The following is a 121,896-nucleotide window of genomic DNA, read 5'->3' as shown; positions in this document are numbered from 1 at the left end:
AACATGTGTGGAATTTAAAGGGAAGTAGTGGTGAGCATCCTGTTCACTCATAGCTCAGACATTCATTTTTTTTTTTAACTTACCAACTCTCATTGAATTCGGTCAAAATGACAGTTTAAAATACTGCTACGTTTGTCTTGGCACATCCTCCTTAACCCTGGAGAACCCATGGGGTCAGATCCGACCCCATTGGTTTTCTAGGGAAACCATGGGGTCAAATTTGACCCCATGGGTTCTCCAGGGTTAAGGCAATGTTCCTGTGCCTCATTTATAAGAAAGGGAAAAGACTGGCAGCATTAGCACAGCAAATGTTTTCCAAGCTTATCCATAGAAATTGAAGGGGGGAGGGCCACAGAGCAAGAACCTCAAGTTAAAGCGCAACCACCAGAGCAGGAAAAATCATAGTATCACGCTAGTGTGCCACAGCAAGACAGCCCAGGATGCTTCACTCACTCTATCCCGAACATCCTTAGGTTTTACTCTCCTGCTGCTCGGGGTACGTCCTGTGGTAACAGAAGCAATGATATGTCAGTCAGTGGTTATTTCCTCAAGTGGACATGTGTCATTTGTCTTTAGTGTTAAATTGAAGGAATTAGAGAGGACATTTTATTCAGGGATGGTGTGACAACGCTTGTGAGAGCACATACATGTTTTACACACTGGATACACTGAATTATTCAAGGCACAGTGTTGCTGCTGCGGGCAAGATGATGAAGCACTGTTTTAATACCCATAAGACTCTGAATGCTTAAGTTATCCTTAAATAGTAGAGTCTGGAGGGATCCACGTGTACACCTCAGTGATATTTCACAACATGAGACTAATCAGTTTATTGCGTTGAATAAGCCAAGTGCTACCAAAAGTTTGGTGTGTCTTTAGTGATTTACAGAGTATTCTGTAAAATAGCACTCTCCCAGCATCTGGCTATATCTATGGATCACAACCACTGCCGTATTTATTATTATTCGATAAATTAGAGCAGCTATCATCTGGAAAAAGAATGCTGGGAGAATGTTACACAGAAAAGATGAGAGAGAGGGAACAGCAATGAGAATAAGAAGCAGGCAGCAGGGTTAACAGATCCATTTGACTTTCTCAGTTTTATTGTATGCATTTTGTTTTTTTCCCCTTAGTGCTTCTAAAGACATGAAAGAGAGTATTCCAAAGATATCCAAATGCCAGTAAACAGAACAACCCCCGCAAGTAATTCAGAACCGTGTCACAGTTCTACCCGACCGGCTGTTTTTCAAAGACAATGAAAAAACAAACATTAAACAGAATCTGTGACCATATGCTGAGAGGCAGGAAGTTAGCATTAAGTTAAAATATGCAAGTGTACTATTTACAGCATGTTTGCGCCTTTAACCACTCTTAAGCCAATACTACACACAAATGGACACAACATTTAATACTTCCGCGAGGGCGACAGCTCTTAACAGTTTGGTCACAGTAGCTTCACATCACCCCCCGAGACTGGTTCTACTTGCAGTACATTGAACTATTGCATCTATCAGTCAAGTCACATCTTCTGAACATGTGAGCACCAACAGTGTTTCTACCACTCTCACAACTCAGAAAGGATGGTAAGAGTATCCTGTATATACCCAAAACAATTCTTCTTTTTTTCCTTTTTTTAACATGATGTTATACAACAGTGTCAGACACTTTCCCTTTAAAAAAGTCTTTGGCAGAGGAAAATAAAACCACAGTATAAAAAAAAAAAAGAAGAAAGAAATGAAAAGAAAAGAAGAAAAGTCACCACAGATTCGTGTGTGGATGAAACAATGGCACAGAGGTGGAAAAAGGAAGAAACTTCTGACACCAGAGAGGTCATATTGGTACATGCTTTTTTTGACAGGACTGCACTGCACAAAGTGATCAAATTATAGAAAAAATATTCATCATGCTCAAGATGCAAAGAAGGTCAAACTTCCCAGAAATCTAGCAAAGCATACAGAGGATATTCTTGGCACTGACCTAGATATGCAAGTCCTGTCACGACACGAGTTTTTAAAAGATTAACTATGCTCCTTAATTTCAACATAACACGAATACTTTCCTGTAATATTACCATTGACAGGAAGCTGAAGAGCTTTTTATAGTTTCATGTTCTGTAAATGGAAGTGAATTTTACGTTTCTGCATGTTGTCACTGCTCTGAACTATTTGCACAGTTATTGCTCAAATAATGAGTCACTGTCAATTCAGAATTTCCTCAGTGCAATCAGAAGTTCCATTGATATGCTTGCATAACCTAATGAGAAGTGGCATGTTTTACTGCCAAGACGGGAGTACTCTGTAATCTAAGGTCATTTGAAAGTTTTCTGACTGCTGTTAGTGTAAAATATATCTAAAGACCTCCGTCATAAATTCTGAATAAGGATTTTAGATTGAAATGACAATCATTAACAGAAATGCTGATATAAAACTGCATTCAATAATGCATTGCACTGGTCCTCTGGAAAGATAAATAAAAAAGACATCATTAAAATAGACAATAAATTGACAACAACTTGACTAGACAAGAACAATGTAAAAGCTAAATGATAATTCTGTATATGGGAAAAGTGCACAGTCTTTTTTTTTCCCTTACATATTATTTAACTGTCTCTCAGTATTCTTTAACACATGCACTCTCCTGTTCACTCACTCACTCATGACGACACAGAGTATCTTACAAAGCAGGCGAGGGTCTCTTCCCCACAAGCCCTTCAACATTTTTGTCACAGTTTCACTTTTTCCTTCCTGACCCCCTTTTTCTACACAGTAAAACTACCCTGCCCACCTCTACTGCAGCTTGTCAGTTACTCTTTTCTTTTTAGTTATTGGAACAAATACCATATTGTTTTACCTCATGCCACAGTACACAGTTTCTAAACTTCTAAATATGCATATTTACATCTCTGATGAAGGAGAGATGGGTACATTGGATGTCACACAGATGGTCTGGATAGATATAAAGTGTACAGGATTAATGCAGCGAGATTCTTCTGAGGTAAGAGCTGTTAGGCAACAAAAATAAAACACCTACACCCTCATACAGGAGGTCACACCATGTAATGAAGTTAGAGCATAACCCTGTTAGCAAAACACCAAGAAAGCCGATGTCATTTTACTGGTTGTGTTGTGTAGCTAGCATTGGTAGTGCCAAGTAATGGCAAGCAGAAACATAGTGGCGAAGCAGGAAGATGGTGAACGTGACTGGATAGTCAGTAGAGTTAGAAAGGTCCATCACGGGGATGCTCCCTATGACTCGAAGCATCCAATAGTCACTCTGTATTCAGACACCCAGCTTATCAGAAGTTGCCTGCAGGCTTAGATCTAGGGGACGTAACGGACTTGTGATCAGGGTGTAGGGGCAGCTTTTACATGAATATGTTATTTTCTCAGTCAGGAGGAAGATTTAGAAATAGAGCACACGCTTTGCTCCACGGTACAGAAGTGACCACTAGCATTCGTCTATGTTGAGACAGATGAATTCCTGGATGCACTTCCTATACTGCTGCTCAGTGGGACTGCTTGTGGGGTATTGACCTGGTTGACCCAGCGGAGCCGCCTCTGCCTCTCGCATCTCTTCATTCATCCGAGCTAGACGCAACCTGGAGGACAGGAGTGAGAAGGAGCGAGGCAGAACAAAGGGAGATGATAGAAGGTGAGAAAATGGGAGTGAAAGGATTCACATAAGGAAAGGGTGAGAGGAGGGAGGAAGGTAAGAAAAGAACTGTTATGACTTTGCCACCAATGATCGATACACAAGCTTTCATAGTAACATTAGAAAGATTTAAACTATTTTTTAACTGTATATCCACAGTGCTTACAAGTGGAAAAATAGTCTGGTGCAAGCACATGGGTTAAAGCATGGATCAATGCTACAAAAGACAAACATACGGTCCACAGAGAGAAAAAGCTGACTGCATTTAAATTGTTGATGTTTTGCCAGATTAGTTGCTTGTTCAGCAAAACCATGAAGTAATACATGTTCTTCCAGATCAGCTACTATTACACAGAGTGTCTTACAGGGTGACGATGTCTGCATTGGCAGCCTGGACAGCGATGCTTAAAGGATCATGGCCCTGCTCATCCACCTCTGTTTGTGATGCTCCTCTTTTCAGGAACAGACACACCTGGCTGTACAAACAAAGATGGGAAGACAAACAAATTTCTTTAACCCTACAGGGTCCCAGGTTTGCTCACTGGTTGACCATATGCTATAAGGCTAAAGTGTAGCAGCCTGGGTCCCAGTCTCACTTGTGGGCATTTGCTGCGCCCCATTCCTCGTTTCCTGTCTGATTCTTATATTAGACAATCACCAAAGGCTCTGAATGGTATCATAGAGTGGATATCCCCATTATGATCATGTCAAGCACATCATGTTAGGAATATCTCCACCCATTTGCTGTTCAAAACAGGGTAACCAATGACAAGAAGCTTGGCTTAAAAGAAAAGAAGCTAAAACAGCTTGTTTCAGACAGTAAGATAACAAAGGATTATTTTAAATACTACCCTAGCAGAGTCAAAAAATAAAATATGGTCCACTTGAACACTGCAATAGTGACATGGCAGATTTTGTGGAATGCACACATGATGACTTACTGATGTGGTATTCACTGATTCCTTTCATCATTTGTTTATCTCTGTACTCCATACTTTAGTCTGAACGTATAGGTTCAGTTTAAGCAGTTTCAATTGTAAATACTTCAAATACTTTAAAGCGATGAGTTACTCGTGATGGCAAGTTTCACGTGGGATTGTCCTGCATAGCAGAGGAAGACGTTTTGTGTGTGTTTTGTTTTTAACAGTGACATTTCCTGTAGTTTTTCCTGGTTAAAACAACATGGTGTGCCAAAGAATAACAAGATTATCAAAACTGGTTGGGCAGCTTAGTTTTGTCATGCATTTCTTAACATTCAAAACAAAAGGTACTCACTGCTGTTGGTACATTAATATTAGGTGTACCAACAATGGTTTACACATTCGCTTGGCAAGAGAAAAGGCTGCTGGTTCAATTCTAGCTGGAGACATAAATCCCCTTTGGGACTACGTCTGGCGTAAAACTCAAACACGGGGAGCCACCTGCTGTGGTAACCACTTTGTGGGAAGGGAGCAGCTGAAAGTAGCTTTTACCTAATGATTTCCACATTTCATGACATTACACACAGGCTAGAACACAATGATTATCAGACACAACTTATTACTTCTATGTCTCTCTTACCCAGTGTGCCCCAGGTAGGTTGCATGATGCAGTGGGCCTCTGCCTCTCATGTCCCTCTGGTTCACATCGGCCCCATTCTGTAGCAAGAACTCACAAGCTATCAAGGAGCCCTAACAAAGAGACAGATGGAGAATTTTAAGTCTACAGTGTTTATAATGGCAGACGATACATTTATGTGGAGAGTCTTTCTTGTGCAGATGTTTTTTAAATGTAGACAGTCCAGATAAAAAGATTTTCTTTATCCCACAAGAGAAATTATTGTGTTACAGCAGCAAGATAAAAATTACAATAAAAGCACGATCTATAATAAATACACAACATAGTAAAGCACCACTGCCGCATAGTGAGGGCCTTATATTGTGAGATAGAAAGTTTGCACTATATATACACCCAACAGTGATAAAAACAAAACAAATTAAAAAGTGAAATAAAAATGAGGTTAATTTAAAGAAGAGTTTTAAAAAAAGAGTGTAATAGAGCAGTATAAATTGCATTAATAAATAATATGGATATTTTAAACTGAAGAAAAACCTTCAAGAAGGTTTAATGCAGAAATATGTGTGGTATCTTATGCCTGACAAACATGTTCACCTGTCAAGAAGAGTTATTGTACAGTTTCATAGAGAACGGTAGGAATGATTTCCTGAAAAGGTGCATATGGAGGGGTTGAATAAGTCTGAGGGAGAAGGAGCTGTGCTGCCTCTGTAGTGTGGAGGAGATGATGACTCAAATGCCCTCCAGATTCTGGCCAATGATGTGAATCAGTCTGTTTGTTGATCCTGCTGGCATTTCTGGCACTGATGCCCCCCCAAAGTAGACAACAGCAAAATCTCCGACATGCTGCACACATTAAAGGATCTCAGCTTCCTCTGAAAGTAGAGTGTACTCACTCCCTTTTTCTACACAGCATCACTGTTGGTCCTCCAGCCCAGTCTGTTGTTCAGGTGAACACCCCAGAACCTGTAGCTGCCCACTGTTTCCAACTCTCCACCCATGATGTTAATGGGCCTAGTTACAACTTTTCTTTCCTCCGGAAGTCAAACACCATTTCTTTTGTCTTGCTAACATTGAGAAGGAGGAGGTGATTTCCAACTACTGCAGTGTCAGAAAGCTTCTGCATGTGGCATGTTTCACTGTTGTACTAGAAACCTGCGGCGAACAAAGTAAACAGGAATGGAGATAGGACTGTCCTCTGTGATGCCTGAGTATTACTAACCACCACACCAGCTGTGCAAACTAAAGCCTCTCTGACAGAACAGTAGAAGTGGTGACACCCATTCTGAGCAGCTTCTCACTTAGAAGTGGTTGGATGGTATTAAAGATGTGGGGGAAAAAAACAAAAAACGCCAAAACCCCACGACTCTCTCACAATGCCAATAGTACCATCCATACCATCCAGGTGGGAGAGACATGCAGCAGCATGTACATATCCACCCTCAAAAGAAACAGGCTTAAAAGGGTGGAGAGCATGTGTCACCTGCAAGCAAAGCCGGCAAGAACCAGTTTCTCCAGCACCTTCATGACATTTGACGTCAAGGGCACTGGTCTGAAGTCACTTAACAATTAAACAGATAAACTTAATTTAATAAATGAAATTATTGATTTACATCTACATCACTTTATCCAAACCAAAACACCCACACATGTTAATCACAGAGTGTCTCACCCCTATCACAGCCTGAATGAGTGGCGTTTTTCCCTCCTCTTCCTCGCAAGCGGCGTGTACGTCAGCACCGTGTGCCAAAGCCTCCGCCATGAGCGGCAAGTTGTGGAGTCGGGAAGATCGGTATAGGAGCGCGCCAGGGTGGAGTTCTCTTGGGTCTTCAGGGTCTGAGGATACTTCCTGTTCAATTTCCACCTCACCACTTGAGGACTCCTCTGACTCCTCTTCTGTGTGTAAATAATTTAACATGAGAATGAACGACAATACAAGTACATGTAACATGATTTAATTTAAATTGTAGCTACTTACACTGGTGGCACACAGCCCACAAGCACACGTACCTTCCTCTGTTACACTGTCCACCACTGAGCCAAAGGCCAGGACGTCTGTGCTCCCGTCAGTACTTCCACCCAGGCCGCTGTCGCTACTGAGACCTGCAGGGCCAAGCATTGCCAAGCCACGGACACGTTAATCATTACTTAGCACAAACTGCATTACATAAAGACACATTATCGGTTGTATTGCTCAGGAAATCACAAATATGTGGAAAACTGCTATAAGAACTTCAGTTTCTGAGTTATTTTGTTTCACTGTGGAGCCTTTACCTAAAATCTTCTCTAATGTCTACAATAACAATGCACTGTATTGGTATCAACACATTGTGTAGTGGACTTACTGCGAGGACCAGAGCCAGTGTCAAAGTAGGAAAATAATGAGTCCAACTCATCTGGACAGAACAGTGAGTCCCGGCGAAACTTTGCTGCAGCTGCTGCAGGAGAATAAAAGATCAGAACAAGAGCTCAGTCTGGGCCTCACAGTGTGTTTGGTTCTATCACCACATCACAAGTCCCCACACTGACCTGCTGAGAGGTTTGCCGGCGAGGCGCTGCCAGGTTCATATCGGTGATATTTCCTACGAGCCTTGTTGGGTGCCCGAACAGAGCTGCTGTGTCGCTGGCATTTCTTCACTGTCCAAGGGCGGGACTTCCTTTCACCTTCCACCAGCGCTTCGCTGCCACTCATCTTCTTCAGGAAGCGTTTCTCCACGTATTTAGATTTGATCCAGGCCTCTTTCTCCTGTCTGGAGGTAAATGATCATAAGAAAGAAGGTAAAAGGTATCTTTAGAGTCTTGGAAAAATTACTCTGCTGGACAGAAACTGACCTTGAACTGGAGGGGCCTGGTTTTTTTGCTCCAAGTTCTTCACAGGATCCCTCATAAATCTGGTTGATCACAGTATTCCCCAATTCACACATCAGCTAAATATAAGATAAGAGAACAAACATGAGAGAGACAACACAGAAAGTGAACATTTTTTAAAAGGGCTAATTAAAATTGCATTAGCAATGAACTAAAGGAATAAGACGTGTAACTCTGCTGGGGGAAAAAAAACATGGCAGAGAGAAGATGAGCTGTAGGCAAAGCGTTAAGAAGGCGCACCTTAAGTAATTCTGGCTCCCACGAGTCTAACGTCAGTGAACGCACTTTAGAGAAATGGACCCCTAAACTCCTGAAAGAAACAAGAAAAAGAGAGTTTAAAAAGAGTTTTTATCCAACCGAAAGGTCTTAGCACAATCTTACTTTTGCTACTTTTATTTAAACTGCCTGGGGTGGCAGATGTCTGAAGCTATGCTCATAAGTATTACAGAGACAGTATTGTCTTATTACTTAAAATATACACAAACGCGACAAATCCAGTATGAAAAACCATAGATTTGTGCTTTTTTTCTTATTAATAGTTCATATACATTTATTTAAATTTAATTCTAGTGCAGCCAGCCTTTTTATGGATACAGTTTTGACTGATAAGCCTACATGATGGAAAGTTTGACATATCAAAAAGAACTGATACACTTGCGTGAACGTGAATGTAACGGGATGCTTGAATGCAGAAGATTAAACAGGCACGTGTTAAAAACAAGCAGAAGCAGGGCAAATGTCAGTCACACAGATATGTGACGTGTTGTTCTCTTCTCTGGAAAGGAACATCTTTTTTTTTTGTAAATAGCCTTACTAAACTAGGACAGTTTCATTTTAAGGTTGGGCAATCAGGAAAAACTCACCAGAGACAACAGAGAAAACAAACTGACAAAGCAGGTTTAAAGTCCAGTTTGTTTGCCTGGTTTGTTCACTGCAGGCATTCAGTTTGATTTGACCACGTATGCATGTGGTATGATTGTCATCTGTGCCCAACACCTTTCTCCAACGCTTCCTCAATAACAAGTTAAGTAATCAAATAAATATGTGAGCAGAAGTGTGTCACCACTTCTACAATGTAGTCACAAACTAGGAAAAAGTTATGAATTTAATGCTCTTTATAAGATTATTGAGGGCTGTGTGAGTGCAACCTAGCAGGGGAATGAGGATGGGGTCAATCTGTCATGACTATCATGGGTTTTGGTCTTGTTTTGATGACTATCATTTAGATTGTGTTACTATACTTCTGAGCTCCTAATTTCTTTTTAGACCTTCATTATATGTTTGAATTTCTGTTTACTTATAGCCTTAGTCTCATCTATGTTCTTTGTCATGCTGTCTGTGTATTCAGCCTGTTTGCTTGCATGAGCTCCCCTTTGTGGCTTCACCTGCTGGAAGTCAGCCAAAATAAACGGCTCACTTCTTGTTAATTTTGACTGCCTCCTACATTATGTATTTCGGGGTCTTTAAAAGATTTACAGTCCACAGGGTCTGTGTGATTGTTGCACAATAACTGCAGCCCTTAGTCTACAGTCACCTGTGGATCCCTGAGCACTCAATGCAGAGCAGCACTCCCAGGTTGATAGAGGCCCAGCAGGGAGCCGTTTGGCCACAGTCACTGCACAGCTCATTGCCTGGCAGGCTCTGCACACGCTGGAGGAGGCTCTCTCCTCCTCCCCGAACTCCCTTATCAGCCCTCTCTCCTCTCTCTCTGGGTTCACTGGCAGAGTCAATGCTGCTGGTGGAGGGCGAGGCAGTCCGGTCCAATCGCTGTGAAGATGGAGTTACAAGTTAGCGATGGAGACTCGGTAAGACCTAAGGAAAAATAAAGGCTTGCATTACAGGATTGTGTAAGTGTTACTGTATGTGGTTATGTGTTTGTTTTCACCTCAATGTAATAGTTGTCGGTGATGTCCTTGTAAGCAGAAGCAATGCTTGCCTGGACGGCCTGGATCCATGCCTGCCTCAGCTTCTCAGACTCAGCCTGCAGCATACAGCTCCTAAAGGTTTATAGAAACTAGTTATAAACAACTTTATCTGTTTAATATTTTAGCTTAAGTCTGTCCCAATCTAAAAAAAATAAAGTTGAGCTTATTCTGGAGTGAAATACACACACTTACTTAGTGGGTGAAACCACCTCAAAGCAGAACCGCCTCTCATTATCTTCACATGGTTTGACTGAGCACAACCTCAAATCCTCAACAACCACTGTCAAAGAATCCTGCCATTGAAAAAGGGGAGTGCCAGAAAAACAAAGCTTAGTGACAGGATCGACAGGAAAGACAAGACATTGGTTGACCTGCTATTATACAAATGGTGGCAAATAGAATTAAGAACTCTAAACTGTGTACGTTAGCTAGAGTGGTGACAAAATCCTAGCATAAGGACCCCAAAACGGTAGATTTACATTTACAAAATTAGACTGTACCTTGAGTTTCTTTTGGTAGACCAGCTGGCTGTTCTGTATAGAAAACCACCGCCTGGAGGGGGTTGAAGGTATGAAATCAGACTGTTAGAGTGACAGAGAAAGGCTGACTCAAATGCTGAAGTTTACTTTCAGTACTGAACCAATGGAATGAAATCGACTGACTTAGTAGAGCTCAACGAAGCACATTCCTCCTTCAGTTATTCTACATAGAAATCTGAGAGCTCACAGGCAATAAGGTTGGAAAGATGAGCTTTTTACCCCTATCTTGTCACATTAGTGTATTTTTCATATGAACAGGTTATAGCTGATTTGTAAGCTAACCTCGATTCTATTTTGTTATATAGCGTAACTTTCCATTTTACCTATTCCAGGTCTTGAATGCATTGCTGGCCCTCTTAAAGAGGTAGCCCTCCATAACCACACCATTGGGTGCATCCACATTGAATTCCAGCTTAGGGTCATCATAGGAAAAATCCTGCAAAGAGAACATATGAAGTAATTGTTTGTGTGAAACAATCAGTGGAAAGTCCACAACAAATGTCTGCGTAACCTTATCGTGGGCTCATACAATAGCTGTGCCTCCTCAATAATCAGTGTCCTCTCCACAACACGATTAGTTTACATTTAAAGATTGTGTCAGCATTTCTCAACCATTCAGCTAAACCTTTTGTACCTATTTGTATATCTTGGATTAGCCAAGAAGGGTCTCTAAAGTCAGATGCCACCTGGTCAGTGAAGTGAAGAACAAAAGCACACAGATTGTGAAATGAGAGCTGAGGCTCAGGTTTGCTTATCTTAGGTGACACTTTGATCTGAGGGAGTATTAAACATATGGCAGACTAGTAGGCACATACTTTCTACACAGGGAAACCCCTGTAATTTTCCACTTTCCTTTAGCTTTGTTAAAAGCATAAAAGCCTTTTCACTGATTCCTTGCCACAAAGTCCCATTCACTGAAACGAACAGATTCAGACATAAGATAAGTAGGTGAACTGCCATGTGACACGGAGGTACTATAATAACACAAAATTCTTCAGCAACAATTCTTCCAAAACATGCAGGCCCTAGAAAGCAAAAACATGATGGGATGTGGTACAACAGCTTGGTTCTCCACCGGCCAAACACCTGGAGGTGTTTCCAAGTGATTCAAGAGCCACTTATGCGCACACATTTGCTGGAGAGCAGCAGGCTAGTTGTAGGCTCTCCAACTGAGCGTTTTTGCACCAACTTTATAGAATGAAAGACTGAAGAACATTTGGAGGAACACCCGTGTTGGCATTTCCCTTAACTCCAGTTTTCCCTCATGCAGCTAATTGTTGCATTTTAAACTTTTAAACCTGCTGTCTGTTCACCAATGGAAAAAAAGGAAGACAGCGTACAAGAGTCGAACAGAAGCTCTCATCAAAACTTCAGGTTAAATAAATAAATAAAAGCTCACCAGCGTGTAGCTCAGCATGCCAAGTATCTTCATCTTTATCACACTGACATCCAGCAGCATTACGAATTCGACACGAAAATAATAGCTTAAAAATTCGTAAATAAATGATGATAAAGGAGACAAATGTGCTCCTCACGCGAGTCCAGACACACACTGTCAAAGAGGAACAGCGACACGCTCGTGCCGCTCCTCCGGCCGCGTGGACCCGGCGCGGGAGCACATTAGCATACAGCTGTCACCGTGTCCTCGCGCCCCGCGGGGGTGACCCCTGCAGCGGCTGCTGAAGATCAAACGTTTCATTTTCCTGCTGCATGTGAGGCCCTAAACGTAGCCATACCTCATCCCCGCCCCACCCGCGATTTAAGGCTGCCCTTTCACCCCCGCCCGAGCGTCTTCTGTGGGAGTCAGCTTTCCATCTGTCTGCAGCTCTAAAAACTTTTCCTGCTTAATCAAGCTGACATTATTGCTCCCCAAACACCAGCCCGGAGCACCCTCTTCCCACCTTAAATCAGCCAGGACCGCGCAAGAATGCAGCGACTAGCCCAAAGGCGCTGGAGGCTGCATTGCGCCACTGAGCCAAACTGGACAGGCTTCAGGGGTCAGGGCCTGCCCAATTAAGTCACTGTGAGCCCCGCAGCTGAATTCTACTGATACGGTTCAATTATAAGTTACACTAATTGATACAATTTAGTAATGAAAAACTTAAACACATATAATAAGCTTCTGCTTCTGGGGGCTTCCCATGATGCACTTGGTCACTCTGTCTTTTCACTACTGCATTTAATCATTAGCAATTCTTAAACTCTGACTCTCCAGTAGTTTGCCTTTTGTCCTGTCTCCCTTTGTGCTCTTCTCTTTCCTCTCACACCCAACCAGTCCCTGCTCCTGTGGTTCCATCAGTGGTTTCTTCCTGCTAAAAGGGAGCTTTTCCTTCCCAAGGTCTCCAAGTACTTGCTCATGGGGATTGTGTGATTGTTCTTTCTAATATTTTAGGGTTTTTACCTTACAGTATAAACTGAATTGAATCACTGATAAGTTATTGCAGTGCAAGCTCAGTTTTATTATTACATTCACAGTAGTTTAGTGATTCTGTAGCAAATGTGGCATCCAGCATGACTGAGGAGGACACTGAGCCCATGGGCCTGTGCTGGTCAGACTTTGTATGTTACTCCACGTGTCTCTTTGAAGACTAAAAAGAGCTCATTCATCAGCTTGTGCATTTAGTTTTAAATCATAAAACAACAGGAAATGTGCTGAGGATAATGGGTAATGGAAGAACGTAGCGCACAAGTAGCCCAAAGACAAAGCGAGCTGCATAATGGCACTGAGTCAAACAGCGGGCCCAAAACATATCAGTGAGGCTGTATGAGACATGTTGAACCAGTTCCATATATATATGTATATTACAAATACACGTATTTGCATATAGTGAATAACATTCCAGGTAAAGGCCTTTAATAAGGCACCCACTGAAGTGGAACCGCACCTGTCTAACAACAATTCCTACAAATAAGTTTTTACAACAAAAGATTTTAAAGGTGGCAGGCCTGAGCAGTCGCTATACAAACTGAAGATGTGCAATAACAATAACAACACAGCTCTTTTTTCCCCCTAAAAGCACTTTTTGTTTGGAAGCACTGCAGCTGTCACAAGTCTAAGCAGTTGCGAGTCAAAAGGAAGCCCTTGATTCTAACACACAGAATAATGCGTAGCTTTATACAAATATGTATGTTCCCTCCTGTCTTACAACCTTCAGTTAGCCAGGACTGTTCAAGAATGCAGTGCACAAGTAGCCTAAAGGAACAGGAGGCGGCATAACAAAAGAGACCCTGAACATGCAATTCTGGCAACATACCAGTAAGGCTGTGTAAGACATGTTGAAACATTTCCATACATTTGGAGGTATTGTGACCTGCATGTGATAATTTGCATATAGTGAATAACATTCCAGGCAAAGTCTTCATGTTATGTAATAACCCATCACACCACAGACACGCAACGCACACTGAGCTGAAACAACACCTGTGTAACGCAGCTCCTACAGAAAAGTACTGCTTTTACAGGTGCCCAGCTTGAGCAGTCACTAGATAAACTAAGTCTGAAGATATGTTTTTTTTAACTGCCTTTTCTGTCAGGAAGTTTGTGAGCCTGTTTGGGACCATCAACCACAGGGACACCTCGGCAGTTGTCACCAGTCAACAGAAAATTATTACGAAAAAATACCTCATCCTAATACGCTGCAAGCAAACGTGCGTGTAATCAAAGCAATGCAAATGGATATAGTTTGGGCAAATTATTGATAAAAGCGGTTAAGGAAATGTTTAGTATTAACACCCTAGTTTTTTTCTGTTGTTTTTGCATTTGCTTGATTTAAAAAATGTTGTACAGTTAAAAGTGGTGACAATGAAGGAGGAGAGAGTTGAGGCCCTGGTTCCCCAGGGAGCCACAATGATGTTCTGCACACACACAAAAAAGTGCTGCTGTGAAAGAAAGTGACGAGGGAGCGTGTGATCTGTGCAGGAGGACGGGCTGAGATGGGGAGGGAGCCGCCGGGGCAATCAAAGGAAGCGCGAGGTAAAGAAGAAGAACCCACTGTGTATGTATGCAATGGCTAAAATGGTTTCTCACTCATCACCTGATTGCTGTTTCTACTTCATCCAAATGCCAACAATGCCCCTTTCAGATAACCCCATGCTAATATATTTATTGGTGCTCATCCCTTATTAACTTCTCTGCAAATAAAGCAGGCAGGCTTAACTACTTCCATGAATCGGTCTTATTTTTACCCTGAGTGCTGAAGTTACTGTTAATAAAGAATGCATTGCATCTATAATTCACAGCTTCTGCCGTCTCATAGCGCTCCTTCCCACACTACTACATTTGCATATGGAAGGAATATCAGAAAAAACAGACGTCAGTGTTCAGTGGAAAAAAAAATTGAAATGGCTCGTGGCAGCGTTTTCTCTTTCATCTCTTGATGCAGTGATGCTTTTTCTGTCTTCATGTTACTTCAGGCTTTTTTTCTTGATAAAAGCACTTCCTGAGAAAGACCAGACATCTGATTTGAAAGAGCTTTGAGTTTATCCCTCTTTGAGAGAGACGGCCTTCCGTCATCTGTCTCGCCCTACACCGTCATCAGTTGCGGTCTGGATCTTTCACTTTTTTTCTCTCTTCATCTCTTTGTAATCTTTTTCCATTGCTTGCCCTCACATTCAAGACCCGGCTGTGCATCTTAATGCCATCTGTTGACTTTGGCTGTAAGCTGGCAGTTGTAACTTTTGGTTTTCTGACCTGTCAGAATGAGGATTGGTTCTGAAAAGGTACCAAAAAGGCAGAGCTGGCTCCAAAAAAACAAAAAACAGTGCTGGCACTGGCACTGTGTTGGTGGCAGACAGATGTTTGATCATCAGATCATCACCACCCCTGCTTCGATATTTTTACACACAGACTGTAATGATTTATTTAACAATTGAATATAATAATAGTAAATATCTGTGTTGTTTTGGTGACTTATTTTAGGGTCTTACACTCGTATAAAAACTGTTTAAGAGCAAGAAATTTCAAGAAGGGCACATCGGTGTGACACGCGTCAGCGCCTTCAGACAAATACTGATGTTAACGTCTCTCCCACGCAAACACAGTCTCGCTTTATGCTTACAAAAAGGCACACTGATTTATGCATCGGTCGAGCTGGTGAAACAACTACTACCACTGCTACACATACACAATGACTGGTAGACAAAGATCTCCTGGGGCAGGAAAATTTACAGGTTTTCAGTAAAGTGAGATTACTTTCGTTTTATTTTTAATTTCCAGATAATTTGCCCTTGAGAGCTAGAGTACAAACTTCAAGGATCAGCTGAAAACCTACACCAGTCGACACAAGAAACCTGACACCTAGAGCCAAACAGGCCAGGTCAAAATACGGGCTAACAGTTGCAAAGCAGATCTGTGTTTCTTAAGCCATCCATTACTGCAATGTTCCACACACTTTTTCCTTTTAAAAACCTTTAATCAAAAAAAAAATCTAACATACACGTGGTTCATTTTAACCAGTAAGCCAAGGTTAAGGTACAGAGAGAGAGAGAAAAAAAACAAAACAAACTCACCTGCATCAGAGTCTGTGAGGAAGAGGCCAAGCAAGGACACAGTGAAGAGAGAGAGAGAGTGAGAGAGGGGGAAGAAATGTATTAGAGGAGGAACATGACTGCATTAATTTCACCAGAACAAACTAAATAAGAATAAATATGTGCAACTGATGGGTGTCCAGCACATCTTGATACACAAGCGAGCGACATCAGAGAGCTACTGAGAAATATACACATAAAACAGCTGTTCTTGATCTCATTAAAAGAACTGCAGCATGTTACACGTGAAGCGTTATTTTTCTAAAACCATCAGAAATGAAGCCCAGTGGCACAATTCAATGCACGTTTTATGGATTAAAAAGGACGAGTTGCTGAAAGGTCATTAATCCATGCACAAAGCTGTTCGTCGAGTCTGGCAGGATGCCTTCCCTGGGCAACTAAATTGATCGGAGGGAAGGGCCTCTGGCAGAAAAACAGGCATGCTTTTGGCATTTCTTCCGGCAACAGATGGATGATTTTTTTTATGCATCTGTGCATGTGTGTGGCTACTGGGGGGATGGGGATGGTTAAAGAGTTGCTTTTCTTCAAGCAGAGTGAGCCGTGCATGTTTAGGGGACTTGTTCTTACTGTAACCCTGAACGCAAAACGCAGAATGCCGTCTATCAGTGTCTCGCAAACCTTAGACAGTAAACAGGACAATGGCATTTACTAAACAAACATAAATAGTTCAAGGCTTTGTTTTCCTCATGAAGGCATCTGTGGTCTCTGTAAGATCTGTTTCGCTTTGTTATTTTAATGCTGCCAGTTACCACTTTTAACTCCGGTGTTTTATTGAACTTCTACTGAATTAGGAGGTGCCTGTCATGCTAAGTGAGAGTGCAAAATGTAAATAGACAAAAAGAAATTCCTTTCATCAACCTTTAAGGAAACATATCTAACATTCTGGTCAGCGTAGACAATATCTGATGAGCATTTCAGATTTCACTATCAGTGCAAGTTCTCCTATGCTAAGACAGGAGAATCTGCACAGACCTGTGCAGTGGCTGCAAAAAGAGAAGCTGGAAATAGTCGTGAAAAGGCCTTTAAAAGACAGAAACTTTAAGATTACCACTTGTGCTGTAATCATTATTTCCCCTGAAAAGTCTAGTAAGCGGGACGCTAAGCTTTAGTATTTATGAAAATACAGATGATGTAGAGTCTCCACACCATCTGTTTATTTTGTATTGTGTTCTATTAGCATCATTACGAATGATCTCTGGCTGCTTTTCCCTGAGTCGGTGTATCTAATATCCCTGTGCTGGTGTTGTTCCTACTCATAATGATGCTGGTCCAGGATCAACAGTGCAGCTGACCAATCATGTTTATGATGTCATACTTTGCAATGTGGAAATTTATATAAATCTGTTCATACAAAACTCTCTTCTGGAACGAGAAGCATTTCATGGTGAGTATTTCAGGTGTTTTCTTTATTAATTTATACAATAGAATAAATATATTATGAAGATATATTTGTTCTTAGCTGAATTTAGGTTATTCATGGTGTTTTGATAGTGAGGTTTTTTGTAGCATTAGCTAGTTGCTGGACCAACATTATTATGATGATGAAGGAAGAACATCAACAAGGGGATATCAGATTGTGCTCCCTGAGCCTGCTTCTAGTTCCTATTAAAAGGAGGTTTTTGCCTCCCACTGCTGCCAAGTGCGTGCTCAAAGGGGGTTGTGTGATTGTTGGGGTTCTGTTTAATATTGTCTTTACTTTACAATACAAAGCACCTTGACGCTATTATGAATTGGCACTATATAATTTGAAATATAACTGAAATGAATTGTGATCTAATTTGGCAGCATATGACAGGCTGCTGTAACATGTTTTTCAAATGGAGATGGCAACTGATGATGACTGGTGGAGGGAAAAGTAAGCATAAGAAGTGGAAGGTAAGGTTGCCCTAGTTTTCCTTGGAAGAAAATGACACAGGGATGAACTGTTATGGCAATGTGGGCTCAAAGATAAGAGCTGTGATGGTGTCTCACTCTCTGCTGGATGAGGGCGTGTTTGTGCTCCAGCTCCCTCTTCTCCACGGCCGAGTCAATGACCAGCTGATCTAGCTGCACAGAAGACAAGATCATATATGCAGCAGGAGCAGTGAGTGAAAAATAAAATATGTTTGTAAAATTAAAGGACAATGAAACTAGAAACCACATGGTATGGTTTCTTTATTATGTTTTGGGTTTGCTTGTTTTGTTTACCTGTGCAGCCAGTTTTTTCATATAGGGGTCAATCTCATCCAAGATGTTAAAGCCTTGTTGGAACAAAGTATACTGGGCTCGCATAAATGACAGCATCTGTAACAGACAAAGGAAGTCAAATGACAAAGTTAAAACACACTGCACAGGTATACATATGCTGTATATGTATAATTCTGTGACGATACAGATGGATCCGTGTCACTCACTGCATCCAGGATTTCAAACTTCTTCTTGGCTTGAAGCACATTAATCTGCCAGAAACAAAGAGAAAAAGAAAATTCTACATTTTAGACTTCATGTTTGAGATGTACAGGAGAGATCAGAGAGCAGATCAAGAGTCGTGTGCATGGGTTCAACAGAAGTTGACTCACAGTGCCACCTATTGGAAAACACTAGTAATAACAAGTAGAGTCTATGTTCTGTGTGCCTCACCTGTAGCACATAGTCCAGGGCCAGGTGCCGAAAAGCTTTGCGGCTAAGGATGAGAGCCTGCGTCGCCTCCTCCGCCTCATGCACCTTGTTCCTGGGTGCCTGCGCGTTCTTCACCTGCGCCAGCTCCATGTCCTCACGCACTCGATCAAACTGCTTCTTTGTGTCCTTGAACTTCCGTATGTCCCTGGTGCAAGCACCATGAAGCACAAAGGTAAGAATTCACACATTTTTTGCCAAATCAGAAACGGTGAGATCGAAATTCTTAATTTCTGTTATTACTGGGAGATTTCTGCATGTGAGTACAAAAATGCACACTTAACACAACAATTGGGGGACTAGATAGAAATCTTAAAACATGAAGGTTACTTATAAAAACAGACATTGTGCCATCTAGTCTTCATATAGCTAGTGGTTTAACATCTCGCTCACTTGTCCTCACCTCTCTTAGGTGCTTAAATCTACTCAAATGTGATGTGATACTCACTCTTTAATGAATGTGTGAAGCTGCTGTTTGATGGACCTCTGAGCCTGGTCAAACAAAATCTGCGAGCAGATGGAAGGAAGAGATATCGTATGAGATACAGTGCACAGCAGTTAAAGAGCAAGCAATGAATACATCTGAAAATCTGCAGTTCTCTGATCTGGGCACAAGATGGCATTATGATCCGTTTCATGTGATTACTTTAACGGCTTCAGCCACAAGCAGAGAGGAGCTGAAGGAAATCAGAAAAGCGAGCATGTGCGTGAACACACTCAGCTACCGTCTCAGTAGATTTTTAGCAATACTTGATCCCACATTTTACTTCCTGTTAAGTATGGGATTCCCTTTCCTGACTGTCTCATCCTCTCTTTCCTCCACTTCTCATGCATTGTAACCAACTCTTATCTCCACTATAGGAAGTGAGTTTGTTTCCATTTTTATATTCCAGCCACTGCTGTTGATATTATCCTAGACTATATTAAGGAAAACCGTGTGCCTTGTTGATTTATCTTTGTGCAACACACGTGCACACAAGCTCACGCAGACGCAGAGACTTACAGTAATTGTGATTGCTTTATAATCACACGCATGCGGACAGTGTACACAACAATCACTTTTGGTATCCTATGGATTAAACTTTCTATAGCAATCCCTAGTTTGGAAGCATACACATTGAGGATTATGGGCTTAGTGTACATGTAAGCCTCCGACCACATGACATCTCTGCAGGGCCTGATAACACACGGCGGATGAGACTCAGAGTTTTTGCTTGAGGTGGCTTGTCATACTGTACGTTTCTGCAAATGTAGAGCACACTCAGTGTGGAAATTTGAAGTGGACAACGTCGAGCGTTGGAATGATTTATTCCTTCATAAGCATGTGTGAACTTCCCACAGAGCCTGTCTTTTAAGTATTGTGCAATGGATTCTTAATATAAGGAGGAAAAACTTTGCAACTCCACCCTTTCATCAGTAGATATGTACTTTTAAAAAAATCTTTGACTTACCATGTCTCCTTTCACTGGAAACACTTCAATCAATGTTTAATTAGTGCAACAATAAATAGCCACAATTAAATGACTACAATAATTTAGTCAGCAGATAATGTCTAAAAGTATTACATTTGTTATATATAATTAACATAACAAGCATAAAGAATGACGAGATATTTTGAGAATATTTACCTTAAACTCAGCTCAACTAACTAAACTGAAATTAATCTATTATCCTCTAGTTCCCCTCTGTGACTAATAAACAATTTAAAATAAATCATTAAGAAATTGTGAGGAAATAACCCATAATCCCAATAAAATGAAGTATAATCCTTTCACACATATCTCACCGTGGATTCATGATTAGGAAAGCTACTTTCACCTGCTCCCTTATTAACAAGAGGTCATCACTGCGGGGGCGCATGTTTGATTTAGCAGATTTTTACACCGGATGCCCTTTCTGAAGCAATCCCAAAAGGGGTTTGTGTCTCCTGCCCTCGACAGAACCAGGGATTGTTTGGAAGTACTACCATGCATTCATCATTAAAATGCTGAAAATGGAAAACTACCTGAGAAAATTTTAAATAATGATGTGTCATCAGACTGCACTGACACAACACTGAATTGTGTTGAGCAAAATAGTGACAGTCTCCAAAACGGGGTGTAAGCTATCTGCAGTTTCATGGAAAAGAAATGAAACCCAAAACAATTTCTGTACATCTGATAGAAACTAATCCAAATGTTCCACTCAGGCCTGCACTTGATTATAATGCCTTGGGCTCGACCCAGCCCAACCTACATGATGTCAGCACTCAATTTCCTCATGCAGTTCTCTTGAAATTCAAAGATCCTCCGTGTCTAGAAGCCCCATCAGCCATCCCTCTTGTACCTGGGATGGAAAGCCAAAGCTCTTTTTTGCTTGTGGCCAAATAAGAACAGTGATCATCAACAGAAATATATCACAGTAAAGAAAATCGCACAATGCCGTCAACAGGTACTCAAACGACAATATAAAAAAAAGAGAAATCTGCTCAGTTTCACTTTTTTAAGCTTCCTAATCTGTTGCTGAGACTAATCCATGTTTGAATGTAAACACATTTGCTTATATAATTTACTGAGAGATCAGTTTTTCTTTTGAATGCCCTTGTTTACGCTCGACAGCTAAAAAGCCTTAGGAACAGGCACTGATTGGTTAAGTAAAGAAACTAAGGCTGCTTTTTAGTAGGCTAACACATCTCCTTGATTCTCTTTCTCATATCTCTTCCTCACATCATCCTCATCATGATGGATGTGTAAGAGAGATGGATGTTGGTCCTCTTCTCACATTTCAGGGAATTGAAGCTTCTCCATGAGGGTGACGGCACAGGAAACCGTGGGACTATGTTAGTAGATAAGATGCAGGGATGTGTAAGTTAGCAAAGGAATTCATCCTTTATTTTTTCCTTCCCTTGTTTATTCATAAAATCTGCTAAACAAACACTCTTTTGGAAAGCAAGAAAAAAAGGCTTCGCAGAGGATGCATTGAGATGGTGTGAAAGGGCAGCGGAAAAGAAACAGCGTTCTTAAAATTGGTGCTCTATGTACTATAAGCAAAGACTGCAGACATTACATAACATGTAATGGATAGAAAGGAAAAGACAGTACACCGCGTCTATAAAAAAAGGAAGAGGAAATGTGGCTAATGGATGTGTTTATTTTCTTCCTCCACTTCCCTTCATTGTCAATACTCTCCTTTGTTCCTAATTTTGTCATGCATGCGTGCATTATGTATAAACATGGACTTGAGTGAACATCTCAGAATATTACACACTGTCTTATATTGTCATGTCCTAATGATTACTGCTGATTACTTTAAAGTGCTGTAATATCTCTTTCTGCCTTGGGCTTTTTAAACCTGTATCATCATCTCAGCAGTGTGAGAAACCTTTCATAGAGTGAGAAATTTCGAGATCACACTTAGTCATGAGGAGAAATCACTCTGGAGTCATGTGGGGAAAACCTGTGAGTGTGTGAGTGTGCATGTGTGTGTTTATGCATTAACCTGCAATACACATCTGGTCCAGCATGTGGTTTGAATCAGACACACACATGATCACTGGCCAGTGTGGACAGATTCAAAGTCACAGAGTGATTTCACAGTTGAAGTGTTGTGTGTGTGTGTAAGGGTTGTGCATGGAGGCCCAGGAGGACTGCATGCCTGAAATATGTTAATATGCCAGAAGACCTGCACTGTACCTCAACCTCTCACCTGTGGCTACAACATACAGTGTGTCTGTGCGCGTGTGTGTGCAGATCTGTCTTACCGTGTGGTAATTGACCATCTCTTGGAGGCTTTCGCCACACTTTTCAAGGCATTCCTGTGATGTAGAGTGCACAATGTAAGCAAGGGTTTCCATATGAACGTCAAAATCTTTCTCACATAACAAGATTTTCTGAACTTATCTATACCTGAGTACACATTACACAGGAAACAGAGACCAAATGCCTTCCTAAAAAACTATAAAGTCAGTTTCAGGTCTATATGCTTGCAGGCATGTAAAGTTTTAGTGTAAACATCTCCTGTTCAAATCAGGTCACCTCTTCCATGCACACAACAGTTGGGCGAATGCATGCAGGAACGTCCAAGTCAAAGGCAGAGGAGAAGTCAGTGCTAAGAAGCTGGCACTCAAATATTACTCAGTGAATCTGAACTCAGTGTTGAAGATATCTTTGCTTCTACTCACCGATATCATCTCCTCTTTCTTGCACTGCTGGGACAGGTCTCTGATGCCGTTAACAAAGAGCTTGTTAGCGCTGACATAGGCCCTGCCGGCCTCGATCATCCCGCTGCATAGCTTCACCAACTAATGGGAGGTGTAAAAACATCACTTTAATGCCCCAAAAAGAAGAACACTGTCTATTTAAAGACTTTTAACACAATGAGATGTGAGGATATTAATAGTCAAAATGATGACGTAAATCAAACAAAGCCTATAAGAATCTTTAGCTCACATGCTGAATGCGAGAGGACGCTCGAAATTGGAATAATAATAATTTTGGAGGCCAGCGCAGGCCTTACTGAAGCTGCTGTGTCAGGAATCCAACCGAGAAGCATGTATTTATTAAGAAAGTAACTAAATGAGCAAATGAAAAGATGGAAATGAAGAAGCTGATCAAAGGCCACTGACTGTATTGCACAACTATGATTAAAGCAGCGTCCCAAATCCCACACACCAACTTATTCACAACTTGGTACATAATAAATAGAGGAAATTTCAAACACTTGCTAATTAGCTCTGTGTTGTGCAACTCTACTGACAGATGCAAGGTTGCGTAACTACAATATTTTCCAAAAGTAGAGTGCAAACACACTTGATGGCACTACACAGCATGAAGAAGTCATCATGGCATTCTGAGGTGCCTTAAGGAAAAAATTGTTAATGTTTATTTATGGCTGGATCACCTTTTTCCTAAGCGTTATAACAGAATTGGAGACAATTTAAATCTACTGCTGAAAGAAATAAGCAATAAACATTTTCCTGTGAAATATCTGAAATATGCGTTGTTGCAATAAAAAGCCTAATGCAAGCAATATGAAGACAGATGCACTTAGCAAACTTACTGCTCGTTAATGTTTTTACGGATGTTTTTACTAAAGTTTAAGTTGGCACTAAAAGGGGAATCTCCAAAGACAAATGCATTCAAGTACAAAATTTCATAGAAACTTGGCTAACCTCAGAGCCAAGGCATTAGCGCTGATACAACCTCGATAAGCAGACGTTAGGTATTAAAAAGCTTTGGGATTCAATACACAATACTGAGAATTAAATAATATAGTATACTGTATAATATAGTATGCAGCCAAGGTCATGTCAGGGTAAACTGAAATTCTAAACATAAATGTATACTAACAAGCGCAGACAGTAAAAGCATGTATGCCTTTAAATGCCACATCATGACTTTTACTGTGACTGCTTTCCCTTTTTGCAAGTAATATGATAAGGTGCAGAAAGTTACACTGTCATTACCAATGCACTTATGCAGAAACACAACATGTGTGTGTGTGTGTCTGCTGGCAAGGGGTGGGGTTGGGGGTTGCTTAAGAGAGAGCGTAGTAAACCTTTAATTATCACATTTCGTGCAAGCGTTCCCAAGGTTGTCTGTATGTGACTGTGGTTTACTGGGTGGCTGACAGTAAGGGCTGCAGCCGCGTGAACACTGCTAAAACGGGCTGCTGGGATCAAAAGCATCAGTTGCCAAATGTTCACACTCATGTTCACACAGTATGTTTTCTAAGATGCATAACGCAGTCCAAATTTTAACAGCATTTTTAGGAATCTGTAGAAAAGCCAATGAAGCACGATGCTGCTGCTCCTCCCAGGCTGGTCTGATAACATATATGTCAACAAATTGGTTGGTGTAGGGAATGTGATCTCATTGAGTGCAGGCCTGAACCCCCCAGGGGTCTGAGGATGGCCATTAGAGGGACAAGCTGTGTGTCTGGCTATAATAAATGGGTTGGAAAACCTACAGGGGTCCACCTAGAGCCAAAATGCCACATCTGGTACCACACGACAGACCTTGCTGTGTTAATTGACCGAAACAATTACAGTATAATTGCAGCATAACTGCAGAATCGCTGGGCAATGAGGTGAAGAATGTGAATTTTAATATTTTAACTAATTAGAAATGTTTCTGAGTACTGTTAGTGTTCTCTAAATAACAGCAACACTTCAACATTTCAGTGTTCCAGTTAGCCGACGGACAGCACTAAATGTTTTCACACTTGTCAGAGAGATTCAGCTTTCATCAGTCATGTCCGTGTCCTGTCCTGAAAGCCTTTGCTGTCACCACAGGCAGCTTCAGGGCAGGTGGAGGACTCCTGCTGAACAGAACAAACCTCCCTGGTGGAAATCTATCTCCTCTGAGCCTTTTCAGTTTTCAGTGAGGCTGAACTGGAGTTCATAGTTCAAAGTTCAAAGTTCATAAGGTCCTGCATTATCAGTTGGTGGAAGGAATGTTTATATGTGTAGAGAGTGAGGGGCTCTATTCACATGACTCCTTAATGATGAACTTTAGTATTAAGTAAGTCAAAACCATCTAAATGACCACTTCATTATTTAAACAAACTTAGATGTTCACACTGAGGTTTGTTAATCTACATTTCATTATGTCTGCAGGCTGTTTGATGTTTGAAGAACTGTCTCAGATTCACCTTCAGAAAACAGAAGAAAGAAGCTGCAGTAACACAATCTCCCACTCTAAATTCTCTTTGACTTCCATGTCTATTAGTTTATCTGAAGAAGCCTTTCAGCTCACTTCCTCAAGACAGTCATCCGGTCCATCCAGAGTTATCTCTGTAGCTAATTAGGTTTGATACAGCTATAAAATTTATTCCAGTCGTTCCATTTGCCTTTAAACCTTTAACCTCCCACTAATACCATAGAGAACAGAGCCTGATCACAGTGATGCTGATGCAAATGCCTACACCTATGGAGTTACCTTAAGCTTCTTTTACTAAATTATTCTGTTATATACTATGTGGAGAAAAGTACTGGGCCACATACAGGAGCTGATACCTGTTTGGTATTAACATCAGTGTTTGTGCTGGAGGTTTGAACTCTGCAGATCTTTAGTCAAAAGAGAGCTGGCAACTTTTATGCCTCACACTCGGTGGCCCCACCCTGTAAGTTGATGTGTTCTGCCACTTTTTTGAGTGTCTGTCTTTCCTAAAGAGATCAACTTTGCAAGTAATACCACTTACAGCTGATTGTGGAATATCAAGGAGGAAAAATACTTTAAAATTGACTTATTCCAGTGGTTGCTTCCTATTACAGTACCACACTCAAATACAGTGAACGTCCCATTCTTTCATTGGCTAGCTGATTGATTTTAGACACACGTGGCAATAGAACCGAAAACATCTGAATTGAGATGTGGTGCGGCCCAGTACTTTTGTCCAAATAGTGTATGTTTGCTGGGCTCATTCTGGCAAACAAATATAGCTACCTGACTGATAGTACTATGAAATGCTGCATGAATATGAACTGTAATATATGTATAAAATAAATATACCTCCTAGTTTTGGTCCCTATGGCAGCTTTAAAATGAACACCTCCTGTGTTCAGGCAAATTGCACTTCAGGGCAGAGTGATCCATCCATCCATTTTCATCTGCTTGACCAGTTCATAGTCACAGGGGGACTGGAGCCCATCTTTGTAGGCACCCTGTGACCCCCTGGACACGTTCACGCTCACATTCACACCTACAGCTAATTTAGAATCTCCAGTTAACGTAATCCAAGCACGTCTTTGGTATGTGGGGAGAAGTCAGAGTACCCGGCGAGTACCCAGGCAGACATGGAGACAACATGCAAAATCCAAACAGAAAGGCCCCAGACAGTGGGAGGATTCAAACCCAGGACCTTCTTGTTGTGAGGTAACAGCAACAAATGAGATGGAATAAAGTAAAGTGCTTTAATTCATGTTTCATAAATTGTTGTATAAAAAAGTAAAATTCAGCGCACACTAATGTAATAAACTGCACTATGTGAGCCTTTTCTACTACTTACAACCTCACTGGCATTAATCAGTCTTTTCTCCCTGTAAACGGGCAGCCTCTCGTTCGGTGCATGAACCTACTGCATTTAATTAACTGTCTGCAGCGTTTTCATTATTTAAATAGCTCTGACATTTAAATAACAAGTGTGTGAACTGCAGACATGCAGAGCCAGAAAGACAGCGATACAGAAAACTGATTACAGCGTAGACTCTAAAGGAAGTACTACTCATAGAAAACCTCCCCATCTGGTGGCGTTTAGCATTCAAACAAAGCCAATGAATTCCACTAATGTCCTGTTTAAAGTGTTCTAACCACTGAAAGAAATGGACATGTGATTTTTTTCCCTTATGGATCAGCTGACTTTATCTTTTAATGAGAAGCACAGTCCACATGTTACAAGGATTCATACCTTATCGAGCTTCGCTTCAATTTCTACCACATCTGTCTCCACATCATCAATTCCAGCCCTGTAGAGAGAACACAAAGACAGGCGGTTACTCAGAAATGCTTTTCAGTAATGCCATTTCTGAGAAAAGGAGCCACAGCTTAACCTAAAAACAAATATTACAGCCACAATCGGACGATTTAAACTCTTGTTTCAGAGAGATTCTTGGATTAACGTAAGCCACATTATCAGAGTGAATAATAAGAAAAAAACCAAAAAAACAGATATATCGGTGAAAAGTTTAAACTGGCTGTGGCTCTAAAAGAAAACACCTAAAAGAAACAGAACAGAGGAAGGTCAGATGTGAAGACATGGCTTAAAAATCACAGTGTAAAGCTGTACCATGTATAACATTGGAGCATTTAGAGGATCTGTATTTTATCCCACAGCAAATTAAGCTGCAATCGGTCAACATATATCAGTCTCACACACTTAAACATTAATCCTGATAATCAGATTGACAAAGGCATCACTCTGGAAGATTAGTAACCACTGCTGAGCTGTAAAATCAATGAAAAAAGCCAAACTAAATCAATGTAAGATCACGTATCGGCCTGCACTTAAGTATCAAAGAGGTGAGGTGATAAAAGAGGCAGCAACAATACAGAGGAGCTTATATTTAGTACCAGCATTTTAGAATTACATGATATTGGCCCAGATTTATAGGATAATATTTTTCAGTTAATACTTTTAATCTCATTTTCCCATGTTCAGTCTTCAAAGATCAGCTGGAGCATTTGCGGAGTCTGATACATGCAGAAGCCAGCGTCCCACCCATCACGTGCTGAAACCATAAATCACAGGAGATGATGACCTCATCATATAATCTCAACCCCACCCGCTACTTCAACCCTTTTACACCCTGCAGCTGGTTTTATACGTCACAGAAGAGGAAAAAAAAAGCACCAGCAGCTGCCCAGCTAGTTAATGTGATTAAGGTTGTAGGCTTGCTCATGTGGGAGGGACAGGACGAGTCGGTTTAGTCAGTTAGCAGCTGATCCAGAAAAAAAGCATTCCCAGGATTACTTTCTGGGAATATGCTGCTCCTGAAAGTTCCAAAAAATGCCACGAGCTGCCGATTCTTGACTTGCATCTGTCTTCCTCTTGCCCATTTCTTTTTCTCTCACCCGCGACACATTCTGTTTAGACAGACTGAATTTTTCTCTACCACAACATCACACTGACAGAGCATGTGTGCATGTGTGTGGTCTGCAAGATGGCAGGTATTTATTGTTTCACAGAGAGAGCGATGAAAAAAAAGAGGTGTTAGCACAGATCGCTCATTAAGCTGACTTTGTAATTTGTTGCATGTGCTCAGGAACGGGTCAATTTCTGCTTTTTTGTCTTCCAAGCTGTGTGTTTATCCAACAGTATCATCTTCTCAATTAAGTCACTCTGTACTGAACACCACCAATGTCAAGCAGCTGTTCAGTTTAGAGGATAAGCTCATTACAAGGGTGTTGTGTCTCTGGTGGCGTGCAGCCTAATAAACACTGACTGGCATTTGATTCAAGGGTGACACAGATGACATATAATACAGCGGCAGCAGTCGATATGCTATTGATCAAAGCTTTCGAGTTCAGCACAACATCACTTGTGTGTGGCGATACCGTTGTTTTATGTTACAGGTTTGATGCATGTAGAGGTTTTTGCAGCATGCATTTGGCATGCATGTTTTCTGCATCGATACACATGCCTGTAGGTTTATAATGGTGACGCGCTGAAAATCAGTTCACCGAGAAAGATGTCAGCTCTGTGAAGGTTAAGTAAATAAACAGCATTAACAAGCCAATTATGTGTGTATGCAAGAGACAGAGAGCAAGCATGTGTGTGTGTCAATGTAGGTTTGTCCTTATTTTTCCCTTTACCACAAGGGATTGTAGTGGAATCAAGTAAGACAGACTTCCATGGACAATTATGGGTAATCCTGCAATGGTGGATGCCTGCATGTTTATGACAGGAGGAGCAGACTGATGAAATGTAATGTATAATAAAAATAAATTATATATATATATATATATATATATATATATATATATTTGTTTCCAATGTGCGTGTTCAGTTTGTGTAAACAGACAAAGTAGTAAAAACACCCCAAAGTAGCCCCAACAATAATGCAGGTCATTTAGAAGGGGGATGGGCTCATATGCACTGCAGTTTTAGCATGGTGTACATGGGCTGACATCAATAGTGAAGGAGGGGGGGCTCACGTGCACTACCACCATGTGCACACCCATTAGCCTCAACTACAACCTACGACTGTGCTGAGTCTATTCTTGTTCCCCATGCTGTTGGTGTACTGTAGCATGCAGCCTGCACGCTACGTCATCTCACATCTCTTCACATGCCACACACACACACACACACACACACACACACACACACACACACACACAGACACACACACACACACACACACACACACACACACACACTTCAAAGCCCTGAGCTTCCCCTCATGTCTTCCAGACTCAGCTTGTCACACAGCATCGCATTCACATCAGCATCACTTCAAGGACCTGGAGGACAGAAGTAAAGGAATCACGTCTGCTGATAGTAGGCAAGCCCAGACGTAAGAGCTAAAATACCTTAATTATATGCCTTAATTTAGTAGAAAATAGTATGAAGACAACACTGTTTTAATGTTGAAACCAAGTAACCAATCTCATTTTGAATTTCAATTGAACTTGCTTTACATCAGAACATGAACTTTACTGTGAGCAGGGTTGTAAATGCATGCATAGCGAGCATTTTTCTCACTGAAGGAGCATGCTGTTCTTATAACAGTTTGTTGTATCACATTTTTTATTGTTTACCAGATGACTCATCAAGCCAGGCAGCTGTGGGGACTGAATGGCATACTCCTGTTTTCACTACATATTCACTATTTCATGTGGAGAGTGCACTCCCACTCATCACTGACACATACAGAAAAGTGTGACTCACCAAATGAATGAGGAGTTGATTATGCACCTGGACAGACACACAAAGACACATGCAAACAAAGATACAAAAACAGAAGACACACGTTGACCCAGAAACCCATTAACAACAGGGTTTCATCAGAAGGTTCAAATTAGGCATAAAACCTGCAATCTGCCAAATTTACTTCCATTAACATGCAGGTCGTTTCTGCCAACAATGAGGATGAATACATTATGGGGTTTTTACTGCTGTGTGAAGAATAGCTTACTGATATCTGAAACAACAATCTAAAAGAACAATTTTTTGCCACACATACAAAAAAACTAAGAATAAAAAAAGTAGAATGACTGCCCTATGGATGCATGCCTGTGCCAACGTTTCTGATATGAAATTCTGAAATTTTAAAGCTTGGCTGTTTTTGTCCAGATTTATGTCTAGTGCATTAATGGATTTATTTGCATATAAATCTAACTCTGATTGAATTTGACCAGTCAGTTCTTTAAATATATATAATGCAGCGAGTAAGGGATTACTATTGCAAAAAAAGTAATTAGCTTACTGTTACTTTCCCATAAACACGCTGCGTTACTGCGTTACTAAACTGTGATTTTGTTTGTCAGTATCTCATGACAATGACGTACGAGCGTGCGACGCTGTGGTAGCAACAGAAATGTGTAGAACAACAGTGGATAATATGGAATGCGGGAGAAAGTACGACCATGCAGCGTTTAAAGTGTTGAAGTACTAAGTTTGAGTCCGTAAAAGCTGACAAAAACATTAGTGTCCACTGTACACTCTGTGTGGGAAGAAAACTTCTTTCTACAGCGAAAAATTAAACTTCAAATCTGAGCAAGCACCAAGCACGCTGGCACAGAAATGTGAAATTCACAGAAAAACCCCCAGATCCCCCCACTGACAGGAGCGCTGCGGCACCGGGCAAACCTCCACCGGCTCCACTCCTGCTAAACAGGTGACAATAGATTTAAGAGCGACAGGACTTAGTGCCGCTGAGTCTTTGATTTTATTTATTTTTTGCTGTTTTTTACTTGCATCTATTTGAAATAGTGAGTGTAAACACAAAAAAAGATTTTATTTTATACACTGGAATATGCAGTAAATAGGTTTAAATGTTGAACAAATTTCTTCAAGTCAAAGACTGTTGCATATAATTTAATTTTTGCTTGATGCAAAGTGCATAAAGTTAAAAGATGAAAACTAGTAAAACATTTTTTTAGAAAGAGTCTTTTTCATTCGAATTTCATCTGATGGATTATGCAGAAAAAATAGAATTGTCTATTGCTTTACAATGTATTCAGGTTGTGTAAGTAATCAGTAAAGTAATGGGATTACTTTCTTGGGAAGTAATCAGTAATTAGTAACTAATTACTATTTTCAAGTAAGTTGACCAACACTGGTCATAAATACCAAGAACATCCTTGAGTGAGGTCACAGTGACCTCTGACCTTTGATCACCAAATTCAAAGACACGAAGTCTCAAATATGCAGACCTTAGAGACTAAAATGTTTCATATCATCCTGACACAAAGTAATGACAGGTTACAGGCTGCACCGTTATCTTGATATTCTTTCTTTATTTTGAATTTTGAGCAGCACTGCGCCTGACTTACTGCAGCACACGTTACCACACTTGCTGTTATAAAGGTGCCCGTCTGTACACACAGACGCATGCTGCACATTCTCAGTTACATTGAATAAACGTCTTCCCTCATCCACACGCCAAAATATCCCTTCCCAGAATTCCAAGTAGCGATCACCATGGCAACCAGTCATTGACCCACATCACCATGGCAACAGGCATCAGCATTAGTCTCCCCTTTTTCTTTCTTTTTTTTTTTTACTGACCAATTTCCTCTTTGTCTAATGTGTCTGTCCCTGTGCGCCCCCTGCCACCGCTCCTCCATCACTCCTTTCAGCTTCTTCCTTTTCTAAAAAGCACATTATTCATCGATGTGTGCTCTTACACCGACTCCTCTCCTCCTGATGAAACATATCAACCCGTTGATACGATCTTTGTCACTGACGAGGCGGTGCATTACAGCAGTGAGCTCGTGGCTGTAGTGTGGCTTGTGATGCATCTGCAGCGCCCACTGTGACAGGCAAAGTGCCCTTGAGTAGCACTCTGATCCCACAGGAGCTTTAAGCTGTGGTCAGTCCTGCTCAATACAAACACACCCATCACAGCGAGCTGAGCTCTGTTATTCAAGTCGTACGTGTTCGTGTTAGTAGAAAAAAAAATTTTTTTCCTGCTGAATCACGGCTTTCAGGATCATTTCCCAGTTAAGGTTACATTTCTTTTATACTAATGAACTGCAAGGTATAGCTGTAAAAAAGCAAGGAAATATAAAACGAGGTTACTTTGTTTGAGGATGAAATGATGTAGGGTTTTTTTTTTTTTTTTAATCGTCCACACTAATGGAAATCATTGAGATCAGGAGCAGGTGGTTTTTGGGTGGAGACAGCAACAGCAGCCCCAGCCCTCATCTCTTTGTTCTTCCATGCTAGACCACATTCAGCTAATTAAAAAATCAATTTCAATCCCATCACACAAACATCGTTATATTCACTCTTCAGTAACAAAATTGTTTATAAATATTCCGAGATAATAATTATAATTTTTGTCGATTACTGATCCCCCAAATCACAGTCTCCTTACTCTCTTTGTTTCATTTGCGTACGCTTGCGTCTGTCCATTTGTCTGCTTCCTGTCTGTAACACTCCCGTGTTTGCTGATGGCACAAAGCCGAAGACAGCGTGTTTATTTTTTGTGTGTGTGTGTGCATAAGTCTGTGTGAGCATACATAAAAAGATAAACCTGAAATGCATTTAGCAATCTGTGTAATTATATATGTATAAATCTCAAAATCTGCAGTTTCATGGCAGAAAGTGTTTAAAGATCCATACAGTCCAACATTCAACAAAATACAACGCGATTCAAGGCTCTGTGCCACTAATTGCTCAAACACGTGTTCAGAGCCCATTAAAAGAGCCTCCAGTCAATGATCCTCACACATTTTCCTAAACAGGCTGTCTTTTCACACCAATAACCAGCCAAGCCAAACACTACTATCTTATGTGCAGAGAACAAAGATGCCTTCACTGCTTCCCAAAACCCCCCCCCCCCCTCACTCCCAACACACAACAAACATCACACTCATTCCCTGAAAAAACATTTGACTGTTCCGATGGCTGTTCGGACAAAGAGACCAAACAGGATGCAGACAAAAAGGACAAGCCTCGCTTGTAGTCTTGAGCCTCAGTTTAACTGGATTACAAATGATTTCATGCAACACTCATAAAACAGCGGTAGCGAACATTTGGATACATTTTGTTAATGTTAATTTTAAATTTTGGAAGAGTTCAACATTTGGGGATTTGCTTTAGAGGTCTCTTGCTGAGAGGGAGATGAAAAGACTGATACCTCTCTCACATCTGTGCAGTGAACAAATCACCTTCCTAAATAATGATCATATCCTTAACTGCAGAAGATCTTTTACACTGCTCAAGACAACTGAGGCACACTTTTAAAATGCATCAAACCTAATGGCAAAGAATCATTCTGGATATACTGATGTGGGCTGGGTAATGTGTTAGGAGTGAAAGGATGCCACGTCGTTTGATGGAAATGAAAATTATCAGTCCATAGTTGGCTGAATTCAGACACCCCAAAAATCAAAGTGAATAAATGATGCAGCAGGTTAATCCATTTTGTCGAAACTCAAAATAGTACTCAGTGTTTTTATAGCCCCCACGTACTTGTATGCATGCCTGAGAATGTCAGGGCATGCTCCTAATGAGACGTATGGTGTCCTGGGGGATCTCCTCCCACATCCGGACCAGGCCATCACTGACTCACAGAGACTCTGAGGTGGAACTTGATGGACCAACAAATAATGTCCCAGAGGTGTGCTATTGGATTTAGTTCAGGCAAGCATGGGGGCCAGTCAATGGTATCAATTTACCTCATCCTCCAGGAACTGGATACTGATGCAACATTAGGCTGGGCATTGTTGTGCACCAGGAGGAACCCAGGACTCACTACATCAGCGAGGGAACTGACATAAGTCCAAAGCACATAGCGGTCCGGCTGATAGAAGGACCTTCTGTGGTCCTGTCCAGTAAATGCCTGTCTCCTGGAATCTCCTCCATGCTTAAATACAGCAAAACATCTGGCATCATATTGATGTGCTGTCCTGGAGGATTTGGACTACCTGTGCAACCTCTGTAGGGTCCAGTTACACTGACCCAAGCCAAATGCAAAAGTAGTAAAAAAAAAAAAAAAAAAAAAAAAAAAGTCAGAAAAGTTCAAGTGCGAAAAAATAACCCACTGCACCTATGGTGTCACAGCCACAGCCGTCTAAATTACACGAGCAAATCACAAATTATAAATACACTGGAATAAACAAAGAGCAGGGTTATTAAGACAGAACATGACATTACAGCTACAATACAAGGTGAACACTGGATGATCAGCAGTGTCAAATTAAAAGCACTAGCGCTAGTTGCAGCCATTCTTTATGCAACAACATTTAAATGCAGTTAAATATAATTTAAGAAAGAACATTACGAACAGTAATAAAAGTTACAGTCATACAAAGAGCACTTTTAAGTGGGCCGACCCCCGGGCTCATGGTAAAAAGGGTTAAGAGCCTGTGGCATAAGTAGTGTTTCAAAAAATCTCACACTTTCCTTTGAAACAGGAAACATTAACATTGTGGCTTTTATTATTCATTTAGTGTGATTTTCACCATCTGCCTCACCAGTATATCACTCATCTTTTGGATTATCCCTTTGAATTATTGGCAGGAATAGTTGTTAATGGAGAAGAACAATTCCTCTCGCAGTCATGCAGTAGCTGTATAATGCAACATAAAGACTTCCACAAATTCACTCAAGGAGAGAAGAGAAGTTTCCCTGTTTCCCACCAGCTGTCAGACCACCTCTGTGCTAAAATCAATAAAAAAAAATACTCCAAAAAGCATTCAACCAAATATAATGTATCTTTGTTATGATTATTCATAAACCATCGTTCTGTACACCTCACACTATAAACACACTGCATTTCTAAATGTTTCTGCCGAAGCAGTCTGGGATGTGGAAACGTCATTATCTCATTCCAGAGTACATTCCAGCTAAAGGCCGGCAGGAAGTGTGCTGGAAAACCTCTACCGAGTGTGAAGCAGACAAAAATAATTTTTCTCTAATGTCTTGTATCCAAGACTCGTGCCAGCTGGAACAGATTTTGCTTGGAAAGTGCAATTGTTTCTTTTTTCGTTTCTTTTGTTGCCTTTCTTGCCAACAGAAGAGGAGAGCGGGTAAGAAACAGAAAACTGAGTTCCACAGGAAGCCATTCTGCTGAAAAATGCAGCCTGAATTACATCATCATCATCAAGTGACACTAATGGTTTCCACTGTTTCCAGAAAATCTCAAAGCCGAAAGCTAGAAAGAGTACACACCGTGATCTGCTCTACGAAACTACATTTCATATTTAGAGAGATGCAGGAAAGAAAGTCTCCCTTGAGCCTGCTGATCATAATATTCATCCATACTGTGCATAAAAGTGGTGCCAAACCTTCTGCACCTTCACCCTAACTCTTTCAGCAGGTTTCCCAAAGAGAGAATAAGGCTAGTCCTAGACTGAAAAAAAAGATGAACGAAAACCTCCACTTAAAAAAGTTTATCATTCGTGACTAGGGTTAATCTTTATCTGGGAGCCCGAGCCTTTATCAGTAAAAGTGGTCTAGGTTTGGTGGTCAGTTACTTCTGTATTGTTGGCAGACAGGAAGAAAAGAAGAGGAAGAAACAATACAACACAAAGCTGATGACGTGCAATCTAGGTATGATACATATATGGAAATGCATTTGCACACAGCACACACACACGCAACCCAACCAAATTTAAATCCGACAAAAGGCAACACACTTCCCGGTCACACGTACACCCATGTGTCCTTTGTCCAAGTGGAGGAGAGGTGTGCCCTGGGCGGAGTGGGGCATTTTTAGGCCTGAAGAAAAAGTCTGATCATGCTTTGTTAACACCCAGAAGAATGTGAACTCACAGTTTCACTTTCCAGTAATATCACATGACAGACTTTCTATCACGTTTGGATTTGTCCAATAATTTAAACTGGTCTTTCTGTTCCATATCCAGTCACTGGAAAAACAAAATAAACATTTATTTCCATGAACTTTTAGCCTTGTCCTCTACCTGCCCTACATTCTGTTAATGTGTCTTTTATCTTATGTGTAAATCCCCTGCATGACAGGACATGTTAAACTACAGATTCTTCTCACATTATGGGGTTAGAGGACTACACGAGAGACAGAGGAAGATTGCTTCCCAAGAAATTTAGATACAGCACAGTCTAGGAAGTGCGGTATTTGAGTCGGAAAAACTATGATGCTACTGCTCTAAAAAAAAAAGTCAAAACATAAAAAGACACAGCAGAGCTCTCCCAACACAGACTGAAATCAGCAGGCAGCCTAAAAGGACAGTATAATAGCAGGACTGCACATTTATCCAAATCTCTAAACTCTTTAACCTTCGCTGACCTCGCAGCGGGGTGTTAGCAGCGGGCGACACGCACACGGATGCAGCTTACATGAGAAATGCAGAGGAGGAAGAAGACCCCTGTGGTTTAAAAGCACTTTGTTCCCAGGGCTCTTTTGCTTCTGTGCTCTTTGCATCCATCCCACCCAGAGCCAGTTCACAGTGAGGGATGACAGAGGGAGTAGCAGACAGCAGAAATGGAGTCACACTTGAAGATAATACAGGAGCAGACAGATATTGGCTATCCTCTTTAGAGAAGAATGTGCAACAGACAGCAATGACCTGCAGAGCGTCTTTTGTTAAGGCCACAGCTAAATATTTACATCTGTGCATTTGTCCAGGAGGGAATGAATGCAGGCAAAGTGTGATAAATGTAAGGACGTCTCGGAAAGCCTCTTTTCTCAGACAGACACAAAAAACAGTATTCAGTGGATAACATGGCTCTCCATTAGTCACTGCAAAAAAACACACACAGTTCAGTTGGACTGCCATTCCTACAGAGGAACAGTGTTCGTATAGAGCTGTCTCTCTTTCAAATGTGCCTCTATACATTGAATGTCTTGTATACATATACCAGTCACAATATTTCTTTAGGACTTTTTTGGCCTTTATTTGACAGGGTAGCACAGGGTGTAGTCATGATTGCTAATAGAGAGTGACTTGAATGAAACCCATGAAATGGCCTGGGGAGGACTTGAAACCAGGCGCCTGCATTAGCCTTACTGCTCAGCTACAACATTAAACCTACCTGTCTAATATAGCTTTCTGTTGCCTAAACACACTAATGAATTCTGAAAGCACAGTTTTTCTACTGTAAAACATATTTTCACTGCACAGTTACAGCATCAACTGATATTATGCTGCTGTGATGACTAACCAGTGACTAACCAAGATATGTATCACATCCCCCACTTGCCTGGAGCTGAAGTCCAAAAAAAGAAACTAAATCAGAATGAAAGTGGACATTGACATTTAGAACTTTACTGTAAATCAAAACAGATGGAGTACATTAAGATGGTGGAAAAAGCCTCCACTCCTGTAAATGCAAGTTAATGCAAATGTAAAAAACGCTTGATGTTTGTGTTATCAAATACACAGGATATAGAAACTATTATTCAAAAAAGAAAAAAGTCATCCCTAACTGTGCTCAAGTGGGTTGTATAATATTTATATTCAACAGTAGAAGAAACAATACAGATATTAACTGACGGATACAGAGAGGCTTACAGGTAAGCTAAGTGTGCATTCCCTCCTTGGGCTTTGTTAAACACAAAGAGTCTGTTTTTGTTCCACAGGGCAACAGATAATTCCATTCTTAATGAATGTTTGGCATTGATAAGGCTTGCTTTTTGTTCCACCCCAGAAATGCACACACACATGCTTGTAGGTATGTATGGATAAGCCACGCATAGCACAAAAGGCCTGCTTAAGGTCATGCCGAAGGATATTGGATAGAATTCCAGTCCAGAATTTGACCTGGCCACTCCAAAACCTTTGGTTTTTTTGTTTCTTTGTTTTTTAAGCCACTTTTTAACGATCATTGTCTTGCTGCATAAGCCAAGTGAGCTTTAGCATTACGGGACAAATGGATGGTCAGACAGGATTTTCTGGCAGAGAGCAGCTTTCATGGTTCCATCAATTATGGCAAGTCATCCAGGTCCTGAAGTAGCACAACAGCCCCAGACCGTCACACTACCACCACCATGTCTGACTGTTGGTAGATGCTCTTTTTATGAAATACTGTGTTAGTTTTACACCAGATGTAACAGGACTCAACCCTTTCAAAAAAGTTCAGCTTTTGTCTCGTCAGTTCACAGAATTTTTCTCCAAAAGTCTTTATCATCAAGATGGTTTTTGGCAAATGTGAGACGAAACTTTGTCCTGTTTTTGGTCAGCAGTGGTTTTCTCCTTGGAGCTCTCCCATGGATGCCATCTCTTTCTTATTGTTCAATCATGAGCTCTGACCTTAACTGAGACAAGTGAGGTCTGCAGTACTTTAGCTCTTGTTTGGGGTTCTTTTGTGACCTCCTGGGTGAGTCGTCAACGTGCTCTTGGAGTAATTTTGGTAGACCGGTCACTCCAGGGAAGGTTCAATGCTGATCCATATTTTCTCAATTTGTGGATAATGGCTCTCGCTGTGGTTCACTGAAGTCCCAAAGCCTTAGAAATGGCTTTATAACACTTTACAGGCTGTCAAAGGCTCATCAGTTGTTCAGTTTATTTTGATCATGACATGATCTATTGCTTTTTAAGATCTTTTAGCCAAGTCACTTTGTCAGACAGGTTCTGCTTGAGCAATTTCTTGATTGAAGAGGTCTGGCAGTAATCAGATCTGAGTGTGGCAATTGAAACTGAACTCAGGATTCAAAATATTTTGGTCTTAGCTGATATTTTTGTTTGCACTTATGCCCTCTGTATCGATTGGCTAATTCCAAAGAAATTTAGAGTGACATCATCACAACATACAGTGAGACATACAGTATCAGTCTTGGGCCTGAATCAACGAGCTCCAGCACACTTTTGCCAGAAAAGCTCACTTGTACATGAATTCCTTCAAGCACAATGTTTAGGTTTTTCCCCACTGATCACCAGGTAAGGCTTGGTAAAAGCACTGTCAGGTAAAGCAGTGTGATAACTTGTGGGAATATCTGATCACATCTTGCTTCCCACACTGACTTACAGAAACACATTTATGCTCTAAGCTAAGGTGTTTATTTATGGCTCTGCATGCACGTGTGTGCATTTTATTGAGAACATGTGTGAGAGAGAGGAGATGCCTCTTTGAAACAGTTGTGCAAAAGAGGAAATAACTCAGCTCTGCACAAGAGACTGTTTTCCCACTGTTATCTTTGGCAGCTCTGACCGAACATCAGCGGAATAAGGCTGCTGCTGACACAAAAGTCAGATGTGCCAAAGAGGAAACAACCAAAGATTTACACTTTTATCCATTTAAGAATGGTCTGTCACTGCCAAACACCCCAAGAAGGTCGGCAATGATCATCTGACAATGTTCATCTCACTCAAGTCGATCTTTTCCAAAAAATACCGCCAGGTCTGGTTTTAGTTTCCTTGCTTTGGCTACAGCACATTGATGCACTCTGACTGGATATACAGGACTCCTGTGGTAGGTTACTGTATCCTAGTGTCATGCATAAAGATATTTTGGAAGACAAAACATTTTAAAGTTATGCTGTTATCTTCGTATTGTTAGTCTACTCCACCTGCTTGCATTTTTAATTATTCCTAAAAAACAAAATCATCCATTTTCTTCTGCTTATCCAGTTCTTATCCAGGGCTGGAGCCTATCCCAGTTGGCATAGGGTGAAAGGCGCGGTTCACTCTGGACAGGTCGCCAGTCAGCTGCAGGGCTAACACAGAGAGACAAACAACCATCCCTTAATTTGCTTAAGGGCAATTTAGAATCACCAATTAACGGAACCGCACTGCATGTCTTTAGACTGTGGGAGAAAGCTCGAGAACCAACAGAGAAAAAGCAAACATGCAAACTGAAAGGCCTTGAACAGATGGTGGATTCAAACTCAGGACCTTCTTGGTCTGAGCCAATAGTGCTAAAAAAACAAAACAAAAGCAGTTCAGTTAAATGGAAGGGGGTCACGCTCAGGAGTCAGACTTCCCCTACATGAACTCTGTGACACATTGGCTACCAGTCCAGGAAATATTATGCTTTTAAACCAATTTGTGCTGGGATGTCTTTCAGCATACTGTAATTATAAAGTGCGATTGGGCTCACAGAACATGCACAGATTAGACGTTTATTTATGGCAAAAGTAACAGAATAACAGAGTTCTCATTCGTCTGCTGCAGTTTGAGTAGCCGCTGCTATTCCAAGCACATCAGCATTTATTAATGTTTGGCTATATCTGATCGACCGTCAGCTTTCAAGGTGAATTGACTGTGAAACGACTTGTCAGAGTTTTGTTTACCTACAGAGATTATTATTTCTTACATCACTGGAGCCTGTCAGCAAACACTGATGACCTCAGTCTTGACAAAGTCATGAGTTGGTTTCACACGTGCGCTGCAAGGAGCTGCATGTGAGACTGTAAATCTTAAGACATAGATCAGGTTAACCTGTCCAAACCTTCACACGCAATGTCCAAATAAGCCCATATTACAATAGAGCTGGCACAGGGTATGTGTAGAAAATTTACCACTGGATGGTCGTCTTGTGTCTTGCCTCCTGCACCCTCACCTAAAACAAGCGGCAGAGGATCCGTTATCATGCGCTAACATGTGAGAAAGCACACGGTTACCCACTCGGAAACTTGAATCAGTCATATTCTCCAAATTCCTAATGACCAGTCAACAAGCAGTTAAATAACTCTCTGACATGCACACAAACAATCGCGTGTGTGTATGTGCGATGTAAAGATGGGAATGGAATCCGCTGAAGGCGCACCGTAGACAAAGTGAGCTCACAGTCCAGACAAATTTAGTTTGGGGTAAACATTTATGCATCTAATGAACACTGTTGAACAAATTCTGTCACTGTAATTCCAAATGGCCAGCGTTTTTCTTTCACTCCAAATTATAGCCATTATCTCCAAATGAAGCAACAGCAAAATCACAAGGCCAGATTTTTGTTGTTGTTGTTGTTGCTAATACCGGACTACCAAAGCATTGTTCTTATCCAAGTCTACGACGGCGGTCGAGAAAACAAGATTACAACACCTCACACGACTGCATTATTAAATCGTTGATTGCTGAAGTGCAGCAGGATATGAAGTGGAGGGAAAGTCCACTGGGTGAGACAGAATGAAGAGACAGGTTTACATTAACGCTCGGGGTGGTCTTACGCAAGAGCCTCGCTCATTGAGACAGCAAGAGAAACAAATCTGGGACAGACAGCGTGAGTATGCAAGTGAAGTGTTGTGGTTTAACCTATAAAGCTCAGTGCTAGAAAGATTTATGAATTATATTTTACAAATCAAATGTTAACATGTTGGTAATGATGTAGTAAATACACATGGACTTCTGACACAGCTGATGCTTCCAGTTCAGAGCTTAACATTTTACAATGAACAGCTAAGATCATCGCTTATCTGCTCCTATGTAGCTGACTTGTTGTGATGCGAGCATTTTGACTGCAGTAGGGTGACATAACATTTATGAAATTTAATTATATGACTGGCCCGAGTTAGACCTCAAAAACTGTCAGCAGTAATTATCGAACACTTTAAATTAACAAAGCTAGTTTTTATGTGATGTGGTTTCAGAAACTGTGGGAGAAAACTGTGCTTGGCTGCAGTCAAAGTGAAGCTTTAACTCTAATCTGGTTTTCTACACTCTAGTACAAAGTAGACTGCAAGTTGCAGTCACCATGAATCCTCTGGTTACGCTTGTTTCATATAGAGCTGAACCTTAATCTTCCTGCTCTCCAGGCCAGATCTCTCTGACAGAACCACCCTGTTCAGCTAGCTACATCTGTCTATGTGACATATGCACACACACACATACGCACCATGATACCCACCATATCCCTACACCCTCATACCAAAGCAATATATGACACGGTCTTCCTTCCTTCCTTCCTGCTTTAAGATCAATTGCCATTATAATTTGATGAATGTGGTTCAGCTGTTGTGATTTTTTTTCTTGCCACTTGTACGCAGTGGGCAAACCACTGAACAAATGGAAAGAACCACTCTTTTCGTGAAAGAGTGCATGCTTATGTGACTTTGTAAGGGTGGGATTTATGAATCCAAGAAACTGTGGGACTGCTGACATGGCAGATGGGAATATTTTCATTTGGTTGCAAGGAATTCCTCAGGGATTTCAGGCACGGATGCAGGCTGAAGAATGTAAAGATGGGAAACATGACTAGGGAATCCATCAGTGTCCAAGAAAGGGCAAAAGGTGTTCCGGTTTCTTTTCATGCCCCTCAAGACTGGCTTGTCTATCACACTTGTGGTTTCAGCACTGCAGGGGTGTACGGATTCAGCGAGGATTGGGGCTGGTGGGGCGCCAAACACACGGCAAGCCAGCATCAACAACCTGATGGAAACGGTCAGATATGCATGTCGCAACAGACTGTAGCTGAGATTGGAAAAATAAACAAATCCAAAAAAAATCTTAACTATGTGAATTGTGCCATTTACTAAAGGCACCGGAAATTTGTATCGGTGGTCTAAAATTTTGACACATTTGGTGTGAGGGACAGCAGGATTGTGGGTAGAGGAAGAGCGTGAGGGCTGAGTAAGACATGAGAGTAAACAGGAAGAACAAACAGCCTATCAAAGTACAAGACACAAAAGAAAACTACTGTTCATAAAGCCAAGTGTGCACAATTAAAACCAAGGCAGAGAAAGTTGGGCCAAAATCTGAACCAGCTGCTCAAGTGGACCCCAGATGTAAGAGCGAGACATGCAAACACAAACACCTTCTATTCTAGTTTGAACAGGATGATTGTGAGACTGTTTCATTTGTCAGCCTAAGGAAGCTGTCCTCTGTGTCTTTAAGATACTTTTCTGGGAAATTTTACCACAGTGGGTTTTTATACACGGTTATGTGTCTGTATGTGCTGCCATTAATCTGTCTCCATTTTTTTTTTGTCTTTCTTCCTCTGGGTGCACTCCATCCCTTTGGACCATCTTTCTTCCTCTATATTCCCCCTCTACTACAAACATCCGGCCATCAGTCATTGCCCCTGTATGTTTAGTCATCGATCATCCTTCCAGTCATGCTACATTCCCGTCTTTTAACTAGAACCAGTGCAAAAACAGACTTAGGCAGCATACTGAAACTCAGTCAGTGTTGCTGCTGCTGCGCTGTCACTGATTCATATCCACTCTGCACATTGCCAATATAGGAGGCTGGAGGAGAGAGTACAGTGAGGAAAAAGATGGATAAAGGTGAAGAAGGGGAGTGCAACCACAACAAGACGACTGATGGGTGTGCACACAAAGATTTCCCAACTCTTTTCTCTCCCTTCCTGTCTTTTGGCTGCCACTTGGTTGAACCAGTTGGGCTGTTTATCGAAGGCACGGAGCCCCGCGACACCAGATAATTCCCACATTGTGTGTAGATGACAAACACGCACTTGTAGCTTAAATTTCTCTTTTTAACACAAGCATCTGTCTTGCCGACGTCAGAGGCGGCGATTTCTTTGGCTAGCTACGATCCAGAATTACAGACAGATAAACATCGGAAGACCGACTGCGTCGACAGTATTGTGGAACAGGTTCTTAGGTTTCGATGCGAGTCCCCTCAACAGGATGTAAACAGTGAAGACTAGCCTTTAAATTCTATGGAAGTTCTTAAGTGGTTTATCCTGGCTTAAAAAATGTTTCCAAGTTGAGGAAAAAAAAAACATGTATGCTATTTCAACTACAGTGTATTAAAAAAATGCAAAACTGTGTATAAAACCTCCTGGCACACAGAAAGCCACCACGAAGTCAAAAGTTTTATTTCTTTCTGTACAAAAAACACAATTTTAAGACCAATTTTATTATGTTTCAAGTAGCTTGGAGACAAAATGTTGATTTGAAGTGTGAGAAACCACTGACCCTTTAACCCTGCAGAAAATCACCTTGTCGTGTCACATTGTGGTGCCAGATTCTGTCTTTAATGTGCGTGTTTGTACAGCTACATGCGTCTGTCCAAACATATACAGTGCCCCAAGGTTTCATGTGCAGCTTTCTGTACAAAAAGTCTGGAAAACACAAATGCATTCCAGAAACTACACATAAGCGGTGAAGCTGGTTTCCCCCTTATGTGATTTAATGACTTCCTGCATTGTGAACTGTCTTCAAACATGGCTTCCAGTTAAACCAAAAGTCAGTCTGCGTGTTTGGTTAACAACTCCCCCCCCCCCCCCCCCAAAGTAACTACCATAACACATAAAACTAGCAAGCTGTGTTTTGAATCTGGAAGAGTCTAAAAAATACACCTCAAGTGAGGCAAAATATGTGTTTAAACTGCGGGGGATGCCGGAGGATAGACAAATGCTTCTTGCTGGGAAAACGACTTGTAATACCAACATGAAGAAAGAAACCCAGAAACAAGACGACGGCAATTTACTTAATAGTTTTGATTTGAGTTTCAAGAGGCCTTGGCAGCATTTGCACAAACTCCCAGACCAAATGCTGATCTTAGTGGGACTGAATGATTACACAGAGAGGTTACTCACAATAAACCATGACACAGCATGAAAGCTGTGAGAAGGTCTGATTTGTGCCATATTTTTCACTCTTCTTACTCACGACAGGAGTGACCCTCGACTCCGATGAGACCAACACATCTGCCACAAATCAGACTTTGTCGAAAGGATGTTTTCAGATGATTCATGTTGTCCGTGCTGACGCTGTTGATCGCCACATCTTTAAATCAACCGCCTATTAGACTTAGTCGCTCTATAAATGCAAAATTGAAACCTTAAAGTGGCGCTTTATAGTCATCCAGATTAAATGAGAATCTGCTAAAGCTCTCCCATGAATCACGACTTGCTCAATCACAGCTGCCCAGGCTCTGATCTGGGTAATTACTCTCTGGACCAAAATAAACTGCAAGTCACAGTCATTATGAAACTATGACTTTGATTGGCATTATTTTCCAAAGACAAAGAATTAATAATTACACTTCGGGATTCTGGGTTATAGAAAAAGCCTGTTTGACTGTCACGTCCACTGAGCTGGAATTAAGAAACAGCTTAATCAATGTGGGGGTTACAATAGTTAGTGCCTGTGTTTCTCTGCGTTTTATCAGGATTAGAGTTCAGTTTGTAACTCAGTCAAATTTGTGTTTGAGAGGAGAGACAGGAGGGCATTTAGAAAATGAAAGATGTCAGGAGAAGTAAGCTGGACCACGAAGAGATCTTAATGTGACCTTTTCTTTCTCCTGATATTTGTGTGCAGAGTTGTACTGTATGTTAAATACAGTAATAAAGTATAGTATCACGATATTTCATGTGGCAATATTGTATCACAAAATATCGATATTTTATTAAATAAATTAAAATACTCTGGGAATACTACAAACAAGAGGGTTCATCTCATGCACCACCTGTCATATGCCGTGGGAGTGTCTGGTCGGGTGTGGTCCAGGTTCCTGTTGTCCATCCCCTGGGGTGGAGTTGGCCAGCTCATCACCTGCTTCCAATTTCCGGGCCTCCATCTAGAGGGTTTTTAAGCCAGCGCTGCCTGCCACTCCTCGCCAGTTCGTCCTGCTACTACCCGTGGTAAACTTGGCCTCCTCTGTGCTTGGACTCTGTGTGCCTGGATCGTGGGTTAATGTGTCTCCGTCTCCTGTGTTCTCCAGATTCATCACCTGTCGTGCTCATCAGCAGCACTGGCTCTGTTTCCATCCCGTTCTCCAGTCTGCCTAGAACCCTAGGACTACACACTCACCTTCTCCTCAGCCTGCCCTCCAGCCCGTACTTCAACTCCCCTGGACACCTTGGAACCTGGACCAGCTTCCCCACACTCTCAACCATCCCTGGGACGCTCCCATGGCAACCCCTTCCCCGCCTAATAGCCGGTGTTTTCAAAAGTTCCCGCCCGTGTTCTCCTTGTGTTCAACGTCTGTTTCGCCGCCCCCGGGTCTCCCTCAGTTCCTGCGAATAATTTCTGTTAGACCCGGTCTTGTTTAAGTTCCTTTTCTTTTCAATAAATTGTACATAGTTCGAGCAATTGAGTCTGCTCTTGAGTACACTGCATCCTTGTTTGTGACACCACCATGCTACGTTAGCCGAGCAAACTTGTTAAATCGCCTCAATCGAAAATCGATAACGTTATATTATGGGATAAAATACATAACTGACCAAGTTTAAAATTGAGTACGTTGAGCTAAAATTAGCTGCCTTGCACCTGCTTGATTCGAATTGCGAATATTCAGGACTGAACTGCGGTTAAAGCATCCTCCTGTACAACATCCATTATGATCTCGGCAACCATGGAGACGCCTCTTAAAATGAAAGCCACTGCATTGTGAATTGGTTTTATAAAAACAGTTTTCAGTGGGACATAGAAGTACTCTGACCCAAGGCTTGCAAGTCCTTTAAACTGCAGTTTGTCAACAGCACTTGTGTAATTCTTCATCCCTCACACTACAGAAAGGAAAATTGTATTAAAGCTTCTCAGGGTATGAGGCTGATAGTGTGTGAGCTTTAACGGGGTCTGTAGGCTATCCAGTTGATTTAATCAGAGTGTGTTTACTGATAATCCTATTTCATATAGGTCCCTGTGACAAAGTGGGTGAGAACACCACTTGTCTTTATTCTTAGTTAACATTCTTGTTTGATTTAACCATATTTCACATGTAATCTGCAATAGGCAGACATCTACTATCCCGGGTTTGTTTATGTTTTGCACTTTTGCAGATTATATAATATAACATCTTGGTTTACGTCAATTCTTACAAGTTTGTTAAGTTAACATGTTCTTTATTTCAACTGTTAATTTGTATTGCTTAGAACTTACCTTACCTACCTGTCTTCTAGCAACAAAAGGAGGAAATGTAGTTTTACTTCCTGCTTTATACCTTCTGGGTTTGTCTGAGGTCACAGGATGAGACCAAGTGCGGAAGGGGAAGAACTCTTGTAATTTAATAAAGTTGATTTTAGAGTGTTTATGAAGAAATAGATTTATTGTTGTAGTCTGTACTGATTACACCATAGAGTTTATTTTGTTAGTAAAGAGTAGTAGTAGATGTTTGAATATAATTATGTTCATCTTACCTACCTACTGAATGGAATAGTCCAGTGGAGAAATTGTTTGGTTAAGTGGACTATTTAAGCAGAAGAACTCAGGTGTATGGAAAGAAAGGTTCAGGTCAGTGTAGCTGTGTGCAGTTTGACCTTAATTTCTGTTGACTTAAGTTCAGTTATGTTTATTTGAACAGAGTTCATTTGGAGTTAAGTTTCTTATTTGTTTCTTTGTAAATATTGTTTGGGTCACACAATGGTGAATAAATCACTTGCTACACTGGACAGCATCAGTCTCCTGCACTTCTTTGACCGCTTAAGTCAAGTCCTACCACATTTGGTGGCAGCAGCAGTGGTTTTCCAGGCCAATTAAGGAGTGGAGAAGATGTCTACCCGAGCAAAGAGAGGGCTTGTCCCAGAATGTGAAGCAGATGATTTACAAGATGGCAGTGACCAACAAGGGGCAATAAGTGGCCATATTGCTGGACAAGAGAATGTGGCTGAATTGTCCAAACTTTTGCAAACTCTGATGCAACATCAGGCTGAACGAGATGCTAAACTGGAGCAAGAGCACAAGCGCCAGGAGGATAGATGGAGACAAATCCGGCATCAGTTTGCCCAGCTTCAACAGCAGGTGCAGCATGGCAATCAAGAGCCTCAATTACTTGAAGTACAAGCATCTACATCGGCTTCTTCGAGAGCACCTACTCCAGAACCATCTCCCAGCACAGAAGAATCAAATAGGCTTGGCTTGGAGCCAGTACATCAACCCAGTGAAGCACAGCTTTCAACACTGGTGAGACAATCAGGCCGGAAGGGGCCAAAAATGCAACCTTACAATGAAGGTGAGGACATTGAACATTATTTAATCACCTTTGAAAGAATTGCTCATGCTTGCCAGTGGCCGCAAGATGAGTGGGCTCTTCACCTAGCACCACTGCTAACTGGTAAAGCACGTTCCGCTTATGTAGCCATGGATATTGATGACACTATGGACTATGCAAAAGTAAAGTGTGCTGTCTTGCAGAAGTATTAAATAAGTGTTGACACCTATCGAATGAGGTTTCGTTCTAGTACCTTTGGAGCAGAGGAAACACCAAGGGAGCTGCAGGTCCGTCTAAAGGAGTTGTACTTCAAGTGGATGAATCCTGAAACAAAGACAAAGGATCAAATCGGAGACGCCATCATCATGGAACAGTTTCTCAAGGTTCTGAATCCTGATCTTCGGACGTGGGTTAAGGAACGTAACCCAAAGACTTCTAAGGAAGCAGCAGAATTGGCTGAAGCTTTCTTAGCAGCTCGTCGACCATCAAAAGACTTCCTTCAAGCTAAGTCAAATTCCAACTTGCCATTAAACAAGTTAGGTGGTGGCACTGACTGGAAAGTTAAGCACACAAGACAGAACTGGTATAACTCAGATCCTGCCAGATCTGAGACAAAAAATAAAACTAATAAAGTATGTCATTTGTGTGATCAAATAGGTCATCTTAAAGCTCAGTGTACAAAGATGTCTGTTAGTAAAAATTACATGTGTTCTACTAGACAAACTCAAGTCAGTGAGAATCACAAAAATGAATTTGAATGTCAGCAACATGAGCCATCAATTGGGGTATTTGTTGAAGACAAACCCTGTGTAGCTCTGTTAGATTCAGGAAGTAATCGCACTCTGGTTAGACAAGACAGTCTTCCTAGGGATGTGATCTTTTCAGGAGCAACAGTGGATGTGTGCTGTATTCATGGTGATAAGGTATCGTACCCAGTTGCTGAAGTTGCAATTGAAGTAGAAGGCCAGTGTTACACTCTTTCAGTGGGAGTGCTGCATACTCTGCCTTATCAAGTGGTGTTGGGCCGTGATCTCCCAATACTCACAGAGCTAATAACCAAGCATTCCTGTCAGGCTGAAGCCGTTGAAAGTTTGTTAGCGGTCACAAGGTCAAAAGCTAAGGAGCAACAGGTTAATGCTTCAGGTTGGGATGAATTGCCTTTCGCAAATGAGGTTGCACCATTGGACGAGTCTAGCACTCGTTCTAAACCAAAAAAGAGCAAGAGACAGAGAAGACATGAAAAGGTGAAGGGAACAAGAGTAGCTGAACACATTTTAGATCCTTTAAAGACTGAGTCTCTCCCCAGTGCTAGTGAGGTTGCTAGGCTTCAGAAAGAGGATCTAACACTTACACCATTGTTCTCTAAATGTGTTCCTGAGTCAACTAAAGTTGAGGGAAGGCAGGAAGTGTTTGTGGTTAAGGGAGATTTGTTGTATCGCCGTAGCAGGATTGGTGACCAGTTGGTGATCCCCCAGAGTTTGAGATCTACCATTTTGAAAATGAGTCATTCCATTCCCTGGGCAGGACATTTGGGACAATCTAAAACATTTTCTAGAATGATTCCCAGATTTTACTGGCCCCAACAGTTCAGTGATACGGTACAATACTGTAAAGCTTGCCCACAGTGCCAGTTAACAGCTCCAGGCAGGAAAGCAGATAGAGCTCCGCTTATCAGTATGCCCATCATTGATATACCCTTTTCACGCATTGCCATGGACATTGTTGGCCCACTAGAACGGAGTAAAGCAGGTCATAAGTACATACTTGTAGTTTGTGACTATGCCACAAAATATCCTGAAGCCTTCCCCCTGAAGAAAATAAAGGCTCGTCAGATTGTTAACTGCCTGATTCAGTTGTTTTCCAGACTAGGTATCCCAAAAGAAATTATCACAGATCAGGGTACCAATTTCACTTCCAAGATGCTCAAAGAAGTATACAGTTTGTTAGGGATCCAGGGTATCAAGACCAGCCCCTATCACCCACAGACCGATGGCCTTGTAGAGCGATTTAACAAGACCTTAAAATCAATGCTCAGGAAGTTTGTGAATGAAACAGGGTCAGATTGGGACCAATGGCTCCCATTTTTGTTATTTGCCTACCGAGAGGTTCCACAAAGTTCTACTGGGTTTTCACCATTCCAGCTACTTTATGGGCATCCTGTCAGAGGTCCAATGGATGTTCTGAAAGAAGCTTGGGAGGGTTCGATGTCAGAGCAGAGGTTTAGTGAACTCTCATATGTGCTCAAAATGAGAGACAAGCTGGAACATTTACAAGAACTTGCTAATAACAATCTGGCCCATGCACAACAGCAGCAGAAACAAAGATATGATAAAGTTTCAAGAAGAAGAGCCTTCCGTGAGGGACAGAAAGTTCTTCTACTGTTGCCAACTTCTGAGAGCAGTCTTCTTGCAAAGTGGCAGGGGCCATATGAAATCACAAAGAAGACAGGCCCAGTCTCATATGAGCTTCATTTGCCAGATCGTCGAAAGACTCATCAAGTGTTCCATGTCAATCTTTTGAAAGAGTGGACTGACCAGCCACAGGACTCAACATCCATGTGGGCATGTACAGTTGTGGACGAGGAAGAGCCTCAGGAGCAGTACTTCCCTTCTTCAGCTGTCAAATCTGTGTTTCCAGACTTAAATCATTTGCCTTTGGAAAGACGTCAGGCGGTGCAATCACTTATGACCAAGGAACTCTTCAGTCTAAAGCCAGGTCGTACACACCTCATTGAACACAAAATCACTTTGCATTCTCCAGACCAACAGCCAATTAGAGATACCACTTGCCGTATCCCAGCTAAGCTATTGCCTGAGCTGAAAGGTGAGCTGGAGGAGATGCTGGCTACAGGAATCATTGAGCCTTCGCACAGTGAGTGGTGTAGCCCTGTTGTGCTTGTACCAAAGAAAGATGATCCTAAGCTTAGATTTTGTGTAAACTTTTCTAAGTTAAATTCTGTGTCTGCTTTTGATCCTTATCCAATGCCGAGGGTTGATGAACTAATTGATCGTTTGGGAAATGCTAAATTTCTGACTACCCTTGACCTCTGTAAAGGTTATTGGCAGGTTCCCTTAACAGACTCATCGAAGGACTTAACAACATTCAGAGTGCCAAGTGGACTGTTTAGATTCACAGTGATGCCCTTTGGTTTCCATGGAGCGCCAGCTACATTCCAAAGGTTGGTGGATCGAGTGTTGAGGGGTGCAGAACAATATGCAGCTGCATACATTGATGACATTGTTGTTTTCAGTTGTACGTGGGAAGATCATCTGAAACATCTTGCTGATGTGTTTCAACGTATCACAAATGCTGGACTTGTCATAAACGCCATGAAATGTCACATCGCTAAGCCCGAGGTGCAGTACCTGGGTTATGTAATAGGGGGTGGAGGCATTCGCCCTCAGGTTGGAAAAGTGGATGCAGTTGCTGCAGCACTCTTGCCAAACACAAAGAAAAGGCTGAGATCATTTTTGGGATTAGTGGGTTGGTACCGTCGACTAATTCCAAATTTCTCATCAAGAGCAGCTTTATTGACTGACATGACAAGAAAATCTAGTCCTACAAAGGTCAGGTGGACGAAAGATGCTGAGAATGCATTTCATGATTTGAAAGACTGTTTGTGTCAGAAACCTGTTTTGCAGTGTCCAGATTTTAACCTTCCCTTTACAGTACAAACAGATGCCTCTGAGGTGGGTCTGGGAGCTGTTTTACTTCAAGGAGAGGAAGGTCAGCAGTTGCCTGTTCAGTACATCAGTCGAAAACTTTTTCCAAGAGAAATGAGGTATTCGACCATTGAAAAGGAAGCATGGGCGATTAAATGGGCTCTAGACACCTTACGATATTATCTCGTTGGGAAAGAGTTTGTTCTTGAGACTGATCATCGTGCTTTGCAATGGATTCATAATATGAAAGACACTAATGCCAGGATAACAAGATGGTATTTATCTCTCCAGCCTTTTCGTTTCCAGGTCCAGTATAGACCCGGACATAAGAATGTCATTGCTGATTTCCTGTCCCGTGACTCAGAGGAGTAACGGTCTTAAGGGGGGGGAAGTGTGACAAAGTGGGTGAGAACACCACTTGTCTTTATTCTTAGTTAACATTCTTGTTTGATTTAACCATATTTCACATGTAATCTGCAATAGGCAGACATCTACTATCCCGGGTTTGTTTATGTTTTGCACTTTTGCAGATTATATAATATAACATCTTGGTTTACGTCAATTCTTACAAGTTTGTTAAGTTAACATGTTCTTTATTTCAACTGTTAATTTGTATTGCTTAGAACTTACCTTACCTACCTGTCTTCTAGCAACAAAAGGAGGAAATGTAGTTTTACTTCCTGCTTTATACCTTCTGGGTTTGTCTGAGGTCACAGGATGAGACCAAGTGCGGAAGGGGAAGAACTCTTGTAATTTAATAAAGTTGATTTTAGAGTGTTTATGAAGAAATAGATTTATTGTTGTAGTCTGTACTGATTACACCATAGAGTTTATTTTGTTAGTAAAGAGTAGTAGTAGATGTTTGAATATAATTATGTTCATCTTACCTACCTACTGAATGGAATAGTCCAGTGGAGAAATTGTTTGGTTAAGTGGACTATTTAAGCAGAAGAACTCAGGTGTATGGAAAGAAAGGTTCAGGTCAGTGTAGCTGTGTGCAGTTTGACCTTAATTTCTGTTGACTTAAGTTCAGTTATGTTTATTTGAACAGAGTTCATTTGGAGTTAAGTTTCTTATTTGTTTCTTTGTAAATATTGTTTGGGTCACACAATGGTGAATAAATCACTTGCTACACTGGACAGCATCAGTCTCCTGCACTTCTTTGACCGCTTAAGTCAAGTCCTACCACAGTCCCCCAGCAGCACATGTACTCCGTGGATTCACTGGATGTGTCCACGTGACGGGCCTATGTTCTCATGAACATGCCCAACTTCTGTGTGCTTGGCACGGTGGCAGAAAGAGGAATATGAGATGATGTGATTTGCCAACATGCTGGCCGGGAGGCAGACACACATGTGTGACACAAATGCAAATCCGATAAGAAGAATGAAAACCACACAGCACAGAAGCCATTCAAGGGCCTATCATTATCGCTACTGATTTCCATCCTTCTATGCTCCTCTGAAATAAAGAATCGGATCCTGCACGTTTGCAAACATCGAGTCTCGTGTAAGAGCAAAACAGAGCGGGAATACCAGATTTGTGAGCAGAGCAGCAGCTGCGATCTGTGCACAGTACGTTTCCAAGCAAACAAACAAAATGCTGCATGAGCAGAAACGCTGCTTCTAAGTCGATGGATGTCAACAACTCTTTTCCTAAAACAAAAACGGGAACAGTATTACTGGCTACGACATTTCTGAACACAGCAAACATCTGCAGGTGGCAAACGGGGGCATCGTCTTTTTCGCATCATATGCAATGTCATATTTCTTTAATTTATGAGAGCAGTGCGCTTTTTTTTTAAAATCTGGAGTCACGTAAGGGCACCTATTCAAGGCGCACATGCAAAACAACTGAGGCGGGGCTGCCCTCTTTGTTCACCTGATGTCTTTCTATGCAATAAAAAGAGCACTTCATATCACTCTGTCAGAGGGTTAGACAATACACTGAGACCACGCTGCCACAAAAACACACAACAACTGCACTCCTCCTAAGTTGTAACAACAGTTTGTGAAGCTTCTGACAAAACCGGCCAGCTTTCTGCAGTTCACTGCCGACGCTACCTTTACACACCCAGGGGGAACTAAAATATTTATGTAAACTCACAGGGGTTATGAGACGTTTTTATGGCCCTGGCCAGTCTGCATGTTTTTTCTGTTAACACTTGCAGGTTAAAATAGTTTAATAGGTCAATATATAGCTAAGTGATTTCTTTCCGGTGAGGGTTTCCTGATCTAATCACTAACATCATTAGGAGTTTATCATCATGGCACCGTCTGCTTCATCCTCAACCTGCTGTGGTCGAACCTTTCAGAGCAAAGAAAGTATTAGCAAAGCTGCTATATCACGCAGTACGTGCGCAACAACACATATACCTATTACACTTTCAGGGCTAATCAAATATTCAAAACTGTATTCAAATCAAAATACTCACATTTATTGTTCTAAACAACACTGCATAACATCGCTATGTTAGTGACATCTGTCCAACTGCCAGTCAACACAAAAGTCTACTCCACCAATCACATTTCAGACAGTGCTGAGCTACTGGGATTTTCCCACTCATCTCTAGGGTTTACAGAGAATGGTCCAAAAACAAAAACTATCCAGTGAGCGGCAGTTCTCTAGGTGAAAAGGCCTCGCTGGGGTCAGAGGTCAGAAGAGAGTCGAAGGAATGCTTCCAGCTGATAGGAAGGCAGGAATAACTCGAATAACCAGATGCAGAAGAACATCTCTGAATGCACAACATGTTTAACTTTGAAGCCGACAGCAGCAGAAGACCACACTGGGTGCCACTCCTGTTAGTTTAGAACAGGAAACAGTGGATACAGCTGACACTGGCTCACCAATTTGACATCAGAAGATTAAAAAACGTTGCCTGATGTGATGAGTCTCAATTTCCGCTGTAACGTTCAGATGCTCAGGTCAGAACTGGGCTTGAATAATATGGATTCATTGTGGCTTTTATCGTATCAAAGGATCAGGTGGTGTAATAGATATTTTGTCAAACTTTGTACCCCTTAGTACCAACTGAACATCACTTAAACACTACAGCTTACCTGAATATTGTTGCTGACCATCCGTTAATGACTGCAGTGTGCTCATCCTCTGGTGGCTGCCTAACTCTAGAGTAGATACATGTTCTATACAAATGCTGATTTTTGGACGCAGTGTATTAATAAAGTATCACAAGAAGAAGGAATAGTATTTATTGCTGTCCTGATATTCCTTCATACCTTTATCACAGTGGCAAAGATAACATAAACTGAAGCAGATTTAGCAGTTTTTAATATTTTTTGCATTTGACTCCATTGTACAGTTTAAAAAGTGCTTTAGCTTTAACGTATGCTCACAGATTAGTGACAGGGGATATTTAAAATGGATAAATTCCCAACACGTAGGACCAAGTCCAGCATTAGTAAACTGCATGACCTTCCTATACCTTGTAAAAGAAAAACTACCATCTTGGAGGGAAAATCCCTGTTATTATAGCTCAAATGCAACAGATTTGGTTGCAAACACTGCTGGAAAAGAAAAACGACAGAATTAATAAGCCGAGCAACTTTGTTGAATTTATCTTGAAAAACAGCATTTATTTAGATTTTAATATGAATGGAGAGTATGTGTATAATAGAATAGTGATTCAGGCCAGCCAGGCCGTTTCCTTTCTTCCTCTGCTCATCTCCCATGTACACGGATGCATTAGAGAAAGTGTTTGGGAACGAATGTCTAGACATCAGCTACTTAATGCAAGCAGTCTGGAGCCTTTTTAAACATTTTGCCAAAAACTGAAAGTTGTAAAGAGGCTTTATTTCTGATGGTTCAAACGGTCACGGTGACTCTCAAAGATGTTTTTCTCCAAAATAGCTTACAAGCAGTTAGACAGGGTCATTTTGGGCTTAGAACTAAAAACAGGTACAAGCCTGGGACATTTTCCAGACAACATCACATCTGCACATGTGCAGTTTATCAGTGAGAACCTACTTTGTCGACATGTAATCTTATTCAGCACTTTAATGCATTTTCTCATCCAGTCTGAAATCATCTGGGCTGTTAGTCACCATGTGATGTTCACCTCTGCAAATAATGCAACTGTGGTTTTTCTGCTGGCACACCTGCCCGCTGGCACACTCTTCAAACAACTACTGAGTATTTTCCCATTGATGGGGACAGATATGAATCTCTCCTGCCATCACGCATGATACCGAGATGAGAAGGGTATTGTCTACACCTGCCAATGCCTACTGGTCACTCTTGGCAACAGCAGAGCTATTTTCCCGCCTCTGACTAGCAAAGACAGCATGACGCATATTTACACATTTCAAGCACCCAGCATCTCAAATAGACAGCAAAGTCAAGATGTGTCAGAAAAAAACAAGAGAGAGAGAGAGAGGATTAGAGGTAATGGTGATGCAGGTAGGGAATAAAAAACCAGACAGTTAAAGAAACCAGGGCACCAGACAGACAACTAGAGCATCAAAAAGCACTTTAATCTGCCAATAAATGGAGACATGCTTTTAAAAAATTGTAGGAAATCACACATAAGAGCAGCTAAAAGCCTCTTTTTATACAGACACATCAAATCTTTTATCAAATCCACTTCACCATCAGGTTATATAAACCTGAGATATTTTTGAACTTCCACGATTTTGCAATTTATTATCATGTGGGCTCTCTCTATACAGATTTACAATAACATTCATTTCTGAATAAGAGTCCTCCAGCTCTAAACAGCCAGACATATAATAACGTAATGGCCATGGAGCTTAAAGCAAACATTCACACCCTTTTTCTCAGACTATGGGGTTTTCATGTTGTCTCAAAAACACACTTTTTTACTACCCATGTTAACTCTGAAACACTCAAAAACTGTAGATGATATCAACTTAACCAACTATAGAGCAGAAATAACACTGTTTAAAGCTTTCACATGTTCATAAAAAACTAGGGTATTTGTGTCTGATTTTGTGATTTTGGTGCCTTTTAGATCATTTTTTATTGCAACTATCAGAAAAATAATATGACTCAGTGTGCAGTTAATTTAAATAACAGATCCATAGAGTATGTGCATGCACTTTGTTCACCAAGTCACAAAGAGTGCAAGTGTTAACTGATGAAACTCAACCCTCTCATCTCAATGTCGACTCTTGTGGATCCAAAATACCAGGATGTCAGTGACTGTAACATGTAAACTCAAGACTTTGAAAGAACACGCCACAAACCGATGGCTAGCCAAAGAACGACGTGCAAGACCACGAGAAGCCATCACCAAAATTAAGTTCTGAACATGCAACGCTGCTGTTGAAATATGGTTAAGAATGTGTGTAACAGCTGTTACACTGGGATATGACATGCAGCTACCTGAAAGCTGAAGAGAGTATTTAAATGTGAGGTAAACTGGCACGCAGGTTTGGCAACAGTCTGCACAGATACGCAGGTGTGGAGTGTAGCACAATCCCTCCAGTCTTATGGGAAAATTATTATACATGGACCCTAGTTTTGTTCTAAACATTATAGACTGAGCAGCTTTGACGAGGTTTCGGTTTTTCCCTGTCCTAAAAATATTTTGTGTTTTGTGTAATAAAATATAAAGTTTCGGTCTGTGCGACACATTTGCAAAAAGAACATCTCGATCTGCTGCGTCCACTTTTCAAATGCCATTGACTCCCTCTCTCAACCTGTCTGGACAGCTTGATGCTGAGTATACGCTGTGCGTGGGATAGAAGTCAAACCGAGGGAAGCAGACGGGTGCAGTCGCTTCTCAGTACACGATGGCCTAAAACGTCCATTGCTGGAGTCAACAAACACTAGTCCATATTCAGTATTCTCATTTTGATTTACAGTTTACAAATGACACAGACAGACTTCCCGTAAGCTTAATATTATTCCTAAGTGCGCTCTGACACTGGATTTAGGCATCCAACAACAATTCCACTGTAATAAACTCAAGTACACCACTAATATTTGTTGTGTTTTTTTACTTTCACACACTTCTTTGATAGCAAAAATTCTCTGTGACTGAAAATCAAAATGAAGATGACGTCTTTCACGGCGCCCACTCGCCTCGTCCATTCTTAAATTTTCCATCCTCATTTCTCCCAGATCTCAGTTGTCTGGCTTACAGCAGCTGTTGCTAGGCAACAGCTAACACCCACCCATTTGAATATTAACACTTATATCACAACAACACTGTCAGAACAGTAAAATAAAGGACAAAATGTATGTTGTAAAAAGATCGAGTTATGAATCCTTTTTGCGACTGAACATGTAAAACACGCGCCGATTTACGGTCATTTTGGTTGTTTCGAAACATTTATGTTTATGTCACTTGGTTTTAGCAACTGAACATCTGAATCAAATGAAACCGCAAGCACAAGATGATGCTTCTCAGCTGTAGCAGGTTCTAAACTGTCCACTCACCTGGAATTGTTCACCTCTAAGCTTATCAGCTTTTTTCTTTTTTAACACCGGCATGTTTTTCTGAATGTTCTAACCTGCGATACAGTGACAACAAACACTTGCCAGTGGAGCTTTTGAACACCCGAGTCACATTTAGATCTTTTTCTATTCTTTTTCTGCGCTGTGTTCTCTGACTCACAGATAATAAATCTGTTGCAGTGACACTAAAAAACTTTGCAGGCCTACTTTTTTCTCCCCAATCAACCAATAAAAGAATCAGTAGTGGTGCTGGGATTAGAAATACTGAAACGACGGCAAACAAACATGGAACAGGGCCGTGGCTCCAGGAAATCTGATTTAAATCAATCATTGCCACCAACTATAGGCAGATTTACACGCCACACATGCTTTGTTGAAGAATGAATGAACAGAGCAGGTGAATAGGAGGCAGGGCACTGGTGATGAGTTCAGTATACAGAGAGAGGCTGAACAAAAATATGTGTGTTATAGATACACCGGCACGAATACCTTTCCAAATTCTTTCATGCTCACTCAGTGATGCTTACACAGAGACAGCGCTGGCACAAGTTAAGACCTGCAGCGAGAGGGTGTGTGTGAGCTGTTATAGGCCTGTGTGTGGGAAGATAGACAGGATTGCTCTGTTTCTACAGAATGACACAACAAGGAGGGGGAGAAAGACAGCTGGATCACAACACGCTTCAATATAATGGAAATTTCTGCAGTGATGATCTTTAATTGGATGGCTTAGTCATGCAACTCTGACCTGTCACTTTATTTTTCAAATAAATCAGTCTTTAGGATTAAGTTATGACACACTCAGTGAAACACCAGCACACATACATTGTTTTCATTCAAAACTTCTTACAGCAACACTGTCTCAACCGTGATGTCGTCAAGATGAGCATCTCTCCCTCTCACTGTCACTCGGGTCACCCTCACTTTCACTGTTAGTTTTGTCACATGAATTTGCCCTTTGGGCACTGCTGCCCTTATCCAGTAGTTCTTTTAGTATCTATATGTTGCATCATTGTTATATAAAACTGAGCTCCACATGTGACTTAACTAACCGTGCTGAGTACAGCTGAAATTATCCTGATGAATGGATAATGAGAACAGGGACATGAAAGTGAAGGCATCCTATGGTCCAAACAGCACTGACAAAATAATGATCCCCATCTTCTTTATCACAATTACAGTCATACACATGACGTGTGTCCTATGATCTAAGGAAACAGCAGGTCTGGAACTCGTCCAGTGAACCGGGAGAGAGAAGGGGAAGTTTCTGAGTCTGTTCTGCTTCTCTTTCTCTTCCTGGCATTCTCTCTCAGCCATCTATTATCCATAAATCAGCGTGAGATTTATGGAGCCAACTGGATGTCCGTCTCCCCTCGCCCTCTTTCTTACATTTCCCTGCCTGCCTTCTCATTTGATTTACTAACTATTATTCTGAGGACATATACAACAGTGAAGAAACCGGATGAGCTGACTGTGAGAGGGAGACACAGGGGAAGAGCAAGAGGGAAGCAACAAAATGACAAACATAGAGAACTGCAACTAAACAAGCAACCAATGCTGACATGGAGATACAGAGGGGATGACTTAATAACCGATTCATTGCATTTTTTATTTCTCTACAAACTAAATAATTCATAATTTGGTCCTTTAAGTTGAAAACACTAAGTAGAAGGCATGCCCACATATCTGCAACGCCTCTAACTGGCATATTTAACAGGGGATTCCTGGCCTACATGTTGCTTGCTTTCTTTTATTCTTCCCCACTGGCCTGTACAGGAGTGCAGCCAGATTGGCACGTGGACCTAGTGAGGCTACAAACCTCCAGCGGATAGGCACAGCTGGCTTTGTGCCCAGGATACAAACTCCCTTCTTGCAGAGAGCGTGTACTCCACTCCCTGCTGCTTCTTTGCAAGCCAGGGCCACTATTGTTGGTGCTGCTGCAGCTGCTGCAAGGGTCTCTCCTCTCCACTGTGCAAACTGACACACATTAGAGGACTGCATGCCCTTCTGTATGACTAAAGAAAAGACTGCACCCAAACTGTACTTCAGTGATCCCCTTATACCCTCAAAATGTATGTGTGCCCCTTGTAAGAAGGTTAAGGGAATGATGTGATCACTAGAAAACCACTTGTAATTTTACATTTCGGCAATATGGATCCTCATTGTGCGTGGCAGTGGGTGTCCCTCCTCTCCTCATTTGCACTGGGCTGATTCACAGCCCACGTTAAAAAAAAAAAAAATCACACCATTACACATCCAGCTGATGTATCACAAAGATGCCATATGAAAATTACAATCAATGAATAAAAATGCAAGAAAGAAAATATGGATAGAGAATCGCCATCCGGCTCTTTCAACGTCCTTTCATTTTACCCTGTTGATACCACTGTTACATTACGCATGGGCGAAGCGTGCTATCCCCCCTTCAGAAAAAAGAAATCCCGTAGCCTAAAAGAAGGTGTGCCATTTTTTGCGCAAAGCTACTATGTGCCCGAGAGGAGCTCCTACCTGAATCGGGGCGAATCTTTTATACATTCTTCAAAGTCCACAGTCATTTTTGCGTTTTCTCGTTAATTCCCACGTCAGGCTGCCAATGTCATTGCCCCCAACGGGATGTAGCTTGAACCGTGTGGATGATGACTGGTATCCCCTTGACGCGCAGCAGTCTGTCGCCCCTCTTCTGGTGGCACGGTGACACTAAATGCGAGCCGAGTGCGCGGCACGCAGATTACTACTACACTACTGCCGCTGCTGCCCAGACAGGCGGGAGGCGTAGCTGCACCGTGAGCACCAGAGAAGGAGAGAAGAGCGCCGAGCAGACACAAGCTTCCGTAACAACCCAGGAGGAGCACAAGGAATCATGGGAGATAGATAGATAGATAGATAGATAGATAGATAGATAGATAGATAGATAGATAGATAGATAGATAGATAGATAGATAGATAGATAGATAGATAGATAGATAGATATTAAATACCTCATAGTACCATTTTATCCTAACAGAGCACTTTGCTTTCAAACTGCATGCTTATTTGTGGTTGTAGCAGTTTTTTTTAAAGTAGAATGGGGGGCACAGCCTTCAGCTTCCAGGCCCCTCTCCTGTGGATTCTCCCAGTTGGGATTCAGGAGACAGGTAATCTCTGTGATATTAAGATTAGTCTTAAAACTTCCCTTTTTGTATTAAACTTTTAGCTCGGACTGTATCAGGTGGACTCTGAACCTTGCATATGCTGCAATAGACTGTAGCAGCTGGTGGAGGCTTCCCATGATGCTTTGAAAGTTTTTTCTTCACTCGCATGTTTTTATTCCCTGTATTTATACATCAATTTGTGTTTGATCATTAAAGTGTCTCTCTTTCTTTCTCTGTGCTCTTAGGCTGGTTGTTGGTTCTGCAGGAGGTTTCTTCCTATTAAAAGTGATTTTTTCCTTTCCGTATGCCCATGATTGTTGGGATTTATCTATATTATTGTAGAGTCTTTACCTTACAGCGCAAATCACCTTAAGGCAACTGCTGTTGTGAATTTGCGCTATACAAATAAAACCGAATTGAACTGAATTAAAAGCTACTGTGGGTGTAATGTGTAGGTGGTCCTGTACTTTTGCCTATATAGTGTTTGTAAACACAAAAACTGGCTTAAGCATGTGATATTTCACTCATGATTAGCATCAGCTTAAACATCATCTATGTGGAAAATGTGTAGGTATGTGTATTCTCTGGGGGGCACAGAGAATAGACTTAAAGAAAATAGCAACAGTGGTTTGTAAACATGTGAGCCTTTGAATGAGCTTAAATTTACTAACCTTATTAACCTTATCATAAATTAGACACCTACAAATCACCTAAAAAAAGTGGACAACTTCAAAAAATAATATTGTAGATTTGATATAACTAATTATGGCCAACCTATCTTAAACATTAAACTTTTTTCTTTTTTTGCTTGACTCGTCTGCTTATCCCTCCGCCCTGAACCGCTTGCTCTTGTTAGCGGTACATTGACTACTTGCTGTCGACCAATCCTAAACGTGTGTACAGTATCTGGCTTCAATGACTGGAGCAAGAAGGTTCTGCGGCTGGAGCGACGTAATCAAAATGCGACGTACTACAATGTGGAGGTAGTCAAACATCCAGAAATGTTGCTGTGTAGTAACGTGCACTGAACATAGGTGTCACAGCTTGGATAGCGTCATACAGTGCACGTGCCGTCTCACTGCTAGTTATCACGCGGCGCTTGTAACAGCTCTTTTATCGGGTCAGCACTGTACTACAGCCTCGTGACACAGTAACGTGCGCTCTCATATGTCAACAGAAGAATTCTAACAGCTGTTGTCTCCAGTGTACTTCCGGACTACACTTCAGAGGGTTCTCGGTGGTACTTGGAGGTGAGGGGTCAAGTCTGGCTAGCACAGGAACGTTTCACCAGAGGTTCAGTCTGCAGGGACATCAGTCACAGCTGGATCCATGAAATGATTCTGCATTGCAGTTTTTCCACTCTTGTAAACGAGGAACATGCACAGTGACATTTCGAGTCAACATGCACAACCGGGCTCGTTACCTCATATTTTTTCAGTACATCGGAACAAAATACCGGTAGGTTACAGGGCACACTGAGATGTTATATTTTATTATTATTATTTTTGAATATACCACTACTGTTATCATTATTGCAGTGGAGCAGTGAAAGTCCCTCCACATCAGCTGGGGAAGAAAGGGGTCCAGGACCACTTGGAGGTATGTTTTAACTCACTTAAAGCTAATCAGGTGACAAGTTGCCTTTGAGCTGCTAGTATTAAATGTAGTTAGGCTTAAAAAGCTGTGTCATGATTTTATGAGTCTGCTTAGCTTAGTAATTCATTATAGGCCTTAAATCCTCTAGGTCTCTGATCCACTCATCAAAAGCAGCGTCATATGGTGCATTTCATTAATCTCTGACTTGGATCCTTTTTTCTGGGCTTGTTTATCGTATATATAAAAAAAAACCTTTACAATCTCAACTTTATGCCGATGCCTTTTGAAAATCTAAAAAGTGAGAATGATCAGACTGCTGTCTGATGATTAAAGGCGGTTTCAATAAATGATTCAAAGGCAGCAAGTATCCACATGAGAAAATGGGACTAATGTTAAGGGCCACACCAGTAAGCTTATAAAGAAATAAAACTAACTCTCTGAGGTCTAAGTCATGGACTGGTCCTTTTCTACTCTACCTGAGCAGTCAAAGCACTTTATACAACACGCCTCATTCGCCCTTTCACACCCTTTCTATGTAACATTCACACTCCGATGGATGCATCTAAGAGCAACTTAGGGTTAGTATCTTGCAAAAGGTAAGGCAATTGGTAGATTGGTAGATGACCCGCTCTACCTCCTGAGCTACATCCACCCCTTGGGATCATAAGCGCAAACCCTAAATGACTGAATCCCAAATATCTTTAGAGATGATCTAAAATATAACATTAAGTGTGATTTAGAACATTTTTGCTTTTGCATGTGTTATTTTTCATAGTGATCACATCATAAAATATCTAAATAGCTTCTGTGTTATTTACAGTAAGATGTGTTCACAACAGAAACACTGTTAATTTGTTGGCTTTAATCTGTTTTTGTGGTGTAGGACTTATATGCTTCAAACTGTCAATAAAATCCACATAACTGCACTGTTAGGAATAAAAACTGGCATACAATTTGAAGTCCGTACTTTCTGCTCTTTCCAAACATGGACTAAGCAAGGCTCCATCGTGCTTCTAAGTTGTCAAAAATCAGTCATTTGTTTTGGCGACACGCCCATTGACTCCAGAGGGTGAATAATAAAGTTCAGCTTATTGGTGTGGCCCTCCACACCTGGGTTGAGCACTACAATCGCCAAACTTATGATATGACGCATAAACAAGGTTCCTGTTTCACATCCAGCTGCTTCGTGGATTGTTGCATGTCTTTCTTGATCACTGTCTGTTCCTTGTTTTCTTATCAGCTCTCTACTGTCTACTATTTCTAATAAAGGCATAAAAGCCCAAAAATAAGCACAGAGAGAAGGAAACACAGATTACAGGGCAAAAAAAGATCAGTCTTTCTTGTCACATCATGCCTCTGTTCACAGCTCTGTTTGATAACTATTTGAGGCACACAAGGCTGTGAGTGGCTTCAGAAGTTTGAAAGTGAGCTTTAAAAAAAGTTATTTGTTTTCCAGGCTATCAACCCAAAGCTATTTATATCTAAAAAGATCTTTTTGTCTTTGTGTAGGATGCAATCCAGCGACTGAGGCCAGTCAACCCTGTATCCCTGTCAGTTTCCAGCAGGACGGACACGGGTGTCCACGCCCTCTCTAACTCCGCACACTTTGACCTGCAACGCAAGAATGACAAGCTGCCGTTCACTGAAGATATTCTTGTTCAGGCGCTCAATTTCCACCTCGGGACAGAACAAATCAGGTGAGTAAAGGGTCATGAAAATCTTGGTGAGTGCATGAGTGCTTTTATGACTTTGTAAGTCTCTGAGTTATGTAATTAAGCCACTTAAGCCAAATGAAAACACATTTCTCTGTCTCTGAGATCAGTTTTCTCTGAACATATTATAGAAACAGTGAGACATCAAAAGGTATGTGAACATAACCTGGATGAGTGCTAAAGTAGTTTCCTTTAGCACTACTTGAACTTGCCCCCCCAAGAAATTGACCTAAATGTAACTTTTCTTTTTTTTAATCCTCTTACACTGAGTGAATACAGTTTAGTCAGCTGGTGAAGCAGCTGCCTTGTGTTTTCTCTGATAGATGGTGTTGCCATCTTGTAACAACTGACCTGTCAAGTAGCTTGAAAAGCAGTGTGCAAGTGCCAGTGTGTTCTCTGTTGTTGGGAATAGGTGGTCAAACCAAGCATGATTTTTATTCATTAACTGCACTGTACTTTTTAATAAATAGAAACAATTCCTGGCATTATTTTCGCCTGATCAAAATAGTTTTCAAAAAGCTATTATGAATTTTTATAATTGGCACAATTTAACCTGATTGACTGCTCCATAAATAACACCAATGAGAAATAAAAATAGAAATGTTTACTATGGAGTAGGGCTGCCACGATTACGTCGACTATCAAAATCGTCGACGACTGATTTAATAGTCGACGCGTCGTTTGAAGCTTTGTAAGATCCCAAAAGACGCAGAAATAAGTAGCAGGATTTAAGAGTGTAATAACGGACTGAAACAGAAGATGGCAGCACTGCACGTACAAGGATGCCAGCTGCCGTTAAACCCCGAAGAAGAAGTAGCTCTGTCCCAGAATTCATAGCGCAGCCCAGCTCAGTTTCCAACAATGGCGGCAGCTAGTTAGTTTTAATATTACTCTTATTATTCTTTCTGGGTCATAAAATAAACGTTTAACATATTTTCAGGCGAGAATGTAACTGTGCAAACCTCAAATATCTGCTCAGTTTATCAAGACACCACATATTTTCAAAAGCGCTCCGACGTTTTCGGAGACGTCTGTTACCCACTAGCTCGATAGCTAGCCGGGGGCAAGGCTCACTAGAGCCCGTGAGAACACCGGACTCCCGGCAAATCGTTTTCAAACCCACCGCCGTCTTTCGCTACTCAGGTTAAACATATATAAGTCACTTAGATAACTTAAAATGTTCTTGTTTGGCTTTTTTTAGTATTTTATTTGTTCCTGAGTAAATCGGTTTGGCTGAGATTAAAGTTATAGTTTTTACACAGCTGAATAAACGTCATGCAGACAACTGATTATCAGAAGTGTGAGATGCTCGAGAATATACTCCGGTGTCCTGTTATATTTTAGATAGCAAGGAGCAGACGGCTGAGTTTATTAAACTTCACCGAAACAATCTGCAAATTTCATTAAAATTTAATAAACTATCATCTTGTCTTTATTTTTAGTTAGCACATACCTTAAACACTTGTAAGCTAATGATAGTTATATAAGAGCAGATGCTGCTGGTGCAATAAGCTGTACGTTTTACGTCCAATGGATGCATGATCTGATTAGTCGACTAATCGCAAAAATAATCGGTGACTAGTCGACTATCAAAATAATCGTTTGTGGCAGCCCTACTATGGAGATACACAGGATATGGCCAAACATATGCAGACGTACATTCACTGGTTATTTCGTTAGGTACACCTTGCTAGTACCAGGTTAGAGTCCCTTTTGCCTTCAGAACTGCTTTAATTCTTCAAGCATAGATTCAACAAGGTGCTGGAAACATTTTGGTGCATATTGATATGTAAACATCACACAGTTGTTGCAGAGTTTATCAGTTGCACATCCATGATGAGAGTTTCTCAGTCCATCACATCCCAAAGGTGCTCTATTGGATTGAGATCTGGGGACTGCGGGGCTTATTTGAGTACAGTGAACACATTGTCATGTTAAAGAAACCAGTTTGTGATGGTTTGAGGTCTGTGCCATCTGAAGAAGAGTACACTGTGGTCATGAAAGCATAAAAGCAACAATACTCAGGTTGGCTGTGGTGTTTAAATGATGCCCAGATGGTATTAAAGGTCTGTCAAAAATATTCCCCACACCATTAAACCACCACAGAGGATCCACTCTTTCATGTTGTGTCTGGCTAATTCTGCTGCAAGGTGCAAAGGGTTGTGCTCATACATTTACTGCTTGTAGCAAGTGTTTATATTGGTTACTGTTGCCTTCCTGTCAGTTTAAAGCAGTCTGGCATTGCTTTTCTGACATCACCGAGTCATTATTGCCCAGAGAACCTCTGCTTCCTGGATATTTGATCTTTTCTGAACCATTTACTGTAAACCCAAGAGATGGATGTGCAGGAAAATCTCAGCAGATCAGCAGTTTCATAAATACTCAGACCAGCCTGTCTGGCACCAACAACCATACTACCTTCAAAGTCACATAAATCACTTACCCTCCCAATTATGATGCTTGAACTTCAAAAGGTCATCTCAACCATGTCTGTATGCCTTTTGCTGCCATTTGATTGGCTGATTAGATATTTATGATAACGAGCAGGGAGCAGCAGTACCTGTTGGCCGTAGATACACAGATACATATCCTGAGGGGCATACAGTGGTAAATAAATCCCAGAAAGAAGTATGACTGACTTAAACATCTGCCTCAACAGTTGGGATATACATAGCTGTGGTGAAATGCCATAAGTTCACCTGTTGAATATGTAATGGAAATGGGCATCTTTAAATACTGCTGCAAACGAGTATCTGCCAACTCCTTTTTTTTCCTGTGTTTTCTTCATCTCCTCCCCTTGTAATCCCTTCATTACATACATTTACATTATTCAAAGCCATAGTTTGCTCAAGGCTGGTTTGGTTTAGGCTGCTGTGGCATTCTGTTACTTAGTCAGGATCGGAGAGAAGAAGTACAGAACAAAGCGATAGATAGAAAGAGATGGTATTGGGTAAATGCAGTCAGTGCCAGTGAGAGAGGGCGTGGAAAGACGAGTCTGAATAAAGAGAGTGAGTTTGAACATCGCACACTGGGAGAAAGAAAGAGGGGAGAGAGAAACTGCTAATCCCCAAACCTGCAGAGAGAAGGTTAGAAAGGATTATCTCTGCTCTGCTTTTTGGTTTATAGCATCCGTTTAGCACGCATATGCACACACGTGGATACACACTGCATCGTTCGTCACTCTATATACACTTTTTGTTTTCAGCTGACACTTAAAATGTGAAAGTGTTTCATACACAAACACACTTCATATGTTTATGCTTTTTACTGTTGATGTGTAAGAAAAGCAGTTTGGGGTGTCAGATCTGACATCCCAAACTATCTTTTCCCATCTTGCACAGCGGGAAGTGGGAAAAAAGCTTTTGTTACAGCTACAATGACGATACGGCTCGTCTGCTGCTTCCAGAGACAGAGCCAAGGCGAGATTTGAGCACAGCCTGCACACTGTAAAAAATCTCTCTTCTCCTTCAGCTTCATTTGTCTTCTGAGCTGCTGTGAAAATTGGCCTCAATTAGCCTAAAACGAACGGCTCTTTTCACATAAAAGGAAACTGCTGAATAGCAAAATAGTGCCATGCTAAACAATGCCCCAGTTCCCAAATGTGTGACGCCATGCTTTGTACACTGCTAATGAAAATTTTACGTGTGTGTGTGGTTTGGAGGCCAGGCAAAAGCTGTCACTTCACATTGGTGCGGCCGCTGAAGGCAGATGCAAGGGTTTCCTCTGCCACGTGTCACACCCAATCTCCTCCCCTGGAAACGTAACCTAGTTTCCCTGGTTGCGCACAAACACACGCTTACATAGACATACACATGTGCAGATACCAATTGCCGTCGCACACATTCTCAAGCACATGCGTGACTGAATGCGTACTCTGTGTGCTGGCACAAACATGTGATCCAACACTATAGGGTGCTAATGTGCTTTGTGCAGTCCTTTTTACACTGATGCAGGTGAATGCAGCTCTTTGTTCTTGAAGGTTACAGAGACAAGAATTAAGGAACCTCATCTGTCACAGTATTGTAATTATAAACTCAAGTGTTTTATTATTAAAAGGGGTCAAGGGGGTCACCACAGCAGGTAGCTCCACATATTTGATTTGGCAGGTTTGTGTGCCAGATGCCCTCCTTGATATAAGCCCAGAGGGATCTGTGTCACCAGGAATGAACCAGGCAAATGTGTAAACCTTGTACAATATGGAGCCACTTGTTTTATTGTCATTATTAGTGTAAATTATTACATCTTTGTCTTCTTATTTGTTGTGGAACAGGATGAATTAACATGAATTTGAATACATTTGTTGTGCGGTGCTTTTGGTACATGAACAAAAGCTTGCAAAATGAACATTGACATCAGCTTTAGGTGTTATTTGGTTTTACATCTAAACAGCAAATATTAGTACGCTGTAACAGCTATATATACTCATTGGGCACTTTGTTAGCCACACCTGTTTAGCTGCTTGTTTAATCAGTAACTGGCATGAAGTCCGTGCAATTAAGCATATTAAGTGCTGTGAAAAAGTATTTGCTAATTTTGCTTCAGATGATCAAATAAATTTAAATATTAGATAAAGATAACCGAGTAAACACAAAATGCAGTTTTTAAATGATGACCCTCGTTTGTTAATTTAAAAAAAAAAGGCCCTATGTGGGGAAAAAATTGGTTCCTAAACATAATAACTGGTTGGCAGGGAAGGTTCACCACGTTCCAAGTTGTTCCCGTTTCTGGATAATGGCTCACGCCGTGGTTTGCTGGACTTGTTTCTGCATAGAGCCAGGTAGCTTTGGATAGCTTTTCTCCTCAATAAATGAAATCATCATTTAAAAACTGCATTTACTCGGGTTATCTTTGTCAAATAATAAAAGCTGTTTGATGATCTGAAACTTGTAAGTGTGACAAATCAGGAAGCAAGAATGAAATCAGGAACGAGGAGAAGTAGTTTTCACAGCGCTGCAGACATTGTGAAGTTCAAACAGCATCAGAATGAAGAAGCTCTAAAGACAAAAGTGGGTCCACCTTGGTGCTCGCAAGGTGTACTTAATAAAATGGCCAGTGGTTGCGAGTTAATTATTACGCCTCTTAAATAGTAAAACATGGCTTTTTGAGTATGTTAACTATTGTCAGCACTGCTATGCCTCAGTGCAGCCTAATGTGTGTCAGTGCAGATTATAAGCTTGGCTATTGATTAAATGTAATAGTATGCATAGCAGCTGTTGTTATAACTGACTGTAATACTGTGATGAGACAAAGGAGGAAAGATTTGCCCTGCATTGCGTTAAATCGATAGTAATAGTGAATTTCTGTGGAATCTGAAAATAAATTCTTGATCTTAATCAAAAATGATTCAGATATTTTCATTACTGCTGTAGCATCAATCAGGCATGAGGACAGCTTGAAACTATTAAAAGGAAAAAAAAATAAATCCCCTTTTTGTTCAAACTCTCTGTAAATCTCAGTTTGTCTCATCGTTTTAGCAACGACACTGCACGCAGCAGAGTAATTAAATTGTACGTGCAGAACCTGTAACCAGAAATGCCAGTGTCATTCTTCAGTCTACTTTAAGACGTCTCGCAGAATCAGGAATCGATCCAGTCTGTTACTTATTACATCAGTCCCTGCCTCTGCGCGCAAAAACACAGGAAGTGTCTCGTGTTATCCTGCTGGAATCGCATCAGAGAAGCTCAGCCCGGGAGTCTGCTCTGATGTTAACTGTGTTAAAATAAGCTCTGGCTTTTCGGTGCTCTTGGCAGCCTTTTTAGGACTCTGTTGGTGTGTCTTTGTGTTAAAAGCTGCAATGCTGGCACTTTGGAGCATGACTTGTACACAGTTTTTCTAGCTGGGAGTACAAAAAGGAGCACTGACACCATCTTTGCTATGGGACTGCCTCTACAGAGAAAGAATCAGAGATTGTTTTGTTCTCACTGAACAGCCAGACTGAATGTTTAAAGATCACCTCCAGGCTTCAGTGCAGATGTATAAGAATATTTATGAATGTTCAGGTTTCACGTTTCTTCATCAGCTAGCTGTGAGGCTACAGATTCTGCATTGAAACATGAAAAAATAAAGAAATTTCCACCTTCATCATCTTTTAACATCTGCACATGTGTAATTTTGTACAATGAAGCCCAGAGTAAAGAAGACACTGTTTAAAACTGGTTTTAGATGTAGAACAGTCTCTCAGTGTTATATTAATGAGTACCAAGACTTGCAAATGAATACCTGTTATAGGTTCAGACATAATTTCAGCTTCTCGGGCCTGAGTAAATCCTAGGTTTCACTTCTCTTTGTCCATTTTATTTCAGGATCACCCGTGCCCACCGTGTTCCTCATGACTTCCATGCCCGTTTCCGTGCCCAGTCTCGGACCTACGTCTACCGAATAGTGTTAGGAATCTCCCACTACTCTCTCCTTCCCCTCACAGACTGGGATCTGTGCTGGAGCCTCCGCAACACGTGAGTTATCCCAGTTTATGTACCACCCCTCCCTTTTCTCAGTCATGTCTTTTTCTTTTTCATGTGTTAGTGTGCATGCGCATGATGTCTGCCTTAAAAAAAAATAAAAAAATAAGGGCTCAGTCTGAAGCTGAATCTGACTGTGTATATGTGTTAAAGCAGAGACACACTCTTTCTGTGTAAGGGAGACTCAGACCCGAAAAATGGCACATTGAACACATGAATAATCCACCATGCAGGAGGTGCACATTAGAGACAGCCAAACGAAGTGTTTTATCTGAGCTGATGCGCAAAATACAAACAAAGGACGAGGAAGGAGAGGAGAGAGGATGCATAGAGTACAAAAAGTAGGAAAGAGATTAAATGGCGTGGGCTTCGAAGCTTACACAAGGTTCTTGTAGCTGTGATTGGAAAAACTGGGCACAAAGAGAAACATTTTAGTTTGTGTTTGAGCATTTGTATCTTTTTTTCTCCTCACTTTTTTGGGGAAAAGTAGGGCAAGATAAGCTGCGGGCTTTTATACGTGCAGAACAACACCCACGCATTTCACCCTTTCTTTCCCTTCTTTTCTGCTTCTGTCCATTTTTTTTCTAAATCTTTCTTTTTCTCCTTCTTTCCTTCACTAACTTCTTTCTCTGGATCTTCTGCTTTGTTATTGCTCTCTCATGTTCAGCATTCATGTTACTCTTCACACCCCTGAGCGTCTCAGCCTCAGCAGCGTCTCTCTTTTCCTCTCTTTGATGCGCCTCTCCAGCATCATCACACTCGCTCCATTTCTCCCACTGCAATAAAAAAAGTTACTCTTTTTTAAACATTTTTTTAAGATCATTTGAATGTTGGAATTCAGTGACCAAATTATCATTAATGTCTGGCTCTCTTCCAAAGTGTGTCACAGTTCTGTCTTCCTTCCATTTTACCAACTGGTCACAGCTGCCCCCCTCCCAACATAGCGAAAAGTAAGGACTTAATGATTTGTTAATTAGACCGTTAAGATATTTTTTGCACATCTTCATTCATTCCTGATTCTTATGTTAAAATTTTTATTACTCAGCACACTTCTCCTTTTTCCCGCTCACTCTTTCTCCTCCCTCTCTCTTTGTCAGATCATATTTAAGCAGCAAATGAAGCGTGAGACTGGAGAGAATCTAATCACCGGCTCGCTCTGGTTCTCTGCCTTAAATGAGCTGGTCGTGGGCATGCTCTGCTCTCTCACGTGGCATTATCTTTCTGTTACATAAGTTTTCCACTAAATTATTCATGGAGTTCTGAAAAGATGTACTTCATGTGTACATTTGTGGCTGACCTCGCTGTTCAACCAGGTCACTCTTGAGTGACGCTGGAATATCAAGAGTTAGCTTACAAATCTTGATTCAGGAGCTCTGACGACCTCAGAATCTTCACATTTTCCTGGTTTTCAAATGCAGTGTACTACTGTAAACGGTCACTTGTATAAAAAGTGTGTTTTTCTTTATTCTGTCTTTCATCAGAGAGCTAAACGTGGACGCTATGCATGAGGCAGCTTCCCTACTGGTTGGGACTCACGATTTCAGCAGCTTCAGGGCCGTCAACTCTGATCTGCCTTTCAAAAATCCTGTGAAGACGATGGATGTGATCACTATACAGCAGGGAAACTCCTTTGCATATGCTCACTTCCACAGGTAGACCACAATATGTATTGAGACCACAATACCTACAACCAATTTGTACATCTACCAAATACCTAAAAACATGTTGAATTACACTTTGAATTTGACAACTTGGGAGCAGCGCAATAAGCTCTAAACAAAGCATGGAGATGCACAAAGTTATTATGGAATTGGATACATTATGTAAGGCAAAAAACAAGGTTTGTACAAATTTGTACAAGTACAAATATTTGGTACAAACACCTTTACCTCTCTCAGGCAAACGTCCCTGTAATTCCTTTAAGTAGTCTTCGGGAATAGTTCTCCTGGCATCTTGAAGGACATTCAAAGCTCTTCTTTGGATATTGGTTGAATTTTGTTCTGTTCTCTGTCAAGATGATCTCACACTGCTTCAGTAATGTTGAGGTCCAGGCTCTGGTCAGACTGTGTTTCATTGTGTATTTTTCTATTCCAAACCATGACAGAGCCTCCACTATATTTTGCAGATGGCTTTAGACACTCACTGTTGTACTTTACTTCTGACTTCCTCCTCCGTACATGTTGCCAACAATTTGAACAAGTAATGACAAATTTGGATTAAATTTGGGCCCCAATGGAGGGGCTGCCACCCCTCCATTGGGGCCATTTCTGATGAGGCTTTGGTAAACAGTAGATGGATCAACTGACGGGCCAGATTCATCTCTCAGGTGCTGTGTCAGGTCTTTGCTGGATTTTTTTTCTATTTCTTGAGGACATGACTTTCAGATTCTGTTAATCTGCTGTAGATACTTTTCTTTTTTGGCACGTCCTTTCTTCTTTTCTCCTTCACATGTCCAGTTTCACAAAGGACACACTGCACACCATGCCAAGATATGCCAAGTTTTTGGCTAATTACTTTTAGGGAATCACCTGTTGGTGCAAAAATACATTACAAAGCTGATACTAGCTATATGTTACAAACTAGTGTAGTTAGCTAAGTGTAAATAACCAACTTAAAAAGCTAAAAATACTTACATAAAAATAGATTTGAGAAACTTTATGTAAGATTTTACATTTTGAATACAGTTTCATGTGTTTTCTTGCATGGAGTTAGAAAAAACTAATGCAGTCCAGTTACGGTCACAGAAATGGAAAGGGGTGAAACAGCAAGCCAAAATGCATCTGTTAGCAGCTCTGCAGCTTTTGTAGCTACTTCCAGACAAATTATGTATAACACATAACTGTAAAATATTTGCTTCTTATTACCAAAGCTCGAGCATGAGATGTGCTTCAACCACGGAACAACTGTTAATGCCCTTTGACAAACCAATAGGTGTGGCTGTTAGATCATACAGGTAGAGTTTCTGTTTGCTAATGTGCTGTCTGTGCTTGTATGTTAAGCAGGTTTGTGTGCTTTAGACAATGAGGATCCTTCATAATCCATAGTGGATATGGAGAAAGAGGGAGATAAAAGCAAGTGGGGGCCATGTGGGCTCTGGGAGATTACACATCTATGGGGGTTACTCTGGCTGCCAAATTCCATTTTCATGGGCATTAATTATTTGCCTTGCAAATGTAGTACACAATATGGACCCTGATGGACTGCTTCAGAGTAATATCCCCAATGCACGAGGTGCACCAGGAGGCTGTGGGAACAAGGTTTCCACAGCTGTAATATATTTCACATTATATTTGCACGCAATTGTCTGCGGTTGCAGTTTTGCCAAACAAAACCATTTTCCCTTCTTCTACCCTCTGCAGAATTCCCATGAATGATCCAATGTGGGCCCACATTGGTCTCTGTCGGGTTTTGAAAGCCTACAGCTGAGCTGTGTTTATTTTTTCATGAGGGTCACTATTCTAAGAAACGGTGATAAAATGAAAAGAAACTGACTGATGAATTATTGAGGAGTCTAAGGTTCAACTAAATTTTTGATCCTAAAACGGGGAGATGTGGTCTGTGAGGCTGACTACTTTGGTCTCCATTCAAAGTGGAAAAAAGGGCTTTTTTCTAACCTCCTGAAATATTTGATCTTATTTTCATGCATAAGTGAACAGAGATTCATTTTAGGGCCTTGTGTAGCCTTGACTCTGTTTTCACGTTAACATGCTAACATTTGGTAGGTGTGCATTTTAAAATAAGTCTTCACATTTTTAAATTAATATATGCATAATTCATCACCGTGCCGCAGCAGGAAGTGTGACATCCCTAATTTGTTTGTTTACCATTAGTTTAAGCCACACCAGCATCTAATCCAATCGAGAAGTGTTGCTACAATCCCATAAAATTTGGTAGGTGTACAAAAATTCATATGATTACATTAAGCACAGCTTAACAGAGCACCTAGCTGTTGTCTTGTTACAGTTATAATAATTAGCATGCTAGCATTAAGGACAAAGCACCGTTGTTCATAAAGGACGTCATAAAGCTAGCATAACGCTTACTGCTTGATTAAATCAATTAATAAATAATAAAGTAGTTAACTGACTTATCATGTCAATGCTACCAGCTTGTCCGCCCATCTGAGCAAAATTAACCACTAAAAATTCAGACTGAGCAGCAAACCGCAGCATCACACAGTCGCTGCAGATTTCTTGACTGCACATCCGTGATGTGGATCTCCATTTCCAGCACATCCCAAAGGGTCTCTTTTGGGCTGAGATCTGGTGACTGAGGAGATCATTTGAGTACACTCAACTCATTGTCATGTAAACAGGGTGAAATGATCTGAGCTTTGATGATCTAAGACGCGTACACTGTTCTGGTAGCTGCAGTGCTGAGTTGGTACTAAGGGTCCCAAAGTGTACAAAGAAAATATCCCTCACACCACTACACCAATTTTATGTGGTTTGCTCTAATACCTGATTGTTGGAGTAGAAATATAGATTCATCAGACCAGACAACGTTTTTTTCCAAACTTTTCTTGTCCAGCTGTGGTTTAGCCTCTGTTTACTCTTCTTAGCTCACAGGAGTGGCACCTGGTGCGGTCTTCTGCTGCTGGAGCCCATCTGCTTCACAGTTCCACATGTTTTGTGCTCTTCTGCAAACTTTGGTTATAATGAGTGTTTATTTGAGTTACTGTTGGCTTCCTACCAGCTTAAAGCAGTCTGGCTTTTTAATAATAACACAGCACAACAAATGTGATTGTGCAACAAGAGGCCCAGCAGTGCTTTATTCTCATCTGAAGATGCTGCCCTCTGAGTCCACGGGCTAAAAGCCCTGCTCTATAAATCTGTCTCTACATTTCTTACATGTCGAATGTAATCAGACAGCAAGCACTGAGTCAAATTTGCATTTGACCCAATTCTTCCCATGTGCCTGTTTCCTTAGTTCACCCTGTCCTTCCCAAAATAAGAATCAGGGAGAGTTTTTTTTCCTTTCTTTTTTCCTTTTTGAGGGCAGGGGCAAAATAATAATAATAATAATAATATTTTATGTGGCATCACACATAATCCTGTTGGGCCTAAGCTGCAGTGCCATATTTAGTGTGTGACATTTAAACAAATCTGTGCATGATGACAAACCCAGGCTTCATTTGATGCCTGGCATGAATGTCACATCAGTTATATTCACACAGGCGGGAACAGCACTTCTGCACAAGAGTGACTTAAGATGTAAAGATATGAGACTGGATTATTTTCTATTTTGAAATAATTTTCAAATGGTTAAGTTTTTTATTTTTGATTTAATTAGTATTTTTTCACTCAGAGGAATAAATGAGTAGGTGTGCTTTGGATCCACACTCTTGCTTAGTTGTTTTTATCAGACCAAATAATATTACATTACATCTGACAACCATTGTCAGGGTGGCTGTGGCTCAGGTGGTAGAGCAGATCAGCTGCTGATCGGAAGGTTGGTGGTTCGATCCTAGGCTTCCCCAGTCTGCATGTCAAGTGTCCTTGGGCAAGATACTAACCCCAAATTGCCCTCCGATGCATTCATCGGAGTGTGAATGTGTGTGAATGTAGTTATAATTTGCACTTGTGTTTAGAAGTGCTTGCATGAGTGGGTGTGAATGGGTGAATGAGGCATGTTGTATGCAGCGCTTTGAGTACTCCGGGAGAGTAGAAAAGCGCTATATAAGAATCAGTCCATTTACCATTTACCATTCACGATGTCCTTTAGGCAGCAGTGCGATGTTTCAACTCCTGTGGCAACATTTAACCTTTCTTTATCCTTACACATTTACTCCGTGATTCCATGTAGACTTCATGCCTGCTGGCCTTGGTCTCATTAATCTAACATTTCATGTGTAGTGCTTTGAATGTGGCTAAGACACTAATTTTATTTCCTTTTTCCAGAGAGATACCATTCTGGGAGCTGACTTTCACAAGCAAATCTTTTCTCTATAAGCAGGTTTGTTGATAATCTTCTTCAGATTTTCTTTCAAGTTATATTTCTATTTCTGTGCGTGTGAGATTACGAGCAAGTAGCGACATCTGCTGGTGGTGACTGAAACTTTATTTAGAATAAAGTAAACATTAAATCTCTTAAAGCAAGCTGTGCATACTTCTGTGTAAAACCTGTTTATCTGGCCTTTTCCTCCAGGTGCGGAGGATGACGGGGGCAATGGTGGCAGTGGGCCAGGGGCGGCTCTCAGTACCCCAACTGAAGAACATACTGGAAGCGAAAGACTCTCTGGCCTACCCACAGAGTATGGCTGCTCCAGCCCACGGCCTTTTCCTCACCAGAGTGGACTACAGGGATACAGGTGAGAATAAAAACCAACTCCATTCATTTTTTCCATTATGTGTACTCTATGGTAACTAGGGTACCCTCCAGCCTCCATGCGACGTTGGAATTGGATAAGCAGCAGAAAATTGATGGATAGGAAAAATATTTTTACTCATATTTTCATCTTTTGGGAAAAGAAAAGAAAAAAAGGAACATTTTTATGAATTCTTCCTGTCTCAAGTTCTGTTTGTCTCCTCAGACCTGCAGCTTTCACCACAGCTGTCAGAGGAACTGCTCACCTCCACCAGGAACTCAAAGGATTGATGTTACTTGAATATTCTATTTGTATGCATTTCCAAATTTCCTTATAAAACGAATATAATAAAGTTTGTGATTTAATGTATAACATGCTGTGTATTCACTCATGTACTAATAACAGTGATTGTACTCTAGTTCGACCTATATGAATAAGCATTAAGGGGACATGCATATGAACAGCTAGATGTTCTTTTAATTCAACATATTAAGAGTACATAACTGTGTCCATGAACGCAGCTCAGCTACAGAAGACCACACACCTTGAACCTGTCGTTGTCTACATAGATCTTTAGGTTACAACAGGCTACTTGCCTTAAGCCTGATTAGGCAACGTGTACAATTATGAGTTTTGTAGGTTATTGAAAATTATCAAACAAGGTATACATGTGGGCAAAAGTGTGACGTTCTATAGCCAAAACTGCTTTGTGTCCATGGGTCTCATACAGTGGTGTTACATTATGGATCAACAAAGTGCACACACTCACTGATAACGTATACATCCGAGTGTCCGAATAAAACTGCATACACTTATTCTTTACCCAAAAGTCTTCACAGACCATTCCTACGGATTCTCACACTTGAGGTCACTTCCTTACAATTTGGCTGCATGTGTCCATTAAGTGATTTTTCAGCAAGTTGTCCATAAATAGTCCATAAATTCCGCACTACCACCGACAGTCGTCTCTGTGCCGCTGGGAGCCAGATGAGGTTTGTAGAAGGTTCAGACTGACCAGTCACCGGTCTTAATCTTCCAGTGCAGTGATCAAATACACCAAACATCACACATTTGTTTTTCTTGATTTTTGTACAGTCACCCAACTGTTGCAAGGTTAACTGATTTGAAGTGCTGCGTCTGTCAAAATCGAACCTCGTGAGGAATGTTTCTGCACTTCTTAGAAGTGACAATCTCAAAAATTCAGTAACACTATTTTTTAAACAATTTTTCTGTAAATATGTACACAAGTACACATTTCCTATCCAGGCGACCATGTCAGAGCAACATAGTAAATCTGATTAGCATAGGTCCTCAAGTCAATTCAGCATTTGGTTTCAAGAAGATAATTCACACATCCTAAAGACGCCCATAATTCAATATATAATCAAAATTTCAAGTGTCAGTCAGAAATGTAAGCCCAATAGCTTAAATATTAATAACAAAATCATATGTATATAATGCACTTGAGGAAGGCATTGCGTAATTTTTTTTTAACTCACAATCCTTAATAACAGCACAGTCTGGGTGAAGAAATGTAGCTGAGCTAAAGTCAAACTTGAAACCCTGATTGTAACGATTGAGTGGGGACAGTGATAAACACAGGAAACATCACCGTAATGGTCACATTTTCAGTTAAAAATATGATTTTTATGAGCGATGAAGGAAGAAAGAAGACTAATGATTAATGCTCAGCAGTGACGCCAAGCTCGTCCTCATGTTTAAATTTAAGAAAAAAAAAGGATATAAATAGCATGCGTGTGAGATGTGTGGTTGGCCGATGACAGACTAAACACAGAAACATCTAAATGTCCATGACTTGGAGTTAGTAATGCGTTATCACTCTAGGCAGCCTTTTTTTGGCATTTGACTAGACTACACACCCTGATGCTAAAGCTGAGGTTATTTCAGGATTAATTTGTGTCACGTGAATACAGGTTGATAGTGTTCGATAGTAGCTATCACAGGTTGATAAGTTTGCATAGACCCTTGAACCCCAACCATCACCATTTCAATGACACAATCAATTAAAACTACAACTCGGAGCAGCATACCCAACTTCACCCTTTGTACTGATTTTGGTAGTCATAACAAAGCACGATAAAAGCTGTAATAGTCCACATGATACAGTTACATTCAGTTATATTTTAAAACATTTGTGGCACATAAAATGAGTATTTTTGTTTTTCTCTTAGGGTTTTTGTGAATCTCTTTACAGAATAGCTTGTATCATGCCACCACTACAGCCACCAGTGGCTTAAAATTTAAAGAAAAAAAAAAAGTCCCGCCCCTCCCCCCCATTTAAAAATAATAATAATAAATGAGTCGACTATGCCTGCTTTTACAGCATCACAATACACAGCATTAAACTCATACACTTTATTTAAAGGAGTACAAAGAGTGAAATAGGGTATGTATCAGAGACTTACAAAACACTTGTCTGAGAGGAGACATATCCACATGTAAACATATGCTGTGTGTGGTTTTGCTCTTTTCTCCGACAGCTAAAAATAAAATAAAATAAAAGCAATAAAATTGTAGGAGCGTACAGTCCTTGGAGAGCAAAGACGTGGGGGAGGGAAGCGAGCGTCCGTCGCGTGAACACACCTTCTTAGCTGGCAATTTTCTCAATTTCATCCAGATCATCCGTGTCCAGTTTTTCAATTTTTTTATCTGCAGAGGAAGAGCACACAGAAGAGAGGGGGTCAGAGAGGGGCTGAGATTTGGCTGGAAGAAGGGGTAAGTACATGTTTTGTTTTTATTTTAAACAGCTGCTATGAGACTTACTGAAGTGCTCCTGGATCCTGTAGAGGATGTTCATGCTCATCTTGCTGTCCACCATATTAATGGCCAGTCCCCTTTTCCCAAATCGACCTGTGCGGCCAATCCTGTGCAGGTATGTCTCGTTGTCGGGGTTACCATCCTTGTCAATTGGCAGGTCAAAGTTGATCACCACAGAAACCTGCTCTACATCAATACCTGTTTGTAAAGAGGATGGGAGGAATAAAGAGTTACTAGAAAACAATGTACATGTGCAGGACACCAATATTTTAATTTGACTGTAGAAATCCAATTAATTTCATACAGTCTGACATCAAACACATTCACACTTGCACTGCTGTAAAAAGTGTCTTTGATTTTTATTTATTTATATTGAGCACAGGATGAATGAGTACATGGCACACTCATGAAGCATAAACCTGTCAATCGCAAAAAAACACCTTAAATCAATCCAATAAAACTATCCATTGAGACTATATAGTAACAAAAAGAGTCACATGGTCAGTAACTGACCTTTTTGTGCAGGTTTAAAGGCAGTAACACATTGACTCTGGAGGCCATTTCCATCTTTTACACACAGTGTATGATAATCTTTGGCGGTGGATTAAGGCTTCCTCACTGTACGGCCCCTCATGTTGGGCCGTACAGTGTAGAATTAATTTAGAAAAACTGCTGAAAACTGAAATGAGTATGAAAACAATTTCAGGATATTGTGGGCAGAAACTAACCCCAAGCCTTTTTTATAATACCTAGGACAAAATAAATAAATAAATCTGCAATTCCTTCAAAAATCCATTAAATGCCTCCCTCTGATAAATGGGTGAGAGTGAGTAGATGCAAGTATGGTATCCTGGTAACCTATGGTTATCCTAAGTGGAGAGCTAAATTCATTAAAGCTGACCTCTAGCAGCTTGCATTCAGGCTGCGACAGCTTTTTAAACCAAACTTTACACCTCAAACGTATTTTTTTGCAGCTTACTTTGTAAACCCACATATATATTGTGCTAACGTAACTGCAAAAGTAAAGAAAAAAAAGTGTTTTCAAATGTAAACAGATAAAACTCATATGACCAACATCTGAACATCATTACCTCGAGCGCAAACATTTGTGGTGACCAGGACCTTCTCCTTTCCATCTCTGAAGCGTTCAATGACTGCAGCCCTCTGCTCCACTTGCATTTCTCCACTAAGTAGCGCTACCTGGTGGCCTTCTCTGGACAGCTCCCCTGCCAGCCAGCCTGCTGTCTTCCTTGTCTGGATTGAACAGAGGAAAGTGTGCGCTTCAGCCAGTTAACCAGCATGCTAGGTGTGTATACAAAAAGTCCAAGTATAAAAGGATTTTGAGTTTGGCCCTTCCCTGGTTAAATAAAAACCGGACTATTCTGTTTAAGTTAGCTCATGCTGCAGAGCTCTCTTTTCACTTCTGGATTAAAGAGGAACAGCTTGGCAACAAATGATGACAAACAGCAAAAGAATGTGTAAGCTTCTGTAAGAAGAAATAAAATTCAGCCAGAGTCGCTGTTTTTTATTAAAGATCAACTCACATGGCAGAAGATCATGGCCTGAGCGATGGTGATGGCGCCGTAGATGTTAGAGAGAGCCTGGAATTTTTCTTCTTTGCTGTTACACAACACATAGTACTGTTTAATGGTGTCCAGTGTTTCCTCCTCTCTCTTCAGCTTGATTATGTTGGGATCAGGCACAATGCGCTGAGCAAAGTTCCACACCGACTCTTCAAATGTGGCTGAGAACAGCAACATCTGGCAGTTTTTGGGCAGCATCCTGTGTGGCAAAGAAATGAGGCATAAAACATGCACAATTTTAGTATTTTTAAAAAGCCACATGGTTCTCAAGTCTTATTTTAATTTGCTTCGGCTGACCTCTGGATGCGTATACTCTGGTCCTGGTGACCCTGCGTGGCGATCATAACATCAGCCTCGTCGAGCACAAACACCTTAATTTTCTTGGGATCAATAAACTTGAATTTACTGCACCAGTCCAACATGGTACCAGGTGTACCAATAACTATCTGTTCCTGCAGTTTCATGCCCCGCTGCACTGGAAAAAAAAGAAAAGAAAAAAAGACAGACTTGCTCATACACGCACAAAAGGTTCTAACAAAAATTTGGTACATAACAGTACACATGCAGCACAGCAGAAAGCACAAGCGCCTTACATTTATTTCCTCTAATGGCGTAGACTAGTTTGACTTCGGGGTAATATTTGCCCATCTGTTCAATCACTTTGCCAGTCTGAAGCGCCAGCTCATAGGTGGGTGACACGCACAAGCACTGATAACGAGAAAAGAGAGCAAACATTAAACATTAATACTGAGAGAAAACACATGTCTGTCACTGAGAGACAAGAGGAATGTTTTTGTCCAAGACAAGTCATGCTTATCACTTGGATTTCAATGGTGACTTTATAGTACAGTAAAGAAAGTTGACACCCACCTGGGGGTATTTGTTGTTGGGATCGACATGGCTGAGCATAGCCAAAACAAAGGCAGCTGTTTTCCCTGTTCCTGACTGAGACTGAGCAATCAGATTCTGTGGACTACAGGAAACAGGAAATTAGATGTACGGGTGGTAATAAATATCATGGATATCAGAGTGTTATTCAGGGTTAAGTGATTCAGTAAGTCTAATGTCTTCATATCATTATTTAAAGGACACTCACGGTTCAGCCAGCATCATCGGTAAGGCAGTTTCCTGGATTTTTGATGGCCGATTGAAACCCATACCATACACTCCCTGAAGCAGCTGTGGTTTACTGTACAGAGAGGAAAAAAATAAATGTCAAGATTGTGAAGCACCAGTCACAATCAGTCTGTGTAAACTCACTGTGGTGAAGATGGGCATAAAAGTGACACCACAACTAGAGATGCACCGATTCACCAGCCGGGGACTGGAATCAGCCCGGACTAGTGACCGGCTGATCAACCTCCTGTTTGACTGATTATGAGCCAGTCTGTTTCATACATGTGCAACTCACGCAGAGCAGTGCGGACAGCCGTGCATGACACTCACGACACATGCTACGGTGTTAGTGTGGAAGTGAGTGAAGACACAAAGTTCTCTGGAGCAAAATGTGGGCAAAAACTTCCCTAAAAACAGGGCTACAGCTGAAGCTATCCAGTTCTCACAGCACCAGCAGCCTCGGTATGAGCAAAGGATCAACGTAGTTAAGAGGTGAATTATGGAGATGAGTGAAAAAAAATAAAAGGGTCTGTGTCCCATTATCTGGCGACATTATAAACATGGTAAATGGCCTGTATTTGTATAGCGCTTTACTTGGTCCCTAAGGACCCCAAAGCGCTTTACACGTTCAGTCATCCACCCATTCACACACACATTCACACACTGGTGATGGCAAGCTACATTGTAGCCACAGCCGCCCTGGGGCGCACTGACAGAGGCGAACATAGGGGTAAATACTAGGGGTGCAACAATACTCGTATCGATATTGAACCGTTCGATACAGTGCTTTCGATTCGGTACGCATGTGTATCGAACAAGACAAAATTTTTCATTTATTTTATCAACTTTTCTTCTGACGATGCTGTCTGTGTTGAGCGCTCAGCGGATCTGCGTTCGACTACTCCGCCTAGGCTGCACTGTCGAGTGCAGATCCACTGAGCGCAGCGCAAGCTAGCAAGACAGACACTAAGCTCATTGCAACATGGCAACTGCCTCAACGCTACCCAAAATTGAACCTCCCCCACCCTCATTCAGATCTGGCGTTTGGAACTATCTTGGTTTTCATGTGAAGCATGACCCTGAAGGTAAGCACGTCATGGACAAAAGTAAAACAGTATGTCGGATGTGCCACGCAATGCTCAATTACATTGGTGGGAACTAGTGCGTTAGCGCAGTTAGCTTGTTAACGTGTTGACGCCGTCCAGCCCCACGCACGGGGCGATCTGCGGTAGCTCGTTAACGGAGATTTGCGCGTTATGGCGTTAATGTCATTTTAACGAGATTAATGCTGACAGCACTAGTGGGAACACAACGAATATGACTGCACATTTACGCCGACATCATCCTAGTGCAAAGACAAGTGGAAGCAGACAAAAACAACAAGCACGCATGCTACAAACTTTACCTGTGTCATTTAGACAGCCGTTAGCACATGATTCTCCTTATGGGGACCTGATATGTTTAATATGCTGCTGAGAGTATACCCCAGAAGAAGCGTATAGTATAGCTTTTATTTTGGAAAGAGCCATTTCTCTGTAATAAACTCTCTTTTCCAAAGATGAATGATTTCTCCATCAGATAGATTTTTTTATTATTATTTTGTTGTTTCAGCAACATTAAATTTAAAAACTGTACTTTTCAGTTAAAATATATATTTATAATTTTAATAAATGACAAATTAAAAAGGCATGAACATTTTTTTGTATCGAAAAAATATCGAACCGTGACACCAAAGTATCGAACCGAACCGTGAATTTTGTGTATCGTTGCACCCCTAGTAAATACCTGACAGTAGCTCTATTATATAAATCAGTTGCACCTGGTTTTGTTTGGTAAAAACAACCCAACTTATTTTCAGTTATTTTATCCTCTTTCCAGTATCAGAGGACTTCACTTTCAGTTATTTCAGATGAGAAGATCCTGAAACCTAACGCAATAGTATCTTTACTGTGAAAAGAAAAAATACTATTTTGAATTGATGAATACTTGTATATGCTGTCAGTTTTAGCTCTCATAAAGAAAACTGGAATCTGCAAAAACAGGCAGGTCACACTTAAAGAGAAAAGTGAGAAATCTGAATCAGCCAAAAAGACTGGTGCATCGGTGCATCTTTAAACACATCTGTGAGAATGGTACAGGTACAGGTCCTTGCTGGGAACTCTCAACAGATACATGTGTCAATACTGTTAAACATGACATATTAAGTGATTAGGCTACCAAGACAGACAAACAGGGATCTCACTCACAGCCTTAATTCTTCAAAAGACTTGACGGAGTAAAGCGGAGAGTTCGGATCCTTCTGAAGAACTTCCACTTGATTTGTTGTATTGACCAGATTATTTCGAATCAGCTTGTTTAACAAAGACTGTGCCCCTACGTCCTCTGAAACAACAAGGTAGGGGAAATGTCTCTTTGAGAACAAGAGCCAACCATGCATCCAACTAAAAGACAATAATGAATGCACACATATTTTCAACACATGTACATAATTTACCGCATACCAATTTCCTCATCATCTGCCGCCTTCTCTCCTTCTGACTTTGCAGGTGCGGAGTCTTTTGCGTTTGCGGTCGTGCCTGCAATAAATAATGCCAATATGTACATGCTTGGGTTTCCTTGTTTTATGGATACTGGCTCTTACCCCAATTCAGCTGCACATGGATGCTTACCATTTTCTTCTGGCTTCTCTTTTAATTGAAGTTTTCCCATCTGCGAGGAAGAACAAAATAAACTGAGTTCGTCTGGGGCTAAATAATTAGTCTGACTTTTCCAAAGCCCCCCTCCTTCATATGCCGGTTAGCCAGTTAGCTGCTAAAGCTATCAAACCGCTGAGCACGCAGCAGCTCTTCACGAGCTAATTCAACTTAGCTCTGACGCCAAGCCGGTAGTTTCGTTTTCGACCTAATGAAACTCTACAGAGACGGGCGGCACCGGGAGCCACTTTATTCACTGATGGCGCTCTTACTGAATAATTTCAGCCGTCCACGTTAAAAACAGACTGCTGAATTTCTCCAACAGTGTGCCAGACCAGGCCAAAGCATTTACCAAGCAGGCTAACAACAGGTTAGCCCGTGTTGCGTAAGTTAAGCCTTACCGAGTCCAACGCAGCTTCTTGCTTGTCCACTGCCTCAGCCCAGGAGTCCGTAGCCATTGTGGGACAGTTTCTTCTTCAGTTATTATACTCAGGGAAGTCAACTAGGAATTCTAGCTCAGACTTAAGAGTCAATAATGTGTAAGTAACTATTTTCCACAATGGCGTGCAGAACCTGAATCTGGACACATGCGCAACTGATTACGTCGCCGGGTACAACACAAGCTCCAAGAAATAATTGTTCCCAGCTTGCTGAAATTTCATTCACACTTCACTAAAGCCTCAGCTATGACGGACTCTCATAGTTAAAATTGTGAAGAAAAAACATTAAATGTTGGGAATAAAAAAAGGTAATGAACTCTTGTCGAAAATCAGATGACTGGAGTCGGATTTGCTAACAAAAAAACAAAAACAAAAAACAAACAAAATCACTATATTCTTCTTAGCCTCTAGAGGGTGCCACACTGCTCTCTATAGGCCCACAGCTACTATGTATTCACAGAAGGCCTTGTATGCAAAATTCTTATCTGTGTGAAAAATGACATTTTCAGGTAAAATATTTTTTTGGTTATCTTTATAAAGGTTAGGTCGACGTTACGATGGGGTTAGATTAAGGTTAGACTCAGGGTGCGTGCTGTTCAATTAAATGTATTATTAAGGAAAGTGGGTGTGTTTGTTAAGAAGTAAGATAGCCTCCTCTGCCCAAGTTGCTCTTGAGAGAAGTGCGCCTTCTTTTCTTTTAGACAGTTTTTAGCTTTCAGTCACAGTTGGGTTCAGCTTAGGCAACACAAGTATTTGGTTAGGTGAAGAGAAAGATCATGGATTAAAATGCATCAAAACATTTACCCAAATCTTAGACAGCCTTACAGAAATATGTAAAGCTAACTTTGTCCCATCTCCGTTCACTGCATTTCCGGTCTCATTGCATGTTGAATAATCCAAAATGAATGGAGCCTATAGACTGTATATAAAATATAGACATAGCTTCAAGGCACTTTTCAAGGTCTGAAAGGTGAAAACTGTAGCCTGTCTGGAGGCCACCATAAGGCAAAAGCTGTAGCTGCACAAAGACTTCTGGATCTCCAGAAAGGTATGTGTTTTTCTAAGATGGTGACAGTGAAATGCTAATCTTCAATATGACACTTCAGAAACCAATAGAAGACATCATGGTAGCTACTTTGACTTTGCTTCCAGGTCTGAAAACTTCCATTCTTTTGAAAGCCTACAGGCGCTGAAACGTCCAGTATCTTGCAAAGACTTCCAGTTACACAGAGCTCTATGAGAAAATCTCAAATCACTACTTTCAAGTCATTTTGAATAACTTATGAAGTTAATTGTAGTTAGAATCACAAATGAGGTTTTGTCCTAAGTATGCTCATCTGCTAACAAATTGATAGTCACAAGTCATTAAGCCAATGAGTATTCAGTGTACCGATGGGAATAATAGGAAAATAGGCCAAGTGACCAACTGAGCACAGCTGGAAATTTTCTTTTTGTATGGTGGCTGGAAACCTCACTATTATTCAGAACGAAACTGCTACTTGGCTGGGAAGTAAGGTTAGTAACATTTATGAGCCTTAATTGTGATATTTTAATGACTAATGTTGGCTTGGGAAAAATAAATACATAGAATTTAAAAAGACAAAGTGAAAACAGTAAAAATTAATAAACAGGCAAGCCCTATATCTGTGTTTTTCAGTACCCTCATAATCATTGTGGCCACATCCTAAAGTACATCTTAAAAATTTTTTAAACTGACAATTGAGATGAATAACCTTTTAGAAAGATGTTTAAACTAAAGTGAGAGTTAACTTCTGTTCAAACTGACTTGTTTCTGCAGCCTAAAGTCTCCATGTAGTGGAGTTGCCCCTGCTAGTCAGTAGAGAAAATGCAGTTTTTAGACTTAAACTATCATTAGTTATATTAGTGATTTCAGTGCTGTAAATCATGCATGCATATGTCCATATACCTGCTGTGGTTTGCTAATAAATATAGACATTCTCTTCCAAATTAGTGTCCGAGTGATTTTAAAATTCTAAAATACAGCTCATCTCCACTGATTTCACTTCGGTGCATCAAAACCGAGTCCAGGGTCGTTATCGACAGCCTCACTGAAGTAATCAAGGAGAAAGCCCCAGATACCAAGACCACCAAATTAAGAACCTCAGAAGCATGAATGAGCTTCTGCCGTGATGCAGTGACTGTACCAGCATCATTAAACAGGAAGAAGCAGTACTTTCAAAATCCCTTTGAAAGTGTAAATCACTGCATTTTATAAGTTTCTGTGCAATTCAAATTCCCAAAAAGTTGGCATGCTGTGTAGAATATAAATAAAAAGAGAAAGCAATGATTTGTAAAATCTCATAAGGCCAAATTTTATTCACAGTAGAACAAGAACACAAATAAAATGTTTTAACTGAGAAAATGTACAATCTTCTTTCTGTTTTTTTTCCATTTTAGAAAAAAAATTGGGACAGGGCAATGTTCACAACTTAGTAGCATCAATAACAGTCTGAAATGTCTGTGAACTGAGGAGTCCATCTGCTGGACCTTTGAAAGATGAATTGACTGCAGGCCGGCCAGTTCAGCAAATCCTTCCTTAAAAAAATGTCGTCAGGATGGGAGCAGATGTTACTCCACAATCTGGATATATCTTTTAGGAATGATGGTGCCTTTCCAGATGTGCTAGTTCTATAGGCACTAATGTACCCCCATACAATCAGAGATGCAGCTTTTGAACTTGGACTTAATAAGCTGGGTGTGGCCTCTCCCCTTTAGTTCAGAGATCCAGCGCTGGTGTTTTTCAAAAAGAATTTAAAGCTTTCATTCATCTGACCACATAATAGTTTTCCACTTTATCTCAGTGTATTTTAAATGAGATTTGGCAAAGGACCATATTGGATCATACTCACTTACAACTACGTCTTTGCATGTAGGAGCTTTAACCTTCATTTGTGGATGGAACTGAGCACAGTTCACCAACTGTGCTCACGACTAAGATTTCTGGAAGTGTTCCTGAGCCAGTGCAGTGATTTCCACAACCACTTCATGCCTGTTTTTAATGCAGTGTCACCCAAGAGCCTGAAGATCAGGCATCCAGTATTGATTTTCGACCTTGTCCCGTGCGCACAGAGATTTCTTCAGATTTTCTGGATCATTTGATGATGATATGAAATGAAAATGACGAGATAGTCAAAGTCCTTGCAATTTTACATTGAATAGACATATTTATGAACTTTTTCCATAATTTCAATTTGCGTGTCTCCATAGTGTTGTGCTTTACACATTTACCTAACAAGCAAAAGATCCCTTAATCAGTCCCACGAGGAGACACAACTCCCTTTGGGAAGGACATCTAGCATAAAAATCTGCCAACTCAAACATATGGAGCTACCTGCTGCATAGACCCCTTGTGAATAGGAAAGCAGCCAAAAGTAGCTCTTCCATAATTTGTAGATGCAGATTGGTGAACCTCTGCAAATCTTTACATCTGAAAGTAAAGATGTATACACCCAGTCACATTACAGACTTACTCAAAGTGTGCATTTTCACAGCTTGAACATTTGATATGTTTTCTATGCTCTTCTGTGAAGAAAATATGGGTTTGTGAGATTTTCCAAATCAACTGCGTCAACTTACCCCTCAGCCCTAAAGAGCTGGCATGGTTGGTGTGGACACCTGAGTTTGTCAGTGTGATAACTCAAGAACGAGGCAACGTAGGAGCTTCAAATTGAAAGAATCATGGATGAGTTTGAATCTCAGTGAAGTCGACCTCAAGGTTAGGGTCAAAGGTAAAGTTTTATGCAAACAACTCTAGAAGGAAGTCAACCAGGATTTTCAAATTGATACCATAGGCACATCTATTAAAAATCTCAGAGGAGTTTGGATCTCAGTAACCTCAAGGTCAGAGTAAGTAAGTCTGAAAATCTTGTGATAACTTGAGAACAAGGTGACCTAGGACTAAGTGTCTCGACTAGGAGACGGAGTGGAAGCACTGGGGGTTGCCAGCATTTCTTGAACTGGCATTAACCAAAGCCTGTAAACTAGATTTGTTTAAAGTAGCAGGAACACAGTGAAGTGAAACTGAGTCACTCAGTAAATCTGAACCTGAAATGCAAGTAAAGGTTTCTATCTAATGAGTGCCAGTGATCATTTAGTAATCATTTATGTATTATTGTAGGGTTTGTTTGTTTTTTTATCAAATAACATAAAGCACAATAGGAAGACTGTTGTTAGAAAAGAAAAGAATAAGTGCTCAATAAGAAGGAGTATTTCTGCTTTTCTTCTGGTCCTGCAGAGCAGACTTTTTGTTGTTGCACAATTAGTGCTGTGGCAAAGTTATCCCAGTTTAGTGCTTTAGTGGAAACTAGGCTATTAACCAGAGTTGAACTCCACTAAGGATCATTCAGGAGCACTCGGGGTCACATCTGGAGCAGGAGTGCTGTGGCTGACTGCTCCTTAATTGATTGCAGAATGGATTTCGCACATTTTGTCTTCTCCGCTGGGATAGCTAGATGATGACTGTGGCTTTGGACTTTGCTGGAGCAGATTGCACTGATCTCTGTTCTGTTCTGACACCCAGCACTTAAATCCCCTGCGTGTGCATCAGTTTGAGTTTATATGTATGTTAGTGGGTGTGTTAGCATGTGAGAAAGGATACAGGGAGACTCTCAGATCTTCAGTTTGGAGACAAATTTTTGTCGGGGGCTTGATAGAGTAGAGTTTATTGTTGCCTCCAATCAGCTGCCTTACCAGAGGTATCCATGGCAACTGAAAGAGTAAAAGTAAGGTTTGAGGTCTCCAGAGGATTTGGAAGAGACAGAGAGAAGGACTTTGTATTTCCATGTAAGCACTCATTTCAAGAGCTGAATATGACAGAAGGGATATGAAAGTAAAAAAGTAGAGTGGTCGCGGTGCGAGCGATCTGAGGAGAGATAAACACGCAGCCCACAAATACATAATGTAAGATCACTCAAACACTCCTCCATGCTCCCACATTGACAATGTGTCAGTGTTTATGTAGGAAGTATAATATATATGCTCCTATACTCTCCATAAAATTACACTTCAACACTTCAGCAAGGCGCAAGCTGGAACTTGTCTTCTAGGGTTAAACAGGGATCTGCCTCCTCCTCCTCCTCCTTCGTTATTTAAAAATGCAAGTGATGCAAATGCAAAAGCATCGCCAGGCACCGGAAAATCCAAACCTTAGAGTTCCTTTTGCAAGAGGTGTTGTGTTTTACCGCTTCATCTGCAAACTGAACATTATGTCGATATTAAGATTGCTTTTTCTTTTTTCTCATTTTCTTTTGGGGGTTTTTGACAGGAGACTATATACTGCATGGGTGTAGTGCTGGTAAGGTTAGCCAGTGTGTTTGCATATGTTTCCTTCCTTTACTTTCTTTGCTTTTTTTGGAAAATGCAAAGTGAGCAGGAAGTATTTACTTTTTTTCGAACAAGTGTCGGCCACTGGGAGTTTTTTTTGTGAATCATGTATTTATATGTTGTGTTATGTGACTGTGAAGCGATAAACAGGCGGCTCGCGGGTGATCAGGTACCACTTCAGCCTTGAAAGCAAATGCAAAAATTTGACCCTGTTGGATAAAATGGAGCAAATATAACCATCAAGACGCTATTAGTAAACAAATGAAACAAAATGACTGATCTGTTTTTACACTGTCTTGTGATTGGCTGATCACAGCGGATGGTAGAGATCTATTATAATGTACAACACACGAATACAGTGTAAAGAAGCAGAAAACGTGCGATAATACTGGTATTTTGGGGGGGGGTTTTGCTTCGCGTGGTAATCTTACAGGCAGCAAAGACAAAGATATCCTTTTACTGAGGACTGCAGTGCAGACTGACAGTAGACAACAGGCTGCCCTCAAGCCGTAACAAGTACAGACAGGCAGAACTGAACAAGAGGTAACAGGCTTAGACGACTCGGCTGATGATCTGGGAGAAAATAAGTAATGGCTTTTCCTTGATACATAGTGGGGCTGAGGAGCTGCTGCAGTGACAGATGAAGGGATATGTGAGGTCGAGACTCTGTAGTGACAGCTGTTGGATGGGTACAGAATGGGAATGCTGGAGACATTAATATAGGTTTAAACCTATATTAATGTATAAACCCATAGGTATTAAGTGTGTGTGTATGCATTTTTTTAATGTACGTTGGTTTATTGTCAAAAGGAGGAACAAATGACAAAGGGAAGGCAGGACTGTATTATTACCACTTTATTTGGTACACCTTGGTAGTACCGGGTTGGCCCTCCTTTTGCCTTCATAGCTGCCTTAATACTTCATGTCATAGATTTAACAAGGTGCCGGAAACATTACTCGGAGACTTTGGTTTATATTGACATGATACTGATGATAGTGCAGGTTTGGTGAGCCCAAGCGAACTGCAGTCTCAGTTTCCTGTTCTTAGCTGACAGGAATGGCACCCAGTGTGGCCTTCTGCTGCTGTAGCCCATCTGCATCAAGGTTCTGCATTCCTTGTAATGAGTGGTTATTTGATTTACTGTTGCAGCTTCTGAAACACTTTGACCAGCCCGTCTAGAACCAACAGCAATGCCATGTTCAAAGTCACATGGTAACAGAGAGAGAGAGAGAGAGAGAGAGAAACAGTGGCGTGACTATAAGAATAATAAAATCAAGACAGAAATAAAATAAAAAAACATCACATTATAAAACTGAAACTTATCATCACACAGGACCCAGGAGCTCAATAATGAAGTCTGAGAAAGTCTGAGGAAGAGGCAGTAAAATCCTTTAATGGGAGCTGTTTGGTGTGCGGATCAATCTATTATCATATCATCAGGACTTTCTGGCCTTTATTTAATTTCATTGAGAGCAGAGATCTGTTTACGGTGTTTCTTTTTCACACCATTTTTCTTTATTTGGCTTTGTGCAGTTGAGTATTTTCACTTTGAAACAGGAATCAGTATCCCTGCACTGCTGTTCCAAGTAGACTGGTGTCTATAATATATTATATCTTAATACTAAAGTTACATCGTCAAATGGTACAGAGTGGTCTGGCATGAACTATGAGTACTATGAATAGGCTTTCACATACTACCTAACATGAGGCAAGGAACAGAAGCAGCGTAGTTGAAGACTAAACTGCTACCCTGCTAATATAATTTCTTTCTTTACCTGAAAGAACCACCGTATCACACTGTGCTCGTTCCTCAGAGAACTCGTAATAGTCGCGCGCACATTGCCACCTTTAATTAATGCACAGTAATCATCCCACTCAATATGGTTACCAATATGTAAAAGAACCAAATATGATTCTGCTGTGTAGTAAAGGCAAGGTCATGTGTGAGACTGAGCAGCAGCCGGACTCTGTCTTCTCTGTTTCTGTTCGCTTTAACACGACGGAATTCAAGTCTTTGGTTGTCCATTGACAACTAATTAATCAAAATCAAAGGGAGACAAATCCCATAAACACACACGAGCTGTGAGCGCGGGTCCATAGGTGAGAGAGAGACAAGCAGAGGGGGAGAAAAGGAGATTAAGGAAGGATTCTCCCCAGACGTCTTCTTCCCACTTTCTTCTGGTAGAAGTCATTAAGATTCATACCCCTGATCCTTTACTCTGTGCGGCTCCTCCGCTGCTCGCGCCGTGCATCTCTAGCAAGCAAAAAAAAAAAAAAAACTAGACAGAACCTGGACGCCCACGCCAGAATTAAAATGGTGATGCAGCACTTGTTTTCTGTCAACAAGAGTGAACATACTGAAAAAGAGAGAGAGAAAGAGAGAGTGAGATAGCACAAGAAGAAGAGGGAGAGAGCGAGAGAGTTCGGGGCTGACTGCTGGTTGGTATTCCTGAGGCTTAGCCAGAGAGGCTGATGGTGCAGAGTGGACATCAACAAGGAATTTCAATGTGGATACAATGGCTTGCAGTTTTCAAACCTTTTATAATAGTGTCTACAAACGACACACTGAGGTGGTTAACATTAAACAACATGAAATCGTCCCTCATTACCTCATCAGCATAAAATGTCATTTTAACACATGTTAATTGTACTTCACATTGTGTATATTCCTATTATACAGCAAGTTTTATAAGACAGCGAGGCAAATGTGTTTTTGAGTCATTGCAGCTGTTTTGTTTGGTTTTTTCAAATCTACTTTTTTGGGCACAGACGAGTCGCCCTGTAGTCAAGAAAAGGCGAGGACTTCTGCAGCTGTTATTGTTTAAATTGATTTTGATCTTCATTTTCCTGTGCTGTTAAGAAAGCGATTTGAAACCCGGCAGTGATCTGTATGAGTATTTCACCAATTTATGTACAAAAATCAGTTAGGCAGATGAACTTATGATTGGGATTTACGAGAGTTAAGATGAAAGAATCAGTGTTCGGGGCTGAGCCTCCAGCACACGGCACAGTCTCAGCCCCAACGTCGGCCAGGCAGCCATAAGCATCTGGATCCAGCCTCCCTCCTTTCTCAAGGGGGAAACCTAGCTCTCCCTAAACCCAACCAATTCACTCAATAAACAGCTGGATTATTACATAAGACACGGCGGGGGCTTAATAGCCCCAAGTTCTTTGAAAAACCTGAAAAAAAAGAGAGAAAAGATTAGGCAGACTTCTAATTTGCTCATGCAGTTTGGAGTTCAACAGTCATTGACAATCATGCGGCCATGTTCATTCATCTACCGGGGCCAAAGAGCTTCAAGGCTGTCAAGCCCCGGCTCAACAATTTTCAATTCCTTAATAATTTATTGATGGCGGGCAGTCAAATTGCATATCAATAATGTACAAGGGCTCAGTACAATGTTGATACGAAATACCCTTTCAGCTGGGCTCATTCATGCTCACAGACCTGCAGACATATGTACCGTGTTTAGTCCCACGTGGTCCGGCGCTGGCACGTTGCATGAATACAATCTGTTTCTGTGAGCTGTGTAAGTCTAGTTGATGATAGAGTATCTAAAAAAAAAAAAGGCCTCTCATGTTTTCATGTTTCAGGATAAAGCCTCAGAGGAGGAGGAGAAGAATTAAGCTTTTCATGTGGGGGCTGGGACAGAGCAGCAGATCAACTACAAAGACATAGATATGAAGAACAATGACAAAGCAATCGCTGTGTAAAGTGATACAAGCGTGATCCTGTAATAATATATATTCTTTATATTGTTGCACACTCTTTCTCTCCATACATGCAGAAAGAAAGTTTGCACGCGTGCATTTCCCCGACGCTTGTCTTGGTCTTCGATTGGGCAGCTATATTGTGGGTTTGGGCATGAGCCAATCACGCGTGTAGGACAAATTAAGTGACCAATGGCGGATTTCCATCTAGGTCAGCATCTTTTATTCAGGAGTCATGCGTACACAGTTACATGCCATCCCGCCCTGGGGGCCCTGCTGAGACCCACTCTGCCATAGAGAGATGGTCCACCATTTTGTTCTGTTTTGAAAATGATCTCCATGCATGAGATTAGCTGGGGGGCCCGCGAGCTCTTCCCTTTGTTGTGCATCCCAGTTTGGATTTTCCCGGTTGGTGTCTGTGCGAGTGTGCTGGGAGTGTGCGCGTGCAGGGCGTGCATCCGTGGCGGCGAGCTGCATCTGTGCATGAGCGTGCATATTGCCTGTGTGTCTAAGAATGTGTTTAATGGGGGCTTTTGCTCTGAGCAGAGGAAAATGCAATCCTGATGGAGACATCCGATGCCCCACTCAGTGGTCTGCTGCCGAGCTCAAAGCACATCTCCGGCTTTGGTCTTTGTAAATGGTAAATGGTAAATGGCCTGTATTTATATGGCGCTTTTCTAGTCCCTAAGGACCCCAAAGCGCTTTACATATCCAGTCATTCACCCATTCACACACGCATTCACACACTGGTGATGGCAAGCTACGTTGTAGCCACAGCCACCCTGGGGCGCACTGACAGAGGCGATTGTAGCAATGCACACTTTTTCATTCATACCTCTACATGTACAGCAGGTATCTATGCCTCTTTGCACGAGGAAGGGTCATGGACTAAACATTTATGAAGGTCATTTCTTAAACTGTGCCTGACACTGCACTGCTGTTCCCAGCATCTACGCTTTTGTAGGAGGCTTGTACCTTGGATGCATCGGCTGGTGTGTTGTTTTACATAGCTTAAAAAAAACAAAACAACACCTTTAACGTATGAAAAATAATGTATACAAGTGGCTACAAAAGTATGTTAAGTTGGTTTTAAAGCTGATGTTGCCACTGCACCAAAATGTAAAAAGCTGTCTCTCGCAGCCGTTGGTTTCCCTCCACAGACTTAAAGCAGCAACAAAGCAACTAGACAGAGAGACGGAGAGTGAGAGATAGAGAGGGAGAGAGACTGGGGTATGTGGTTGCTATAGTAACCATCTGGTGGGTCTGAACTGTCTCTCCCTGGCATTCATTTCATCATATCGAGCCCCTGTCTCTCTCTCCGCTCTCTCTCTCTCTGTACGTCTACTCTCACTTTTGTTTATCCTTCTCTTTTTTCCCCTCCATCTCTCTTATCTCCTGATTCCCATCTCGTGCCGCTCTCCCACTCTTTCCAAGCCGCCTGGCTTCCTCCTCCTCCCCTTTTCTCCTCCGGTTCTCCTCACTTTTGTTGCAAAGCAGTCGGAGATGGAGAATGTTTAATGTTAAATGCGCAGTGGTCATTCCATCTCTGTCTTTTTGGCTGTCCGTCCATTTTTTAATCACCCTGCCCTGACAGACCCATCTGTTAATCCTGGACCTTTTCAAAAAAAAAAAAAAAAAAAGAGGGGAAAAAAAAGAACTCAATTCGTACAGCCAGAATTTTTGGGCGGGATTCAGGTTTTGGGAGATGAGCAGAAGCTGGACTGATATCTAAGCGCAAACTTGAACGATTGACGTCATCTGTAATCACGATTTAGATGCAACCAAAGCGGGTTTTTACCATCATATCATTGAGGAGAGTTGCTTTTTTGGATAGATCTCTCTTTAAAAGTGTGACGTGTAACTCCACTCGGGAGCAAACAGAATATTCTGGAGTGGTCTAAAGGGATATTTATTTTATTTTTCCAACCAGAGCTGCCTGCATTTCCCCCCTTTTCCTTCTTATCAGCAGTTGTCCTTGTGATTTCCCAGCAGAGTCTCAATCAGCAAGAGAATACCTGATCCCAATGCCAAATAAGGTTGCCCGCCACGTAGATACACACTGATATTTTTGCGTACACACACACACAACAAAATAAAAAGAAACATCAACACATGCAAGTATAACCGCACACACGCAGTGGAACCAAATGCAAATGTCGCCTCAGCCATTTGCATGCGCACACATTATATTGCTGAGCCATATAACGCCCACTGATTCACGCCAAAACCAAGAGAGCGGGTGATTTTCCCAGGGAGTGGTTCAGCATGTCAGGTCACACTGGGTATTTCCCTGGCAGAAACAAAGGTCAGATTCAGGGGTGCAGTGGAGAGCAACATAGTTTGGGATTTCCGAGGGGGACAGCCGTGTGAGAAACTGCCCGAGTGTGTGTGTGTGTGCCGCAGCTAGCAGGGTGTGGTTTCTTTTTTCCTCCACTTTCTGCCAGCGACCTGTGAATGCTCTCTCCCATTCTCTCTGGCTTGTCTCCTCCTGTCCTTCACAGTGCTCCTCTTCATCCTCTTTCTGCCTCGTCTTCTTCACCTGTCGGAGCTTATGTAACCTAACAGCTACGCAGAGTTTGACTTTCATCTGCCCGCCCCCACCCCGTCACAGCACTGGTGATTACTTTCTCATGAGTGCTCATCACAAAACTCAACTGCCACAATATTATCCAAGAAGCAACTAAGCATATTGAACTATTAATGGCAATAGTAAAGAATCCATTGATTGGTACGTGTCATTTTTTGAGCATCTTTTAACAGTGATGGCCACACAGGAAAAGTCTGGGCAACATCTCCTGCACCTCTCTGCATCAGGAGCTCTAGTTCTGCTGAACTACAACATAAGAGAGAGAGAGAGAGTCCTGAAGTGAAATCCATTGTGAAAGAAGGTGGTTGAAATGCAATTTCCAGAGGTAAAAAGATTTAAAAACCTTATTTTGCGAGCAAAGCCAGCAAACTTTATCAGGCTTGACCGGCTGATTCTATAAAGGCCGTTTTTATATCACAGTGGCCATTGACATTAAAGTTAATTTATATAATATTTTATAGTAACTGCCCAAATAACTGCACAGAGACATTTCAGCCCCGGCTAAAGATATATCCCCAGAGTGAGTCAAAACTGCATGTTTATCTGTGAGCATGTATTAGCTGTGTAAGCTAGCAGTGATAAACTGTATAATATAAAATGGCTAAATGACTTCTATTGCAACGCACAATTAGGCCCCTAGAGTTGTAAGCTGTGCTATTTATCCAGTGTTTTGCTGGACCTATGCTTTAAAATATTTCAGAATGACAAGTGAGTAAGTTTATTATAGTCAACTAATGGTGAGAAAAGCTGAAATAAACGGTGAAAGACAGACATTTTTACAGAAATTGTCTTCTTTTTTTTATACTGTGAAAACAAAAATCTTGTAGATTGCGGAAAAACAGGAATATAAGAATCTGTTTCTTGATTACTTTGGTGTGGTATGAATGCCAACTGGAGAGGAGGGTCTTGATCAATACAAAAAGCTGTAAAGCATGTCAAACACACAAACTTCAAAAACTTCAAAAGCTTGCCCACCTTTCAGCGGCCAGGCTTTGTTTCCGGCCCTCGGGCCTGATGTTTGACACCCCTGTTCTATGGGATGACTTCATGTTTACACGACTCTGAGTAAGCTACCTGCACAGTTTGTGCTGTTTGTATTGTGGTACCTGTATTGAGCTTTTTTTTTCTTTTCTTTTTTTTAAACATCCTAAATAATACCACTAAATAATAATTTCTCACTATAAATACAAAATAAAAACTAATATAAAAATGCTAAACTGTGACAGCTACGTCTCACCACTCTGCAGCATCTTTGGTAATGCCTCGGGGCAGTTACCTTTCACTCTGATCATGTATCTGGTTTTAGTCCAACACATATGCAACCTCACTTTCTATTTCTAACCTTGCACCATACATAATGAAGTTTATCCATAACACATAATTTTAAATTTTTTTTCAACTAAAGCCCTTAAAGTTTAGAAACCTTTTTCAATACTGACGTCTGCTGATCCTACAGCAGTTACTTACAGTTCAGTCTATTGTCAGCTTTAGTAGCTGGCTGCTCAAAGCATCCCTGTACATTAGTAATAATTAGTGTGTTCTTTTACAAAGAGAGCAGCTCACCTTATCAGTAGTCCTAAAAGTTGTCAAAAATCATTTTTTCCAAGTCAAAGCTCCAAAAAAAATCACCTAAAGGGAATTTCTGTCTCCAGCTGGAATTGACCTTCAACTCAACAAGTAAATGGCATAACCACAACACTGTGGAGCCAGTACAGAGCTAAATAGGAGATGGGAACCAGTGATCTGTTCTTCGACCACTCTTCTTGCATATATTCTCTTGGTCATTGTTTATATGGTGCAACAAAAAAAAAGAAGCTATTTTTATGCACACAGATCTGTTATTTATTGCTCTGCACCCACATGAATGTGGAATCTCCCAGAACTTCCTCTCAGCTTTGACACTGTTCACAAAGCTTTGCATGACTTGCAAAACTTGTCTTTAATGCTGATGAAAGAACTCGGTCAACAATTTAGTCCAAATGAAGGGAAAAACTCTCTTTTCAGAAATACTTCATAGATTCAGCTCATCTTTAAGCTTCACAACTTGTGGGAAACAAGAAGATAAAACTAGGCTTTCTTCTAATGCTGAAAGAGAGACATTTGTTGCAGCTGTAACGGTTTTGTTTGCTTGACTATGTTCTGTAAATGCTTTTCTGGGATACTGTATATCTCTAATATATAGGCTATGTTCCTTGTATACCTGGATTGGCTGGTTCCCTTTTAACCTCCTGCACATGGATTGTATTCATTTTGAACCTATTCTTTGGTTAAATCCCCCTTAACTTCACCAAGGCTGAAATTTTCCCTCCACATGCAAAGCTGGATAGGGGTAAGACTACACACCTTTGGAGCAGGAGTCGCAAGTTCGATTGAGTGGGAACAGTTTGTGAGCCAGGACCAGGATACTGGCTACACAAAACATTTCACCGAATGTTGTACTCTGTATGATTGTGTATGTGACGAATAAAGCTTGCTTGTTTCTTAGAAAGAAATACCTTGATCCAGGAGGATATTGGGACACAAAATGCCCAATTTTATCCAACGTTGTAATCATAGAAATTCCTGCATGGAGATTCAGACCTGGTTAATTAAATTAAGATCAAGTTGAGCCAAGCTGACCCTACGTCTTGTTACATTTCTATGAAATCAATCAAGGTTGCTAATAAAAAAGAAAATTAATACTTACCCAATTCAGGGTTGCGGGACGGACTGCAGCCTATCCCAGCTGTTTGTTGTGGATTCAAACCTAGGACCATGCTACTGTGAGGCAACACAGTTCACCACTGTGCCACCCCAAACCATACCATCTAACCTAACTGGCAAATGTAAAAATTATCCACTTATCTACGAATGGCACTTTTTTTTTATCTCCTTCGTGCAATCATAGGTCACTCAGACTCTAAAGGTTTGGTTGTGTGGGAACAGTTTGTGAGTTTTACTTGAGACTGAGGAGACCCAAACTTCGCCCAACTAATCGAATCGAGCATTCGCTGCACGATTTTGTATAAAAGGATCCACTGCACAGGCAATCGTAAACCGCTACTCCCCAAATGTAACATCCTCTGATCCTGTGTGAGGGGATAGACTCTTACTGCAGTAGGCACCGCTGTCATGCTTTACTGCCATCTTGGAGGAAGGGACTATTTTGGCAGGATAATGTGGTCATGCCACAGAGTGAATAGGGGGTCTTGAGAGAAGAGGGCAGAGATAAGAGAATGGAGAGCATTCCAATAAAGCTCGCAATTGTATCAAGCTGAGGCTCAGGGAAGACTATTCTGCACCGAATACCCACCGCAACACCCATCAAGTGCAAGGTGCATCTGTTACCATGGTACCCGGCGCAGGCAGCCCCTTTCATGTCTGTCAAGATGGGGAGGGAGAGAGAGACTAGCAATATGTTAGTCTCGCCTGCAGTTGGAGCTGAAATGGACATGCGAGTGCCTGTTTGCTTGTATGTATGCGTTTGTAGCATAGATCCAGGCGGCCCGGGTTTTAAGATGCCGTACGCTGACAGAGGCTCGTCACACAACATGAATCATTTAGCCGCCACAGCAGAGCTGGAAATGTCACGTCTCATCAGCGTTGCTCACGCCTTGGTGCTCCTGCACCATTCACATCTCCGGCAGCGGAGTTGAGGGACGACTTGATTAAAGAGAGAAGCTGAGATTTTAAATGCAAACAGACATTTATTGCATTGGGAAGCAGTGGTGTACATTTTCCCCACAAATTAATTTGCAGTACTGTAGCACTTCATGAGATCAGAGTCTGTTGTGCAGTTGTCCAAGCAGTGTGTCAACTTTCCTTTTTGACAAATCGCTACAAAGTTTAGATTCCAGGCTCTTTGATGGGATTACTCGCTCATCATGCCGTCTCCTTCCATATCTGCTCTTTCCAAGGAGTAGGATGCTACTTTCTCACAGTGGAAAATGCTGACTTGCCAGATAGGCAATCCAATAACAACAGGAGAAACTGTACAAGGAACATATCCAAAATTTTAAGCCAAGCTATCTGCTAATGTCTTTATCTCTCTTATACAAAACTATATTTTTTGTTTTTGCTACAGATTTAAAACAGTTTTAACAAAAAAAGCAACATCAAGTACATCATTCCTTATTGTAAACCACAATCAACACTAACAGTAAATAGTACTTTGTCATAATCTTTATTACAAGATATTAGGCCACTGTACAAATCAGTGTGAATCGTACAGTACAACGCAGAGTTAAGACTGTTTCTCGAGGTTTGTCATTCAAAGCTGTATACGAGGTGCTTCAAGAATACACAAGATTTTCAGAATTTTCTGCCATGCATGCATGATTTTATATTTGCCATGCATGAGTCGGTATTTCAGTGTTTTAAGAAAGAGCCCTAAAAAATGGCAACCCAACAAAACAATTGAACTCAACGAGTAAATGTATAAAGCACGAAAAAGAACAAGTTGTCCGGTACAGTATATCCCTCATGAGATTTGGCACACACAATAATGCACAATGCAATATAAATAGTCTTTTTTTTGTTATCAATAAGGTGTGTACAGTCAAGTTACAGTATCAACCAATCCAGGTGAAAGCCTGGGAAGCTTACAAACAGGTGGGAGGTACACGGTATATAAATGACTCGTTAGCTGCAAAGTATGGTAACAAAAAACACTCAGGCAACATCAAGAATTGTTAAGTGAAAAAAATATCACTCTCGTTTGCTCACAGTTTTCTCAACATACAAAAAAACACTCCCTCAGGCCTTAAGTCACTGCAAAAGACATGTTCCCAAGGATCAATAATAAATAAAGTCTTCAACACGAAACAAACCAGTTTACCAATTCCCACTTTGTGCAAGAAAATATGGGCTACCCTTTCCATATTTACAAACTGCTATTCATTTGCCCTCGCTCAAAATGAGGAGCAGAACAAATGGTACCACAGGTTTGATTGATAAGATATAGGAGAATTGTGTGCTTTAGGTTTTATATTAGATTTATTTTTGTATCCTGTCCCTGATTTCTGCATTTCGACAGCATTGCCTCCTGCCTTTACCCCCCCACCACTGCACCCCTTGCCCTCCCCCTTCCCCATTGCCTTCTCCTGCGTTTGTATTTATGGCAAAACCCTGTAGTTGAGGGTGTGTGTGCGTGTGTGTTAGTGTAAGTGTGTGTTGGGAGTGAGGGGGGAGGGTCCACCTGGGGGTCTCCTTTGCTGCCATCTCCCACCCCTGCCAGCATGTGTCATCCAGACAGTCATGACTGACTGGGAGAGGAGGGTGTGGAAGTGCTGCTTGCTGCCACATGAGAGAAAGTGCTTATATACAGTGTCTTTGGATTAAAACTGGTAAATATCGCCATAGAAAATTTAAAGAGTGTCTTTTGAGGGGGGGTGGTGTGCCGACCACTCTAAGCCTCTGCCGGAGTCTTCTCTGTTCCATTTTTCTGCGCTTCGTCGTCGCCATTCTCATCCTCAATCACAACTGTGGATGACAGGGGAGAGAGTTAATGAGGGGAGGGGAAGGGGGGGGACTCATCTTGGTGTGGCGTCTTGAAAATTCAACATCGACACAAGGGTGTCAAAGCCCTGAATCGTTAGTGCTGCAACTGTATGAGCATAAGTGATTTGTGCATGCATGAGAGCGTAAGCCCATGCAAAAAGAGAGCGATAACCACGAATGTGCATCGGTGCCTCTGATGCATATTTGGGAATGTGCAGGTGTGACTGTGTACGAGTGTCGGCTGTGCACCTACAGGTGCAAGTCTTATGTGTCTTTGTGTTTGCCCATATCTCTGTGCACTACTGTATATACAACTATGTCTGTCTAAATGTCTGTGCCACCAAAACTGAGCCTCAGTTTTCAAGGACTATCTACCTTGGTAGATATGCAGGAATGCAGGACAAACAAAAGCACATACATGGCCAGCCTGACTTGATCATGCAAACACAAAAATCTCCATCACATTGCATATAAAACTCGTTCAGCCATTCATCTGGGAGGGGACACTCAGCACAACTCTGTTGAGCAAGATTCAGGAGGCATTTAGCGGCACGCACTGCGCATCCAACTTGTGTAGCAATGCGAACAGAATAATTAAAAAAAAAAAATCCCACACAATACACACGCATGCAAACAGCAGACTGGCTCGCTGACCATACACTCTACTGAACATCACGTCAAGGCAAAAGTGTTGCCGATCTGGTGTCACGGGCAAACATCCTTAAATATGGTGCACTAACAGCCGATGTGCGCATTCACCACATCACCATACAGGCGAAAACGCCTTAATTATATAATTACCCCGTTTGCTCCTGCCTATTTGCCCGAGTTTCGGCGGACGTTTGTTCTGTGAGCCGCTGAAGAAGTTGTTGGTGTCTTGAAGACGACAGGTGAAGGAAAGGTGTCCCTCGTCGCCCTCATTTCCATAATGACTCATATTTTCTTCGTTGAAAGGCAACACTTCCGACATCTCCAAATGCGTCTTTATCACCAAGGCGCACAAACTGAAATGTATAGCTCGTCGCCAAGCTTGAACCGGCTCCTTCGTAACAAACAAAAGGGGAAAATAAACAATGAAATCTGCTGGCACGACCTAGCCCTTTCTGCGTACCCAGAAGACACGTGTCTGTCTCCGTAGGTGCGCGACAGAAATATCAGTAACTCAAAATGTCCTCAGTTTCCCTGCTCGTGGAGGTTCGGCAACATTATTCAAAGAAAAAATAAAATGGGGGGAGAAAAAAATCCACAGGCTTTCTCTCTGTGCGTATTGCTTTGGAAATGGAGGCGCGCGTATAACCGAGCCGTGAAGCGCCCGCTGGTTTTGAGCGGCTGAACCCGTCGCACGGAAAATCTGAGGAAGAAATGCAAATTGAGGAGCGATGCAAAACACGGATCCCGGGGAGACCTGGGGAGGGAGCTGTTCGGGGGTTTTCTGGTGCAGCCCAGAGAAGACAAGTCCAGTTGGAGTGGTGGTGTAGTACTACCAATGCTCCTCTCTCCTCGAATGTGGATGCAATAAAAACAAATGGCGATTTGAAATTCGAAGGTGGCACATAAATGGGAATCGATTCATATCTTTATGTGTGGAGGGGGGGGGAAGCAATTCCGATTGCGCCACCAGTTGACGAGCACGAAATATTAAAACCTCGAGCCTCTTTTATTAATTTTCTGATTTTGTTTTATTAGGGTTCGTGGGGTTTAAGAGACCGTCAAACCTCACCAGATGATGGCAGTCTTTTCACAGGCTGGGATGTGACTTTTGGCCCCGTGGCGCACTTTAAGTTCCCAGCTGAGGCCCTGGTGCTGTTTTCACGTTATCGCCCACAGTATCTCGGGAAACTGCACATCAGCATTTTGGAGTGAAAAGAATGAGGGTTAGCATAACAAAGCAGTGACTGTGTTTATTTAAAAAATAATCCATGTTACAGAAACGATGGCTAAATATCAAGTAGACCCCCCAGAAAGAAAACAGTATGTATGAATTTTTTCTTCATAACATAATTATTCCGAATACATATGCTGTAATAGTATAATAGGATCCACACTGAGAACATTTCGCCTCATGTTAGCACAGAAAAGTCTAACGCAGCCTGAAAAGGTGTTTGGTTAAACTGATTCTTCTGGAACTTTTTTACCACCCACTGCTGTCTACTGTTTGCATTAATCTCACTTCTATAGGTGTGACAGTACAATGGACTGTCTTACAAAACAGATAGGGCATGGAGGAACGGACAGGTATTCAGTCTTGAGATAGACTATCCTTTCTCAGAGGAACTTCCCTAAATATCATTACACAGACAATGAAATGAAAAATGATATGGGAGCCTGCAGCAGAGCTAACTTTTATGTGCCGTCATGACACACCTCCTCCCTTCGGAGCTGAGGTGGCAATGATTTTATCAGAGGATCCTTCTTTCATATGAGAACATCTCAAAGAACAATATTTTTCACAAAATGTGGTTACATTGCCATCAAGACTGGTTTTTGGTCTTAAAGCTCCCAAGCAATGAAGACAAGTAACCCGATAAAATAGTAGCAGTAAACCCTTGAGAGTGTTGGATTGTGAAAGAGTGCATTTTTTTCTTGCAAATTCTTTTTTTTTTTGTCTGCTAAATCAAGTATTTGTCATGTTTTCTTTCCTAAAGCTTCAGTGCAGCTGCTGAATAAGCTGGTTTGATGCTCACATTATACTGAACTTGACTCAAGTATGTCTTCATGGAATTAGAGCTTTATGACTAGTTAAATTAGATTTTCAAAAACAAAATAAAAAAAGAATAAACACTGCAGTAGTTAAAACTCAGATGAACTTCTCTTTCAGGCCTGTGTGGGTGTGGTTTGTTCAAATAAAAGACTCCATATATTGTCATCAGATACTGACTCAAATGCTGCCTCAAATTCTTCATTGTTTTTGCTATCTTGCATTTATCAGAGTCACAGTGAGACATAGACAGGAAGGCAGGGGGAAAGATTGAGGGAGATGCCACGCAGCAAGGTGTGGAACCAAAGGGTGCTACACGTGGCTCTGAAGTGCGAGTTGTGGGGGAAGACTTCAAAGTACAAACAGGCAAGTGGCTAGCCTGCTTTTAAACAGAAAATGAAATAACAACTTGTTGCAATCAAGGTACGCAGAAGAGCATTTCTGAATGCGCAACATATTACAGCGTAGCTGTATCAATGATTCAGGCTACTGATAGTGGTGTAATGGTGTGGGGGATATTTTCTTCACACAGTTTAAGCCGCTTTGTACCAGCTGAGCATGGTTGAACACCACGGCCTACCTGATTATTGTTGCAGACCACGTCCATCCTTTTATGATCACAATGTACTCATCTTCTGATAACTTGTTCTAGCAGAATAACTGGACATGTCACAAAACTCAGATGATCTCGCTGTGGTTTCTTGAACATGATAATGAGTTCAGCGTGGTCAGATGGCCTCCACAGTCACCAGAACTCAGTCCAGTAGAGCACCTTTAAGATGTGCCACGAAAAAATGGGGTCCAAGCCAGTTTTAGCATTTAATGAATTACTAGTTGAGTGTATACCACAGGAGAGACTGATTAAAAATAAGTGTTTGGGCTTTTTTTAGAAAGTACATGATCAGATTTTTCTATTTATCTTTTTTGTACAAAAGTCAAACTATGACCAAAACTGATTTTCGTCATTCAGCATTCAGACCTGACACAACTCCACACCAGCCCCAGAGTGTTTTATTAGAATCAAAAAAGTTTCACAAATCTGTGAGCTCTACTAAAATTACATTTACAGTAACTGTAAACGGTGCGCATTCTAGTGAATCCTATAATCATAATAATTACTTCAGAATATCCAGCGTTTAACTATATTCAGAAGGTGATCTGAATTATCACGGCAATGTTTTTCTCAACAGCCACTGCAGCTTCCAACAGAACTACTTCCTATCCATGCTAACTTAAACGTGTTTATGGGAATGTTTCCTTTCAGGCCCAAATGGCTGCTTTCATTATCTCCACGGTTTGAAGCAACGCATGTACGACCCGTAGATGGTTTGATCTATCCACCGGCGGAATCTGGACACGGCCGTGTAGACTCCAGGAAACTTAGCATCACCACAACCATTGCCCCAGGATACAACTCCATAGATCCGTCTGTCACACACCAGCGGCCCACCGGAGTCTCCCTGTAATAAATAACAATAAAACCCTTCTATTAGTTCCCATTTCACAATGTGACTCCTGGAAAAGTTTTTTGTTACCATAGTATTGATGTAAAGCTGCTTTAATTTCCCTGATGTTACATGATACACAAAATAATACAAAGTGTCTGAACATGGGCGCCTCATAGGAGACTGTTTCAAAAAGCATTTACCGCCCAGGTGGGTCAGATATCCCAGGTATCGAAGGTTACTTGCTTTTGGTCTAATTTAGCTCAAAGAACAACATCAACTGATTCCCAAAATGCATAAATGTGTTTTTTAAAAAACTTTGTTATAAAAACCCCCCAACAAAAACCTGAAATCATGTAAAATGTGGCTATTACTGTAAAAGGACATGAAATGATACAGATATAACAGCTAATTTGCACCATGGTGCAGAAGGTGGAGGAACACCAAAGTAATTGCTTCTTCGACATCTTTAAGAGTTCTAAACAAATGTCTGTCCTCCTCCAGAAAATCTTATGTACGCAAACGTGCGTTTCAACTTCTTATCTGGTGCGCGTCTTTTATTTTGACAGCGAATGCGCACCTGCAGACCACTTATGTGCACCCCTGCTAATAATCCACATGATGTTATGCAGTTGTAGTTCCTGTAAAAGACAGTACAGGAACATTTACATGTTCCAATATTTAAATGTGGAGCATTGTGCAATAGTCTTGAGCCACCCATTGCATTTTCATGTTTTTCTTTCAAAAAATTTTTTCAAGTTTTTGTTTGGGCATTGGCTGCTTTTTCACTCATTTGGCATGTGTCATTGGTTTTGGTCCCTGGGTTTTCAGTTTTTGTGAGCTCATATTTCCTTTGGATTGTGAGAATGTTTTATGTTAAGGTTTCATGTCTCCTTGGTGACTTCTTCGTTTTTTATAATTACCTTTCCTGCACCCTGTTTGGATTTTGCTTCTTTATTGGAAGAAGTCCTGCATTTAGGCTACCCTCTGGGCTTAGTTTCTGTATTCCTTGTTTAGCCAGTATTCAGTTTCCAGGCTATTCAGTTGTTGTGTTATTTTCAAGTTGTGTTTAGCTCATGTTTTGTATAGACTCTTTATTATGTACTTTGTTATTCGGGTCTGATCTATTCTTTTTTCCACTGATTGTCGAGCCTTCAGTTCTTGTTAGTTTCAGTTTCTGCTGACGTTCCGATTTGCTTTGAGTTAGTTTCTCTTTGTGTTTTTTTGTGTTCCAGTCTCATCTACTTTTGACCTTCATCTTTCTGTGCTCCCCTGTGTTAAGTTAACCATTGTTTCCCATTCAGATATGTCTTCCTGTTTTATTTTGGTAACTGTTCTTCTCTTTGTCTGGCGTTGTGTTTACTTCCCGCACCTCGTTATTCCTTTAGCTTCCAGCTGTGCGTCCTACTTGTTGTGTATCTGCTTATTGTCCTGTGTGTGTATATATTGTCTCTACCTCATTTCCTTGCCCCCCCTCATCCCTGTGAGTGTGTTAATGCCAGATCTATATTTTACAGAGAATCTTTTATTACTGAATGATTCAGTTCATGTTTGTGCCACAGTTTCATGAGAAAATGTTTTTTCCATGAATCATTCAAGATTTAAAAGGGCACCTAAGTCAAGATGTGAATAAGGGTTGTTTCTAACAGACAACTTAGCAAACAACCAATTTATCTTTAGCCAGATAAATTGGTTTCATCTGGCTAAAATGTAAACTTTTTGCAAGCGCTTAATCAGAAAAGGTTTCAGTGGAAGGGTGGCTGTCAAAAAGCCATTTTTAAGGTAAGGGAAGAGGGAGAAAAGACAGGAATGCCAGATTATACAAGAACTGGACTGAAAATCAGTGGTGACAGGCCTTATGGGCGATGAATCCAAATTTTGTCGACAGCTATCTTGGTGTCAACATGGTGGAAGCATTGCAGCCGGTGATCTTGTCAAAAGTGATGGAATTATAAACACAGAAGTATCATGGGATACCATGTAGACAGCATCTGAATGGCAACAACTGTGTTTTTCAGGGTGACAATGATCTCAAACAGCAAAACCATATCTGGATAGAAAAACTCACACCTGAACACCGTCAGTCATTGCATCGGCCTCCCCAGAGCCTGGACCTCAACATTACTGAAGCAGTACCATATCTCATGTATAATGCACTGCATGTGTGAAATACTCACATGTGGCTTTTAGGATGTAGTGGTGAAGACAAATTCCAACTGGCCAACAAGGTATGGATTTAAACTTGACTGAGTACAGCTGGTCTGCTTTTCCTTTAGAAAAGTTCTGGCTGTTTTTTGTTTTAATACTAAACTTTAAATCATAATGTCTTCATTCATTATTATTGCTTGAAAAAAAAAACCCCAACACACAAAGACTTTATCAAACACACAGGTTTTACATAGAGTTTATTTTAAACTAGTCATTCTCTACTTTGCCGAAGGTGAGACATAGCTTACTCACATATCAAACGCTGAATTTCATGTAAATTATTGTTTCACACCAACGGCCGGGCTGAAACTCTTTCACGATGCAAATAACCAAATCATAGGTTATTTTTGCTGCTATGTAAGCGAAAACTCCGGTCAAGGTTTTCAGTTGTGTTGCTACTTTAAGGGTTGCTTTTCTATCTCTTATGCAATTATTACAACTGCAGTAATGTTTCAGGACAAACATGCATGTCTCCTTAATAAAAGCTTGTAGCTCGAACCAACACTGACATGATCAACTGTATCCTTACACTGTTGGGGGAAAGAGGTTTGCAGAACTGTGTTATTGTTTTGCTCTTAAGTGAGATGATGAAAGTAGGCTCAGCTTGTGCTGTGTGATAACCATGGATGGTACCTCTGAGAGTCTATTACCTCAAAATGAGTTTCTTGCCTTTTCAAAACATCAAATGAACATGCTTGGCACAGAGGGCTGCGGTGGTGTCCAACACTCACTTACCTTGCAGCTGAAACTTTTAAAAACATGTTTTTTTTTCTGATTAGTGAAAGGTGGTGTCTTTGTTCTTTGTACCTTGCATGCATCTTTGCCTCCAGTGCTGTAGCCAGCGCAGATCATGTTTGCTGTGATGTTTCCATTAAAGGAGTCGCTGCTGTTACACCTTGCAGTTGAGACAATGGGCACTGTGACTGTCCTGAGTGTGACAGGCACCTGGCCTCCTTCCAGACTATTGTAGCCCCACCCAGACACCCGACACACGTGGCCTTCAGCTACACCCGTCCCCTGCCTGGGAAGAGGCGCCAGCGACACGTATTTGTTCAGAACCATGGGAGCCCGCAGCTGGACAGAAAATTGTACAGTTTCCATGTGAACATGTTTTTTGTTTTTTTTTAAAAAAAAAGAAAGATGTAACAGATTAAACTTTAACAAACCACTGGTAACTTTACTGCACCGATTCTGTAGCACCTTAATGAGCATGATGTCTGCGTTGTTGGTGCTCCTGTTGTACAGGGGATGGATGACCAAGATGCGGGGCTTAGCGTACTGTTCAGTACCCTCAAAGACGTTTACCTTGTAGTCGCCTGCCACTATCATCATTTGCTCTGCCCTAAAACACAGAAATCCATGTTGCATCACATTTGTTAACAGAGCACTAAAAAGCCACGGAGATGTAATCGTGTAATTGTGATCTCTTTGAAAGAGGAAACAAAAGAAGCCTTTTGTTTAATCCCACAAATAATATGAGCTTAGTTAGCTATTTGTTTGTATCTTACTAAATGAATGAAAGACAAAGATATAGTAAAACGACCTGAATACAAAGTCAAACTCAAAGTGTGCACAGGGCTTGATCGTGACCACCATGAACTGCTTGTCTGCCAGTGAACAATGGCTTACTGTGAACAGGCGGGGAAGGGGACAGTGTGACAGAAATATGGCCAATTTCCTACATCCAGACAAGATCACACTTCACCGTCTTTCTCAGTGATGTGCCAAGGTCAGCTGACTAAACCGCATCTGTGTGCTGTTTGACTTCCCACTGGCCCCCATAAAGGTTGAGTTTGTGTCCTGACGTTACCTACCCACAGCAGAATGAATGTTTGTGTTTAGGCATCTGTTGGGACCATCTGCTCGCAATAGAAAATCATGCCAAGTTAACTCTGAACCACAGTGTACTGAAAAAATGCCAGAGAAATGTTCCCGTCTGTGAAAGTGTTTCAGATTTGTGATGGAAGTGTACATATCCTCATCCTTGATTTGTGGCTGACAATCCATTCTTTTGATCAGCTACATCTGAGTTCACAAAAATGAAGGCTGTAGAGAATAGCCAGCCCACATTTGGAAATGATGCACACAACCTGCAGTGCCTAGTGGACATTCCAGGTTACATAGATAACCCTCTGATGTATTTACCACCTTCCAAGTCAAACAAACTGCACCCTTGGCTCCCATAATCTCTGATCTTAAAGTTAACATACTTAACATACTTAGTTGCTGCTTACTTACTTCACTTACTTCACTTGTTCTTGCTGAATTTCTTAGACCTTTTGCAGTCCCTTGTTTGCTACGATGCTGTTACTCTCTTACTGTGTGGATGCCCATAAATATTACATCTACGGCCATGCTGGTGGCTCTCTGAGGCTCTCTTCTCTCACAGCGAGAAGGTCCTGGGTTCAAAATCCAAGCTGTGGCATTTCTGTGTGGAGTTTGCATCTTCTCCCTGTTTCAGGTTACTGTGGCTTACTCCAACAATCTTAGACATCCATGGGCTTAAGGTTAACTGGTGTTAAACTGGCTTTAGGTGTGAATGTGAGCCTGAATGTTTGTTTGTCTCTATGTGTTAGCTCAGGAAGATTGGCAACCTGCCTCTCATCCACCCCTCTTCGACCCTTAAGTAGATAAGTGGAAGAAAATCGATGGATGTTTACTATGACATACTAAGATCCCCTTGTTACCATAGCACTATACCTGTTTGAAACGTCCAGCCACCAACCCTTATGAAATAATAAAAGTGAGAGGAACACTGTGCTCAATGATACTTGTTACGTTCACATAAGTTTGTTTTTGTTTTTGTTTTTTTTGGAGTTTAGAGGTATGCTACAGTATTTGAGTGCTAAAAGTTTGAACTTAGGAGATCAACCAAGTTATTGCAATATATCCTGTAGTTCGTAGATTACTCAATTAACTGACTGATAAACCGTAGTTGGATTTTTTTTAGACACATGAAACTTTAGAAGTCACAGATTGTTGCTAATGGCAGATCTTGAACATTCTTACCCGATGTTGCAGTGCGCTGCAGTCAGGACCCAGTACCTGTGAACTAGTGATCCACCACAAAAGTGTTGGCCGCTGGTGCTCTTCAGTGACACGAGGTATCTGATGGAATTTGGTGCAGCGGTGTGACCACCTACTATACGGCCCTGCATGAGCACACGGCCTGTATGGAAACATTAGCAAGCCAAGAAAGGAACATAAGTTGTGTGTGTTCTGTTTAAGTTATCTTTGAAAATGAATAGGATATGTAGAAGTGGACTTCGTGAAGATTAGACACAGACGAGACACGGCTGACAGTTGTTTCCAGTCGCTATTCATAAATCTAACCGCGAGCAGACTTTCAAACTGCTTCCCCCAAAACAAATTTCCATGTTCAGATTAAAAACTTATTTTTTTCATACTTTCATCAGACCTGCTCGTTGTTACCTATATGGATGGTAAAAAAAACTACAGATTTAATCTGGGATCTACTGAGTTTTTGCAGACACATGACCAGTGCTGCAGTCATAATATGAATGGAAGTGACAGACTTGTGTACAAACAGTCGAGCTGCTCTCCGCGCTGCAGCAGAGACTATTTTTGCTCTTTTGAAACTTCTTGTCTGCAGTGATGAAGCACAACTTTTACTGTGAAGGCAAACCTTCTCTGGTTTGAATTGCACTTTATCAAATTGTACTATGGCTCAGCTAGTAGTTAGCGATTACAGACAAACGTGAAAATCTATAAACAATCTCAGCAATCTGCTCAGAGACAAAGTAAGCACTGAGCGGTTTTTGGAGAAGAACCTTCTTTGAATTCAGTTTCACCCAGTGAGAGACAGAAACCTCCAGGAATCACAGCTAACCAGTTGGGGAACAAACATTTTCCCTTAGTAATGTTGTATCACGTCCAATATGTATATTTATATATCCAATATATATTTGCATTTTTTATTAAAACTGTTACTGTTAATCAGAAGAATGCCATGTAAAAGTATAGTTGGGATACGGGGGTGCTGCTGAGTGGATTTGGCTACCTAACCGTTGATGGTAGCCATATTTAAGTAGTCATATTGAAAGTTCAACAACATTCGGACTAACTCTCAGTATCATCATGCTGAGACATAAATTGCCAAGAGTTTTTTGTAAGTACTAAGATACGTTTCTCAAGACCTTTGATTCTTTTCCCAAAACATTAAAAACACACAAAAAAATTCAAACAACATTTACAACATTTTCTGACATTGGCTTAATTATAAAAGGAAATTGTACAATTTGTAAATTTTGAAAGATAGCTACAAAAATTTGAAAAAAAAATGCAAAAAAGAGAAATGGACTCCCAGCCACCATCTCCCTCTCCAGACTCTTTTTTGTTAACAAGGTGATGCACTGAAACATCAGCGTACACACCCATCAGAGCCTCTGCACGGTGGCAACAGAGGATCTGATGACATTAGGTCTTCCACTTGTTACTGTTTCCCTCATTCACAAAAGAAAAAGAACAAATAGATTATATGTTATTGCAGAAGACTTGTATAAGACTCATATTATATGTTCCTTCTAATTTTTTTTTTTAATTTCATCCACAGTATACTCTGTCTCAGTTGCTCCAAGTCCATCTAAAATTACTGAACTGAATTTGCTCTCCCTCCTCTGCCTCCCAGATTGCTGCCATCCAGTGTTGGTATCAACCTTCAGCACACCCATGCACCCATGTACACTCTACCTTTTATCAGTTTCCCTCTCATCATTAGCAACAAACCATGCACCGTTTTGAGCTGAGTTGAGAGTTTTAAACGATTTCTGTGCTTTAGGTGTGTTTAACTTCTGCCTCCTGAGGAAAAAAAAGTGCTTGCAGAAAGGTTAAATGATAATTTACCATTTAGGGTTTTGCTAAAAGAGTGATTGATTCAATAAATTAGCTCAGGCACACATCTGGGAGAATGGGAGCTAATGTTTTAGTAATGTGGAAAAACTCTGATTGGATATAATATTTTAAATCAAAGAAAGCTTGAATCCTTTGTTAGCAAAACTATAAAAACAAAGCAGATTATATACTCACTGTGGACTGCCATAAGATCCAACAGCACACAACATAAACACATAAGCAGGCTCGTCATAGCAGAAGAGGTTTTTGAGCTGTTGCACCATACCAGCTGCCGAACCACTGCAGTGTCCTCTGCTCCTGTCTGCAGCCTGGTCATTCATTCCTCACAGGAAACAGTGGGTGTCAGCCCCACCAACCTTTATCCTCGAGTTTCCTTGAGGAGTTTTTAATTTCATTGTTGATCGTGCAGCAGCGCGGACCAACACTGTAGCATTGATTGAGGAGGAAAAAGAGGCGAGAGAGCAACAAAGTTCACATTCAAAACGTATCTCCTATCACAACTTTTCCTTCTGACCCTCCTGACTTGTCGAAAGGCCTTACATTGTTGCTATGGCAACACTGTGGTGAGCAGGTTCATCTATACTGTATCAGGGCGCTCTGTCTGTGTCATCATCCAGGCTTATCCCTGTTGAAATGTTTCAATAGTCTCTCTCTCTCTGTGAGTAAGTGTATGTGTGTGTGTGTGTGTGTGTGTAGACTCGTAGCAAAGCCAAGACAACGCAGAGGTATTCTATGCACAAGTGTTTCTCTGTGTGAGTCATCATCCATCACTGAATCCGTGTCAGCAATGATAATAACATATTATCATCAGCCCGATGATGATCATCACCACCCTTCTGGCAAGTCAGCATCGTCCACAGCATGGAGGGAAGAATCTCGCCTGACCTCCTCTTGTCCCACATTTACAGCAAGCTGAATAATTGATGCTTCGCCTAGCAGAATAGGAGAGAGAGAGCTTTGTGTGGCCTCCAACTGTCAGGTGTTTCCTGGGCCAACACTAAACCGCCTTCATACAGTAATTTTCTTTCTCCCTTTCATAAATTGCTACAAAGCACATAATTCAAGTAAATGGTATGGAACTATTGTAATACAATGGTAATATAAATGCATTGTTAAGAGGTCAGTTCAACCAATGAGATAAAACCACTGACTGTATACAAAAGATGGACAAAGCCACCCTCATACCACACAGTTACTCACATTTTAAAGCCTTGAATAGCTTTATGGTTCTTCCCACCTCCATAATTTGGAGCCAGTAACCATTCTTAAATGAGAGGACAGAGTGTTAAGTTACCACAAGTTACTTATCAGTTGATTTAATTAAAAAAGCATCAACGTCACAAACACAGTAAAGAGGTCCAGTTCAGCTCACTCAATGAAGCCTAGCAGACCGCTACCAAATACAGCTCCTTGTTTGGCCTCGGCTAACGTCAACTTTAAGCTTGTACAGGTGTTATGAAAGAGTAAATTAGTTCGTTCATCGTATAATTAGACATACATTTCATTCCCACTGGTTGTGTTTATCAGTTTTACAAAATATTCAATCAATGATCAGTTTTACATTGGGGCGTATTTCTTTTTCGTTAATAGAAAAAAGTCAACATCAGTGATTTTGTAGAAAATTTGTATGTTTTGCTATAACCTTTTCCCCCCTAGTGTCTGATTTGCTAAATGTCAACTCTTTAAATTAAAACCAGGAAATATGTTTTTGCATCATTATTTGTTTAAAATAATTATTAAAGCATGAGAAATGTGTTTTTAAAACTATTTGATTCATTCATATGCTTTAAATTGCACTTTAAAAAAAATGCGTGAAAAAGCAAAAAACGTCCTGGAATTTTTCTCCCAGTACATTTGCCATTTTTTGTGACATTTTCCATAAATGATAAAAAGTAAAATTGAATGTCGTTAAATTGTACTGTCAAACCCCCATAACGCATTAATAATTTGTTCCAAACTCACATAACAGACATCGAAAGATTTCATTTCCTTCATTTGAGGTGATTTTAAATTCAGTGTGGTAAGTTTCTTCCTCTCAGTATTTCTCTGATGTCATTGTTGGTACAAATGCTGTTATGTTCTTGGATACTTGTTTTATATATTATTGTTTCAACAGTTTAGAGAAAATTTGTTTTAGTTTATTTAAACATGAGTCCATTGTCATAGTTTATTATTATTATTATTATTATTATTATTATTATTATTATTTATAGTAGTAGTAGTAGTGGTAGTAGTTTATATTGTAAAATATGAAAAAAGTGTTCTTACATAGTAATTACATAAAATCATGCAATTCACATGATATTTTTAGAAGTAATGGAACTAACCACTCTTATATTCTCTAGGTACAGTATATATTACACTGAGTACATAAATACACTTTTCTACCAGATTAACCATGTGCAATACTTGTATGAACAAAACAATGATGTGATGGCTCGTTTTGATATGATTGAGTGGTTTGAAAGGATGGGTTCCTACTGAAGTTTGTGTAATTTGATCCATAATAATTACATTTGGAAAACTGCAAAGTGCTCCTTTCTCTTTTCATTGCTATTACAGCGTTACAACTGCAGTATTACATATAGTTACATGTAGATAGTTTTTTATCTTTTGGGAAGATGAGGTTATCCTCTACTGAGAAGCTGAAGAGAGAAAGGCTTCATATTTATAAAAATTCACACACAGACACCCACCTTTATCTTAAATAAAGGATTCTCTTTTTCTCCTAATCCGTCCTGTCAACTGTGTTATGTGTGATTTTTGTGTCATAAATCTTTTAAATGTTGGCAGACATGCAATGAAATTTTCTAGAGAGGAGTCTTACATAAGGATGATTAGTAATTCCAAATTCAATGTAGTGTGGATTTATGGTGAAAAAAAGATTTACCCTTGATGATATCAGCACACAGAAATCCATCAGACTTCATATTTTTAAATCAGATAGACATGAGACCTCAAGGTGAAGCCTTTTTTTTTCAAGCATGTATAATCTTATCTGATTTCTATGACACGATTTTAGGGCATAGCACAGTTGTAAATCAACAACAACACTGAATTTGAATTGTTTGAAATTCAGTCTTAACTCTGACAGTTAATGGATCCATGGATTTTGCTGTGTAAGCAAGTTGAATATTTAGAGAAAAGCAACACTGGTCTTTGGGTTTTGGTTGATATGAAGTTTAAATTTAAAATCACTCAGCTATGGAAAGAAAAGACAGGCTGTAAACAATTTTTATTCATGAAGCTGAACCTTTTAATGTGGAAGTCCGTGGCAATTGACCACAGACGTTGTATGGGACCAATTCACTTTGGGAAACAGCCTCAAGTTGCCATTAAAGAAGCTTACCTTTCTCAGTACTTGAACTCACTGATCATCACTTGTGCCTGGCAGTGTAGGCGAATTAGGTATTATTTTCACAAATATCTTTTTGCCATGTAAATTTATGCAGATGCTCCTCTTTAAGCTATCCATACTGTGCATGTACTTTTGCCAAAGTCATCTGTCTTGCTCTGTCGCAAACACACACAAAGAAACCCTGTTTGTCGCATCGGCTTTGCACCTGAGGGAGAGCTGAGCATGCTATCGCCTTTCACCCTCACAGTTACAATGACACCTTGGGGAGTGAAGACTATATGGAGGTTATGGCCTGCAAACGAAATGCTCCAACGTGTGGGAACTCAGAATGGAAAAAACCCTTCTGGGAACCTAAATGAGAATGACACCTGGGAAGAGAAAACTCAGGGAGGAGAGGAGAGGAAGGATACAGTGTATACCTGCTCGAGCAGGCTAATCAACACTGATTTCTCAGCTATGACAGTGAACATTTCTACAACACTAAAAAACATTACCCATAAGCTGTTAAGATGTTTTCAAGACAACATTTGAATCAACTGTTCAAAGGATGTTTGAAGGATGATGACGAAAATTAAAAAGTTTGTTTTTAATTATAAAACATTTGCAAAATGTTAGAGTGCTGTGAAAAAGTAATTGCCCCCTTCTTAATTTCTTCTTTTTTCTGATATTTGTCACACTTATGTGTTTCAGCTCATCAAACAACCATTAAATCACAAATTAACTGCATATTTTGGAAAGCTAAATTCAATTTCACAATCCACACCCAGGCCTAGTTACTGCCAGACCTGTTGGATCAAGAAATCACTTTAACAGAGCCTGTCTGATAAAGTGAAGCAGGGTAAAAGATCTCAAAAAGAAACATACCACGATCAACAGAAAGTCAGGAACAGATGATAAACAAATTAACTGCCATCTATCAGTCTGGAAAAGGCTTTGGGACAAAGAACCATGGTGAGATCCATTGTCCACAAATGGAGAAAACCTTTAAAAAAAAAAAAAAAAAAAAAGAGCAGTGAAGCTTCCTCGTAGCAGCAAGCCTACCAAAATCCTGAAAGACAATGTCCGACCATTGGGTTATGCCCTGAATGCACCAGCAACACACCACCAAGTCCAAAACCCCCCAAAATGAAACAAAACGGGCCCACTCTTATTTGCATTTATTATGCAAATAAGAGTGGGCTAAAATTCCTCCACATTGATGTGAGAGAGTCATTGTCAGTTATCGCAAATGCTTCATTCCAGTTTTTGCTGCTAAAGGTGGCACAAGTAGTGGTTTTTAGTTTAGGGGGCAATTACTTTCACACAGGGTCATGTAGGTTTGGATATCTTTTTTCCCCTTAATAAATGAAATAATCAAAAATGTATTTTGTATTTACTGCGGTTATCTTTGTCTAATATTAAAATTTAAGATTTGCCAACAAAAACAGAACAGCCTGCAGTTTTTTAGGGGTGTGGAGGATGTGGTGTGGGGGAGCTGTTAAGGTAAGAAATTGTTCTTTTTAAGCTCGTCTGCTTGTCTATCCCTAAACCCCTTTGGTAAACTTTAGTGACTATACTCACTGCATGCTTTATTTTCCCAGGGAATAAACTTTGCTGTAGTGGTACTGTTGCTTCACAGCAAAAAGGTTCTGGAAACCTGGTGGATACCTGGAGTTTGCATGTTCTCACTGTTCTCCACTACTCTGGCTTCCTCCCACATTCCAAAGACGCTTAATCTGTTAATCGGTTAATCTGATAATCTGTGTATGAATGAGAGGTAGATGAAGTACTTAAAGTGTCAAAATTAAAACACTGTACGAATGTATGGCTAAAAGAGTGGTCAGTAGAAAAGGTTCTCCTCCAAGTACTCTGACTTCCTCCCACAGACATCGATGTTAGGTTAATTCAGACTTGTTATTAAAAACATTTTGAGAATGTTGGGTCCTAATGGTTGAAAATGTGATACATTTTAAAAGGTTTACCACCAAAACTTTTACATTTTCCTTTTTTTTTTAAGAAAACATCAGAAGAAAACCCCTTTGGTAAACTTTAGTGACTATACTCATTGCATGCTTTATTTTCCCAGGGAATAAACTTTGCCATACGAGGACTGCACTGTAGTGGTACTGTTGCTTCACAGCAAAAAGGTTCTGGAAACCTGGTGGATACCTGGAGTTTGCATGTTCTCACTGTTCTCCACTACTCTGGCTTCCTCCCACATTCCAAAGACATGCATGTTCATGACAATTACATAAGCTTGCATAAGAATCAGACTTGTTATTAAAAACATTTTGAGAATGTTGGGTCCTAATGGTTGAAAATGTGACACATTTTAAAAGGTTTACCACCAAAGCTTTTACATTTTCCTTTTTTTAAGAAAACATCAGAACAATTTAGAGCAAACACTGAATCACATCGCTCTGCAAGTGTTTTTGAACAAAAAAATGACGATAGTGTCTATTTATGTGGACCTGTATGTGCAGGGGGAAGCAGACGGAAAATGCTCTCACGCTCATCTCAGTTTAACGCAATTTCTGAGAATACGTTTTTCCTTGTCCAGGTAAAGAATAAATGCTGTTATAAGTTCTGCCACATCTCAGGTTGATATCATTCCTCATACTCGTGCTTTTGTCCTGCGCTCTCTAACATCACTGGATATACTAACAAGATGTCTGGTAGGTGTATTTTATCATCTCTCTGGCTTGTTGGGTTTCACCTCTGCACAGCAATACTTTGTCTCCACCACTAGACAATAGACTGAAGCTGTGAGAACAAAGGCCCCAGAAAGAAAGGTGTAATGAAAGACAAGGCTGGGGATGTCTTTTTTTCTTGTACTAGGTCAGACTCACCTTTCTATGTGTGTGTGAGAGAGACATTTAGATAAATGGTGTATCATGGTGGGGAATAATGAGAGTGACAGGTATGAACACAATATAAAAGAGGCCCAAGTTCTCAAACTTGTCTCGGTATGAGAGAATTGTGTTAGAGCGTGTGTCCCGGCCTGTGCGGATTTATACTCGACTCCCAATAAGGTGAGGAAGCCTTGCTTATATAGTATTGCTCATTAGCAGCGCGGGTGTGGAATTAATGGCAGTGTACCAGCTGATTGTGTAATAAGAAAGTAAAGCTTAATCGGGATTTTCCTTATTTTTAATTAAAAGTTCAAATGACTCCATTTAAATGTAGAACTTAGACAAACTTTATGAATGACTTTGCCTCTGTGTTAATGCCATAACTTCACTGCACCATTGTATTCATAAAATTCAAACTTTGCAGGAGTTCATATCGCCACAGACAACATGTGTTGAAACTTAATAGATTTCCCTTTGTGAGGTTTTGAGTACCTTGGCAGGTTTTTGTACGTGTGTGTTGTGTTTGTGAAGCGATTTTGTGTATTGATACTGTCACTACTATGCTACATAGATCACAAAACTCTGAGATAAAAGTTCTAAGATGTGATGAATAGTTAGTAAATGATGCTGGTAGTAAGAGTGCTAATGCGGCCTGTATGAAGGACTTTATTTGATGTATTGATACATATAATTTATTAGCTCTGATATTTTTTTAATTTGTGTGTGCGTGTGTGCGTGTGGTCGTGGATACACTTACAATTTTAGGAACTTACAACAAATTGCGTTTATATGCGTTGGCATGTTTCTAGTGTCTGCCTGTGCGTGGACTGATTTGGTCATTATGTTTGTGAAACCATCTTGCAACCTTGCTGTGTTTGGTTACAAATGATCACACATGTCACATAAGTTTCCTATTTAGGGCTTTTGGTTTTGTGCAAAATAATACCAGAATTTTTCAATCAAACTGATGATTTTACCTCATTAGTCTGTGCAGATTATAATTTACAGCGTATGAGATTAAAATGTGTGTTTTTTCCACTCTACAAAACATCTTCATGTATTTGTGATCTGTGATACTGACTACCATTGATGCTCATTTTTTCTTCTTGCACCAGTTACTGTGATGAACCCGGCTCAATCCTGCCACCTCTTAATGGCCTTCCTGTTTGTTGTTAAACTAACAGGTGAGTCAATGACACTGACTACATAGTTACGCAATATCTGACTTCAGGTATAATCCGGTTTCCAAAAAGTTGGATGTTTTGCAAAATTTAAATAAAAGCTCAGTGGGAAATGTGGGAAGAAAATTTCAAAG

The 121,896-nt window shown here is 40.9% G+C and overlaps 6 protein-coding genes across 6 annotated transcripts in view; 2 read left to right on the top strand and 4 right to left on the bottom strand.

Moving 5' to 3' along the window:
• Positions 1-657: 657 nt before the first annotated feature.
• On the bottom strand, positions 658-61,081 carry acap3b (ArfGAP with coiled-coil, ankyrin repeat and PH domains 3b). Its single transcript, XM_063474425.1, has 24 exons — positions 60,744-61,081; positions 27,125-27,182; positions 22,899-23,018; positions 22,479-22,532; positions 19,188-19,246; positions 18,704-18,887; positions 18,478-18,522; positions 18,272-18,367; positions 18,056-18,130; positions 16,046-16,057; positions 10,861-10,973; positions 10,499-10,550; positions 10,191-10,291; positions 9,959-10,070; positions 9,608-9,840; positions 8,314-8,383; positions 8,038-8,132; positions 7,735-7,955; positions 7,551-7,643; positions 7,216-7,308; positions 6,878-7,101; positions 5,212-5,321; positions 4,017-4,127; positions 658-3,598 (listed from the first exon to the last, which is right to left on the bottom strand). Exons 1-24 carry the CDS (start codon positions 60,788-60,790, stop codon positions 3,448-3,450), a joined length of 2,529 nt encoding a protein of 842 aa, XP_063330495.1. The 5' UTR covers positions 60,791-61,081; the 3' UTR covers positions 658-3,447.
• A 1,125-nt stretch (positions 61,082-62,206) lies between these two features.
• On the top strand, positions 62,207-79,711 carry pusl1 (pseudouridine synthase like 1). Its single transcript, XM_063474424.1, has 8 exons — positions 62,207-62,824; positions 62,905-62,965; positions 64,472-64,659; positions 70,977-71,126; positions 72,614-72,784; positions 77,033-77,087; positions 77,280-77,442; positions 77,665-79,711. The coding sequence occupies exons 1-8, from the start codon at positions 62,769-62,771 to the stop codon at positions 77,727-77,729; spliced, it is 909 nt and encodes a 302-aa protein (XP_063330494.1). The 5' UTR covers positions 62,207-62,768; the 3' UTR covers positions 77,730-79,711.
• A 32-nt stretch (positions 79,712-79,743) lies between these two features.
• On the bottom strand, positions 79,744-86,200 carry LOC134627931 (ATP-dependent RNA helicase DDX19A). The gene is made up of 12 exons (XM_063474423.1): positions 86,011-86,200; positions 85,586-85,625; positions 85,418-85,492; positions 85,163-85,298; positions 82,897-82,989; positions 82,671-82,773; positions 82,394-82,508; positions 82,098-82,275; positions 81,762-81,999; positions 81,309-81,471; positions 80,224-80,415; positions 79,744-80,109 (listed from the first exon to the last, which is right to left on the bottom strand). The coding sequence occupies exons 1-12, from the start codon at positions 86,065-86,067 to the stop codon at positions 80,048-80,050; spliced, it is 1,452 nt and encodes a 483-aa protein (XP_063330493.1). The 5' UTR covers positions 86,068-86,200; the 3' UTR covers positions 79,744-80,047.
• Positions 86,201-101,837: 15,637 nt separating this feature from the next.
• On the bottom strand, positions 101,838-104,685 carry camk2n1 (calcium/calmodulin dependent protein kinase II inhibitor 1). Its single transcript, XM_063473117.1, has 2 exons — positions 103,971-104,685; positions 101,838-103,151 (listed from the first exon to the last, which is right to left on the bottom strand). The coding sequence occupies exons 1-2, from the start codon at positions 104,137-104,139 to the stop codon at positions 103,078-103,080; spliced, it is 243 nt and encodes an 80-aa protein (XP_063329187.1). The 5' UTR covers positions 104,140-104,685; the 3' UTR covers positions 101,838-103,077.
• Positions 104,686-107,150: 2,465 nt separating this feature from the next.
• On the bottom strand, positions 107,151-114,624 carry LOC134627174 (trypsin-like). Its single transcript, XM_063473116.1, has 5 exons — positions 114,567-114,624; positions 112,530-112,689; positions 110,721-110,862; positions 110,328-110,594; positions 107,151-107,327 (listed from the first exon to the last, which is right to left on the bottom strand). Exons 1-5 carry the CDS (start codon positions 114,622-114,624, stop codon positions 107,151-107,153), a joined length of 804 nt encoding a protein of 267 aa, XP_063329186.1.
• A 5,773-nt stretch (positions 114,625-120,397) lies between these two features.
• Positions 120,398-121,896, top strand: part of LOC134628226 (trypsin-like) — a 7,612-nt gene continuing 6,113 nt past the window's right edge. Inside the window, exons 1-2 of the mRNA XM_063474997.1 lie at positions 120,398-120,404; positions 121,697-121,765. Coding sequence (XP_063331067.1) covers positions 120,398-120,404; positions 121,697-121,765 — 76 coding nt within the window. The remainder of the gene's footprint in view (positions 120,405-121,696; positions 121,766-121,896) is intronic.

The sequence above is a fragment of the Pelmatolapia mariae genome, linkage group LG5, assembly GCF_036321145.2.
Source record: "Pelmatolapia mariae isolate MD_Pm_ZW linkage group LG5, Pm_UMD_F_2, whole genome shotgun sequence".
NCBI lineage: Eukaryota > Metazoa > Chordata > Actinopteri > Cichliformes > Cichlidae > Pelmatolapia > Pelmatolapia mariae.
The sequence above is the reverse complement of the archived record's forward strand: the minus strand, read 5'-3'. Positions and strand labels throughout refer to the sequence as shown.

What these genes read in the sequence shown, in the direction of transcription:
- acap3b (XM_063474425.1), bottom strand. Translation starts at nt 60,790, where the DNA reads ATGACTGTGGACTTTGAAGAATGTATAAAAGATTCGCCCCGATTCAG. An exon ending in TTGAAGCGAAGCTCGATAAG is followed by an intron (nt 23,019 to 27,124) that starts GTATGAATCCTT and finishes ACCTCCCATTAG; the next exon opens with TTGGTGAAGCTATGCAGCGG. An exon ending in CACTGGCTCTGGTCCTCGCA is followed by an intron (nt 7,309 to 7,550) that starts GTAAGTCCACTA and finishes TTGGCCCTGCAG; the next exon opens with GTCTCAGTAGCGACAGCGGC.
- pusl1 (XM_063474424.1), top strand. Translation starts at nt 62,769, where the DNA reads ATGCACAACCGGGCTCGTTACCTCATATTTTTTCAGTACATCGGAACA. An exon ending in CTCGGGACAGAACAAATCAG is followed by an intron (nt 64,660 to 70,976) that starts GTGAGTAAAGGG and finishes ATTTTATTTCAG; the next exon opens with GATCACCCGTGCCCACCGTG. An exon ending in AGTGGACTACAGGGATACAG is followed by an intron (nt 77,443 to 77,664) that starts GTGAGAATAAAA and finishes TTGTCTCCTCAG; the next exon opens with ACCTGCAGCTTTCACCACAG.
- LOC134627174 (XM_063473116.1), bottom strand. Translation starts at nt 114,624, where the DNA reads ATGACGAGCCTGCTTATGTGTTTATGTTGTGTGCTGTTGGATCTTATG. An exon ending in GCAGCGCACTGCAACATCGG is followed by an intron (nt 110,863 to 112,529) that starts GTAAGAATGTTC and finishes TCTGTGTTTTAG; the next exon opens with GGCAGAGCAAATGATGATAG. An exon ending in CAGACATCATGCTCATTAAG is followed by an intron (nt 110,595 to 110,720) that starts GTGCTACAGAAT and finishes TTTTCTGTCCAG; the next exon opens with CTGCGGGCTCCCATGGTTCT.
- camk2n1 (XM_063473117.1), bottom strand. Translation starts at nt 104,139, where the DNA reads ATGTCGGAAGTGTTGCCTTTCAACGAAGAAAATATGAGTCATTATGGA. An exon ending in AATAGGCAGGAGCAAACGGG is followed by an intron (nt 103,152 to 103,970) that starts GTAATTATATAA and finishes TGTCATCCACAG; the next exon opens with TTGTGATTGAGGATGAGAAT.
- LOC134627931 (XM_063474423.1), bottom strand. Translation starts at nt 86,067, where the DNA reads ATGGCTACGGACTCCTGGGCTGAGGCAGTGGACAAGCAAGAAGCTGCG. An exon ending in TCTTTTGAAGAATTAAGGCT is followed by an intron (nt 82,990 to 85,162) that starts GTGAGTGAGATC and finishes CTCTCTGTACAG; the next exon opens with TAAACCACAGCTGCTTCAGG. An exon ending in CCGATGATGCTGGCTGAACC is followed by an intron (nt 82,774 to 82,896) that starts GTGAGTGTCCTT and finishes TGTTTCCTGTAG; the next exon opens with TCCACAGAATCTGATTGCTC.